General features: G+C 38.2%; 1 protein-coding gene and 1 long non-coding RNA gene across 3 annotated transcripts; one reads left to right on the forward strand and one right to left on the reverse strand.

The window, feature by feature from the left end:
- Nucleotides 1-17,737: 17,737 nt before the first annotated feature.
- Nucleotides 17,738-77,102, reverse strand: NOX3 (NADPH oxidase 3). The gene is made up of 13 exons (XM_077898002.1): nucleotides 77,055-77,102; nucleotides 76,323-76,418; nucleotides 76,110-76,220; nucleotides 75,030-75,114; nucleotides 66,070-66,215; nucleotides 63,352-63,533; nucleotides 59,860-59,989; nucleotides 54,823-54,915; nucleotides 52,767-53,020; nucleotides 46,156-46,315; nucleotides 34,316-34,462; nucleotides 30,061-30,185; nucleotides 17,738-19,889 (listed from the first exon to the last, which is right to left on the reverse strand). The coding sequence occupies exons 1-13, from the start codon at nucleotides 77,100-77,102 to the stop codon at nucleotides 19,763-19,765; spliced, it is 1,704 nt and encodes a 567-aa protein (XP_077754128.1). The 3' UTR covers nucleotides 17,738-19,762.
- Nucleotides 77,103-139,569: 62,467 nt separating this feature from the next.
- On the forward strand, nucleotides 139,570-143,804 carry LOC144314185 (uncharacterized). Of its 2 annotated transcripts, XR_013379973.1 has the most exons (5): nucleotides 139,570-139,655; nucleotides 140,884-141,093; nucleotides 141,246-141,337; nucleotides 142,171-142,277; nucleotides 143,289-143,804. It is a non-coding gene; the product is annotated as an uncharacterized LOC144314185 (long non-coding RNA). The 2 variants fall into 2 exon arrangements; XR_013379971.1 differs by lacking the exon at nucleotides 139,570-139,655 and having other exon boundaries at nucleotides 139,662-141,093.
- Nucleotides 143,805-144,179: the final 375 nt, after the last annotated feature.

The raw sequence follows: 144,179 nt of genomic DNA on the forward strand, positions 1-144,179 counted from the left end.
ATTATTGATTCAGCCAAGAACATCTAGTTTATTTATTGCTATTTGATTTTGTATCTGTGACCGATATGCTTCAAAAGTTAATTTAGGAGTGGGAATGTCACTAATGCCTTCCTTTATAAACTGATTCATTCTGTTATCTCCTTTTCAGACTGGCATGGTCTTTTATATTGTGATCATCAATCAATTGGTCTCATTGATTCTCTTGCTGTCTTTCTGCCTCCCATGTTTCTAACAAAGATTTCAATACTGGGGTAGGTTCCTTAGAAATGTCCCCTAATTCTTTTTTAGCTTTAACTTTTTTTATATTTGCATCTTTTCTGCTATGTATGACACTCCTTATATTTTTCTACTTGGGCACATTTATTTTTAATATGATGTCTTTCAAAATAGTCTCTTTGCTTCTTAAACTTCATTTAGCTTGCAGGCTATATAGAAATAGGCTGTGGGCTGACTTGGCCTGTAGGCTGTACTCTGCCAACCTCTGATCTAGATATTTAAGTACAGCATTTCTGCCCCCAGTAATTCTATTTTATTTCCTTTTCCCATAAAGTTCTGCAACTTGCTTTCAGATGTCCTGAAATACAAAGCTATATCCCCTCTGTGTGCCTACACCGTATCTTTCCTATACAGAGTTTTTGTTTGGCAGCAAGAGGCTATCTGGTTCCTTACATGCTAATTATATCATAGTCCTCATTTGTTGCTAAGTACTCCCATCTGGCCATTTGGTCTGGTGAGTCTTTAATGTTTGAAGCAGTTTTGCATACTGGATTGGTCTTCCACCACTTCTCCTATTCATTAGTTCTTAGTTAAGGTGTTCTTATTTTATTCTTCTAATTCTTCTCAGATATGTTCTCCACTTCCTCTTGGTTGCTTTCCTTAACACCTGGATAACTCAGATATTATGTTTTCATCCGTTTACCTCCCTATTTCTTAATTTTAAACTTTCTGAAACTTGAAAGACATCCTTAACTATTTTTCTACTTATCCAAAAAAAAAAAAAAACCTGGTTTCTGGTGAATCTATGCATCTTTTCTTCTACCATTATTTCATAGACTCTGGAAATCTGCTTATCTTTAAATTTTTTTCATAGAATTGACATTACTTCAGGAGTTTGAACTGAAGTTGCTTGCCTTATAACTTTTTTTAAAAAAGATTTTATTTATTTATTCGTGAGAGACACACACACATAGAGAGGCAGAGACACAGGCAGAGAGAGAAGCAGACTCCCCGTGGGGAGCCCAATGTGGGACTCGATCCCAGGACCCCGGGTTCATGCACTGAGCCAAAGGCAGACACTCAACCACTGAACCACCCAGGTGCCCCTTGCCTTATAACTTAAATTTAACCCAGACATGATTCAAATTCAGTTCCTATGATTGTTAACCATTTATCCTCCCCCATGTTGCAGCCTTTTGCAGAAGTCACTAGAGGTGTTATGACAGGCAGTGCAATACGTGGATCATCAGCCAACACAATTTATTTATGAGCCAGTTATTAAATCTACTCATGAACCTAGTCTTTCTCTGTTCAACCATCCCTCATCTTGGAGAAGTTTATTTATTTATTTATTTATTTTATGATAGTCACACACAGAGAGAGAGAGAGAGGCAGAGACACAGGCAGAGGGAGAAGCAGGCTCCATGCACCGGGAGCCAGACGTGGGATTCGATTCCGGGTCTCCAGGATCGTACCCTGGGCCAAAGGCAGGCGCTAAACCACTGCGCCGCCCAGGGATCCCTTGGAGAAGTTTAGAAAGAGTGAAAGAACTCTGGAAATCTCCTAAGGGTTGAACTCCAAATAGAGATCAATTTCCTTTCTCACTCTTTAGATATTTTATTTGGTGTGATGAAAATATCATAGAAGTAAGTTCAGGAGATTTGGATTTTGCTTCTAGTTATACAAACCTTAATTAAGTGAGTTAAGCCAGTCTGGACCTCAGTTTCCTTAATGGACATCAAAGAATTTGAGGTAGTTGGTCTCTAAGACTCTGTCTTCAACATAATGAGGCTTTGTAGGAGGAAGAGATGTACCCATGTGGTATGATAACCGGCATATGGAGACGTGATTTCCAGGACGATGACACGTTCATGTGAAGTCTGAAGTTTTAATTACTTAACTCTTCAATGTAAGTTTTTTTTTTTTTTTCCAGTGATGACGAAGATGACTATGCCAGGACCTCAAAGAACTTTGAAAAATACTGGCTTGACTATATATACGAAGAATCTAAGGCACAGAAAGGCAGACTCTTCCCAAATGGGAAAAAGGTGCCAGGTTCCAAAAATAATTACAGAGTTTTATATACAGGAGTTTCAGTTTGAGAAATACATTATTATTCCTGAATATTATTTCTGATGATGGTTTCATGATATTTAATATATGCTGTTTCGGGTCCAAAGTTCAAACTGGTTTTAACTTCTTTTTCCCAAAGTCACTTTTCAAAAGAAAACAAATATGGCAAAATATTTCTCTTTCCTCTGGGTACTCAAACCAAGGTTTTTTTTGTTTGTTTTTGTGTTTTTTAAAATAATAAACTGTTTATTTAGAAGAAATAACACTTAAGCAAGACTTCATTCAGATTTTGGTTTTGGTATCCCTATAGGTAGAAATGATGTGACTGAGTTAAGAAATATGAATTAAGTAGTTTATTAATATTAAACAATAGGGACATCTGGGTGGCTCATTTGTTTAAGCCCTCTACCTTCAGCTTAGGTCATGATCTCAGTGTCTGGGATCCAGCCCCACACCTGGCTCCCTGCTTGGCAGGGAGTCTGCTTCTCCTCTCCCTTTGTCCTCTCCCTGCTTGTGCTCTCTTTCTCATGCTCTCTCTCTCTCTCAAATAAATAAATAAAATTGTTAAAAATATTAAACAACAAAAAAATATTAAACAATAAAAATAGAGAATATGAAGTATTTTCCTCATATGTCTTATACACCAGACACATTTAGCTGGTAGAAGTCAGCATCTGCCCCATGTGGCAGGTTGCTGTAGTCCAGTGGCACTGTTGAAAATGCACAGTGGAACTTGCTTTAATTTTGACTTCTTTGTCTGTGATGACATTTATCTTTTTTTTTTTTTTTTTGATGGCCTTGCCTGTATTTTCCTGACAGCTAATTTTGGGTCTGCATCTGGCTTTGGTCCCTCTTTTTGGCATCTGTTGCCCATGGCCCAGGCTGATGCCACGTGTGGGAGACTCCCAGAGATTGGTACAGAGGGAACTCTTTGCACCAGGCCAATTTGCGAGTGTTCTGACCTTATGAATTTAACTTAGAACAAAGCAAACAGGCTATGGCACAGAGGATTTATTGGACGTGGTGACTGCTAGATTCAAAAGTCAAGTGGAAAGATGTAGTCTTCTGCATGCAAAATAGCCTGGCTTATGTGTCGGTGCAATTGCTTAGATGGTTTACTAGGCAAATAGGCCCATTTAAGGCACACATTAAATGACAGGCAAGAGGCACCTGGGTGGCTCAGTGGTTGAGCATCTGCCTTTGGTTCAGGGTGTGATCCTGGGATCCTGGTATCGAGTCCTGCATCAGACTCCCTGCTTCTCCCTCTGCCTATGTTCTGCCTCTTTCTGTGTGTCTCTCATAAATTAAAAAAAAAAAAAAAAAAAGACAAGCAAGAGGATATGAAAAAAGCCACTTAAAAATAGTTGTCTTAATCTCAAAAAGACAAATACTGTATGATTCCAGTTATAGGAGGTACCTAGGATAAATCAAATTCATAAGGAGAGTCTGTAGAATGGTGATTGCCAGGTGCTTGGGGTGAGGAGAAAGGGAGGTGATTATTGTCTAACGGGTACCGAGTTTCAGTTTTACAAGATGAAAGAGTTCTGGAGTTGGATGGTGATGATGGTTGCACAATAATGTCACTGTACTTGGTGCCGCTGAATTGTACCCTTAAAATAGTTAAGATGGCAGATGTTGTTATGCATATTTTACTACAATTGAAAAATACTTTAAAATAATTGTTTTTATTTGGCTTACGTGCAGATGTTTTGTGCTCTCATAAAACCCCACTGTATCAGTTGTTGTTGTGCCTTGTGAATTTTGTGACACATCCTCCTAGGAAATTCATCTCCTGATGGTTGAAATTATTAGGCAAGGAAGAGGTCAAGATGGTACTGGGAGGGCTTCCAGTATGCCATTGACATTTCAACCCCAAGATTGACTTTAACATTTGCCCAAACCATAGAAAAAATTAATTACTAAAGGACCTACTAATTCCACACGTGTAACATATGGACCTTTGTTCTCTTTCTCTTTTTAAATTGAAAAATTAGAATATCGGGGCAGCCCCGGTGGCGCAGCGGTTTAGCACCGCATGCAGCTTGGGGTGTGATCCTGGAGACCCGGGATCGAGTCCCACATCGGGCTCCCTGCATGGAGCCTGCTTCTCCCTCTGCCTCTCTGCCTGCCTCTCTCTCTCTCTCTCTTTCTCTCTCTGCCTCTGAATAAATTAAAAAAAAATTAGAATATCTAGGAGAGTTGGTGGCAACTTCATATTTCCCTTAGCTTCACTCAGAATGTTTTCCAACTTGAAAATTTCTTAAAAGACTCATATAAACCTTGTTTTGCCAAGTTAAGTTTGAGATCTAGTAATACCTAGTATATTGACCTTATTTAAATGCATAGAATGCATATCCCCAAACAACTGTGTTCTCCTAAAAATCCGGAATTACTGGGCATTTATTTTTCTATGACTACAGGGCAGGACGTGGATCTCATTATGTGAAAGACCCAGGATAGAACTCATCTCAATGGAAAAATTAGAGACTCGCATATTTAGTTTAGTATGTTGGAGTTCAAGGAGGCAGATGCATAGTATCTTCTTTCTCTTCTATCTAAGTTTGAAACCAAATAAAATAACGGAATAAAGAGATGAAGGAAAAAGCCCCGCGTACCAGATAACGTGTCCTGTACAGCAGGGGCTGAACTGTCCATGCCTTGTGCTTGCTCCAAATTTGCCAATAAGATAAAGCGATCCTCCCTTAGGGAAGAGTGGGTGAGAAGTAGACTATATCCAAGAGTGTCCTCTCACTGTTGTCTCTTCATGGGGAAGATGAAGCCAGGGTCGGGGGTCTTCCCTCCTCTATCCTTCTCCTCACTATAGCACAGACTGCTCATCCATATATCCATAGCTGTGTTTCTGAGTCAAGCAACAATGCCTGCCACACAGGATGTTCTTTGGTGCAGGTGCCAGGAAAGAGGTTGCATCAGGAGTGATCAAAAACTTAAAAAAATGTATTGGTTATTGAGAGCATAGGCCCCAGCAACACTGGTGTTATCAGTTCAGGCAGGAATTGGAGATAGCAACCCACATTGAACCCATGCTCTGGCCTTTGGAGGGCAGAGGCCTTTGTGATAGTATTGGCAAGCATCAGCAGCAGCAGTGATAGCCCAGAAATAATTAAAACAGTAATCATGATAAAAGCTAATATTAATAAGCATTTGCTGTGAGCCAAGAATTTTGTTAAACAATTTGCAGGCATGATATCATCATTTGAAATATTCTTTTTATGAAAATGTACTTACAGAAAACCAGAGAGTGTGAATAAGAGCTACTCATAACCCCATCATCCACATTTAATAATCACTCATATTTTCCTGTATCTGTGTCTTTTTTGGAGTGTGTAAGTACTTAAACTAAGCCACAAATATGATATTACACTCCTAAATATTTCAATATGCACTTCCAAAACTTTTTATATAACCATAACATCATCCTCGACAAAATTAACAATTCCCCAATATCATCTGATGCTCAGTCCATAGTCAAATTTCCCTCAATTCTTCCCCAAGAATGTCTTTTATAGCTCATTTATTTGAACCAGAATCAAATTGCCACATTTATTATGTCTCTCAAGTATCTATTGATTTACTTTTTTTACAGTCCAACATTGCCTTTTTTTTTCTTTTTTTTCTAAGCCTTGCCATTGGCTTGTTGACGGGACCAGGACTGTAGTCCTTCATAATGTCATTCTTCTCTATGTAATTGTTTCCTTGTGGTGTCATTTAACCTATGCTGCTATCTCCAGTACTTAAAGTCCTGATTACATTGAGGTTAAACATTTGTCAAGAATACTTCATAGGCCTTGCTGTGCATTTCATCCTGTACTGCATTGGGAGCCACTAATTTCTGGTTTGTCCCATTACATGATGCTAAAATTGATTACTGGTTAAGGGGGTGATAACCTGATCTCCCCCTCATTGCATTGTATCATCTAAGTCTCAGGACTGCTTATTTTCCACATTTTAACTGGTATCTGGCTGTAGCTACAGACCTCGGATTCCATGTGCTTGAGCACCCCATGTTAGCAGTCCCTTTAACCCATGTCAGACGTGTGGCTGACCTTTTCTAAGTGATACATATTCCTACAGTAAGCTGGTGTGAGCAAAAAATGACAGAGAACTATTCTGGGTCTTCCCAGTTCATCTGATAGAAATTTACAAGAGCAGAATCAGATTTTTTTGTTGTTGTTGTTGTAAACTGGTATCATATATTTAAGTTTTGTATTTATTTATTTTCTAACTTTTAGGTTATTTGGGTGTGGAAAACATGGTTAGACAAAACCAAGTGTGCTAGTAGTGACTTCTCTCCCCCTTCTTGATGTAGTTGTGGATGGAAACAGGTGAGTAGCTGCTGCCAGAGACAGTATGCTGGGGCTTGGTAACTGGAGGATGGCTTGGGAAAATTGTATACACAAGCACCAGGGTGTGCCCATTCTCTTTTCTCTTAATCATATCCTACCTGGGCTGTTTTTTTTTTTTTTTTTTTTTTTTTGTCTTTTGCACGCAGAGTGTTGCTTCCCTATTTGATGGTAAGCCCTTTGAGGGCAGGCTGGGGCATTTCGCCTTTTGGAAACAATGTTTATGTGGAAAGAAGCTGGTCTTTGGAGTCAGACCTAATTAGTCTTGAATAGGGGTTACAATATATATTTGTTGCATGATCATGCAGAAATGGCTCAATCTTTCAGTCTGACATTAGTGACACGGGGTAATGATACCTTCACAAATTTGCTATATGGATTCATTCATTCTTTGTTCATTCAACAAGGATTTACCCAGTATGTTCTATTCACCAACTTAGCCTTAAGTAGGAGGAATACGATGTTGATTATAAGTCAAGGTTCCTAACTTCTGTAAATTAGAGGCATACCAAGTAAAAAACTTTGTACCATTCCAGCACAGAGTAGAGCTCAGAGCTGGTCATTTTCTTTGATTTCTTCTGTCCTGTACTAGGTGTCCACTCTGTGGTGGGTAGTCAATTACAACTTGAGAGGGTGAGATATCTAGAGGATTGTCTACACGGCTGTGGGTGTGATATAAAGACAAATACTTCAATTTCTTCAGATCTGTGATCCACAGCATGGCTTTGACATGCAGAAAGCCTTAGAAATAAGGAAACTGATGGTATGCCTGGGTGGCTCAGTGGGTTAAGTGTGTGACTCTTGGTTTCAGCTCAGGTCATGATCTCAGGGTCATGAGATCCAGGTCTGAGTCAGGCTCTGCACTCAGTGCTGAGTCTGTTTGCCCCTCCCTCTCTGCTCCTCCCCTGCTCTCTCTTTCCAGATAAATAGATAAATCTTAAAAAAAAAAAAAAAAAGAAAGAAGGAAACTGAGGCTTCCTAATTAAGTATGTTAGGAAAAAAAATGTAGAAATAGGCATCACACATGTAAATAAAAATTATACATAAATATAGGTATATAAACACACATTGTGCAGAGCGAGTGGCTAAACTACTAAGACACTTTCCTTTGAATTTGGATCATTTTAGTAACTCGTTTGGGATCCCCCCACTTGCATTTCCAATAATCTCTCTGTGTGCCTTTGTTTTGCCTGTCCAGTTGGACAGTAAGCTCCTTGCAGACAGCACCACTGTCTTATGCAACATCTTACTCACCCCAGTGGCTGTGGTATAATTTGTGCTCGAGGAGTATGTAAGCCAGAATCACAATCTGGGCCCCTGCGTGAACTCTTCTGAGGATGCCAGAATCTGGTCAGCATTTCACTCTTTCAGATAGATATATGACATCCACATAAGCCTGCACAGTTCGTTGATACTCTGTATTTTGGCCACTGTTATTATTCCACACCTCCAAGCATTTTCTGCTAAAGAAGCTGACTGAGCAAACCCTTGAAGATATTTTTCATTTCCTTTGATGGAGCATAATGCTTTTGTATATAAACACAATAACACAGTCATCACATATGCACTTACATTATAGGAGCGGCTGTGTACTCAGCAACACTCTCGGCCAGGCAAGGAGCCCACCAGTTCTATTTTCCATTCTGATCTAAATTATGTTCATAATAAAAGAGTTTTCAATCAAGGTAAATACAATTTCATCCCAGCGAAACATCTACATCCTCGTTCTCTCCCTCTCTCTCTCTTTCTATCTCTCTTTTTTTTTTCTTTCCTTTTATTCTAGGTCACTCACCCTGGCACACGTGAGATCTTTCTCTGGTGGGAATAACAGCCTTGCTCCTCAATGAGCTATAACAACAGCTCTAAATGCATCTCCTGTAACATACCTCTGTGATTTGCAAAAGTGGGAATAAATCATAGCAGAGAAGAGATGCACTTTAAGCCAGAAGCTAAATGTTACATCATGTAGCGCGAGGCCAGGGAAGGAGAGAGCCTGCTTTTTCCTGGCTGCACGATATCTTTGTGCCTGTTACCTCCGCCACAGCCCCATTAAAATAATCATTCTGAATCTGCGGGAAATTGTCACCTCTTTCTTTCCTGCCACGGCAGCTGGTATTGGAGGCTGCAGACATTGCTCATTCCCTTCAAGGTTCTTAACACACACGCAAAAAAGAAAATGAAGCTTAATTTGTTAAAAAAGAAAAAAAAAAGTGTCAGCTTACCCTCAGGCTCAGCGCAGGCACCAGGGAAAAAAGCAAAGATAAATGCCTCTAGGTGAACTGGCGCTGACTAATTCTCCACTCACTCTGCTGCTCCACTCTATGTATCACATTAATCATGCCGGATGGGGAGACATTTCAAAACTTAAGCAATTTTCAAACAAAGAGGCTCCATTTTAAAAATACAATAACATAACTTTATTTTGTGATGCTTTCTTTGTACCAGCAGTGCATCTGAAAAATGTGCTGCAGATGTTAGTACAAATAATTAATTAATGCCTGGGTGGGGGCAGGAGGGAGCGGTAGGGAGAAAGAGACCAGCTTAAGCAGAAGAGGAACAGCCGCTGCCCTCTCCTTTCTCTTTTGCGTGACCTTCCCTGGATCTCAGGAGCTGGGCCAGTCTTCCCATTCACCACCAGGCTTAGCTCTGCCCTGGTTCCTGGACCGATTCAAACAACAGATGGGCAGTATTTAAACAGCTCCATCCCTTCATCCCACGGAATTTAATATGCCAGCTCCCCAGACCCCAGAGCCCTGTGATGTCCCTGGGCTCCTGTGTGCTCTGCTTCTCAGAACCCAGCCCCGGTCTGCGTCTTGTGCCCTGCAGGCCTCAGGCAAGCCCGCAGACGACTGCCTCTGATACCCAGCCCACGTAGCTAGCAGCCTGAGTCCCCGGCTCTGAAGCTTCCTGATGTGACACTTGCCAGGCTCAGTCCAACATGCTGCCCACTGGGCTTTCTGCTAGCCGGCTCTACCTTCCTTCACGGGATGCACTTCTCTTCTGGCAAATCTTAACGCCCACTGTTGCCTGACCCATGGCTCTTCTTTAAGTGCCCTGCTTTGTTGTGCTTGCCCAGTTGCTTTTGCTCCTGGCCTAGATCTGCCTCCCAGCCCTCAACCTGCTGTAGTCTGGAACGTTTGTGCCCGACCCTTTTTCATATATATATATGAAAAAAAAATATATATATGTATATATATATATATATACATATATATATATATATTTCTATTATGTGTTTCTACCCCACTCTGACCCTTACCCTAAAGTTTGAAGAGAATAAATGAATGGAAGTGGAGCTGAGGTTCCTAGAACTCCAGATAGTGAGACTGTGGCTAAAGACTCTGAACACTCAGAAAGGACATCTTCATGGACTGGAGTGTCTTGCCATTTTCCTAAAACCTGGAATCTTGAAGTGATTGAGACAAGTGAATCTGTGTGTTGAAGGATGGCAGTGGTGGAGATTTTTTTTTTTTTTATCACAGACTTCTGGAGAATTTCTAGACATCTGCCATTGAAAGATAAGCCTGGTTTCCTTGTCATAGACACAGTGAAGAGGTGGACACCGTTTCCTCAGTTCCAGAGAACCAACTGTCTAAAATCCTAACCTACAATTTATGAGATGCATACAGAACTCTCAGCAAGGATGAACGTGGGACACTCCATCCGGCGAGGAAAATCCATTTGTGCCACAACAACTGGGGGTATCATTCCTTGTCTAGCAGGGCAAAAATCAACCAAGAATGTTTGAATATTATGAAATGTATCAGGTTCATGCAAAATTATCCCTTAAGGAATACAAATTAAAAATCCAATTATAGAAATAAATATTACAGGGACTATTAAAGCCTGTTCCCATTCCCTCTTCTCATCAGAAATAGCTACTATTCTGAATTCGGGGACTGTCATTTAATTTCTGTGCATATGTGTTTACTTCCATGTATGTGATTACGTGTGTGTTTGTCTGAATAGTATTATTTTGCATTTTTCAATCTTGAGCAGTTCTACTCTATGTATAGTCTTCTACAATGTTTTTTCTCAATATGATTATGAGGCTTATTCATGCTGTTCTAATTCTGGGATCTGCAAACTATGGCCCATGGGCCAAATCCAGCTGGTGCTCTGTTTTTATATACTCCTTGAGCTAAGAATGGTTTTTGCATTGGTAAAGGATTGAATAATAAACAAAGTCAAAGCAGCAGACAAGACAGAGGCCATCTGTGGCCAACAAAGCCTACAATATGTATTATCTGGCCCTTTATAGAAGAAGTTTGATGATTTTTGTTCTTTAGTTTTGTCTGGGTTATTCTTATCCCTATATTCTTCTAAAATACATTTAAAAAATTAGCCTGCCAAATTTCATGAAAAATCTTTTTAGGATTCTGAATGGAATTACTTTGAATTTATAGATTGTTCTGAAGGGAAATGATGCATTTATGATATTGCTCCTTTCCATCTGTATTAGTTATCTATTGGTGCTTTAAAAATTATCTCAAAGTCAGCAGCTTGAGACAACACAAATTTATTATCTTTTTTTTTTTTTTAGGCCCAATTCTAATATGCATCTCACTTGACTAAAATCAAGGTGTTTGGGGGCTGTGTTCTTTTCTGAAGGTTCTAGTGGACACTGTTTCCATGCCTTTCCCAGCTTCTAAAGGCTTCTCCCATTTCTGGACCTGCAGCCACTTTCATCTTTGAAACCATCAGTGATATTTCTTTGGCTTCTGTTTTGGCCGTTGCATCTTCTTTGACTCTGACTGACTCTTCTGCCTTCCTCTTCCACTTCTAAAGACCCTCAAGATAACAATTGGGCCCACCCAGATAATCTAGGATAATCTTCCTATATCATGGGAATGATCTCAAAGCAATCATAATATCATCTGAAACCTTAATTCCCCTTTGCCATAAAACTTCACATATTCATGGGTTCCAGAGATTGGGATGTGGATGTCGTTGGGGCATTAGTCCACCAACCACAGGCCCATCTAATGAGTTTTTTTCTTTCAGTAATTACGTTTCTAAGTTCTATGACTTGCATTTGATTCTTTGCATATCCTCTCCTTTGCTGAGACTGTCTCTTCTTCCATTTGTTTCACGAGTGATTGCAGTTGCCTGTTGGAACATTTTTATGAGAGCTGCTTTAAAATTCTTGTTAGATAATTCCAACATTCGTGTCATCTTGGTGTTGGCATCTGTGGATTTTCTTTTCTCATTTGAGTTGAGATTTTCCTAGTTCTTTGTATGACAAAATTTTTGGATTGTATCCTATACATTTTAAGTATAATGTTATGACACTCTGGTTCTTATTTAGATCTTTAATTTTAGCTGGCAGTTAGCAGGTTTAGGTTCAGAACATACATCCTGGCCCACTTTTGTGGTTTGTGGTTCCAATATCAATTTAGTTTTTCAAAGCCTTTGCGTTACTATTCTGGGATGCTATGCTTGGGTGCAACCCTGGGGGGCCAATCTACAACCTGGGTAGTAGTCTTCACCAGAGTTCAAATCTCAAATCATTTGCTGTGTTGATTTGGGTTGGTTTCACACATTGTGCTCTGGAGAATTTTCCAGGACTTCATATTCAGATTTCCCTTCTTTCTATAATGCCCAGCTCCCTGACAACCCCAAACCCCTGCTAGATGTTTGTTAAGTGCAGGACAAATATTTGGCAAGTCTCTAACCCATAGTCCTGGGGTAATAGTCCAGTGAAGTAGTAACAAACGGTGTTGATGTTAGCTTACAGTGGATATGGTTGATAGAGTTTTAAAATTTTCTTTGTAAAGGTTTCATGTACTTTGTTAGAATTATTTATTGGCACCTTAGATTGTTTGGTGCTGTTCTACTTCCAAACATTTTTAAAAAATAAATTTGAATTTTGAGGTAAGTTGACTGGAAATTTGGAGGCCGTGGCACAAAATTATCATATAAATATGGTAATAGTGATGGTCCTTTCCTTAGGGAATTACTTGAAGGTGTTTGGAATTGGTAAAGAATTCTTAAAGCAGCTTTCTTTTTGTTCAGTTTGAGGGGAAAAAGTGGGAGAAAGTAACTTAGAAGGCTGCAGATATTCTTATAAAAATTGAAAGGGAGAACAATTTAAGAATTGAAGGAAAGAAAAAAAGAAAAAGATGAGAACAAAGTCTATCATAATGAGGCTGGTCAATGTCTAGGACGACACTTTGGATTATTAGGTAACAAGGCAACCTATGTAGATAAAAACTAGGATGCCAGCCACCTCTTAGGGAAGGGAAAGACTAGTCAACTGGATAAGCAGGGCTTTGTTTGTGCTAGTATAGTGGACCAGCTTTGCCAATAAGTATGGACAGATTGCCTATGCTGGAATATGAGTAAGCAGTGCCATCAACTTGGAATTTTTATTGTACATATAGCAGGTCATAAAAGCACAACTTGTACTTTCTTGAAACATTTATAGGAAAAGGTGGAACAAATCAGATGATGAAGTAGTGGTGTGGTATAGGTGTTGGAAAGTGTGCAGAAAGTAAGAGAGAAATTATAGTTGATTCAGAGGTATTTTGCGTTTTTAGCCTAGTCATTTCGATAGACGATGGTGCCATTAACTGAAAAAGAAAAAATAGAGGAGGAGCAGAAGTATGAAGAGAAAAAATAAAGTGTTAGGTTTGGGACACGTAAAGTTTGAGATGCCTATTTTACTTCCAATGGTGGTATATGTACTTGGCTACATCAGACTGGAATTTAGACAAGTATATGCTGGAGTTTTAACTTTGGGACTCATCAGCAAACAGATGGTATTTGAAGCCATAGGAATGTGTGATATTACTCAAGAGAAGAAGGTAGAGAGAAAAAGAAGGACTACGACCAAGACCTAGGACACTCCAACATTTTAAAGCTGGGCAGAAGAATCTGGGAAGGAAACAGAGACAGTTATATCACCCAGTCAAAAAAGAGGGAAGTGTTTCAAGAAGGGAGAAGTGGTCAACTGTTTCAGTTGCTGCTAAAAATAAAAAGGAGTTGGATTTCACATCTTGGAGCTTATGTTGGGCCTTGAAGATAGTTACAGCTGTGGAGATAACATTCTTATTGGATTGTGTTAAAGAGAGAATGTTGTGGACATTCAACTATGGAGAGTTGATTGATGTAATGAACACACATTCATGAATAGAGCAGATAAAGGACAAACGTAATTTAATAAATTTCCAAAACTTGTTTGCCTGAGAAAGGAACAGAGGATTCTGGAGCAGAATGGAGGCCAGCAGTATTACTTGGCTTCTCTCTCACCCCACTAAACTGGAGTCCCATTCATGAGTCAAAAAATTCCTAAGTTTCACTATATACTCTCAGTTTTGGAAGGAAGTGAAGAGAGAGATTATTTGCTTTTTAAAATCTTCTGATGGGAAGTTGTGAATGAATAGAGAAAGAAATCAACAGAGCTGACATTCCTTGTTGGAAGAGAAGGATCCGAGCTTCACACTTAATTTGGGGATGGAGTCCGAAGCCTGGGTGTATCTCCCTATGGAAATGCATTATATCCTCTTTCCCTCACCCCTGTTAGCTAGAGTGACTCACCATAAAGGACAGTTAATAATCTTGGAAGATACAGTGTAGTCTAGGAAATCTAACTTAGTCTGCACACCACCTAAGCTGAGCTTCCCTCCTCTCTTGTATACTGCTCCATCCCAGCTGCTGTTTTCTCAGACCACAGGAAGTAGATAAAACATGACATACTCAGGCTAAAGCCACGCCTTAGAAGAGAAAACATGATCCACACAAAAACTTGTACTTAAATGTTCATAGAAGAATTATTTATAATGGCCCCTCAAAGTAGAAGCAAGCCAATGTTATAAACAAGGGGATACTACTGGGTGTAAATAAAAGAAATGAAGTACTGATACATAATACAATGGATGAACTTCGAAAACATTATGTTAAGCAAAAGAAGATAGCCACAAAAGATACATATTATATGGCCCCATTTATATGAAATAGAATCCATTTATATGTTCAGAATAGGCAAATTTATAGACAAATTTATAGACTTAGAAAGTACATTAACAGTTGCCTACGACTGGGAGCAGGTTGGAGGAAAATAGGGGGAATGGCTGTTGATTGGTATGGGTTTCCTTTTTGTAATGAAAAAATGCTCTAAAATTGATTGTGGTAATGTTACAAAAGTCTATAAATATATATAAAAATCTTTTAATAGTGCATTTTATTTTTTTCTAAAAAGATTTTATTTATTTGAGAGAGATAGAGATTGTGAGAAAGAGAGAGAGAGCACAAGAGTGGGGAGGGTCAGAAGGAGAAGCAGACCCCTCACTGAATGGAGAGCCTGACTTGGGGCTCAAAAAAATGACACTGGGATCACGACCCAAGCCAAAGGCAGATGCTTAACCAACTGAGCCACCCAGGCACCCTTGGGTGCACTTTGAATACGTTAATTTATGGTATATAAATCAATATCTCAATAAAGCTTTTATGGTAAAAAAGGAGACAAAGAAAGAGAGAGAGAGAGAGAGAGAGAGAACATGGTCTTAGAGAAGGCACAGAGAAAACCCTCCAAAACTATTCCCAATATGGAAGAATCATTAAAATGTCTGGGCAGAGTCAGCTAACATGAGCAAGGTAAATAAAATAAAATTAAATAAGATAAAATACACACATACACAGCATAGCAACTATGCAAAAGTACTACAGGTAATAAGGGAAAATAACCAATGTAGAATAAAAAGGAAAGCCCCTCAATCTAGTAGAAATTATAACTCTGGTAATTCCTCAATATTGCTTCATGTAATGCTGAACTGAATGAGAACATTAAGTTAATAAGGCAGAAAAAAAAGACAAAATTAGGAAACAACAGAATAAGATCAAAAGGGATATTACAGATCTAAGATAAAAAGTTGGGGCCACAAGCAACATCCTTATTGAACTAATTAAAAAATTGTAAATGGTAAGGGATAAAATAGACATTACTGAAAGCTGAATTCCAAGTCCATAGTCTCTCTTTAAGCTGAATTCCAAAATCCAAAAAACTAAGAGAATTTAGAGGGTTTTTTTTTTTTTTTTTTTTTTTTTTTGGTAACCAACGAGGTAGCATAATCTGTCCTGAACAGATGTGAAGTTATTTATAATCTTTGCTTACCCCACTTGATTTGAATCTTCATATTTAAACTTTTCATTAAAAGAAAACATTAAAAAGGTGATTTACTTATAAAGGGGAAAGAATGAACTTGGCCTCATATATCACCACAGCAATATTCAATGACAGCAAACACTAGAGTAATATCTACCAAGTTCTAAGGGGAAATGAATATGGCCCAAGAACACTATATCCAGCCAATAATCAGTTGAGTGAAAAAGCAGCAGACTGCATTCTCAAATACGAATTAAGTCAGGGAATATAATACTCATGAGTTCTTCTTAAAACCTATTGTTTGACAATCCAAAAAATTAGTAGTTTAGGCTCAACAGAAACTCAAGAATGGAGAAGTTAGATTAAAAGGAATGGTGGTGAGCAGGGAATCCAATTCAAGTTATTATCCGGTTTAAGTTATTTATAGAACATTACAAAGGCTACATTTAATCAATATTTCTTTTTTTTTCTTTTATCCTCCTGAACATATGTGAACCTTGGAATACCTTGATTCCAGTGTCATGCTCCCATCTTCCATATTACTGTTGTCTAGTATTTCCATTTTGCTTTTAAAAACATTCCTTCTGAAATAATCATTCATTTTATTTCACAGTCAATGCTTAGAGATTTTGACAAAACATCTTTAAATGTCTTTGGTCATCACTGCTTCTTGTATCTCATTAATTGAATTTCCTTCTTCCTTAAATATATCTTTTTGAGGTTGTTTCAGTGAGGGAGATAAATTTTCAGTTTTCTTTTGTTTGAAAATATCTGTATTTTGCCTTCACTTTTGGGTAATAATTTCACTGAGCACAAAATTCACAACTGATATTCATGTTCCTTCAGCACTTTGAAGTATTATTTCCATTATCATCTGGTCTCTATTGATGCTTTTGAGAAGGCAGCTGTCAGATTTATTGTTCATTTGTAGGTAATTTAACGTTTTTCTTTCTAGTTGTTTTAGGGTCTTCTTTCATGATGATGCCTCTGGATGTTGAATTTTCTTTTCCTTTCTCTTTCCTTCCTTTCTTCTTTCTTTTCTCCTCTCTCTTCTTCCTTTCCTTATCTTTCTCATTTTTTTTCTTGCTTCTATCTTTCTCATATGGTCTTCCAGATGAACTAGAATTTCAAGAAATTGTAAAAAAAAGGTGGAGCTTTGATTGGAATTTTGTGTAAACTATTAATTAATTTGAAACGGATTGATATTTTGATATTGATATTCCCATTTAGAAACATGCTATTTCTTTCCATTTGAAAATGTCTCTCTATAAATGTTTGGTCAGTTATCGAATCATCTTGCATAATTCGTGTTAAACACATTTGTAGGCTTGCTACATTTTGCTTCTATTTTGAATACATTAGTTCCTTTTTAGACAAAATCCAAATTTTCTGTTGGTTATTGGTGTATTAAAGAAATCTGATTTTTTGGTATTTTTTTCTATCAAGATGTGTCAGATTCTACACAATATCTAGAGAAAAAGAATAAAGGTCAAAAATAAATAGGGGATGCAAAGAGCAGAGGTTTTTTTTTTTTTTTTTTTTTTTTTAACGCAGCAAGAGGCACCTGGGTGGCTTAGTCAGTTAAGGGTCTGCCTTTGGATCAGGTTGTGATCCCAGAGTCTTGGTATCCAGCCCCTTGTAGAGCTTCCCTGTTCAGTAGGGGGTCTCTTATGCCTCTCCTCCCTGCTAGTGCTTACTTTCTTTCTCAAAGAAATAAATTTTTAAAAATGCAACAAAATCAGTTTTTTAAAATACTTCATTTTTTTTAAAGAATAGTTTTAGGTTTACACAAAATTAAGAGAAATGTAGAAAGATTAAAATATTTTTTAAGAAATCTAATTTTAAGAACAAGCATCCTTTATTAGACAAAATCCAATGAGTACAGAGTGCATTTTATTTTTAAATATAGGGAAAGAAAACTAATAATTGAATATAACTAAGAAAACCTTTTAATATATCTAATTTTCCTACTAAAGATTAGATATATACATTGCAGAAATTTCTTATTGTGAAAGTTGAATCACACTTAAGTGAGGAAATAAATACACAGAAAGACTGCATGTATTAAAATTAGTAGAGTTTGAATTATATCTATCAAGCAATACTTGAAGATAAAAAATTCCAATTCAGAGGTAGTAGAAATAATTTTTGAGACATCAGGGAATATACCCACCTTTTTTTCTTAGAGTGTATTTTGAAATAGACCCTAGAAATCATAGAATCAAAGTCAATATCTGAGGATAAAGTAAAATAAATGATCAATTTATAATTTAGAAATCTCTGAAAGAGCTCAAGTGACTGCCTGACTTTGTAAAACAAATCATGTCAGACATATTTAATCCTCTTTTATGGCAAATGACCGTCCACAAAGATAAGAAGCATTCATAAAACAATCTATTTTAACTTCAAAAAATGTTTTTGTTCTATTGTATATGACATGCTAATTATAAGCTAAGGGAGTATGATATTGTGGATGATTCTTAATGGCTAGTTATCATTAACTTGTTCCTGATTGGGAACTCATATTAACAGGCAGTTAAAAGAATTTGTGGTAGAATTCTTTGAATTCAATAATTTAGTTGAAAACCTAAACAAAAGATTTGAGATATCACTTATTTAATCTGCGGTTATTATAAAACTAAATACTATATTATTACCTGAGGCTGAACTTTAAAACAATCTTGAAATATTGGAAAGAAAAATTCTAGAAGCTTAACCCATACTATGAGAGAAAACTGTAAGATGTGGGGAATACTTTGGGACTATTTGGGGATAAAGTAGCTACATAGTAAAACAAAAAGATTGGCTCAATGGGAGTACAAAATTAATAAAAATTCCTAGTGTATTTGTGGGGCAGAAGTTGAGCTGGGGTCTAAGTGTCAAGACAATCATAGATCAGGATATGATAGTAGGGGCCCCTGGCTAGCTCAGTTGGTAGAGTGTGTGACTCTTGATCTCAGGGTTGTGAGTTCGTCTCATGGTGGGCATACAGCTTACTTAAAAAAGAAAAAGAAATCAAAATGTGATAGCAATAAGAAGTATGCATTAAAAAGAGTAAGAAAGAAATGTGGGTGGAAGGAAAGAAAGACAGGCAAATATAGAATTTAGCTATATTGGAAAACATGGCACACGAGATCTCAAAAATCACTTTTCTCACCAATACTAGTCATGCATCTATTAGAACGTTATGTCTCATTTTAGTCCACACATTTAAACGGATGTGAAGAAATGGAAATGGATTTGAAGAAGAGCAACAAGAATGATTGAAGGGCTAGAATATATATCCCGGGCTGAAAGGTTAAGAATCTAGTATTGTTTGGACTAGAAGAGAGATAGGTAAGAGATGATTTTATCACTTTCAAGATATAAAGGATTTTTGTGAAAGAAAGCCCCCATTGGCGATTTCTCAGGTCTATAGAGGATGAAAAGAAAGCACAAAGGAGCTTAAGTTTAAGCAGAAAAGATCAGGTTTGGATAGAAGGCAGATGTCTCTGCCATCGGGGTGATGAAATTTGAAATGACTTCTAAGGGAGACTCAGAGCCAGGCAGCCATCTCAGTCTCCATGTTGGATGCATGGTTGAGCAGGGAAAACGAGTTTGAGAAAGATGACATCTCTCAGGGGTCAGCAGGCTACCTCCTGCAGGCCAAATCTGGGCCACCATCTGATTTTTGGATAGCCCATGAGCTAAGTAAGGATCACTTTTACATTTTTAAATCATTAGAAACAAATCAAAAGAATGTTCCATGACAAAAGATAATTATATGAAATATGATTTCAATGTCCATAAATACAGGTTTATGGGAACACAGCCATGCCCATACCTTGATGTATTGTTTGTGGCTACTCAGGTACATTAAAACGCTCGAGTAGAGTAGTTGTGACTGAGATTGTCTGGTCCATAGAACCTAACATCGTTATTATATGGCCCTTTACAGGAAATGTTTCCTGACCGCTGACCTTCATGATTGTAGCCACTTACGGAATACATGGAATTCATCCTCCAAAGTCTAGAAGCTTTCTTTGTTGTAATAAAAATGGACGCCCCGGGGGTCGGCTGAGGAATATAAGCGGCACATCCTTTGAAGTGTCTTGGAGAGAGCTTTGGGTCCACAGAAAAACACGCCAATGCTGCTGCTGCAGTAGGGTAAGACAAGGAAAGCTGTTATGATGTAGGAGCAAGGCTAGCCAAAAACCAAGACAGAGTTATAAAATTAGCGAAGTGCTCAGGCTTGTGACTTAATTTATTTTTCTCCACTCACTTCCTTTTTCTTAAGTTCTCTATCCTACTCTCAGTACAGTGCTCCCACCCAGGCCCCAGAGTCTTGTTAGACCCTGAAACACACAGGCAGGGGGAGCCCAGAAGATTGAGGGTAGCAAAGCCATGATGACTGGGGAGGGAGTTTCAGTGACAGAGGTGATTTCACTTGGATTTCTGGTCAGGTTGCCCCAATTATGTCCTCCTGGATTGGTGACTAGAATATGAGGTTCCTGTTCTGCTTTACTCATCACTGTCGTCTCAGAGCCTGGAATAGTGCTTGGCACACAGTAAAAAATGCACAGTTGTTTGAATGAATGAATAAATGGTTCCATCGATTATTATCTGGATGATCTTGGACAAGATCTCAGTCTCGGCATGCACAAAACAAAGAGATTAATGACTACATGTATATGTTTTATTGAGAACAAAATGAGATAATGCATTCAAAAAGATTTTAAAAGTGTTATTGTTAACATCTTGTTCAGCCCTGCCTTGTTATACATAAGAAAATTTATACTAAAGTTATAGTAACTTTGTTTTTCCGATTGGAATGCCTTTGGTTTTCAACGAAGGCCAAAAAAGAACAACTGGAAAAGGAAAAAGACATTGCTGAAAGTGGAGTCACCCAAAAGCCGTCATCTCTAGTCATGTCATTTCAGAAAATGGTGTGGAAGAGGTATTTTTGCAACTAGTGACTATCCCAGGGCTGCTCAGATCCCCTGGGACCATGACTGCCAGCTCTGCTGATACATAAATAACACACTGGTGCAAGGATTCAGGTTGTCTCTGGAAGTCAGCCGCAGCTAGTCTCTACAGGGACTCATGGACCATGTTTTCCCTGGTCTTGCAGTGTCCTATTCCTTATAACATTTTTCCAATCTTTGGCACAAGCTGAATTAGTTACTAGTTACTCTAGAGGAAAACCTCTCATACTTTGCTGTGCATAAAATCACCTAGGCAGATTTTCATAAACGTAGATTCTCAGACTTGAATCCAATCCAAGGAATGCATTTTTAGCAAGGCCCCCAGATGATATTGAAGCACATGGTCCTATGAGACACACTTTGAGAAACATTGTCTTGAAGAAATTCCTAGGATTCTAGGACCAGCCCACCTAGCATCTCTGCTCCTTGATAGCTGGCTCTTGTTGGGAAGTTCCTCTATAGCCTCATTCTTCTTAGCTTATATGTTAGCATGGTTCTCTGCCATGTATCCAATCCACATTTATAATTATGTGTTCGAGGATCATAATAACCACGGTAGAAATTGATGGTTCAATTCTATTTCAGACTCTAGCTTCAAAGGAACTTATCAAGTGGACCCATTTGTAAATGACGATATGTTTAAAATATGTAACTACTATTTTTTGAAGATATTATTCCTTGGTTAAATTTGAGAAAGTGCCTTTTTAGAAAGTATTTTCCTCTGAAAAATATGAGTTTATGACTTAATGAGCAACTTTAAGGTGTTTATGGAAATAGAAGGCACTAGTTAAGAATGCTATTGGTTCTACCACTCTGTTGCTGAGGAGCTTTGGGCACATATATTGTCTTCTCAGAGCCCCTGTTTCTTTATCTATGAAATGAGATGCATTATAATACCTAGCTTCTAGATCCTCTGAGAGGATTAGACATGACATTGCAGGTGCAGCCTTCTGTCCTGTGCTTGGTCTTTGGTGAGCTAGTAACAGCTTATACTCTGACCCATAGGATGTCTATCTGCTCCATGGAGCTGAATAGAAGATGCAGAGTGGGCTGTTAACCCAATGATGATTATAGTTCTCCTGGATCAGCACTCTTGTACTGGGTTGTTTGAATTCCAGAGTGAGACATTTTGAATGATAGATGGGTCAGGCGAAACCCTTCCCAGTGAGGAGTCACAGCTTGGCTTTGTGTCTGATACCCAGAGGTAGCCCTGCATCTATGTTCAAAGACGCCGTTATGGGTGGTGATATTTTTCCATTCGTGTAGGTGTCACCAAAGAGATTGCCCACTGGCTCATTCCCAACAGGCTAAAGTTGCCCTTTCGTTTGCAGTTGTAGTGACTGTTTGCAGATCCTGAGGATACCCTTTGATGCTCAGCCTTTAAGACTCCATTTCAAAGGCTTCTGATTGCTAGTGGCCAGGTGTACCACTGGTGTCCCCAGCAGTTCACAGCAACCCTGCCTCTTTTGAAGTTGTGGCTATTACACTGCACAACGAAGTACACACTTTGCTGGATTCATGTAACTGTCATGGTGATGCAGTCACCAAAAAGTCTCACAAAGGCCATTCATTATCTACCTTCCACTAAGGCAGAAAGGCCAGTCCTTCACGAGCACTCCCTTTATTACTGTCCCTGCACACGGCAGTCTATCGCTTGCCTGGTTTACCCTCCTCGGTATTCGTGGTTTCAAGCGTGGAGATTTCTTGTCACGGATGCATACTGTGTGAATCACAGAGCTGAGAATCTGCACGAAGTGGGTAAGGCACAGATGCGGCAGCATTTTTTTTTTTTCTTTTATGAGGCAATGGACAAGTGCAACAGAACCCTAATGGGATTGGTAGAGAAAAAAAATTCTTCTATAAAGTTTAATTACCCACGATTGCTTAGAATTAAAAAAAAAAAAGATTCCCTGTAAAAGAAGTGTAAAAACACAAGGCACTATTCTTCAGTTTACAGCCTGCAAGCTGCAGAGCTTGCACATGAATGAGGAGCCGGATCCAGGACAACATTAGCAGCATCGATCAGTCTGGGCTGCTGACTTTGATGAGAAAAGGACAAATTCTACATGAGCTGCAAAGATGGTTTTAACATTAACAGCATTATTTTTAGCTCTGATAAACAATAAAGAGAATCCTCCTGTTCCCCCTCTTATTTGCTAAATAACTATTGTGCTCTTTTCGGTGGGGTTGATGCATTTTTCAAAACAGTTCAGCGATGCCATGCATGAAAGGCATCCAAAATGTCACCCACCAGGAGATTTCTGCTCAGCAGATATATGGGAGAGTGGGTGTGCCTGGGAGTAATCCACCATCTTGCTGGATTCCCAGGTTCTGCTGCCTTGAGCCCTTCTCTCTTTAAATTGTATGTTTGTTTTTATGTGTTGGCTTTTATGCTTGGTAAGTTATAACCCTGTAGGGGCAGACCCTAAACCCCATTTAAAAAAAATCAAATTACTTTATACCCTGAGTGCATTCTGCAAATAAAATCGATAAACAGAAGCTTCCCGTGGATTTATGGAGGCTTAGAAAGAAGACAAGGAGGGCTACAAACTTGGTATCAGACAATGGACACGACTTCTGGTTAATCTTTCCTAGTGAATGTTTTTCATTAGAAATTCCTCCCAATGAGTCATCGTATAATTATATTTTGTACAGCACCTTCTTTTCACAACCACAGATGATAATTATGTTGGCCAGCTTTTTTTAAAAAACCCATTTTGCAGTTGATTTGTAGCAGCCTGCTCTGTGACTTTTCTCTGTAACCCAATTAATCGGTGGTTCATTAGGAGATACAAACATCCCTAACGGTGCTTGGTCACCATTGAGAATTAACTTGCTATTCCCACCAACTCCATTTCCTTTGGGAAAAATTAGGAATCTAGTCAAAGCTTTTCACATCCTTCTCATTGTCCCTTCATCTGCTGATGCTGGCCACTATGCTCAGCTCTGTGGGCACAAAGTTGCTGCCTTTGAGGATGGCCATGGTCAAATAGAAAGCTAAATAAGAGAGAAATAAAAGTAGGTGACATGTAGCGTTGGATGCCAGGAAATGGTAGAGCCATTTTTCTGCCCACCGTCTCTCTGTCCCCTCTTAGATAAAACAAATATATATATATATACACACACACACCTTCATCCAGAAATATGATAATATAGTTGCCATACCCAATGATTTTCTAGGTAATACCATCAAAGACACTTTGCCGAGTAATGACAAATCCACTTGTGCTCACACACATCCCTAAACTTCGCTACCACAAATAAAGCCAGTAATTTTCACTGAATCTTCACCTGACTATAACTGGAGAGCTGGATGTTTTCTGGTGGAAAAGTACTATTAAAATATGCTAACAATATCCCAGTCATAAGTTAATGGTGGCTTTATTTTTCTCATAAAGCTATAATTTATCACATGTGGGATTTCCACTTAGGTCTATTTCTTTGGGTATTCTGAACATTTTAGTCACATAATGAATGTTAAGAATATCCTATTAGATAGAGAGCCCTGTATGCTATAATCAGAATGTTAATTTCTCAAAAATATCATTTAAAAACATTTTGCACATATGCATGTACAAATGAGAATTGGAGAGTGTGCACACAAGCAAATGTGGTTCCAGATGGACACATTTACTCAATTTAGTTTAAAGGTATTTTTACATTTCTGAAAACAATGGGTGGTCTAAAATACATTCATGCAATATGGATTAGAAGTTCCCAATCATATGGTAAGTCGGCACCTTTCTTTATCATTGGGTTGGATTGAACAGTTAGTTCTAACAAATGGTAGTACTCTTCTAGTCTTTATTTATTTCTTCAGGATAAGAGAAACACTTCTACTGAAGTTATGAAGAAATGGCCAAATCTTCAAAGTTTTTATGGTAATTAATTACATAAAGTTTTACATCTATATGGCATGGTGAAATCATTAGCAGATAAGTCAAATGTGGCAAACTATAAATACTCTGTGAAATATAAGATCAAAGATCGAAGTCCTATGGAAAACAACTTTATTCAATTAATTAAAAAACAACCCGATCCATAGATCCAGATGGTTGACTACATGCACAATGCGTGTGTATCAAAAAAGTAGCAAGCTGTGACAAAGATCTATTTATTTTCATTCTTGTACCTTCTTGGAAATGATTTCCTGATTTTCTGAATATTTTGTTAAAGCTTGGGAACATATCGAGAACATTTACAAAAAAAGGCAATACAGCTATTTTTGTGAAAATATGGATTAGGAAGACTTGACTATCAATGCCTTTTTATTTAATTAACTTACCATATTTTAGTTGAGAGAATGGTTTTCATTGTTTTGTGTTTGAAGTACTTTTCTGTGCTTGCCCAATTCAAGCAATGTAAGCAAATGTCACATGCCTGTGAGTTTGGGCATGCCAATTGAAGGCTTACTTTCTATATGTCCACTTACTAGTTGTTGATCTTTTTTAAAACCATACTTGCATTTAGTTATACCGCTGATAAAATTACAAAAATTAATTCAAATAAAAACAATAGAGTACACTTTCCCATTTTCTACTTTCAGTCTTTGATCTCTTTTTAATTTTTTCCTCCCCTTTCCTTATTTGTATTCATTTTGATGCCCATCAATTTGTTTCTCTATTACTGTTATTTTTTGCAATTTTCTGGTTCCTTTGGAGCTTGCACTATTCTCTTTGATCTGCTTCCCTTCAAGCTTTATTTTTGGTGCTGTTTTTCATGTTCTGTAAAAAAAAATACATTTTTGCCCTTCTTCCCTTTATTCTTTTGATTTAACTCCTTCTTAGAACAAGAACAAACTCCAGCTTTGAGTGAACAGGTAAATGTTTTTAAAAGAGTAAGCCCTAAGAATCCTTGGCTTCGTGCTGATGAATAGAAATGGTTGAGAGCCTACTTCAAAGGCCCTCAAGAACAAAGAACCTTTTCTAAGACCACTAACAAATCCACCAATTCTTTCTGACCCATCTTTGCCAAAAGATATGAGCTAATGACAGGAAAGACCTGTCTTGTAAGAGTAGCCAAGTAGGCTTGGGAACAAACATATTCTTGACATAATCAAGGAAAAACATACTGTTTATCTCTTTAATAACCATCTTTTTTTTTATAACCATCTTGAGGAAAATTAATGTTACTTTGTCCTTTGTGCAGAACAATAATTGGATTGTGTGTTTCATTTATATCTGGACAAAGGCCAGGATATTGAAATACTTCTCAAAATTAGATTTTCTTGTTTAAAAATTAGATTCTATTGGCATTCTCTTTCTGAGATTTCTTCATTAAAAGCTTCATTAAACATAAATCTTCTTTTACACAGCAGAAAACAAAATTATTTTAAGAAGGTCATTTTAAAAGTCTTTTGGAAGGCAGTGCTAAGCTCTTCACTGGTGACTTGTCTTACTGAGGATCTGGCATTCCAGGGAAGAAATGATCATTGATCTTTGCCTACATGTGTCTTATATTAATTACATTGATAGTTGGAGCTATATAACAAGTTGTGTTCTAGTGTCTAAGGCCATTACAAATAGACTATTTTCAAAATTTGGGTCTAGGAAGTATGCTGCAGAGGCTTGATTCAGTGATAACCTTAGGGGGCCTCTTTTGCTCTGGGGGAGATGAAGTCATCCATCAGGAAGAGTTTATGTAGCTAATGTGCTGAAAAGCTCAACTGGGTTTCCAGTACATTTACATACTAAACTTTGATTACAGCTTCTGAAAAGGAACATACACACTCTTCACAAAGGCAACAAGACAAATGACAACTTTGTGGTTTCCCTGCCTTCAGACTGTTTCCTATTCCTCATTCCCTGCACGCTTGGACAGACAGGCTTCCCAGCACTACCCGACATAATTGTTTGGGCAGAGTCAGTGTAAACTCAATTCTGTACTCGGTCTCTTGGTGCTGTCTTTGGCTCACACCTTTCTAAGGTTAGGATGATAATTAAGTGGTTTGGTTTGAAGGGCCTTCCCCACTGGGCCGCAAACTTCACGTGTAACAAAAACAAACAAATACCATGTGACACATCAATAAAGGGTAGTCATATCACAGAGTGGTCCTGTTTATACGAACTTAAAGCAAAGATGTATGGGTCTCTGTCGAAAGCCTGCAAGTGGGAACATTCACTCTATAATTGAAAACTAACTCTATATAACATTTATCAGATGAGCAGATTTTTTTTTTCCCAAAGGGAGAAAATACCCACAAAACAAAACAAAACAAAACAAAACAAAACAAAACAAAAAAACAACCCTGGTAGTGGTTGCATAGGAACTTGTAACATTTTGGTTAGTTTTGTACCTATAATCTTGTAAAGGAACTCACAGATAAAATGATCCAGTCTCTGCCCCTGGACAAGTACCTGATGGGTGGGAGATGAAGGGTAGTGACTTCCAGGCTCAGAGAAGGTGAGGGGTCTAGGAGTTGGGCCTGGACGTTGAACAGGCGGCACAAGGAAACCAGATTCTGAAGCTCTGGAAGCTGGGATGGACTCAAAGCACGACATTTAGAGAGAAGACAGGACACTGGAACTGGGTTCTGGGCCAAGTGTCAGCAAGAGTCAAGGCAAGAAACAAAGTGGAAATGGGGGAGTTTCAGGAATGGTGCCTGGACAGTCCCTGCTTGCTGTGGGCTTGTCCGGTCTTATTGGTCATCTGAGGCCGAGCTGGAGGGTGGGAGCAACTATACAGCTGGTCTACTCCCTCCTTTATTCCTTCCCTTAACCCTGCAGTTAAAGGTGAAGATTTTCTTGGCCTCCCTTGTTGGATATCTTTTACACTCAGGACAATTCAAGGTCAAGAGAAGGTCTCCACTGCTTCCCATGGACTCTCTCCTGGGCTGATGCAGGCACAGTGTGGTCAGGAACCCAGGGTCTCTGCAGGGAATGCTCTTGCTTTGGGTCTGGTGTATCCTGTGCAGGCTATTGGGGTTGGCTGGGGGTCTCACAGAGCTGCAATTGGGCAGGCTATGAACCTTGGACTGGGTCACTCCTTCCACACATCCCTCACCTACCTCCTTCCAACAGCTGGACCAGAGAGATCTCAAAAATTTAGTGATACTTAATGAAAAAGAAAATGGAATTGTTCTGGTGCAAAGAGAGTGTAATAAAAAGATCATAAAGAGCAGCCAAAGTGACCAAAAGAGAACTAATATTCACCAGAAGAGTATTCCATGGAGCAGAGAACATGCTGGGGAATTACAGAAGGCTTCAGAAGGCAAGGACCCTGATGAGAGACCATAAAGCAGCATCACCGGAACTTCAGGGAAAGCTGGGAACAGGGAATTAGTCAGAAAGAGCCTAGGAGACTTTAATTCACTCTTAATGGTTCAATACCGATAAAGTGGACAGAAGAAAGGTCAGGGTAGAGAAGATGTAAATGACACGATTAATCTGAGAGCTACGAGTAATTTACATTAAACTCTGTGACCTGCACACAGAGGATATGTGGTCCTCTCCTCCGGATATGGTGGTTCTTTGAACTCCTGTCCATCTGAATTTGCTTCTTTGTCTATCTCATCTAGTTTCCTGGTTCTAGCACAGTTCACATCTAATATCTCTCACGTGTGTGTCTCTCCAGCCTGAACTCCTCTGACCCCTGACTCATATTCACCTGCCTACTTGGCATCTCCAGTTGGATGGGTAACAGGCATCTCAAACTAAACATGACAAAGAACCGACCTCTTGATAATCCTGTGCCTGCAAACCTGTTCCTCTTAGTCATCCTGAAATTAGTAAGTGTAACTGCATTCTAGCTTGGGTCACGACGCTCTCGCATCTAATCCATCAACAAGCCATGTCAGCTCTACCTTCCCCAAATACCCGTATCCAATCACCTCTCAGCACCTACACTGCTCCTAATCCAAACCACTACCACTGTTTACCTCTTCCCTGGCCTCTCCATGTCTGCCCTGGGGCACTTATAATTTATTCTCTCACAACGGCCAGAGGTGATATCATTAAACATAAGACAGATCATGTCACTCTTCTGCACAAACCTTTGCGTTTCAGTGGCTTTCTCTCAGAATGAAATCCAAAGCCTTGTAATGGTCTGCAATCGTTCCCCCGCCCCCCAACCCCGCCGCCGTTGCCTCTCCCATATGCCTTCTGCCACTCTTCCTCTAACTTAACTCTGTTCCAACCTCACTGGCCTCCTGAATCATGCCAGGAACAGTGTCTGCTGCCTCAGGATCTTGGTGCATGCTGTCCTTCTGCTCTTTCCCAGTTATCTACGTGGCATACTTCCTCACTTCCTTGGCCTTTCATCAAATATGGAAACCATTCTTTAAACAAAGACAATATTAGGACATACTGACTTTCAAGAGCCATAGATGATAAGGATTCAAAACAGAGACTGAGTTAGGGGACTTAGAAAAACAATGATAAACATTTGCATTAGTGTTTTGCACTTTACCAAGCTATATATTTTTTGAATTATGGAAACAACACTGTGGCCGCATGGGATCATTTACATTTTAAAATGGGGCCCAAAAGCTCAAACAAGCTACTATCTAAGAGCAAATACTCTTCCTCCTCCATGTTGAAATTTATTATATAATGATGATAATAGGGTAATAAGGGATATAATAATAATGATAATAGCTAATATTTACTGAATTCAAAGCACTGTTTTAAGCACTTTACACGTATTTTCACAGTTAATCCTCACAGAAGCCTGGGAACTAAGCACTAATATTTAATCAAAGCTTAGAGAAGGAGACTAGGTCAGTGGCAGGATAAATAACCAGATCAAAGTAAGCAGGTGGTTAGGAAGGGGCCAGGATTTACACCCAAGCCCTCAAGCTTCAGATCCTAGATCTTTAACCCCCCATGTTAAATCCCTGCTTGGTCTGATAACTTTTTTTTTTTTTTGTCTGCTTTGCTAAATATGCTAGATACAGTTTTCAGTTGGACATAAGTGAATTCTCCAGTTGGGTAAGTTGAGATCAACTGTGTTTACTGAACATTTCTTCAAGACCTAGGTAGTTTAAGAAATATCATCTTAAAAAAATAAAAAGAAAGACAGAAAGAAAGGAAGAAAAAAGAAAGGAAGAAAGAAGAAAGAAAGAAAGAAAGAAAGAAAGAAAAGAAAAAAAAGAAAGAAAGACCATCTTTGATTGAATTTAAGTGTGAAAAATTTCCGTGCAATTGCTAATTGTCAGACGCTGTAAGCCAGTCAAGCCAAGGCCCGTGGTTTCTAGAATATCCCATGACCACCATTTCTCAGGTTTGATGTTTTCTCTCTAAACAAGGTGTCCACTACTATGCATTAGCAGCTTGCCCCTTAGACTTTTCCACTTCAGCGGCAACCTCCAAGGAGCTTCATGGGCAGAGAAAAGTTAGCGCCTTACCTGGGGTGAGCATAGGCCAGCTGCCGGAACTCATTGCTCCAGTTGGGTCTTCCATAGAATGTTTTCTGCTTTAACCCCGTGACCACATCAGTATTTTCATCCCAATGTAAAGCAATGTGAACAGCCTAAAATAAAAGTCGTGATATCAGGTGACATTTAGAAAAAGAAAAAATAGGAACCTGTTTCTAAATAAAAGATCAAGTAATTATGTTCATTTGTTGATTGAACATGCAAAAAATTTCCTTGTGTGGCTAGAGATGCTTATCATTAATATAAAAAAAAATCACTGATTTTGCCTTTTGGGATAGACATCACATCTCTTTTTCCCTTGTGTTCCACCTTGGGGATGGTTGAAACAAAGGGTTTGATGTATACATGGTTGATGTGCAGTAACATGAGCCTGGGAGGATTTTTTTTGACAAGGATGCAAGTAGTACAGTAAATATGGTCAAGGGAAAGCAAGCAGTAAGCTACTTCTTTTTTTCTGCCAAATTTCTCAGAAATTAATCTCTACCTCTGTCTCCATTCACTTAATATTAAACCTTAGGGATTTGAAAAGGGCCCTGCCAGATTAAAATGATAGGAAATGTTCAGGAAGCAGCCAGATCTTACAATCAGATCAGCCTACTAGGATGAAACGGTTTGAAGTGTACTTTCCAGGTTCAAGTGCTAGGAGGATGTGGAGTCTGGCAGTCAGTCTTGGTGGCCAAGCACAGGAAGGGACATGATTAGAGCTCTGTTCCTAGCCATGTGCCTTCAAATTATACAAATGCACCCAGGCATCAGGTAAGTAGTGGCTGATAAATAAGAGCCTGGGGCATAGCACTGCCTACTGATGATTTTTTGAGTTGTGGAATCCCAAAAGCCACTTTCCTTCTTACTTCCTGGGATTTGTGTCTTCTATGCTTCCCCCAGAGGCCCCGACACAGCTCTTGAGTTCACATGCTTCACCCATTGGTGCTCCAATTGCTCATGGCCTCTGACTCATCCTGCTCCTGACCAGTTTGGCTAACAACCCTCGGGGTCCTACCTTCACCTCAGGTTCCTGCTGTACACCGGCCTCCCGGGCTGGCCTTCTTATCAGTCTAGGAAAGCAGCCAGGGGCAGGAGGGGTGAGCAGAAAACAGTGGAGAGGCCCCAACAGGCCTGACAGTGATGGTCGACAACGGTGGAATTGCAGAAACCCGGGCTGCAGGAATTTGTTGTCAGGCACGTCTGACCTGGGGTGCGGTGGGGGTAGGGAGGGGTAGGGATCCTATCAGAATGGAGTTTGGAAATAGAACCCTCCAGGAGAGAGAGCCATAGCTGAAGGATGGCAGGATCCTCTCCCTGCACAGGTTTGTCAAGACAGAGAATGAAGCATGAAATATGAGACAAGATCTTGCTCAGGAACAAGAGTTGAGGATTGAGCCTTGAAAAAGAGCAGAAGCCTTGGTACCAGAACTGGGACTCAAGGTCAGAGTTGTGTCAGCCTCCAGATTGGAGCATCCCATCAGTATTGCAGCCCCACAGCCCTATTGCTTCAGAGTAGGATTGACTGGTGCCATACAGTCAGCTGATTTCAGCTGTGGGAAGAAGGTGGAGGCAGCCAATTTACTTTTGACAAAATGCCAAATCTAATGACCAAGTCAGGTCCATTCTCCTTGGCTTCTCTGCCAACCACAAGGTTGATCAGTACTTCTTGATTTTATATGCATTGCAAAATCCTATTTCTTTGACTTCTTTCTGACTCTTCTTTTCATTCAAGGACAAAACATTAGATTTGTATTTCTGTGATGTTCTCCTGTCTCACAATGCAGCTGCCTTCCCAGTCTCTAGTCCCCTTTGGACCACTACTCCCCAAAGAACTTTCATTTTCAAGGTCCCAATTAGCATTGTCTACAGAGATGACTCCCAGCTTTCTCCCTGATGCTCTCATTTTCTGGCCCGAGTAGAGTCCTGGGTCTTAGACTCCCCAGGCATATTTTTACGTATTTTTTTTTCTGTAAATACGTAAATACTTCGAGTGAGCAACACAAAAAGAAAGAGAAGGTCTCTGTTTTGTGAGGAACTGGTCTTTGAAGGGAGGGGAAGCCCATGTGCACAACCTCAATGACATAAGTCAGACCCTGATGCTTCTTTATGAGAGACAGAAACAAAACACCCTGGAGAGGTACACAAGTTACGCTGCTGAAACCCCAAATACTTTTGACTAAGAGAGCTGGGGATAGCCATACAGGGGACAGGGTTTCAGAGAATCATTCCATGCAGTAGGCAGTGGGGAGGACAGAGGACATTAAGTGACTCCCTCCGGGAGAGGGGACATAGGGGGAAGATATGGAGGTGCACAAATATAAGGCATTGTTTGGTGGTTCTAGTGCCAGAGGAGCATGATGGGAATGCAATAGAATGAGCCAGTTACCATCAGGTCAGGAAGAGCCTTGAAGTACTTGCTAAGAAGTCTGAGTATTATTTAATAGAAAAAAGGGCCCCTTTCTACTCATGTTAGTGGTATTGTTGAGGTACCAATCAGTGATGTTCAATACATTTGGAATTATGTTTGTTCCATATTTCTCAGCCCAGTGTTCAATTAATCTCCAAACCCTGTTGATTTGCCCTTCATAATACCTTTTCCATCTGTCCCTTCTGTTCTTGTCAGTCTGCCACTTTGAGGTTGTTGAATTCAGTTTAACAATTGGCTATTTCTAAAGCAGCCTTTTGATTCCTCACTGACAGAACACACCAATTATTTTTTTCCTGCAATTTGAGCATCTAAAGAGTTTCAACATGTCACGATAAAGATTTAAGAACACGTTTATTTTAATTTACTGTATTCAGTAAAAAAAAAAAAGTATATCTTAAAGCATACTTTTAGAAGGAGCAGAGGTGGGATGGAACAGAGTTGTGGTCACAAAATCCAACAGGGCCTCAGTCTCAAAACTCCCAAATAACTGGGAATTCTTAGATGGACGCATGTAATAAATTCACTTCAGAAGCTGAAGAGCAAGTGCAGAAGTGGAAAGTACAAACAATGGCTGTGTCTGTACTTTATCAAGTGGATCATTAGTCAAAAATCCCATTTGAATAAGAGAAATGTTTGTTTGGAAAACATAATTAACACTATTTAATTCATTAAGATGTTTTAAGCTTCAATCCCAAGGAAACTGTATTTCAGATTATCCCATAGGAATAAATATTTAAGGCTGACTGCAAATAAGACCTTAGAAATTCATTTAGCTGCTGATTTTTAAGCTAAGTCTTGCTCCAAGGTACAGAGTCAAATTTCAGTGATGTCCCATAGAGCATTGTGTGTGTGTGTGTGTGTGTGTGTGTGTCTATGAGAGGGAGGCAGAGAAGGAGACAGCAGGAGTACCTACTCTCAGGAACACATTATTTGTAAATTTAGTGATTAATGCAATTTTTGGCTCAAACATACTTTCCCTGAGTAAATATCAACAGGAACAACCATAGAAGTGCTGATTAGAACACGCATTTCATAAACCTAGTGATCACTTCATCACTAGCTTCCATATGCGAGGAGTTAAAAAAGATTTAAAACTTAGTAATTATCATTCAATATTGTCAACAATGAAAATACTACCCTAGTGCAATATTTTGATATCTGTTATTTTTGGTAAATTCAACCTTAATATTTCATTAAAACAATACACTGCAAAACATGTGCCACAACAAAAGAGCCTCTTGATCTTAGGTGAATGAAAATAGGTGCACACAACTTCTAAAAATGCCTTAAGATAAAGAAATCTCTAGATAAATCATGTATTCATAATGATTATTTTCTGTACATGTTCACATACTTCACAATACAAAATGTTGAATGTAAACACTCTGGAATTTTTTTTTTCTGTCAACTCAGAATAGCTCAAAGCATTGAATTAGAAACCAATCAGCAGCTGAACAAGACTATACAGCTAATTAGTAATATTTGCTTGATGTCACTAAAATGACAAATGCAATTTTTAGTGACATAATTTTTTCCTGGATTTTCATGCTTGGATTGTCTTCCATTAGCCAACCTCTTTTCCAGTCTTCTTTCCTATTCCTCAACAAGTTAACTGTGGATTTTTAAAAATCACTATGATTTGAATAGTTCTTTCTAATCTGATTTTATTCTTCTTTCCGTTTTCAGAACATACAAATAATTCTTTCATGCCACCAGATAACTATATAGCTCATTATTGACACTGTCCCTCTTTTCTTTGCTCTATTATTAGATGACTTATGTAATACTGATTATTCTGAGTCTTATCAATACCTGATTTTCATCCCAGCTGGTGAGAAATATATGATAGCTCAGAAAATGAGCTTTCCCTCGCTCACTCATAAGTGTTTCCAGTGAGAGTAAGAGATCAGCAAACCACTCAAAAGCCTTTGGATCGCGGCAAATCCAGTAGAAATACACCTGTCAAGAGAGAAGACAAGAGAATGGATCTGTCCCTCTTTTCATAATGTGCTGATAATCACAGACTACTTTATCTCCATTAAATTATTTGAGCTCAAATGGGCACTTCTGCAAAATGACATACTTCTCTCTGCCAGGGAACAGTCACACTGTGATTTCTTTTGAAAAAATTCACATTGTGTTTGAAAAAGTCCAGAGTGAATTCAGAGTCAGGAGTCTGTGGGCTGTTGCCAGTTTCACTGGATGAGGATCAATTCACCACATTCCTGGCTGTGCTTCTTTTGAATGAGGTTAATAATCATAACTAGCTGTGCCTTTCATTGCTCCCAAAGGGGGATAAACCATTAGACCAACCCCCTTAATTTTTACTCATGACCTAAGCTCGGGATTTGAACTCTCTTCTCCAGAGACCCTAAGGGCTTGTGCACTGATCTACTTCACCATCATGATTTCCGACTTCCGAAGGGTGGAGATTATGGAAATTGCAGAATCAAGTCACACACAGGCCAGAAGTTTTCCCTCAGTCAAACATATCAGTCTCCAAGAAAGCTGGTAGGTGTTGGTTATGGTTGTGTGTCAACTACTATAATGAAATTATGTCTAGGAACATTCTTTTTAAACTCTCTGTGTTTAGCAAATGGCATGTGACAAGAAGTAGTCTAGATTTGCTGAAATAAAGGCTTAGTTTTTGTGCTTTGAGTTTTAGGTAATTGTATCTAGAAGAAACCACAGGAGATAGATCTATTAATTCTCCTGATTTTTCTCACATTCCTGTTCCTTGCTCCCCACTACTGTTTCCTTCAATCCTTCCCCAAAGAGACTTCTCTATAGCTTAGCAAGATCTACCAGAGTTGGCCTTTACCTCCATCAGGAAATATCTCCTCCAATAGATGCTGTACTCCTGCCTCCCCTCTCCACCAGCCAGGCTTCAAGCTTGCAATCATGATGAAAGTTATACATGAGATTAATTAACAGACCAAGTTCATGAGGAAGAAAATTCACAGAATATATTTCAAGGCTAAATATCTTGCCTATTTTCTCCAGGTTTGTGCAGGAATTTATAATATTGATAGTAAATAAGAGTGAAAGCTAGTGAGGGTAAGACCTTTTCTCTTAAAAAAAAAAAAACAGAAAAACATAGGGGAAGGAGTAAAAAGGAGAGAGAAGCAAATCATAAGAGACTCTTAATTATAGAGGACAAACTGAGTTTTGATGGAGAAGAGGTGGCTGAGGATGGGCTGGAATGGGTGGTGGAGATTAAGGAGGGAAGTTGTTGTGATGAGCACTGGGTGTTATATGTAAGTGATGAATCACTAAATTCTACTCCTGAATCCAATATTACACCATATGTTAACTAACTAGACTTTAAATTAAAAACTGGAAAAAAAAAAAAAGAATTAGAGCCCGATATTTGTTGGACAGCTATGGCTCAGGAGGCACTTTTGATACTAATCTCAGCTCGAATAATGATCTTTAAGTGTCTTAATCCCCCAAAGGAGCACCTATCTCTTCACAGTTGTAAATGTGAACCAATGGTTCCTTGTATGGAACACCTCATAGACCCCCACAAGTATAGTGATTGTGTTCATCTGCTCCCTTGTTGGCTCAACAAATGTGTATTCCATGCTTATTCTATGTCAAGACTACTCTCTTCTCGGAACTTTAAGAGCAAACAGAAGAAGCAAAAATTTGCCATTCTCCTAGTGTTTGCATGCAGAGGGAGAAGAAAGATGGTAAGAAGTAAAGCATAGGGTACTTCTGAGAGTGATAAGTACTATGGAGAAATGTAGCTGGAAAGGGCTGCAAACTAAGTCAAAGTGTCAAGGGAAGGGCACGTTTGAGCAAAGACGAAAGGAGGCAGAGGGATCGTGGTTGAGGTGGGAGCCCTACAGATGAAGGGAGCAAGGAGTGGGAGCTCTGGGGAAAAGCCAGGAGGTCCGCATGGCTGGAGCTGTGAAGGAGGGAGGGCACTAAGAAATAAGGTCTGAGGGGAAGGCTGGGAAGTACAGATGTGCGGCTTGGGCCATCTTGACTTTGACTCTGAGTAAGATGGGAAGGCACTGCAGGGCAGTGAGCAGGGGAGTAACAGGATCTGTGGAAAAATCAGGGGAAAGGAACCCTGGAAGAATGGAGGCCAGGAGGCTGATTTTATATCCCATGTTAGTGACAAGTACTGCTAACTTCTTTCTTTTCACTTTGCATGGTACCTGATCTAAATTAGTCTTTGAACACCATAGCCCTCCTTTTGACCTGCCTTGCTCCCCATGGAAACAGAAAATCTATTGACTGAATTTAATACCATTCTTACCAGTGCACCTCCCCTTCCTTCTGCTCTCAATAGGTTGTTTCACCTAGGAACATTGATGGTGGCATTTGGATTAGAACAAACACCATTGATTTATTTTCTTTTATTTCCATTTCTTAAGGAACGTGCTTAAAATACATTCATGTAGGAAAAATACCCCATCTACTTTTTTAAAAAACTTGTCAATTTCAAATCCCGTCTCAATCATCCTTACTTGAAAAATGCCCACATCTTAGCTTCCTGCTCACACTGACCCTTATCCTTTCAAATAGAAATCATGCCTGTCCTTGCTTTCTTGTGGCTTAGCAGTGTGTCAGCGTTCTTAGGGCTTGCCAAGCCTTTTATACTTTTTACTTCCTTGTAATGGCTTTGTGTGTTTTTCCCTCTGTAATTGACTTATAGGTGACACTGGGCAGCTTTGGTGCAAGAGGCAATGAAGAAAAACTGAATAGGCTCAGAAGTGCTTCAGGCAGAAAAAGAAGAAAAGAGACTTTGAACAGAGAAAAAGGCTATTTACTTTGACTCTCTTTCATCCTTCTAACGGTGAGGGACACTCACTGTGAAGGGACAGGGCAGTTCTACTTCTGCATTTCGTCCAGTAGCAAGGACCTGGTCACCGGTAGAACAAATATCCCAAACAACAGGCTACCCCTCTGTGATCTTCCAACACTTACCCTTCCTCAGCCTCCCAAAACAAAAAGCCCTGAAATCAGTTACCTGTCTCAAGCTTGGCTTCCAGGGTTCTGCGGCTGATAGCAGAGGCCCCCAATACTTAAGGTTACTTTTTTTTTCTTAAGGTTACTTTTAAAAGAAAAGTTTTGTTAAACAGAGTCATCCTCAGTAAAGAGATGAAAGTTCTGAACTTTCATAGCAACAAAGTTCTTGCTTTTAAAGAACTCATCTCACACATTTCTGTAGACAAAACGGATTCCCAGATGCTTCTGGAGACCACTCCAGGAGTGTACAATGGTTTTAGAGAGTTCTCTGTGCATATGGCCTGTCTCAGGCCTTAGTGTCACATTGTTCCCAGCAGGGACCACCGTACCATCCTCAGCCACCCCCACCTCTGAGGATGTGGGTCTGGGCAACATGCAGTGCTGTGATCTCTGTGAGCACCACTTCATCCCTATGCTCCCTGCAGCTGGGCTTCTCTCTAAGAATTCTGCAGACTTGTACTTGGACCAGGTTAGGTTGATCTGGGACCAGAAGGGAATGGACTTGTGCTACTTTTTGAGAAATGATTTCAGAAAATGAAATAAGAATAGCTACTACTCTCCACAGATACTCCCTGTCTCATGGCCTGGATAGGCATCCCCAAACACAGGCAGAGGACATAACCACAAATATAATCTATATTTCTTTAGACCCCAAATAAATTTCCTGAAGATGGAATGGGGGCAAAATTTATTCATTTATATGTCTATTTATTTATGGCCCAGGACCTCTCCAAAGACAGAAATTTTATGTGAGGACACAGTTTTATGACACACTGTGGCACAGTAATTAAACACTGTGCGGCCCTGAGACCTCTAACCTGTCCTAGGCTTCCAGCTTCCAATTTTAAGGCTGGGTAACTGGAGGCAGGTTTTTAAACTTGATTTAACTTGTTTAATCTCTTTAACAGATTACCATGCGTATAAACAAACAAAACAACCCTCCAAAACAACAACTTATGAGATTATGGTGAGGATGAAAGAAATGGTTCATGGAAGCATCTGGCACAATGTGTGACACAAGCATTAAGTGCTCAGAGCTGTTTGTTGTGATTGCTTCTCTCTTTGCTGTCGTTTGGAGGAGCTTACAGAATGAATACTACATGTTTATATTAGAGACAGCAAAGGGAATCATTTGCCTTACTTGGGGATCTGTGTTCCCACAGGGCACTTGTGAATCATACAGGTGGTGATCATTGAGAAGAGGTGAAGCTCAACTTTATTTCTAAGATCTGGGAACCTCAGCATTGATCATAAGGATGTAGTCCTGACAGAGGAATCCCTTCATTAGCAAAGTGCACACCAGGCTCTGTGTGTGCCATTTTATAGGGTGCCAAGGTTGACCTTGACCTCTACCGAGAAGAAGGCCAGTGGAGTTGCACTGTGACTGCTTTCTTCTGGACAGCACCTTCTGTTCCCCACAGTTATGAGCTGAATGTTTGTTATCATCTCCAGATTTATATGTTGAAACCCAATGACCCAATGTGATGGTATTTGGAAGTGAGGCCTTTGAAAGGTGGTTAGATTTAGATGAGGTCATGAGAATGGGTCCTCGGATGATGGGATTAGTGTCCTTCTGAGAAGAGGAAGAGACCAGGATCTCTCTATCTCTGTCATGTGAGGACACAGCCAGAAGGTGGCCATCTGCAAGCCAGAAAGAGAGGCCTCATTAGAACCCAACCATGCTGGCTCCCTTATCTCAGACTTCTAGCTTCAAGAACTGTGGACAAATACACATTTGTTGTTTAAGCCACCCAGTCTATAGTATTTCTGTTATAGCAGCCTGAACTATATGCTATATGCTAAGATATCCATGCTGTACAAAATAATTCTGAGCTGACAAAACCTTCAAACAAATAGGGTGATGGAGACTTTCCACTGAGGGAATTGTGGCCATTTAAAAAAAAAAAAAAAAAAAAAGAATTCTCCCTAAAAAGATAAAGACTATGACTGATTAGAAAATATAAATAAATGTTTAATATCCTCAATAAATGGTAGCTATTATTGTCCTGGTTTTTATTTTGTTGTTGTTATTGTGAAGGTCTTCCTGAACGAATATAATAACAAACAAATTTTGGAGCAACTATTTCTTCTTGTTGAGAAACTTCCTTAATGTGGCTTCCATGTCCCATTTTTAAGGAAAATATAATTATAAAGTAGTTTTTCTGGTTAACCATTATCAGACTGAGACCAGTCTTTGTAAATCATTTTAGTCTCTGAAGTCTTTTTCTTTCTTTCTTTTTTTTTTTTTAAGATTTTATTTATTTATTCATGAGAGACACATAAAGAGGCAGAGACACAGGCAGACGAAGAAGCAGGCTTCCCGCAGGGAGCCCGATATGGGACTCGATCCCAGGACCCTGGGATAATGCCCTGAGCTGAAGGCAGATACTCAACCACTGAGCCACCAAGTGCCCCTGAAGACTTTTTCTTTAAAAGTTCTTTAAAGTTAATTATTTCATGGCCGTACTACTGCTCTGCCCTGTGAGTGAGGGCCAACATCATTTGTGCCTCAGTTTGTTTTAATTATAGTTAATAAGACTTGTTGGACAACCAAAATGTTCATTAATAATAAAATCACTACATCAATTGTGAGATATCTATACTTTGGAATACTCTGAAGACAGTAAATAAAATGAAGTTGATCGATAGGTATTGACACCAAAGGTGCTCTAAGCGATATTATGAAGGGCAACAAAAACAAAACAAAGTGTATCTCTTTCTCTCCAACCATATCTCTACTAATTTGTATATAAAGTAACACACTGTATATGTGCATGGGTGCAAATATGTGGAGAAGGGATGGAATGAGACATGTTCCACTGTTCAATGGTGAACCCTTAGGGTAAGGTGGTGGTGGTGGTTAGTTTGGGGAGAAAGGCTAATGAAAGGAGATTTTTTTTGACTGAGTATTTTATTTGAATCTTTTACAAGGACTTTATAGTCTGGTATTCCTTGTGTGGCTAATAAGCCCAAATATTAAAACTATTAATACTGGTTACCTCCCCACAGGGCAATGGTGAGGCCTGATGCGGGACTGAAGTCTTTTGAGGCTGTCTAGTGAAAGATGGGAGGCACAGGTGTCTTCTTGGGGGGGGGGGCACATGTGGCTTCATGTACCCCAGTTCAATTTATTACAACACTGTCAGTGGTTAGCAGAGAGATGATCAATTCTAGGAATAGCCAGAGCTCCAGTGTGAGGGAAAGGGAAAGCAAATAATTTCTCAAACTAAACAGATTAAATTAAGTGCATTTTTCATTCATTAGAAAAGAGAGCAGGCCCTCCTTTGTTTTATTAATATATTTAAGTAGGGTATGGATTTTTGCCTTTCTTGGCCTCTTTGCCTTGTTCCCACTGGCCTGAGCTGTCTTTTTATTTGAATTATCTGTTTATTATATTAGGTTAAGGACCCAAGGCCATCTTGCATGGGACACACTATAAATACCCATTATCATGGTTATGTATTATTGAGGTGATGAAGGAAGACAATTTATGAAGAAATGCGATTATCTCGGTTTTTCTATAATCTATCTTATTATAGTCTAAAGATTACATATGCAGTGAGGAAAAGGAACCAAATCTTCCAGTTGGCCGTTCTCTCAGCCCTGTCTACACGGCTGTGACATTAGGGGAACTAAAATGTATAAGCCAATATATTTGTCCCTGCCATCTCCCCCTCCCCATTTGTACACACCTATTTCATTCATCATTTTGACAGTTTGCACAAGCAAACTGTCCTAATTTTTTTCAAGAGCTCTTTTCACAAATTGAGTGTGATGTGGAATTAATCATCCCGTTAGGCAGGCGTTGGAGGATGTTCATCACGATGGGGCATTTGCACCCCCAGCGCTCAGTGTCCTTTGAGTTGGATCACAGAGACGCCTCAACCACTCACGCCTCCTTCCCTCATCCCAAAGGAGCGGTGTGTGCTCATCTGTGTTCAACTAAGTGAAGTTTGGCTCTTACTTGTGTGTTGAAAATACCCTTTTCACATATTACAGCTTTTCCCCACTTTTTTTCCCCCAGCAAGCCATCATTCTACTTATTTTTACTTTGCCTTCTTGGGAAATTTCCTTCTAACCGCTTCATCCCCTCCTCCCTACCATCTTTAAAAATAAAAGATCGTTAGAAAGAAATTTTAAAACACCAGCTTCAAATAGAAAGTGCTACACATGATCCCAGAGAAGCAGCAGGCATCCTATTGGCTATTCTCCTGCATTTTAGAAATGTTCTAGAATAATATGGCAGAGGAGAAGGGTAAAGAGATACAGTTTGCAATGGTAGCAACTAAGAAAACTTTGCAGGTGGTTTTTTTATTGTAGACTTGCAACATCAGGCTAGTATGTAAAAATGTTCACTTTTATGCCAACTGGTCTCTTATACAGGGAGAAAATCCCACCTAATTGCAGTTAAATCTTTAGGCTTAAATTTCCAGCTCTGGACCCCTATGCTGCATTTCCCCTTTTGCTTATTACAGAAGAGAACAATCTGAAAACTATAGCCCAGATCTATAATTGTGAAGACATTGTTAGATAAATATGTACTGCTGTGCTCTCCTGCACTTTAAAAATTATATAGATGCCGACAGTTTCGTGGAAAGAGTATTTATATCTCAAACACATGTAGGCGGCCCTGACAAATATTAGTTACATAAGCCTAATGATAGCTGTACTCAAACAAATACAAAGTGGCTTTAAACCAGAAAAGCTTCTTAAACTTTTTCTTTTGCATGCAGCCTCGAAGCAGGTGGGTCTCAAGTGGAATTTTCAGCAACAATTCTCAATAGCATGAAATCTCACTTTTTGCATAGAAAAGGCCTGACATGGAAATTAGAAATGCATGCTTCCATCCTGACTTAGTGGCTAACCGATTGGGTGACTTTGAATAAAACACTTCCTAGCCTAAGTACAGATGCTGACTTTCACGGTCATATGCAGAGCTGGGAGTTTATGACTTCTCAAGTTATTTTGTGATTCTATGCTTTTAGTTTTCTTTCTCCCAGATACCATTATTCTGACCTTCATTTTCAGTGGAACATCGCCCCAATATTACCCTCAGTTTCCGTAAGTTATAAAAACATTGTTTTTTTTTTTTTTTTTTAATTTCCAATTCCTTGGTTTCTGGTTTTTTGGGGGGGATAGAGATCAATGTCCTGGTTTTATAGTTTTGTGGTAACTGCTTAACCCTCCCACTGAAACAGCCTTGAGAAACCCCATAAACAGAGTCCAGAAATAACAATAAAATAGTGAGGGAGGAGGTGGTATTAGGATTTTGTGGGTTTCTGTATAGACTCTGAGATGTTGTGGCTTCTTATAAGAATTTTTCCTATTTGTAGTAAAATAATTGGAACATATTACTTGAATCATAAAATTACTGAACAAATAGTCTTTTTGGTTAAATAAAAAATGGATTAATCTTAATAATCTAGAATTTTATAAAAAATTACATAGAAGCCATTTGTTCATTTTGGCATGTAGATATTTATTTACTCATTGATTTACTCAAAAATTATAGTGTGCGTGTGTGTGTGTGTGTGTGTGTGTGTGTGTGTGTATCTCATTATAAAGACACCCAAAGAAGTCATACTCAAGGAGCTTAGAATATATTAGGGGAAATGAAATCCTTTGTGAACATGATATAAAAACATAAGGATAATAGATATTGAGAGAAGGGTGAGGAGTTGTAAGTCTGGTGTGAAGAGAGTGAGGGGCTTGTCATGTCAGTGTCAAAGGGCCTGGCACGTAGTAGGTGCTTAATAGATATTCAATGAGAAAATAACTGAGTGAAAGTGAGACACGCAATCCATCACCCATCTCCATGTGAAATATAACGTGACCTCCAATGTTGTGAAAACTATGAAGCAAGAAGCTGCTTCTGTGGATGGGTTTTACTTGGTAGACAGTGAAAGGAAAGAAAAAGCCTATAGGGGATTGAGAAGTTATCATAAACCATAACAAAGCACTGTCATGGGGTCTGAATAGATAAAAGAGTAGTTGCTTGTTTTGTCCTATTGACTGAACGTCTGTGTCTCCCCAAACTCATATTTTGAAACCTAATCCCCAGTACGATAATATCTGGAAGTGGGGTATTTGGGAGGTGATTTGTTCACACAATTCAGAATGGAATTAGTGCCCTTATGAAAAAGACTCTAGACCTCTAGACTTCTGTATCTACTTTTTCCTCATTGAGTTGCAAACTGTAAGTCAACAAATTTGACTCTTGCTGCCAAAAAAAGAAAGAAAGAAAGAAAGAAAGAAAGAAAGAAAGAAAGAAAGAAAAGAAAAGAAAAGAAAAGAAAAGAAAAGAAAAGAAAAGAAAGACTACAAAGAGCTCATCCCCTTCTGCTATGGGAAATTAGAGCCAGAAGACTGTTGCCTATAAACCAGGAAGAAGGCTCGCATCAGACACCAAGTCAGCCAGTCATAGATCTTGGACTTCTTAGCATTGGAACTGTGAGAAATCCATTTCTGTTGTTTATAAGTGATCCAAGTCTATGTCACCATGATACAGCAGCCCAAATGGACTAAGACATTTTGTTGAACTTATTGTGGTATAGAAGAAAGAAGATGAGTGTGGATTTGAAGAGTCTGGATTCAAACTCTCATTCTACTATTTATCTCTTTATTAGCTCTCTGTGCTTTGGGTTCCTCAGTAGTAAATTGAGAATGTTACCTAACTGAAAGAGCAATTATGACAATTTGATAATATAACTCTATCATTCCTATGAGCTTTGTGATCAACTTCAGTTTTCTCATCTGTAAATGGGAATAAAAATGGTGAGTTCCTTAAAAAGATGATGTGAGATAGTATGTGTCAAATGGCTAACTTCCTGCCTGCTTTCAGTAGCCATGGTTTGATGAATCTAAGCTATTCGTAGCAGTAGTACTAGAACTCTATCTACATCTTTGGCAGCTATAATTAACTTTTATATCATTTTATACACATTTACATTATGTTATTTACACATCACATTATTTATTTGTCTTTATGTGGTATTTTTTTTTTTTTTTAATTTTTTTATTTATTTATGATAGTCACAGAGAGAGAGAGGCAGAGACACAGGCAGAGGGAGAAGCAGGCTCCATGCACCGGGAGCCCGACGTGGGATTCGATCCCGGGTCTCCAGGATCGCGCCCTGGGCCAAAGGCAGGCGCCAAACCGCTGCGCCACCCAGGGATCCCTGTCTTTATGTGGTATTAAAACTCCCTGTTGGATATGGACTCATTTCTCCATTGCGCAGAGCAGGAAATCCAGCTCAGAGAGGTGATCTGAGTCACTCAAGGCGATGCTTCTAGTGAGGGTGGAATCAGGCTGAGGCAGATTATCTGGCCAGGCATCCCTCTGCCTACAATACAATGGTGGCAGTCATATCTACCATATGTTGGTTATGTCATGGAAAGAGCCAGATGGATCTAAGTTTGAATCTTCATTCTGCCTTTTATTACCCATGTATTTTTAGGGCAGTCACTTTGGTTTCTCTAAGCTTCAGTTTTTTTATGTGAGAAAAGGCTTGCTACTATCTACTTTATAAGGTTGTTGGGAATTATAATGATCAAATGAGAGAATGTATGTCAAGCACCTGTCACTTGGAAACGCATGAAATGACAGTTGATTTTTCTCTTATTTCTTAGTTAGAAAAGCCTCAACTTTAGAGACCTTCTGGTATTGCCCTGAGTGCTTCAAAGGATGCTATTCCTTAATAAATGTTAGGGGCAGAAGGTTTCCATGACTAACTAAGCTTGGGAAGGATGAGTGAAACAAAACTGAAAGAGGTTCTTTTCTACAGGACTTATTTAATAGGCTAATAGATTATATGAATCTTCTAGAATAGGATTTGTAGTAGCTTAAGTCCTTTCAACCATTGAACTCTCTTTAGTGGACACATGACTAATGTTCATATCTGACTCACATTAGACATGCTAATCTAATCAACTGAATTCCTTTGCTAGATGAGGGAACTGGAGCCAAAGTGTGAACTGGAAACATGGTAGGATCAGGCCTAGAACCAGGCTTGCTTGACACTCCGAGTCCTCCTGATTTGACACCACTTGGTATTAACACAGCTTCCTTTCTCCTGCTGCTCGAGTGTCTGCTGCTGGTCCTCAGAGGGTTAAAGTATGGACCATCTTCATGTAGGACAAAGGATGGAAGGCAACTATGGAGGCATCTTGTCAGAGAACAGACAAGAAATGTCAAAAGAGATTCAGAGCTTGGCAACACCAAGTAAGCAGGCCACTGAATCCCAACTGTGGCATTTTTGCTTCTTGTTAAGATCCTGAGTCCATGAAAGGAAGATGCTGAATTGCACGCCTGCAGCCATAGTATCAGGCGAAAGAGACTAAGGGAAAGGCCGCCTGTTAATATCACTAACTGTAGCCCAGTCACAAAGCCATTTGCAGCCTGTCCATATTTTACTGACATGAGCAATTACATGTCCTGTAATGGCAATGAAGCAATAAAATTTATGTCTTGTCATCTTTAACAAGATTAGACATAACCCTTCTCATAAATGTAATACCGAATGGAGATTTTTAAGAACATAAGTATAGTTAAGGATCCTTGAGTTTATCCCTCATAGTTAATTAAAATCCTCCCCAAGAATTGGCAGATGATAGATAGAAGGATGTTGAACCTTTTAATCCATGTAAGTGTGAGCTAACGATTTTTTCCATACCTTGCTCAGCTTCAGCTGGGTTTGTGACTCACATTTGTACCATATGGATTTCAGAAGAGAGGCGAAGGGAGTGACCCCTATTCCTGCAGCGATGCACACGCTCACTGGATAGTGAAATACGTCCGTCAGGGTGGTTCCAAATGGCCCGTCCACGGCCAGCCTGCAATCACAAAGTGCGGCCCTGTGACATCCAGAACGCTCTGCTCTTGAAAACAAAGCGATCCTCAACCGCTTCTTATAGGATGTGTTCAGAACTGTGCTTGAGGTTGCCCTGTTTGGAGAGCCTGGACTTAGCATAAGGAAGTAGAGGCCTGTCTCATAGGCATGAGGGTGGCCAGACAGGCTGGTCCAGGGGCCATTTGTGGAAGGACAAAGCCTGGCTTTTCTAGCTTGAGCTCATACCTCTTCCCATGGGAAGCTCTTTTTATTGATCTTAGAAGCTTGTTTTGGCTCCAGGCATCATGAAGCCTGGTAGAAGAGAGCTTTCCCTTCCCTTCCCTTCCCTTCCCTTCCCTTCCCTTCCCTTCCCTTCCCTTCCCTTCCCTTCCCTTCCCTTCCCTTCCCTTCCCTTCCCTTCCCTTCCCTTCCCCTCTCCTCCCATCCCCTCCCCTTCCCTCCTTTTCCCTTCCCTTCTTTTTCTGCAGCTGCCATCAGAGACATAAAGTAGAAGCAGAAGGTGGGGGCAGCCTGAGTGGCTCAGTGGTTTAGCACTGCCTTCGGCCCAAGGTGTGATCCTGGGGTCCCGGGATCGAGTCCCACGTTGGGCTCCCTGCATGGAGCCTGCTTCTTCCTCTGCCTGTGTCTCTGCCTCTCTCTCTCTCTCTCTCTCTCTCAATGTGTGTGTGTGTGTGTCTCATGAATGAAAAAAAAAATCTTAAAAAAAAAAAGAAGCAGAAGGTGGTTTAGAAGGCTTCCCCGTCCTGTTGCTAATGTTCTTCTTTATTTTTACCTATTCATTCTCACATCTTCGTATATTCATATAAATTTAATCTAATAGAAGCCATTCATTTGGAATAACAATGATTTGGAGATAATTTGTCAGTTATGTGGAATTTCCAAAACTTGTTATTTTTTATTTTTGTGAAGGCAAAATCTGGGTTTTTGGCACTGAAGTTTTATCTTTGCTTAGCAAATTTTTCTTTGTAAGGATGAAGCATATTTATTGAATAAATATGATGGTCTTTCGTGTGATCCAGAATAGAGGGGCCCCTGGATTCTACTCCATTTCACACCAGTTCTCCACACTGGCTTTTCTTTTATTTCCTAAAATACAGAGTACCTCCCTTCTGTCCTGGGGCCTTAGCATGTGACAATCCAAGTAACCAGAGAATACTCTGTCTCAATTCCTCCCCTCTCCCTGGACTTGGTTAACAGTTACCCTTTCATTAGATCTTATCCCAATCATCATTTCCCTAGGGAAACTTCATGGACCGCCTTAGAGTCGGCTAGATCTCCTCATATAATTTATAGCCCATGTACCCTCCCTCCGTAGTCCTCGTCACATTTGTAATTTTATAGTTTTTTGGGCGCGTGTGCATGATTTGATTTGCATCTGTCTCGATTACTGGACCACAGATTCTCTGGAGGGAGGAGCTAGGTCTGTCTTTGCTCCACTCAGCATCCCAGTGCCATGCGTACTCTCTGGCATGGAGCTGTTCAATAACAATTTGTTGAATAAATTGTAAAGGGAATCTTTAAAATATTTCAGTCAGCAGAATGTATTAAATAACCTCAACTATTCCAAAAGCACACATTTACATATGAACAAAGATATGCTAATTAAAAGGCTTCTAAGTTATTCATAACCATTCCCTAAGGGATATCTGTTGAAGGCACCGGAGGTTGGCCCATTTGGGCTTACTATGTGTTCATGAAAGTTCAATTGGGTTTTATTTTTAAATATTCCATATGCCAGACCTCCTAATAATTCAAATTAACTCTTCTCAAGTTAATCTTAATTAATAAGGCTTTATTACATATTAATATATGGAAATGGAAGAATAAAAATAAAAGGTCATTAACCAGAAAGGGTTAGTATCTCAGCCCACTGTAGATTAGTTTATAAATAATTAGATAAGGGGGATCGAGAGAGAAAAAAAAATGAAAGTGTCCAAGGATTAAAATGTCTTACTGTTAATTGTTTTTATAATTAGTTGTATTTGGGATTTATTTGACACTGATTTGAAAAGATAACAATGAAACCCAAGGAAGAATTTTGTCATATAATCCTACAGAAATACATAATAAACCCATTTCCACATAATTAGAATTGAGGATGTAAGCTGGAAAAGGCAGGAGAAAATATTTCATCCAACTTCCCTGCTAATATAGTAATCCTTCTTTCCTCAACCTGTTCTGATGTTAAATTGCAGTGCACCTTGTCTGTGTAGGGACAGTTCAAAGCAGGAGATAGTTTTTCTCATGTCTCACTGAAATCTGTCTTCTGACAACTCACTCCACTTGCCTTCCTGAGAAGCACATACAGGGTCTCTTCCCTTTCTCGTCTCAGGCCTTTAAGTGGTTGATTGCAGCTATCATGACACCCTGATCGTTCTTCCTTGGACAAAAATGTCTCCATTTCTCAAGACCTCTCGCAATCCTGAATTGGCTTCCTTTGCACAAATTCTTGTTTATCTAGTTCACTCAGCTACTTCCTCTTTGATTTGGACACAGAGTTTAATGATGCAGCTTAGAGAATGATTAACCTTTCCAGCATTCACACTGTGGCGGTTCCTTTTTGCTTAGAGTCACACCCATCCACCTCATCGACCTCCAACCTGGACTGTCTGAACCCACTGCCTTTGCTCGCCTACATGGTCTTCCTGTCGATCATCACTTTCACTGACATCTCTGCAGTAGGTGACCTTTCTTAGTTTGCTCATAACAGTAACTAACCTTTTTTACTATGCAATATGTGGAGGGCTTGATAAGGACCGTTACCTTGAATCCTAAACAGTCTTACATACTATTATTATCATCTTTATTTTATAGGTGAGGAAACCGAGCCATAGGGTTACATACAAAGATCTAAGATCACACTCAAAACTGAGCTTTAAATCCAGGCTGTTGGATATTGGTGTCCTTGGCTCTGGGCAGCAGGTTAAATCACTGAAAACTCTAGCATCAACTCTGAGAAATTCCTCCATTTTACCTCATAAAGCAAAATCTTTTATTTTTTTATTAAAAAATATTTTTTAGATTTATTCATTTGAGAGGAGGGGGAGGGGCAGAAGAAGAGGGAGAGGGAATCCTCAAGCAGACTCCCTGCTGAGTGTGAATGCCCACATGGGGCTTGATCCCATGACGCTGAGATCATGACGTGAGCTGAAATCAAGAGTTGGGTGCTTAACTGATTGAGCCACCCAGGTGCCACTTTTTCCTGGGGCTGGTTTGAATCCTTTCTGGGTGCAAAACAGTGGAAAATTATAATGTTTGCTCCCATGTGTTTGATTTAAGTCAAAATCAAAACATTAAGAGATAAAATGATCCAAGGAAGTCCAATAAAATTCTGATTCTTCATATATTGAAGTCTTGAATAAATTGTAGGGTTTTTTTTTTTGTTCTACTGGTTAATACATATGCCTACACATGTACAGAGGCAGAGGTCAAATGAATTTAACAAATGAAGGGAAACTGCACTATTTCCAACAACTCATTTTTATTCATTTGATATTTATTACCAACTAAGAGAGCCTATTCTAGACACTAAAGGCAACAAAATGAACCACATGGATAATGTCCTTTTTCTTATGGAAATTCCATTCTAGAGTGGGAAGATACATGGTAAACAGATAAAGGAACAGGTAGGTAGAAGGTATGGTGATGATAAGTACTATGTGGAAAAATAAAGTAGAACATGGGGCAAAGGGATTACTGAGAGTCAGGTGAGGGTCATTGTTTCAAATGAGGCAGAAAGGAAAGACCTCCCTAGGAAACAATAGAGCAAATACCTGGGAGAGGTAAGGGAGCAGCCTAGCAGAGATCTGGGGAAGAGTGTTCCCTGTGGAGGGAACAGCACTGGTAAAGGTGCTTGGGAGAGTTCTTGCTGTAGGAGAAAGACAAGGAGGCTGGAAGAAGGGCTGAATTCAAGGAGGGAGTAGGAGGTGAGGCAGAGGAGCCCAGGAAGTCCTGAAGGTAGGGGAGAGGGTGTATCATGTCAGGTTGTGAGCTGAAAAGGCACCCCAAAGATAGAAAGCATATTGACTACTGAGAAACATGTACCAAGTTCTCATGGGGGTATTGACTGAAATGCTAGCTGGTTTGTGAAAGGCAAGGTTGGTTGGTAGACCAGATAACTGTATACACTAAGAGTAGAGACCAGGCTAGCAACGGGATGAAAGTATTGATCTTGGCCATGCCAGAAGGAGCACAGTGATGTGTATGTGTCTAATTTTATTCCTGATTTTAAGCATTTTCACTGCATTCTGAATCTTAGAATTCTGTTACAGTGCTTCCTTTCCATGATTAAAAAGAGAAAGTCTTAAGTGGAGTAGTAGTCAGGGGTTGTCATCTGACTTGGGGCCTGATCTGAACACATGACACTTACATTTGGTTTGTTATCACTCTACTTTTTAGTTCCAGTGTTTGAAATGAAGGCATGTGACTCTTCCTAGCCACTGAACACAACCAAGCCCAGTGCTACAAAGTTACAGTTCAGTGTCTATAGGAGGGAGGAAAGAGGGACAATAAGCTGATTAGATTCTGTGCCTTACATTTATTCTCATGCCTAGTTTGCTACCTGTAAATATTTGTTAAAATAAATGAGTTACAGACACCTGGGTGGCTCAGTGGTTGGATATTTGCCTTTGGCTCAGGTTGTGATCCCAGAGTTCTGGGATTGAGTCCTGCATCGGGCTCCCTGCAGGACCCTGCTTCTCTCTCTGCCTATGTCTCTACCTTTCCTTTCTTTCTGTGTCTCTCATGAATAAATAAAATAAAATAAAATAAATGAGCTAAAGCACCCATACTGGGTCCAGGTATTCATTAATTTCTTTATTAGATATTTACTCTGTATGTAATACGTGACAGACATCGTTCTAGGCACTGGACATAAATAGGAGGACGGGCAATGCCTTGCCCTCAAGAAGTCCCATTCTCAGCATGTCCTGAAAGTGTTTACCACCAAATTTCTTATAGCAACGGCTATACCTTCCAAGGATAGCAGAAAAAGGAATCTCTTGATGCTTTCTTTGAAATATCAAATTCTTTCAAAATACTTTCCTTAACACTTTTTGTGTGTATTTTCCTGGGGCCTTAAACATGGGTCTGGCCTGATTATTGGGTAATCCTGCTGTAAGAGGGGGGAAACAACTATAAGCCATTATTTAAAGCCATTGCTAAAGGGAGCCAAAGAGCGGCAATTTACACTGGGACATCTGTCCTGTGCCCAGGCTTGTCTGAACAGGATGTTGTTGTGGATTGAATTGTGTCCCCCAGTTGCTATGTTGAAGTCCTAACCCCAGTAGCTTAGAGTGTGACCTTATTTGGAAATAGAATTGTTGTGGGCATAATTAATCAAGTTAAGATGTGGTCATACAGGAGGCAGGTGGGCTCTTAATCCAATACGACCAGGATTTATAAGAAGAGGCCACAGAGACACAGACGCAAGAGGCGAGAATACCATGTGATGACAAAGACAGTAACTGGACTGCTCAGCAGGTGCAAGCCAAGGAATGTCCCAGATTGCTGGCAAATCCCCGGAAGTGAGGAGGGGTCAGGGCAAGATTCTCCCCTTAAGGTTTCACATGGAGCATGGCCCTGCTGTGGTTTAGATTCAGCCCCGGGAGTCTCCAGAACTGTGAGAGAAGACATTTCTGCTGTTACAGGCCACCCAGTCTGTGTTCCTTTGTGACCACAACCCTAGGAATCAAATACAGATGTCACAGGTGCTCCTCCCTCCTTCCCAGAACAACTCTCTACACATCGACCTTGCAGCAAAGTTGTATCTGCGTGCAGGTTGATGCTGATTCTGTTTGGCCTCTCGAAGTTCTAGAGAGTGGAGGCAGTGTTTTGCCATCTCTGTATTCCTGGCATAGGGTGGAGGTTAAGAATACTTGTTGCACACACACAGGCAGCACTGACTGATTGAATGGCACATCTTTCTGGACCATGAGGTCATTTTGTCATCCTCTGAGCTTCAATCTGTAATCGTTTAGCTCTTTCTCCAGTGGATGGGGCCTGCCAGCCTCACTCTGACTGTAACGCATCGTCCTTAGGAAAACCAAAATGACAAATATAAAGACCTCAGACTGCAACAACAAAAAGTTCACAGGGCTGTCTTACTCATCGCAGGCTGCATATAATTAGCCAAGTGTTGTTTTGGAGCTGAGAAAGCAAAATGCTCCTTCCTCCTGGATCACTGCCTGCCTTTGTTGAACATTTGTGTGTGTGTGTGTTTTTTTTTTTTTTTCAAGAAATGTACTTGCTTCTACTGGAAATCTACTAAATTAGACTTTTAATCCTTAAATTTAGGTCCTTAAATTAAAAAAATGGATTAAAACTTGCCATCTAGAATAAAGATATTGCTGGATTTGGTAGGCATGTTGATGCCCTAAAATGCCTTATTCGTTATACTATTCTAGCTTCTCTGTAAAAAAGAAATGGACTCCAACCTTGGCAGGCTCCAGGGTTCCTTCAGGGCTTGTCCCTCTGCACCAAAGGCCTTCCATAAAGCTTCTGTCCAGTCCCCGGCTACCCGGATGTGCAAACTGAAGAAGTCTTCCTGAGGGGCGGAGGTGAGGGTGAAGGGGTGCCATTCCAGCCACGATATGGATGGGCACTGTACCAGGACGTATTGCCCCGGTGCCATTTTAAAGTTCCGCTTTTTCATGTGAAGTTCTAGAACTCCAGACGGATGGCTCACCACCTACATCAGAGCAAGAGAGTCGTTTGTCTTTTTTCTCAGGTTAAGGAAGAAGACGATGGCTTTGGTTCCATCAGAGGTTTTTAAATTTTAAAATCAGCTTTTTAAAAAAATAATTTGCCTATGATATGCTATTTGCTATGACCTTCCAAGGATCTCTGCCATCCCTTTTATATCTGGCCTGGCAACTCCAGCAAGCATGAAGTTTATCTCCTTCAGAGTGCAATCTGAAATTGGGGTAGCTGCACCCAGGTGCCATGTGGTGTCTGACATGTGACTTAATGCGTCCAATGGCCAAGCTCTCGCTAGCACAGTTAACCAGGACCAAGAGAATAGGAGCTAGTCTATCAGACATTGCACTTAATGATGCTTAGAGTTCTTAAAATACTCACCGAACTCTCTCTGTGGTTTAAAAATGTGGGCCCAAGTGTGTTACCGTTTTCAACGATCTGTGTCTTTTCTCAATCTCTGGTTGATTAGCCCTGTTATTTTTTTCATTCTAAGTGGAAAACAATCTTCAAATTCACTGAAATGTTTCGTTTTGTTCCGTTTTAGTCAGGTCTCATGCACTGTCCTGCTCAGGCTCTAACTTTTAGGTGTAGGGAAGTAGCAGGCAAAGACTCATGGCTTTTTTTAAGCGCCTTGCCATGTGCTGCTTATCCAAAGGGAAGAACTAATTTCCCTTCTACGATTTCCATCTAGTTTCCTGAAAAAAAATCTTTCTAGGCCCATGTGTCTTCTTTTGTGGCAGGAGGTGGAAGGGAGCAAAAGCAAATACCTAGATCCTGTGACAGTATTTTTCCATTCAGGAGAGAATCTTACAGCATTTTAATCATTAGTTCTGTTTCCCATCTCCCTACTGATATTTGTTCTGATTCTGCTGTTAAATTGTCTCCCTAGTAACAGCTCTAGTGGATTTCCAGAAGTTTAACTGTCTCGCTTTTGACATAGCCTGATATCCTTTGGTGCTTAACTTAAAAGCAGCAACACGGAAATAGCTTAAAACAGAAATATGAAGCAATTTCTATGCATCTGCTTTCATGAGGACAGTTAAGGGGATAGAGTATTCTGTTAATAATATATTAGCAGTATAGATGTGGTTAGCGGAGCATTTCTTCTTGGACATTTAAAACACCAGGGGCAAGGTATTTGGTATTTTTCAGTTTCCTGGACCTGTTTTCTTAGTCTAGCTACTCACATCTTCCTCCAGCATGCAGTAAAATTAGAGAGCTGTGAGGAGGGCTGCAAGTTTGGAAAACACTCCCCAGAGCCCTCATTCACTAGGAGGGGCTCCGTGGAGTCCCTCCCCTCGAGCTCTCCCTCGATCTCTGAACTTGAGGTTGACCTTTCCCTGGCTTCTGCTCAGTAGCCCCAAGTGGGAATATGTGCCCTTGAAAATGCATGTCTATTATTTATTCATTTGAAAAATCCCTGTCTTTATGTGCTGAAGGAAGTGATTATGCTAGAAGTTACCAAGAGTAGCATCAAGCTCACTCAGTCTCCATGCCCACCCCCCCCCCCAGCATCCCAGTGAGAAACCAAAATAAAGAGAAAAACAGATGATTCCTGGGCTGCACCATAACCTTTATCAGAATTCTGTGTACCAGTCTGGAGCCCTGATCCCTGTCTTCAGTAAAATTAGTCACACTAAAAGACGCGCGGGATATAAGCAATTATTAGAACAGAAGATGGGCCTTTAAATTACAGACAGTTCTGCAATAAAAATGGCAAATTAAAAACTTGGGCTAATAAAAAATTTTCATCTACACTCAGGCTTTTATTCAGACATAAAGCTACATGCATACCTTGGTAATGACAACTTCTTGTTGAAACCGCCAAAACCTAATTATTCTTTCACACGCATATAAGACCACAGGGCCTAAAACCCATTTCCAAGCCTGCAGAGAGCAGCATAGAGAGAGAGAGAGGAGAAAAGGAAATGAAAATAGAATCCAAATATTTTCAATTTGAACAAAATCAATACATAACATGATGGGATTCAGACATTTTCCTTTAACTTTGGGCCAGTTATCAACAACAAAGATACCTCCTTGTATTAAATACTATAACACTCAATTATTCCTTGAAGTCTACAAGCTTATTTAAGAGATTAAACTCTTCTGTATTGGTTTTTATGCTTACTTGATCAATGATGCCTTTATGTAATTAGAAATAATTGAATTTGCAAAGAAATAGGAAAGCAGATTGATGTTTACGTTACATACAATAGGGTCATAAATGTTCCCAACTCAGCCAAAGGCTTACAGAGCTACATTCTTGAGCCAAAACAGAGAGAATTAAATAAATTAGAGAGGATTTAAATTTAAATAAAGAGAGAGAATTAGGAGAATTAAATAAAAACATTTTGGGCAGTAATTTTTTGGGCCAACAATGCGTCACAACTTGGGGGGCTGCCTGAAGAAGCACCCACACCCACACCCACATACACACACACTCACACTTGCATGCATATCTAATGTCGTCAAGAATAAAACATAAAGGTAATGTCTCAGAACTCTAAACATAGGTTTACAGAATCAGACCAAAATCATCTTCTGGACAATTGTGACAATGAAGGTTTCCAATTCTTAATAAATCCCATCCTATGTTAACCTTTTATGAGAATAATCTCTATTACTGATGATCAGTTTACCAGCAGGGTAGTCTTGTACCAGTGGCTGTGAACAAACATAGGGTGTCCTCTTAACCTGGGAGGGAAGGAATGGGAACTTAAAATGAAGACTTATACTAGATCTGATACCAAACAGCCCTACAAGGCACGTGGTTGGTATTCTGTTTGTTTTACAGAAGAGGAAACTGAGGCTCAGCGAGATTGAACAGATTGTCCACATCACAAAGGTAAGTAGGTGCACCAGAAGAACATGACCCCAGAGGAGTCTGAGAGTCTGACCGCCTGGCCTGTGCACTTACCATGTAATTGTGTTTTTTTCTGTCCAATGCTGACATTAGTACTGACCCTTGTTTTACAAAACATTACAGAATGGATCATTCATTGAATTTTAGGATGTTAAGGGTTCTTTGAAGTCTCATTTAATTCTTCCTTTAAAGAAGAGAAAAACCTGGCTTCGTGGGAATGAGTAAAGTTGTGTCGGGAGACATAATTCTGTCCTGGGGAGCCATGACTGGAACTCAAGCCTTTCGCAATTTCCCTAAATTCTCTGCTTGGGATTCCAAATGCACTGTGACCTTCCTGCTAGCACACTACCTGAGGAGCTGGAAGGATGTCTCGCTCTTATGAACTCATGTTCACTAAACCCTTTTTGGCTGACTTGCCATCTTTGTTGTTCGTTACTCTCTTACCCATTATCCTGTTTCATGTTCTGTTGATGGGTCCCAGCCCTTCAGCGTTATTTCTACTACTGTAATCTTTCTTGTTTATTTCTCTTTTGTTTACTGCTGGATCTGTTTGCATGGCATCTCTTCTCACCTATGTCAACCCTCCTTGCTTTTTCCCTGGGAGCCTCTTGTGTACCTGATAAAGGCTCGATTTATGCAGGCAACACAAAACAATTTGACCCCCTTACTCTTCTGCCTCATGTTTAGAATCGCAGCGAGAAGAAAGTCTTTTGTCCACCTATGCTGCGGGTGAGGCAGTATGATGAGTGGAGTAAGGGAGAAGATAGGAGGGGGTAGGCATGAAGGATGAGGTTGGACCAGGGGAATGAATCCTTTGGTCTCTTATGCTTGAATGAACCACAAAGTGTTTTGAGAATTGGTTTGGATATTTACAGAAATGAGAGCAAGAATGCAATTCTTTCTATGTAAGCTTAGAGCGATATTTGGAAAAACAGTCACATAGTCTCCATGTACTTTTACAAATAATCTTCCATGCCCATTTTAGAAAGTTTTAAACATCACACACTTCATTTTGGTGGTGTCAAATCAGTCATGGTCTCTGATTCTTCCATGTTGATAAAATAGAATGGATTATTTTTCCTTGTACGGTTAGTCAGGAAGGAGAATGCAAGCTATTAATCCTTGGCTCTATTGCTAGTGTATAAAATGGCCAGGAGGAGAAAGCCCAGTTTAGTTATACTGTGATATTCCTGGAGCCTCTAGAGGTTAGGGAGTGAGGGATAAGGGTGGCCAGAGGTGAACATTATGTTGTTCTGAAGCAATGACCGGGATGGACAAGAGTAAGTAAAGACAGGAGGCCATGTCCCAGAGCACGGGGAGCCATGTGTGAGGTAGAACCTGAACTGAATCTCAGAAGACCTGGCTTCTGGTCTGGGGGTTACCATCCCTCCACCAATGCCTTGCAGCAAATCTTGGGCCTTTTTTGTTCAGATTTTCTGTTTTGTAAAATGTGAGAGTTGGAGAAAAATATTAGTTGGGTTTCTTTCAGCCTCTTAAATATTTTAGCTTTATTCATGGAGGTAAATATAATGTTAGGGGTATGTTCTCATAAAGAACAGCAGATAGCAGGCAAAGTGAGGGCTGGGAGGAGGCCAGAGTTTCAGAATGAATGTTGAAGAGAGTAGAGATGAAAGCTCATGGCCACAGAGTCGAAGCTCTGGGTTCTTGATGTGACTTTCCTGGGAATGCCCTTGGTGATCACAGGGAAGAAACTAAAATTTGGGCCACAAGTCCTCCATCTATTAAGTAAAGGGGCAGGGCTATTTAGTGTCTACGTTTCTCTAATGCTAAGATACACTATGGCTTCTTTATTTTTCCTTCTACAAAAATACTTAAAAAGTCATGGTACAGTGAATATTTTATGAGAGAAATAAAGTTACATTGATTTAAAAGCTGCAATAATGAAACTTGTTTCTTCCATTTTCGCTCCTGGTTTTTCATTCCCATCACAAAATAAGGACATGCTGGTTCTGATTTTATTTTATGTGTGTGTTTATAAATGGCCTCTTTTTCTAGACAGTAAGATTTCCAGGGGAAGGAACCATGTCTCTGCATCTTGTGTCTAGTGCGACCCCAAGCACGTACCAGCCGTTTAAAAAAAATTTGCTTCACTGACTCTACCTCAGTTAAAACTCCCTCTTGTACTGTTGACATCATGCCCTAATAATTTACAAAGTGTTAGCTTTATTATTATTATTACTATTATTGTTATCACTTGTTGATGTTGTATTTAAGTGAAATAAGGTGTTTCTTTGGCTAAGGAAGACTAGATTTCTTTTGAGAACAGTGTCCATAAGCAGCTCTAGCCTCTGGAGCTTTGTATGTGTCTGTGAGTCTGAGACAGAAGGGGACTGAGGGTATAATTGGTTCCCTTGATCAGTTCCTTGTCTACACGGTGATGTACAAAGCATTCTCTATCCTAATATGGGCGGTAGTGCATCACTGAAGGTGAATTGATAAATGTTCTATTGATGAAAGTACTATGAAAAGGCAGTTAGGAGAGGCAAAGAGGAAATGACGAGTAGATGTGGTGCAGTGAAGTGCAGGAGCCCTTCCTTGTCCTTGGGATGCCTTCTGGATTCAGTGTCTATAAGACATCAGAGAGAATATTGTACATTCAGCCAAGCAGTAATTGCACAGCCCACACATGCTTTGAATCAGGATCCATTAAAAATAATGAGAAAGAGTGACAACATGAGTTTGGGTGTGCAAGGAGGTGTAGCAGGGGAGAGTTAACAGAGAGATGGGTAAGTTCCCCCCTTTTAATAATAATTAATGTCAGCATACACTGCTGGAGCAGGCTCTGGTCTGTATTCATGAGGTGTGGGAGAGTATTGATTTTTCTTTTTTTTTTTTATGGAGACGCTGTAGCTGAAGATTTTAGAGAGGCATCCGTGTTCCTCATTAATATGCAGGCTGGGTCGTGGCTACCGATAGTTGAGTTTAAGACAGAGACAATCTATACTGACCATTAAAAGAACCACAGTCTAATGGGCACATCTATTCCAGTTCTCTCAGTTTTAAACATTCCTCCTGGCAGTTTTCACTTTTAAAATCCAGTGCTTGACGTAATATATTTGAGGATTTTAGAAAAAGTCCATCACTATAGTCTTCATAAGTTGATGACTTCATTTTCCGAATCCCCAGCATTTACATACTATTATCCCATTTTTAATGACACATATTTTAATGACACTGTTTCCTTCTAGTTTTGATCTGCTGGCTTCATTTATTTGCTTTTGTGCATCACCCAGCTGCTCCAGGGTTTGCATTGTTCGAAGAAACCGAGGAGACCAAATAAGGTCATTATTTCTACTTACCTATACCACAAACTGTAATGATGACAACATGCCCGGGAAATCTTATTTTTGAGATTTTGTGGACATTATCATCTACTCTAATGAATTAGGTCTCTTTTTGTCTAATGTCATTATTGCAGTCATGAGAGCTTAATTAGGATAGGAAGTAAATGCATTTACTACCCCACTTTTTTTGATCCCCAAAGTTGTAGAATGCAAGAAGGCAAGCTCAATAAAGAGGACAAGCTTCTCATTTGTTTATTGCTTAACGTTTGTTGGAGAGGTGGTGCTATTAATTCCCAGAATGGAGAAGGCAGTTCTGCAGGGGGACAGGGAGCAGGGCTTGCTGAGCAAAGAGAGGGTGGCAGGCCAGAGACATGGTCAGTGCTTGCAGTGCTGTGCATTCCACCGTGACAGACATCCACATTTAACCGTGAATGGAAGAGCACATTTCAAAATGGACAGAATGCTTTTTGGCAGTAAACCTCTTTTAAGATGATCCATAACTAGATTTCTCCATAAGCACACTTAATAAAGAGTAGGCTTTGTCTAGTGGTGACATGGGTTGTTCCTTTCTCAAGCACATAAAACTCTAGGTTTTTTTTTTTTTTTTTTTTTTAATGATGGAGACAGTTATTTTTACAAAGCTCTTGGGTTCAGTCTTACCGAAGGCTCCTTGCCAGAAAATTGAGGCATGGGGCACTGGGCCATCTTCTGCCATTGAGCATGGTGGTCTCTACAGAAGGTGACGTTGTGCAGCAGCTGACTCTCAGGAGTTTGGCCTCGAACAATCCGACTTGCCATTAAAACAAAACAAAACAAAACAAAACAAAACAGAACCTAAAAATTTAAAATTGATTTTGTGCAGTCTTGTGATACCACAGATATATATTCTACACTGGGCTCTGGAGTAACACTTCAACTGTCTTGAAACTCAGGCTGTCATTCATTTCTCTCAGCATCTTTAAAAATAGGAATTTAAGAAGCTTCAAGTAACTTTGAAGATCCCAGAAAAGAAGTGCCCCTCTGCGGTATCCTGTGTTAAATTGAAAGTGTCTATATTAGAGAATTCATAATGAAGGGAAATTGTTTGAACACATCCTTTTGTAGACTGTTGAATTTAATTAGGTTACATCTCGTCCTGATTGCTGATTCGGGCTAATTGGCTAACTTTGTACTATTTGGGTCTTTGGCAGATTTATTTAACTTCTACCCTTATTGGTTTGTTTCTGAGCACCTAGAAGTTTTCAAGTGAAGAAGTCAGAAGAAGTGCCCAGAATAATGATATATTTCCCCCCCCAGTGACCACTAGCAGGCCTAATGTTTGACAGGGTCAAAATAGGTCAGTGTGAAGTGCATCCTCAGGACCACATTGATGAATCTGAGGATGAAAAGGAAGTCTGCCTTCATGAATGGAGCACTGGATCAAGAGTCCTGTAATCCTGCTATGTTATATTTGCCACGAGTGCAATACTGGTTGACCTTTGATAGGTCGCTCTGGTATAAGTTCCTCGGTTTACCCATTGGTGCACTGGGCTACAAAGCATAAGAATGAGGTCATGTAATCTGGGAGTTGTTCAATTCCTAGATGTTTATGAATAAAACACATTGGCTTATTTTTGAAGAACATGGTACTCACAGACTGAGAGACATTAGCATCACACGTGCTCACGTCCTGTGTAGCCTGCAGAATAGCAAGTCCCCTTTTGCATCCTTGGGCACTCGGGGAGGGAGCACCTGTGCCCCTGGGGACTCCAAACCTCCACCTGGAGAGCTGACACTGCGGCCTTTGTCCCAGTCTGTTTTGTGGAAGTCATCCAAAACATCCCTCTGAGTTCGATGAGCATAGCTATCTGTGAATCTCCCTTGAGCGATTGATGCCCAGAAATGGGAAGGGTGAATAATAAATAGGAACCAGAGGAAAAGATTCTATAACTTTTAACACCTTAGTTCTCAAGCTCTAGGTAACATTCTCCATATTATCTGAACTTCAGGACATTTCACAAAGGCAGTATCTTTTTAAAAATTAAAAAAAAATATGTCTTCATCTATGCTATCCCATAATAGAAAGATTAGTGGGCTTTAACACATTCCAATAATCCTACTTTACTTGGCATTTTGTATAGAATTTGCAAATTACTTTTTGCTGTAAACAGTAGCTGTAGAATACTTCAAGCTGAGAAGATTAAATGAAGCCCTTATCCCAAAATAAGCCTTTCAACTAAGTTAAAATGACTAAAATATTTCATCTTATGAAATGTTATTTGGATATTAAAAAATATCTCCAATGCAACACTGGCCCATTGAAATCCTCTTGTGTGGATGCAGGATGGGGCGGGGGGGTGGGGAGTTGGGGGGGAGGGGTGCATGCATGATTTTTCTGACGAGGAGTTCCAGACCCATGTGGATGATGAAGAGCCTCTTAAAAGTGCTACAGGGGTTAGTGTCCCTGTAGCAGGAGAAGAATCCAGAGAGAAAGGGAGGACTGACAGTCTTGGAGGTGGAGCACTTTGGGACCATCCATCCTACTCCCCAAAATACACAGAGTCAGGATGAGGGATCAAGCATCAGGAGAGCTAACCGCCGATCTTTTAGAGACTAGAAAGCCATTAGCCAGGCAGCAGCACAAATATCAGCATTGACTGACTAGGATTTTAAGGATGAACAGAAGGATTGACATTTTTTTGGGTAAAATATGCCCCTGGGGGGCAGGAAGCATTGCTCCCTTCTACAATTATCTGTGTGTCAGACAAGCTGGTGGGTGGTGGGGTACTCTTAGGCTTGGGCAGTGGCAGCAGCAGAAGTGACCCCCTTCAAGAAGTGGAGGGCTGAGCTGGAGGAGCAGTTAGTGTGGGGAAGAGGAGAGAGGAGGCGAATCATGTAGAGCTGCCATAGGGCCCTGGGTGAGCCCCACAATCACCCTGTCCTGTATGCCGGGCAAGGCTCTGCCGTCTCTGTGGCCGTGCTCTTCCCAGTGAAGACGGAAGAGAGCCCCTCTCCCCCAGGCTCAGTAGCTGCAATAGGAGCTGTAATGGGAGCTGCAATGGGAGCTAAAGGTGCAGGAGAGGGGATCTGCTGGTGCGGGAAGTGGAGGAAGATCTTCTGGAGAGCCAGGCAGGGTCTTGGCAACATCCTGTGCCAGATTCCTGCAGGTGTGGAGGAATGTCTCCTGTGAGCCAGGAGAGGGCTGTTCCAGAAAAGGTTGGGTTGTCTGAAGACTGGCGCCCTACGTCTGACTCTGGCACTTATCTGTCCTGGGATCTTGAGTGAATCACTTAACCCTCCTGAACCTGCCCCCCCCCCTTATGAAACAGGGATAACATCACCATCTTTATTAGACAGGACTATTGTTGGAGTCAAATGGATCATGCACACAAGTATGCTCTGAAAATTGTGAAATGGAAAAACAAGGCATCAGTTTATGGAATAGTTAATGTGGCGCAGAGTAGTGAATAGATATCAATAGGTTAGTTGGTCCAGAGTCATTGTGAGACTATTTAAAGAACTGAAAACCTTGTATTTGAGGGTGCTATAGTTCAGGGACTTCTCTATCTTTCTGACATAGAGTTTAATAGTTTCAGACAGGTGTTGAATGACCTAATGGCATTGTATGGGATGTTTGGGCAAGAAGGAATTCTAGAAATCAGACAAGGAAACTGAGGTCCAGAGAATTTAAAGGTCTTGCACATGACCACCATGATGACTAGTGGCAGAGCCCGGGTCTGGCTCCATCTGGCACACTCTTCCCTCCTCCACACCAGGTTTCCCAGTGGGTGGTTTGGTTAAGCAGAAATGACATCTGGGTGTCCGAAATATATATCCTGACTAATCCCATGTAATTTGGATTGTGGAAATATGTTATGAATGAAACACAGATCTATTGTTTTCCAGCATTCATTAACATTTCTGCATCTTATAAACACGTCAAGATTCCCTAAACAGAGTTAGCAAGGAAAATAAAGATACTACTTCACCATCTATGTTGCTTAGTTTTGGTTACTAAAAAAAAGATGTTTGCCCCAGTGAATGTTCTTTTCCATACATTCTGTGTATTTTTTAGTCCCTGCCAGTCATGTTCCTCCACCCAAAGGGCTTTCTAAGATGATTTTGAGGTTCACAGACATAAAATCTTATACTCTGAGCACAGTATGGACTTACCCGGCCCCATGGATAGCCAGACCAATAAAGAAGATGATAAACACATGGTGTGTGTACCAGAACAACTCATATGAGACCTGTCTGATGGACTCGGTGGAAGAGGTCATGATCAAGACTAAAGCCAGAGAGATGATCAGGCCAGTAACACCCGCGATTGTTGTTAGCAATTCAGTAATGGTGTTCTAAAAGAAACAAGCATCATGACATTAATGTCTTAGTTATGTTTTTCCATTTTAGGGTCAATACTTGAGAGTCCAAGCAGGGAGTAATTCAAAATGTTCTAATCAGGAACATGTTAGTTTCAAAAAGGGTCCCTGTATGACTCAAGAAGGGAGCTTCCTTGTCCTTTCCTTTGTCCCATTTGATGGCAGACATTTGCTTTGCTCCAATTTCATCAAATGCCATTGAATCACTTACATGTTTTCCATCTGTGTAAATCAACCTTTCTGTCAAAGTTATTATGCTGAATTGAAATTAAGGCAATATATGAAAATGCATCTTAAGATAAAATACTGCAAAATAAATCCAAGTCTCAAATTTTGAATCTTTAAAATAAAAATGTGGATTGCCATGCTTAATTGCATTTTAACATTAATAAACACTTTTTTTAGAGAGATTCCTCAGAGGCATTCCTAATAAAGCAGCTGCACATTCTGTTCCCCTGGTAGTTATTCCTTGCTCTTGCTTTTTAATTGGAAGGACCATGACTTGCATTTCTTTCATGCCACCTCAGGAGGCTTGGAGTATGGCTTTGTAAATCCTAAGTGATCAATAAAGATACAGCTATTCTTATCTGGTAGACACAGCCAAAAGGCTGGATTTCTGACCCATGAGTGCAAGGGATGGTTAAATAGCCTTTTAGAATATGAATCACAAAGCACTTTGTATTTACTGTGAGTTTTCCATACTCTTGCCAAGTCATTAGTATTCATACGTTGTGTTACTATCGTTGAGACGACCGTGAGCTCAATAAACTCACACTGTATCTTTTGTCAGTAAAATCTCATTAATTTGGGCTGCTTTGAGATCTCAAGGTAATTTGAATAGGGACTTCTCCTTGTTTATTTTTTTTTCTTCATAGAGCAAATAGTTGAAATAAAATTGGGAGGGGTATGTCTAAAACGTTTAAAAGATTTTTTTTTTTCAAGTGTACTCAGGCATTTTAGAAATCCGTTTATATCATAGGATGTGCTAATTTCAAATCATCCTTCTTTGCTTATTAAAGCAAATCCCCACTTCCCCTTTCTTGCAACATATTTTTATAGACTAGTGTGAGTTGCCACGTATCCTCTAAAATAATCCCATTGCATCTCTTTAGAAATACTCTATAACATACACTTTGTGTTACAGATATTTTCTCCGAATGTACCAATTTGTATTATTGATCTTTCTCCAAATACCCCAAAGTAGAGGGCTTCTTGAACTTAATTAGCACTTACATAGTATATTGCTTTTAAAATTTTGAGATAACTATATTGGGAATAACTTAATTATCTTGTTAAATTGCTTTAAAAGTACTTATAATAAATACTGTTCACTGTATGGTCTTTTCAAAACATTGAGGCTTATTCTCGGCTGTCTATAACAATGAGCTTTCCAGAGCCTAGTGGGGAAAAAAAAGAGTTAACCCCAGCAAGTGCCAAATAAAATTGCGGCTCAAATGAGTGACCCCAAAGGCCTTCCCACAGGCTTAGGGCATCTGTGTTTTTGATTTATAACTTTGAAACTTGTGCTTCTGATTGTTGTCCGCTAAGAAAATGTAGCTCTATTTGATCAATGGTCAGATATTGGAAGTCATCTTAGGATAAATTAGGGACATGCCAAGGAAGAATTTCCCCAAAAAGAGACTTTGAATTTTGCTTCTTCAAATAAGGCTGCACGGGCAAAACGGTCACGAAAGAGGTGGCTCCGAGGTTAACAGAGACATTTCAATTGCTGGAGTGCATTGTCTTTGGGTTCTTCCTGAACAATACCAATTTTTTAGCCTATTCAACATACTGGATGCCTAGTCTAATAGGTCAGTACATGATCCAATATTTTGATTAACCAGGGAAAGAGGGGTAGGAGGTAGATAAAGAGAGAGCAAAGTCTTAATCTCTACAGGTGGATTTCTGGAGCTACATTTCTGATTTTGTTTTTGTTTCCCACATGTGCTGTCACTCTGTGCACACAGGTAATTAGTGTTAATGATGTCACTAGCCATGCAGGTCTGATTATTAAATTAGCTACTTTGCCCAGTATCAGATTTGGCAAACCAGCCAGGCACATGTGTGCCAAAATATGACACAGGAGAAGAGATCCAAAAGCAATTTGCAAATTGAAAATGAAGACATCCAATTTATAATCCCTGGATTTAGATGGCACTTCACATTCTTTGATTCTAGCATCAAGGCAAAAATATCTAATCATAAGCTGTTTTAAAATTTAAAATATTAAGGTTTTAACAGGTTACTGCATTTCCTGTTTAGGTTTATTTATTATGTTTTGATTTAAATAGATAAAGTGGCATCAGTTTTTCTTCCTGTTCGTAACCTCTTAGCAACATTTATGAAAAAGTAGCTTTTTAAAAAAATGGTGAAATTGATATTAACATTTGGCAGAAACTTCTCTCCAGCTCTTTTATTAATAGCTTTTGAAACACAGTGTTCCTGATAAAGCGATCGGAAAATGAAGGGTTTTTCAGATGAGAAACTAGGTAGCATACAAGGAAGGACTCACTGTGTGGAAGGTCCGGATGGGGTTGAGGTAGCTCTCATTTGGGGCATTGCCAAGTTTGGAAAGTGTAGCCGGAAGGCCCTGTACTTCAGCTGACTGGCTCCAGTGGTAACGCTGCAGGTTGCACAAATGTGCCACGATGTGGATGGCTACGGTTGAGGAGATGACATCAGACACGCGCCATACGGATTTCTTCCTTTGTGGCTACTCAAAAACTCAATGCCTCTATGGTTAAGTTTCTCTGTTCTGGTTTTTGTGATCTCGAAAGAGTGATTTATTTGTGCATCTTTCACAGTGTCTTGGATGGAGTGGATTGAATAGTTCTAAAGGTACGCTGTGATTCACTACATTCCCTTTAATTATATGAAGAAATAGAGTAAATCTCAATTCCTCATAATTTAATTTATCAATATATGTTCATTCTGCAAGTGGAATAGGTATTAGGATATCACAACATAATTTTATATATGTTCCAATATATAATTCCATTTTGTATGTAGAACACGTTCTGTTTTACATGCATGTATATAGATTCCATATTTTATATATTTATGTAATATGTTTTCCAAGAAATCGCAGAGCATTATTCTAGAAATCACAAAGCAGTATTCTAGAATACATGGGCATATGTGCATTTGACGTAGGTGATAGATACCAGGGAAGAGTTTTTGTTCTCTTTCAGACATTATACTTTCTATTCTTCCTTTATATATTTCAGAGTATATGTATATTTACCTGTACACACACACATATACACATATACACAATATCTTTGCACAAATTATTCCTAGAGGATCAAAATAAGCTAGTATTTATAGAACTAATCCTCTCTGTATATTCTTTTTTTAAAACGATTTTATTTATTTATTCATGAGAGAGAGAGAGAGGCAGAGAAATAGGCAGAGGGAGAAGCAGACTCCCTTCAGGGAGCCTGATGTGGGACTCAATCTCGGGACTCCAGGATCACGCTCTGAGCCAAAGGCAGGTGCTCAACCACTCAGCCACTCAAGCATCCCTCTCTCTGTATATTCTTTTTTCCTTCTTTTTTTTTTTTTTTAAATCTGTATATTCTTAAGAAGAAAATTCAGCTTTCTCATTCTGAGAACTGGTGATGTCTAAATTCTAAATGATGAGAACAAGCTCAGGAACACAGCATCATTTAGCCTGAAGAGCCTGTGCCCAATGCCACTCTCTCCTGTCTTGTAAAATCTGTGGGGAAGCTAATAGTCACAACATCTAGACAAGGACCTCCTCCCGGTGCTTTTCCTGCAAATGAAAGCCCTATTGGGTAACCTGTTGATACCGGCCACTGGGATCAGATTCAAGTGTGAAATGAGAATTTATGACCCAGGGTGTAGATAACTTCCCATTTGATTATCTTTTTTTCCCTTCCACCATGAAAAGCAGCAGTGACTACTGCTACTATTATGCAGTCTCTATGCATTGTAGGCAAATTCTGGAAACTTCTATGGTTGTACATTGTGGGTTGAGGTGTGGGGATTGAAAGAAAAAGTAACAGTAGAAACTTCTGAGAATGTTGGTGGCATTTTGGTCCTGTGGTCCATCTGCTATTTAGTTTTACTCTCTCTCCCGAGTTTTTTTATCAGAGCCATTCCCTTTTCTGCCCTGCAAAGTTGTTTTCATGCTCTAAGACCCAACTCAAAAGTTGTTTTCTATCAAGTATCTTCCAATTCCACAGGCACCAATGTTGCCAATGATACAGCAAATATTTGATTGTAACATTTCCCAGACATTATTGTTAATGAATACTTATTTGCATCTAAGTTGCCCAATGGACTCTGATGCTTTAAGACTTTTTCATCTTGTAACCTCAACACTTGCTTGGCACGTTGCTTACCACCAGTATGTGCTTAATAAGAATTTGCTGAGAGACAATGAGCTTCCAGAAAAGGACAAAGGGTCAGGAGGTTGTCTGTAGATGCAACATTGTTGGAGTAGTGTTTTCCCTGCTAATTCATTTTTTTTTTTTGCATATTTTCTTGCAGCCTTCAAGTTAGAAATCAATTCCAATATGCTGTTGGTTGAAGCTCACCTAAGAAGGCAAAGCACGATGGTATTCCTGAGTCCATGGTGTTGACTGCCTTCTTATGGGTATGGTACTTATGGGTATGGTACCGGTAGCACCAAAAAGACATTGTATTTCTTCCTTATGTTCCATTTGTCAATAAATGTGGCAGTGTCTATGAAGGGGTTGCCTTGTTTAGTCTCAGTGTTAACAAAGCTAGAAAAGTTTTGTCTAGTAGCCATCACTCCCAATATGTTATATATAAAAGGGAAACTATTTGCTAACTGGACACAAATATGTTCAGCACTATTCCTAATTTCTAATTTCTGATAATTATCTTAAAGTATTTTTTAAAACGTCATATTTCTCATTGCTAATATATCCAAAATTTACTATCCTCCAAATACCGTTATGAATACTTTGGGTGTATTATCTCATTTAATTCTCATGTATTAGTTTTATTGCCATTTGGCAGACCAGTATTCAAAAAGTTATGGCACTTATTGTTCACCAAAGGCAAAGGTGAGATAAAACCCTGTTTGCCTGAATCCAGAGCCCTATGTTTGACCTTTAAGTTATATTGCTTCTTTTCACTGATTAATAATTGTTATACTTTACTGGAAACCAATTTCTACTGTGGGCTTAGTTAAAACTCTTTGAATGGTTCCCTGAGTGTCTTTAGAGTCAAATAGCTCCTAAGACTAATTGCAACCTTTGGAGTCTCTGTTGCAGGTGGCTGGCCACTCTCCCTGTGCTCCCCACCCCTTTACCCTTACCCCTCTCCCTCTGGTTGTCCTCAAGTCTCCATGGACTAAAGCACTCCAGACAGAGTAGAGCTGCCCACATTTTACAGAAAGAGATACTGAGCTTCAAGCCAAATTAAGTGACAACACTTACAATTCCATAATCCACATGTGACAGCCAGAAAGGAAATAAAGGATAGATTCCATGTCTTTTATATTCTGCATTCTATGGCTTTCTCCTCCTGTGTAAGGAGTTGTTGATCACAATCTATTTTCTATTAGATTGATTTCCACATGAGAATTTGACACTGTTAAACTAGATTTAAGTACATTTATTGAATGAGCAAAGATATCGAACTATTTATTTATTCTTATTGCCAGGTCTCCCATAACAGAGCTGAGGAAATTTAATGAAGTAGTATAGGAAAACCCAAGATGCTGTTTAAGAGGTAGCTCCTGAGGGAATGTACTGAAAACTACTCTCTCCAGCTTTTTTTCACGTACATTAAAAGTCAAGTCTGAAATGTTCCTTTGCTCCAAAGGTCTCCATTTTGTTTCCTTTCTTACAGGTAGAAGTTAAAAAGTAGAATATCTTATTTTATTTATCTCAGGAATTCTCAGAGGGAAAACTACTTGTGCCCATTCGGTTTATCTAAACATTTGATTTCCTCTGAGGCCCGACCCTAATTTTACTGTGATCTTGGCTCAGAACTAAAGGTATCCCACCCACCAACTCCACAGCTGCTGGGACTTGGTAGATACCCAGAGAGATACTGATTTTGCATTTTTCAGACATGATATATTCTATTTTTTCCTTTACACACTAAATTATTTTTAAAGATTTATTTCTTTATTTGAGAGAGAGAGAGAGAGAGAGTGGGGCAGAGGAAGAGAGAGAGAATCCCAAGGTGACTCCCTGCTGAGTGGAGAGCCAGACATGGGGTTTGATCTCATGACCCATGAGATCATGACCTGAACCAAAACCAAGAGTCAGAAGCTCAATGGACTGAGCAACCCAGACACCCCCACTTCAGTTATTTTTATATGAACAGCCACACTATCTATGTGGACAGTGCAATTTACTTCAAGTATAGTGATACGGTTTGACTTTTCTCTCTCTTACTCATCAGAATCTTATCGTGTTACTAGATTTGTTATTAGAATGTAGCCAGATGGACACTGAGAAGGATACTTCTCAGTTACTTCATTTCTTTCAGCCCACGTTCTTATCTGTAAAATGGGTGGATTGAATGAAACTAGAGGCTATCGTGGCTTCTTTCCAGCTATCTGGCTCCTGCATCTCCATCGAAGTTAACTGGGAACACTTATCATCCAAAGAGATCTGTAATCCAATGTGAAAGTGATGCAAACACGAGATGCATGTTTTAATGTTTTCAAAAGCAACACTGGTTAAAGGAACTTTTTAAGTTTTGTGGCAAATCCCATGCCATCAGTTATGCAGGTTTACTCTTCCCAGCACCTCTGAGGACTTTCTGCTGAGCCCGTAGAAGAGTCTGAGATACACATTTCCAGAATCCACCCAAATGTCAGGCTAAAAGTTGCTATAACTGGGTCTTTGCACAATCCTACTTTCTCACCAAAGTACTTCTACAGTTAAAAGAGAGTAGCAGTCTTGGACAAACCACAAATGCACATTTAATTGGTGTGTGAACTTCTGAGTTCAAATAAGGAGCTTTTATTGAAGAGTGAACAAAAAAATCATAAAGGCTACAATTAGAGCCAGTTGCCCTGAGAAAGTTTCTTTTCCTTCTTTCTTTCCTTCTTTTTATTTTTCAGGAGATGAAAGGAAGCATAATTGAGGGAGAATCTTGGAAGGGCAGTCAGTTCTTGCTATCTTTCTGCCTGCCTGTCAGTGATAACAGTCATTTTGGAGTTAGTCACCTCCTAATTAAGCAGCCTTCAGAAATAAGGACCCAGGGACATATCCTGGCTCTGCTTCTACAGCCACAGCCTGGTCCTCAAACTTTTAAGTTTGTGGTCTGATTTCTGCAGGAAAACACGTTGACTATGGCACCATGGGCATGCCACTCATTTGTAAATCCCATTAAATTATGCTAGGCAGGGCGGGGGAGACAGCCTGCTTGGAGGTCCCAAAGCCTCGGCGCCCCCCCCCCCCCCCGGAATTAGTAGCAATTCTTTCCGGATCTGGTCCTGAAGAATTAGGGCCTCTGGGGCTGTTCTCTATCTTGGGGTCTCCAAATCTTTCTATTCGGAGCCCTTCCTCCGAGCTCACTCCTCTCAACCCGTCCCTAACGTGTATTGAGGTTTGTAAACTAATCTTAGACACGCATCAGGAGCTGCGTCCTGGAGCAGGTCCCTGGAGCCTAGCAGGTGGGAGCTGCCTGGGTCACTATTCGAGGCCGCCTCTGAAGGAGGCTCCGGGTCACGGTGCTGCTATTTAGTTGGAGGGTCTTTAAGGTCTACTATGGACCACAGAGTCCACAAAGATCCACATTAATAAGAACGAAGAGGCTGTGAAACTGGGATTTTTATACCACCAGGGTTATAGGTCTCTGAAAATGATTTATTAGTGGTTGGAGAATGCTCCAGCAGCTCTTATCACAGGCAGGCAAGCGGGAAGGCAGGAAGCCAAAAGAAGAGTTTCTGTCACTGCGTTTTCGGTGATGCCCTTGATTATAGATACCATTGTTTGTCTCGCCCCTCCTCCCCAGCCTACTTCCACCAGGCTCTAATTACATCCTTTAATGATTTGACCAATTAAAGCCTGCAGTTCAACTTAGAGAGGAACGGATGAGAAATTAGGCGCTGGCACGCCAACTTCGATGTGGATGCACTTCTTCCAAGGTTACACACCTCTATTAAGCCAGTCGGCTATTTGAAAAGCAGCATAATGGGCGATGCTAATAAAATAAGCACGGGGACATTTTCAGCTGCTCCCAAGCGAATACACCAGAAGGACAAAATGTGAAAAGCAAAGGGATATCTATGAAACCAGGGCTTAGCATTTTTTTTTTTTTTTCTAAAAGCGCAGTTGCCAGCCGCATTTCTTCGTTAGTGTGAAATGTAATAATTGCTATGTCAGGGTTTGGGAGAAGCAGAGAGCTTTCTCCCCACCCTCCTGCCTTTGCTGGGAATGGAAGCAGCCCTGCGCTGCTGGTTGCCATGGTGGTGGGGGAGGAGTGCTTTGCTCTCAGAAGCAGTCTGACCCTGGGGAGTGGGGTGGGGGGAGCCCTGGGATGTTTGGGAGCCCAGCAAAGCAGTGGGGGTTCAAGCAGAAGAAGGCCCGGAGGGGATACTTGATCCTCTCCAGGGATCTGTGATGGAAGGAGGGAGGAAGAGTGTCCTGATTCCGCTTGTGGCAGAATGTGAATTTATCTTATCTCCCACGACTGGCATCATTTTGAATCTCTTCCCTGCCCACACCCTATGTTTCCTTCACCGAGCTGCTGCTGGACCCCTGAACAACTGCTCTGTCACCTCTTGTACCTTTCTCACAAATTCCTCTAATCTCTTTTGCCTGCTGGCTGACTCCTGTTCATCCTCAAGTTGGACCACATTTGTTGAGGGTCTATTATGTGCCAGGGGCCAGGAAAGCCAAGTCAGATAAGGTATATTTCAGCCCCTGTGGCGATCAGAGTCTGAGAAATCTTACTCGGTAGTAGGAGGGGTGACTGAGGTCTGCAGGAGAAGTGGGCTGACAGCCCAGACCTGGTAGGTCAGGGGGTGGCAGGCCTGGCAAGGAATCCTGGATACGGCAACGTCTTATCCACTGAGTAAGAAGAGGAAGAGCATTTAACATGAAGGGGATAACAGGAACAAAGGCACAGACTACTGGCTGGGCATCTCCAAGGAGAAGAAGCCAGGGAGTATGGAGGGGGCAGGGCTCACTGAGTGGCGGGGCCCTCCGGCCATGCTATACTTAGGTTTGATTCTCTTTGCAGTAGTGGCAAGTGGATGACCTTGTAGTCCATGGTTTCCGAGAGACAACCTGACAACAAGTCTGCACATCTGGAGTTGGATAGATTGAATTATTGTTCTTTTAAGTCCATAGAGGAAAAAGCATAAACATACTTATCATAGATCACAGGACCAATCAGTGGCAGGGGAATAAAATAATTTGGTTGCCTGATTCTAATCAACTGCTGTCCCTGGTAAATTATTATTCTCCATTCTGAAAACAGTACTGCCTACACTACTTTAAGGTTACAGCTTCTTTTAGGGTATCTTGCACATCGGAGACATTCAATAGACTTCACTGATGCATTTATTCTATCTGTATATGATTACATAGAAAATATACATACCCAAAGGTTTAAGGACAAACCTATTGGATAACATTTTCTTTTATTCTCTGCTTCCTTTTCTGATGTGTTTCGATGATTCGTTTTCTGATGGGTTTTTTGGACTCTTCTCTCTTTCTCTTAGAGTCCAGTTCTGCCTTAAACCGATTGCATAGGGATAATATCCTTCCTGCCATTTTACTGTATTTTATCTCCTCTTTTAATGTAGGGATGAAAGATTCTTAAGATTGCATTTTATTATTATATTTTAAAGAATTTATTTATTTATTCATGAAAGACACGGAGGGAGAGGCAGAGACATAGAGGGAGAATGCAGGACTTGATCCCAGGACCCTGTGATCATGCCCTGAGCTGAAGGCAGACGCTCAACCACTGAACCACCCAGGTGTCCCAAATTCTTAAGATTTTAAAGGAAACTTAGAGATTCCTTGAATTCTTTCTCTGAAGAGGCTTCCAAGTAGCAATCTGGACTCCACTTTGACATAGCCCACGACGGGAACTCCGTGTACTCAGGGACCCTCACTCCAATTTTAGATAATTTTGAAGGTCTGGAAAAGACTTCCATATCTAAGCTGAAGTCTGCTTCCCTGAGTCTTCATTCCTTCATTTGTTCAACTCATACATTAAAGGTTATTGGCACCTCCGTGGACTCTGCCATAAGTAGGCACTTGGGCCATAGAGATGCATTAGCTTGTTCTTTGCCCTCCATCCCTTGGCTAGTTTTCTCTAGGACATGATGTCTTCTTACCCTGATTTCTTAACAGACTACAAAGAACTCTGGCAGACATTTCCTGGGTTGGTTTAATCTGGCACTGAAGACAACTGATGGGGAAATCTCCCCACATGTCTCACTGCACACCCGAAGTTGTGTTAATTGGCACTCGGGCACTGTCTGTCATGTCTTGTTGCTTAATTAAATCCACATTTGTTTTGAGTGTTCTTTTTACTCTGCTATTTTTTATGCATGAGAGGATAAAAACAAATGAGGAAAACATTTTATAGTTAAATTAGTTTGAGAGAAACAGTCCTGAACCATAACTCTTTATTGTGCACATAGCCTTTCATTTCAGTGTATCTGTTGTCCAACAAAACCACAAATGAGTTGGTTATTGCTCAGCGTCTTTTCTTCCTCATCAGAGCTTAACCTTGGCCCCGCATGCTAATTTTTATTGTATTTCTCTTGAATTCTCTTGTTTTCTTATTCAAGAAATAACAATAACGCTTTATACGCTATAAAGCTTCATATCTTTTCAAGGTCCTTTTATATCCACTGGCTCCATACTATTCAGAACCCTGTTCACCTACTTTTCCTTTTTTCTTTTTTCTTTTACTGCCTATGATACCATTTTCCTATGACTCTGAATGAGATTTTGAGTACAGATCAGTTTTATTTACAATGTGAATCATATTGAATAGCACAGTTTTCATTTTGCAATTAGGTATTTATTGTCATGATCTCAACAAGCTTAATTATTCACAAATGACAATGAAATTTCATAAGCTTTTCCCTGACAAACTGCAGGCTTGGCAGGGAAAACTATACGAGTCTAAATCAGAAATTCAAAAATTCCACTTAGGGGCACCTGGGTGGCTCAGTGGGTAAAGTTTCTGCCTTCAGTTTAGATCATGATCCCAGCACCCTAGGATTGAGCCCTGCATCAGATTCCTTGCTCAGCGGGGAGCCTGCTTCTCCATCTCCCTTTGCTCCTTCCCGTGCTTGTGCTCCTTCTCTCTCTCAAATACATAAATAAAATCTTAAAAAAATCCATTTATATAATGTTTATGTGGTCAAATGGAAGGCAAAGTCTTATTTAAGGGTGAGCCTTTGGTGGAAGGGGAATGAAAACAAAACTACCAAGCTAAACATTAGGTTTTGTAAAATCCACTGAGCAATGAATACGAAGCACTCACTTGCATTAACGGCTATCCCATAGGCGACCAGTTTGTGGAATTTGAGATTTTTGTCTAACTGTCTCCTCCACAGTCCTCTGCAGCACTGGGGTAACAGAAAATGAAAGTCTTATCTGGGGAAAAAATCACAGTGATAATAACATCCTGAGAGCTAAGAGTGGGACTCAGGCTCTGCCTCAACATTCCTGAAGGTGGTGCAATGGGGCACAGTGGTTAGTGGCCATTAATTTGTCCAAGAAGCAAAATCAAATGGATATTACTAGCTTTGCTGAAATTTCAACTCAATAAAAGTGAAAGAGGTAGTATAGTTCCCTGACCATAAGTCCAAATTCTAGAATAAACCTGCTAATGTCTGTGCCTCGACTAGTTTAGGAAGTGGAGATGGAAACCATCATCCTTATGGATGTAGTTTAAATAGATTCTAAAGTATTCCTTATTACATGAAGAAAGGCACTATATTCACCTACATCTAAATATTCATAAAATTTTGATGATGATTATATAATAAATTATTTCATCTAGTTACGGTTATTGACGTTCTCATTTTTCTGTACAGTGCATTACTCTAGCCAGCAGGAAACACAGTACCCAACACAATCAAGTCAATATAATTAGGAAGTATTCTGTTATGTGTGGTAGGGGTTAAAATCTACATACTGAAACCTGTGTGCTGTGATTGTGCATTCCTGGGCTGAGAGCTCTGAAAGACGTGTCCTTAGTGGCATTTGGCTCAACTGCATATTTGTCTCCTTTCAATTACAAATGGTAATATTTCAAACTGTTATAATTCTTTTATCTTTGTGAGACAGGTCAATTCTATTAGCCATCTTTTTCCAACAGAGCAAATGCATCAGGGAAAGGCTGAGCAATGACTCCAATGTCTTGCTGGGAGTGAATGGCAAGAGCAAAAGTCAAAAGAGATGTACCAACTTGTGATTTTTAGTTTTAGCCATTGTGTTCTCTCAGACAAAGAAACATACTTCAATTCAAATTTCAGAGTAAAGCACATCTTGGTCTTCCATGGCACTTATATTAGGACATTATAACAGCTGAAAAATTTTCAGATATTTTAGTACTTACGGTACTTGTCCCTCTCATGAATGAAATAAGGTTTCGACTGATTGGTAATAGAATTAGCATACAGTTAAAATTCAGGCATACTGCAGATGCTCGCGCCCAAGCCAGCGTTGACTGTCCATTTATAAAGACACAAGAGAGACACAGTGAGAGTAATGAAGCTGGGGAAAACAGAGTTTTCCAAAATGATAATGTGTAGTCACCAACTCTACTTACACCCAGAATAACTCGTGTGTAAAGGAAAGACTCCTCCTCTTCATACCAACAGAAGGTGTCAATAAACAGATATAAATTGACTCCCAGCCATGAGAGCTAATGTTGAATGAAAAGAGACCAATCAATACTATCTTCAATCTTTCCTTCTGTTCAAAATCACTTGGGGTTCTTCTTTTAAAGTGAAATGAAGAACTTCTAAATATTAATCAGACTTACTCTATACTTATTTCTCATAGATTAGTTTTTAACAGTGATGGTATTACAATGGTAATAAATTGTTAACTTTATAACAAAGATTTTAAGCACATATGGGTATACTTTAAGGAATTTAATGAAAAGTACAAAACCTTCCTAATCAACATCACTCTAATGTTTTAAATCAATGATGGCAAAAGGAGGAAATCTTTAAAAACAACCCAGTAAGTACTCTAGAAAAATTCCAATTTCGTAGTCTAATTCAAAGACTTCATTTGATTTAGAGAAACATTCATACATTATGCAGAAACAAACTACTTGACTTTAAAAATAATTAGAAATGAACTCAGTCGAAAAACAACTTTACATGATTCTGTAAGGGTAAATTAAATATATCTACTGAATGTTTTCTAACAAGTTTTAGTCTTTTACCAAAGTAATACTTCAAGCTATTTAGCATTCCTATACAAATTATCTTAAAAATCAAAGACTGTCTAATATATATATTTAAACTTGAATAATAAAAATGATACTTACTACTAATATGACAGAGAGACTTTCATTCAAAATCCAGCACCCCATCATGACAGCTTTGCTGTCAGTAAATTATTTCTTTCATTCACCTGAGCCTGGATGCTGTATCCTTAGTAAGGGCTTCCCTGCTAAATTATTTTGTCTTTTTGTCTCAGGAAGCACCTACTGGGAGCAGCTCTCGAGGAATTTCTAATTAAGGACTTCTTGCCAAAGGCACATCACCAAAATGACATGCCTCATGACCTGGGTGAGTACAAGGCAAGCCTCTGTCTAATGATTCTCTTCTTCAAAGATTTCATAAGAAAAGAAAGCTCATTTTATTAAATTATCCTCATGTACTTTATACCCCATTCATTTTCTACATGATTGCAGTCAAGATGATAATAAGTCTTTACGTAAATTTGAGAAATAACCTCATTGCCGAAGGTTGGGTACAGCAAAACACTTCACATGAACTTTGTCTACTTTATTTTCTCTACTTCTTTACTTCTTTTTCCTTCCTTCTTTTAAAAAATTCCTTTATAGAATGGTGGTAAATAAATATGAATTAAACAATCTTTCAGAAGGTGGTGAAGAAAAGAGAAAAAGATCTTTGAGTATGACTGTAAACAATGAAGTAGATGGTATTGGTGGGATTGATCAAATGAATACTATTCCCCTCCACCCATCCCACTTGATGCACCCATGAGATAGATGAGAATATCTTTTTATACCTAGTGATGCTAGGAGAGGCTGTGATGAATCTGGTCATTCTATGGCTTTGTGTTCCATACAATATCTATGACTACCTTGATAGAAAAAGTTGTTCCAATTGAAGCAATTTTCTGGTTAGTCCTGGCCAAAGTATTTCATTTAAAAATTTCAGACAATTAAGATGAAAATAAGAAGATATTTAAATCATTTAAACAATTGCCTAAGCTTCTGTGTCTTTATGTGGTGAATCTATTTGGTTTTCCTATACAAATTTTAAAAATTTAAAAATTAGTAGGAACATTAATTTGATATTCATTGAAATAATAATAATGATAATAATAATAATAATCCTAAATCCTAAATATATAATCCAGGCACTACGTTAAAAACTGTTCAAGTATTATCCAATTAAATCGTGCATTAGCTCTATGGGGTAGGTAGTAAAAGCTCCATTACACAAATGTGGAAAGAGACCCAGTGAAGTAACTTGCAGTAAGAGCATTTGGGACTTGAATTTGGTTCTCTCTGACTTGAGTATCTTTTTTGTTGACCACGAGTTTATACTGTGTTTTTTTAAAATTAAATACTAATATGTGGGTTTGTGTATCAAAAATACTTAAATACAGGTATTAATTTCATTCCTATAAATTGGACACATTTAAGCTATAAGAATTCATTGAATTTATTAATTACAAATAAATAAATTACTACATATGATTAAGTATGTTGTGTACTTCGACATAATGACAATGAATTATGGAAAAATGAAAATGACCCATGTGATCCAGTAATTCTACTGCTGTGTATTTACCCAAAGAAAGTAAGAACACTAATTTGAAAGGACCTACACACCCCTATGTTTACTGACTGCAACATTCTTTACTATAGGTAAGATACAGACGCAATCTAAGTGTCCATCTATAGAAGAATGGATAAAAGAAGATGTGGTCTATGCCCCCCAATGCACATACACACACACAATGGAATATCAGTCAGTCATAAAAAGGAATGAGATCTTGCCAATTATGCTAAGTGAAATGAGCCAGACAAAGAAAAACAAATGCCATATAATTACATGTATATATGGAATCTAAAAAACAAAACAGACTCATAAACACACAGAACAAACTGTATTCAGTACCTTGTGTCCAGGCCCAGGTACTGGACAACTAGGGACCAACCGTCCAGTCCAGAGCCTATGGAAATTCTTCAGACTATCCAATCCTAAGCTTGTTCAGCCTACTCACCCTGCATTGTGAATGTCTTCCTGAAAAAAACAGCACAGTAGTGGCTCTCCTTCTTGCTCCTTGTGCTTCCTGAACTACCCTGCTGCTTCCTCATGTTGCCCAGTGTGGTGTGACGTGCCCTCTCTTCCTGGGAACTGGAAGTGATAAGCTCTTCTTTCAAGGCAGATGTCTGCATATCTGCCAGACTTACCGTACTTGAGTGAAACAAATCCCAGGTACATTTTATTTGATATATTTATCTGACAGAAAGAGAGCGCAAACAGGGGGAGTGGCTGGTAGATGGAGAGGGACAAGCAGGCTCCCTGCTGAGCAGGGAGCCCATCTCAGGGCTCGATCTCAGGACACTGAGAGCCTATAAATTGGACACATTTTATAGGCTCTATAAAGGCGCCCCGCCCAAGTACATTTTAAAACACCTGTATTTCTAAGCATCTTGAACTTTGCTGTCACAGGTTAAGTGTTTTGATGAATGGATACATTTTCTACTTCTCAGCTGGCCCTGATTGTGTTGCCTCATTTGAGCCTATTTCTCCATTTGTTTGTTGGGGCTAATTATATATCTACCCCACAGAGCCAATCTTGTTGCTTCTTTACCTCCAGTTGCCCTAACCGACTCCTAGCCATCCACACTCATAAACACACTCACACGCGGGAGATGATGCCTGTCTGGGGGAAATCTTAGAGTTACCAGTTAAAATCTAGCAAATTCGCTTCTCTTTAGAAAAAGACATCATTCTTGAGGAATCTTTCCCTATAGAAATATATAAAAGTACAGGTATTTTGGCAGCATTAACCTGAGGTTAGAGTGCACTTAGTGAACTACTTTCAGTAGCCTCTTTAAAAGTGAGCAATATAAAGATGTAAAGTCTTCATGTTCATTTCTTTAAGCCAATAATCTTCCATGATGAAATGATTTGTTATTTCCGAAGTGTTTAGGATTTACATATCTTAGAGGCCTTATTCAGTTGGGTTATAAAAATTAATTCAGAGAGAATACATCTAGAATTTTATACTATCTTGTCTGTTTTAGATTCAATAAGTGTGGGGAAGGCTGGAGCTTTCCAGCCTTCTGTACTCTTCCCACAGCGTTACAAATGAGAGGCATATATTGCCGAATAATAATGTGTAGTCACATTTTTTGGTTAATTGCTTTGAATATCGCTAGTGCCACAGTAAAAATAAAATGTAAAGGTTTAGGTTTAAAAACACATCTTTCCACGCTCCATTCTTGTTTGTAAAATGCCATGTGTTTTATTCCTCATTTGAATATGTAAAGACACGTTGTGTTAAAGTGTAGCTATTATTCATTTACAGCACACAAAAGTGGTTCATGGTTGCATTATAAGAGTATAACTCATGACTTCAGCGTTTTGCTTCAGACATTTTACTTTTGTAGAACTTGCGATGATATTTAGTTTACTCATATAAAAAATATGCGGATTTCAAATTATATTTAAATCCATTTAGAGCTCAACACTTTTGTGCAACTAATGTATATATCTTTTCATCTCAACTTTTCTATTTTCACATTTAAGAATAATCTGATGGTACCACAGGTTGGTTTATAATATTGGAATCAGATTTCATAAGACTCAAGATATCTACTACCACACACCAATTCCAATTCCATTCAGCCTCTGGGCTCCTTCCCGGAAGCTCTCAGTTTGGATAAATAAGACTTTGTGGTTACTCTCATTATTTTTAATTTACCTGGGGAAAGCTTGGGGATGCCTATCATACAGCAAAGATCTGCCTCAATTTTTACTTCAATGAAGAAATCCGTACAAATTACAATTTAAATTAAGACTATCTGAATCATTTTTCCCTAGAATCACGGCCAAGTTAATAGGGTTGCATATAAAGAGAGAGGAAATTATACGAAAACTACTAAAATGATATAAATGCTCAGAATTACTTTCACCTAGCTGTTTTCATTGCTAATAAGTAGTGTCCATTTCATTTCTCAGAATTTTCTCAGAACAAACAAAGTAAAGTTTGCATCGTTCATTTCTAAGGCAGGTATAGTCTTTCTAATTAAATGAGTACACTCCATCGATTCTTTCAGTTCACCACCAAAGATGATGTGAGTTTTTTCCCTTGTAAAGACCACCAATAACAAACTATCTTTAATGGAAAAAGTAGGAGGGAAACAAAACGAATATGTTTATAAAGGCAGGTTAATTGCTTGCGAATATGAACACAAACTATGCTGCCCACACTATGTTTCAAGACTGGATCTGCTCTACTATATTTGTAGTCCTTTTTAGTTTCTTAAACAGTTGACCCAACAAAAAAATACTTTGATCCTCCAGGGCAAGACTGATCATCTAGTAACTTTTGCTGCTGCATACTAAAATCTAAGCTCCCTGTAGATATAGCAGAGCGCTTACAGTATAAAAATAGCATAGCCGAATTTTCCTCTTCTAAGGGCTAAACATGTTTTTGCCTTTTCCTCAAAGAAAGGTAAACAGGTAAGTATTAAAGTGAAAAAGATGAACAAAATAAAGGATAAAATGCAAACACATATCATCTCAAATCCTTAAATAGTTATTTTGAGGATCATTTGTTGTGAAAATAATACAATTATATTAGACAAATTACATGCTAGATAAATTCCATTTTTAAAAGGAAAAGCAAGGGCAGCCCGGGTGGCTCAGCGGTTTAGCGCCACCTTCAGCCCAGGGCGTGATCCTGGAGTCCCTGGATCCAGTCCCACGTCGTGCTCCCTGCATGGAGCCTGCTTCTCCCTCTGCCTGTGTCTCTGCCTCTCTCTCTCTCTCTCTGTGTCTATCATGAATAAATAAATAAAATCTTTAAAAAATAAAATATAAAGTTAAAAAAATAAAATAAAAGGAAAAGCAGAATAAAAGAAGAAACGAAGCCTGTACATTCAAATAAATCCTATTTTAAAATAAATTTTAATTAAGAGTATCACTGATACCCTACCTTTCACTGCGTTAAGTATATTATATTTTCATTTCAGGAAACACCGGTGCTCTCTTAATATCACTTTAAAATGGCTTGTCTCACAAATTTAGTTAACCTTATCCAGTTTGAGGTTTTTTCCCTTCATTTGTTCAACTTTCATAATTTCAAATGAATAGCACCTGAGACCATCACACGATGCTGGACACAGTGGGTGGAACAGGTCTGGATTCTATTATTGAGAAGCCTTTGGTGTAATGGGGAGGCAGCAGGTGCATGGGCAAGTGAAGAACCACTGAAGGTGTGCGCATCCTGCAGTGGTAGAGACGGTATACCTGGGAACCACCGAAGCACAAAGAGATCTATGTGAGGATTTACTCTAGAGAGAATTCTCTCTAGAAATAAGATCAAGGTCATAATTATATGATGCGAAGAAAAGGACGAAAATAAGTCTAAGTTTCTGTGTCTCCCAAAGTCAGTTTAATAAGCTCCCCAAACCTCAAACAGCAAACAAAGACCACTACTGCCTCCAATCCTCTTCCCGTGGTCACTTCTGGTCTGGTCTGCTAAGCCCAGGGGGCTTCCATGCTTTGTTTGCTTCCCATTCTCCTGCCTTCAGCTTCTTCCCTGCTCATAAACATTTATAACACATTTCTTCTTTATATTTATCAAGTCGCCTGAAACTCTTCTCAAAGCCATTTGGAGAGCTATGTTTTACAGGGCACTGATGCTGTATCGCCTTTAGATTGTGGTTCAAAAGACAGCAGAGTGAATGACTTGTTTCTGACCCCAAACTAAGTGGCATGGTTCAAAGTCTCCTATTTTGCCAGCTTAACTTTTTGTTTGGGGCACCTGGGTGGCTCAGTCGGTAAAGTGTCCGCCTTTGGCTCAGGTCATGACCCTGGCTTCAGTCCTGAGTCCCGGGATCAATCCCCATGTCATCGGGCTCCCGGCTCAGCGGAGAATCTGCTTCCCCTTTAGCCCCTCCCGCTGCTCCTTCTCTCTCTCTCAAATAAATACAATCTTTTTTTTTTTTTTTAATAAACATTGTAAAGTTTTAGGAAATCCGATGAAAGCCAGAATTACCATGCTTCTTACACATTTTATATTGTGTCTGGCATACGTTGGAACTTAGTAGATGTTAAATAAACGCAGAATCCCATTCCTTTCTCTATTTCTTGACACATAAGAGAATTCCATACAAATCCCTATACGGATACAATCACAGGATTTATAAGCAGTCGGGCTTTTTCCTTAGAGTTGAAAAGCAACAAGAAGGAAGTTTTCCTGTGTCGACAGTGAATCATTTAACTTCGGAGTTCACGAAAATTTAAAGTTTAAGAAGGCTAGTCTAGAATTCCGTTCTTTGCATATTCAAGCTGTTCATCTCTCAAAAGTCAAAGTGGATGCCAGAATTCCATAGATTTCATTTTTCAAGATGAACATTCATATTTGAACATATTTCAAGGCAGATGGTTTACAGTTCATGTATTTGTTGCCGTTTTTCTGCCACAACAACTAAATATTGAAGCCACATATTTGTGATGAGGAAAGCACTTCCAAGCCATCTCCCTGCTGCTCCTCGGTGCTGCTCGCTCACTGGTCCCCTGGGTGCAGCTGGGCAAGGCTCGGAGGAGCCACACGGTGAATTACGCCCGTTTGATTTAATAGACGGGGGTGTGTGGGGGGGGGAGTCACATAAAACAAGTTTCCTATAAATAAATATTTCTTGTAGCAGCCATGAATTTTCTGGTAGCAAATAAGAGAGCAAATGAACATCTATTGAAATATTCTGTTTTCATGATCCACCTAGACAAGCTGGAAAGTTTACTTTTAAGCCTTCTAGCACCCTCGAAGGTAGTGTGCCAGACTGTGAGACAGTTTGATCAGGGTTCAGAAGAGAACAGAGAGAGCAAATAAAGGTTGGGCATTTTGAAGAAACAAAGCCAGCAGATGTGGAAATGCAGCTGGAGAAAGCACCGCACCTTTGTACTGGAGGGTGGATGCCAATGGCATTCAGCAGGTTCGGGGGCCCCTCTGCGCTAGGATGAAATGGTTTGCTGTTCGTTTGTCATCTCACGCTCCGTTTGTTATCGTTCTGCACAACTGTCAATAGTTGCATTATTACAACTTTGAAGACTCATTTCATTAATAAAGGACCATTAGGAAGCTAAACTAGAAACAAAATAAAAAAAAAACGGAAAATAAAAGAAAGGAGGTATGTTTGCTTGGTACCATAACAAGATTTCTCCGTGTATTCAATAAGCACTGAACAAGAAATTGACAAAATAGGACAAAACCTGTCCACCGTCATTATTGTCACCATCGTCCAGCACACTGGACATGCACATGCAAAAAGATGGAGGTGGTATTTTTTTTTTAAGACTTATTTATGTACTTGAGAGAGAAAGAGTGTGGGGGGAGGTGCAGAGGGAGGGAATCTTCAAGCAGACTCCCTGCTAAGTGTGGGGCCCAAGGTGGGGGCTCGATCTCATGACCGATGTGATCACAACCTGAGCTCAAACCAAGAGTCAAATGTTTAACCAGCTGTGCCACCCCGGTGCCCCGACTGAGTGATATCTTTTCGAGATGACTTACAGAGCCTCATACTTTGGATCAAGATTGCCTAAAATCATAATACTTAATCTTAGGGATAGTTTAAAGCAATATTCTCATTTTACAAAGGAGAAAGCAGAGACAGGGAGGTTAGGGACTATTCTAAATGCATACTACTGGTTACTGGAGAAATGATCTAGACCCCAGGATGCTCCAGATCCCTGGCTAGTTCGTTACATCTCCACTACACTTCTGTTTTCAAATCTTCGTAGTTTATGGGAGAGAGATAAAACAATTAGCAAAAATCATCTCCTAAAAGCTCACTTCAAGAAGTTCGATACTAGAAGATGGGGCCTGGAAGTGCTAATAAGGAGGGTTTAATCACTCTCCAGAAGCCTAGGGAATGGATATTTCCGGAAGGCTTCCCAGGTGCCAGGCATCTCATACAATGTGATACATAATCCCTACAGACCTCTGTGGAAGGTATGATAAGGTTTTATAGATGAGGAGGAGGTGGAGAGGCAGAGAGACTCAGCAAGTATACTAAGAGCTCCTCATTAGCACATATCACAGCTGAGCTGCAAGCCCATCGTGCCTGCCCCTCAGTCCCATGGTCTGTCTGACCACGTTGCTTTTAAGACAGATGCACAGAGGCATTTCCCAAACCAACGATGACAACGTCCCCTATGTGCGTGAATGCTTCTGCTTTGACTGGCATCCAGAGCTGCAGGGCATTTTATGATGGCCTAGCTGATTAACTTGAACTGATAAAGAAAAAATGTTATTCAGGACTACTGGAGCCATTAAGCCGTTTCTGTCACATGTAAAGATAGGATCAGTCATCTAGTGCTACTCTGCCCTACCCCACTGAGAGCATAACTTTTGGAAGAGTGTGAATTTTATTTTATTTATTTATTTTTAAGAGAGTGTGAATTTTGAAAGTTTGTACTTAAAATGTAGACTTTCCCAATAGGAGAAAACAATTTAATAGGACAACTGTCCTAAAGAAGTGCCTTGTGGATGATTTAAAACTAAAATGCATTTTTCTAATGGCAACGTTTTACCAATTCTTTTGGCCACGAAGAGAAAACAAAATAATTGCACAGAGTCCACCTGAGAGTGCTCTGTAGGAGGTGGTTTGTCGGGAACAGTGACCCCCTCTAAGTAAGCTGAAAATCATTGTATCAGTCTTTTGTGGCTTTGGATGCTGGTTCTACCTCTACACCGCTCTCTAACCTCCCAGCTGGTGGAGGTGTGAGTCGAAGGTGCGGGTGCTAGCTAGAGCAGAAAGTCTCCAGCTGCAACTGTTCCCTATTTCAGGTCAAAGCCCCTTCCAGGAGGTGAGGCCAACGGATCCCAAATCACGGCCACACGTTCTCTGACTGATTAATATCGGTTGTGAATAAACCCATCTGCCCTTTGCATTTTATCCCTTATTTACGTAACATCAATTTCTCCTCCTTATCTCTGTCTGTGTTAGCCATGCAAACTCCTTGCAGATACCTCAGCATGTATTTCCCTGGCTTAGATATATTCTCTATTCCATTTATAATTAATATTTCCCTCATCTGGACAGGTTTTTCTTGGTATGATTTTTTTTAAAGATTGTATTTATTTATTCATGAGAGACACACAGAGAGAGGGAGAGACAAAGGCGGAGGGAGAAGCAGGCCCCCTGTGGGGAGTTTGATTTGAGACTCGATCCCAGGACCTGCGATCACACCCTGAGCCAAAGGCAGACGCTCAACCACTGAGCCACCCAGGTGCCCCTTGGTGTGATATTAGTATCATAAGAAAGAGGATGTGTTGTTTAAGGGGATGAAGGTGGTACACTGTGCAATTTGGCTTTTCTCAAAACCTCTTGGTCAAACTCCCAACTTTGTTCAGATGATTTTGTTGGATGACTGCAAAATGCCCACAGTATTCTGGGCACCTTCTCAATTTTCTGCCTCTCCCCGTTGTGTGGGTAGGTCTTGCCTACCTATATGTTTGCACCCTAAGTTTGGCAACTTAATAATTTTTTGAACCAACCTTGACTTTATGTCCACTGGGCCGGGTCTCCTCACTGATGCCCTCGTGCTCATCCATCACGTCTCATGCCTTCATGGCTCAAAATAACACCAGGGAACACTGGAGGATGGAAAAGGAAAGACCAGATGCAGTGTGAAATTGGAGGAAAAGCTTGAGGGAGAAAACTACTGCAGGAAGCTCAATCCACTCTGTTCCTGATTATTTTTAGGCCATACAGAGTTTGAAGATGGACAACAAGAAGTAGAGCATCAAAAGGCTGCAGAAAAGAGAAACATGGCCATTCCATGAGCAGCATCAGGGCTGTCCTTCATGCTTTCTCAACTCTCCTCTCGTATACGCCTCCATCTGTTCCTCACTTGACAAATTTTATTGAGTGCTGTGTGTCAGGTATGCTGGGCCATGGGGGGCCAGATGAATAGATGAAGGCTGAAGTCCAGACGCCACCAGGCAGCAAGCCAGCGATCAGCTGGTGTCACCTGGATCTGCCTCTGTATCTCAACTTGTCCCCCCCTGTATATTTCAGGAACCTCGCTATATGCTTTTTTACATTTCACTTGGATTTTTGCAGCAGTGCCCAATGAAAATGTCCATCTAGAGTTATTTTGCTTTCATCCCATCTTTGCAACCATTGCAATTACCTTTCTAAAGCTCAGAATGACTCATGTTCTAACTCTATGTCTATGTCTGCAATGACTCCAGGGAAAGCTTAGCCCCCAAGGCCCCACTCCAGCTTTGCACACCCTATGAACCAACCACACGTGAACTCGTGAGTATGTCTGTATTTTGCTCCTGCTTTCTGGAATGTTCTTCCTTCTCTTTTCTGCTTGAATGAGTCAGGGTTCTCCAGAGAAATAGAACAAGGGGGATGCACACTCACGTTTATTTATTTAGTGGAATGGTTTCATGTGATCGTGGGAGTTAACAGGTTTGAAATTTGTTGAGTAGACTGGCAGGCTAGCAAATCAGGCAAGAGTTCATATCACAGACTTGAGCCCAAGTTGTCCAGGGTAGGAGCCTGGAAACTCTAGTAGGGTTTCTACTACTAGAATCATTGCAGTCTTGAGGGGACTCCCTTCTACCCTGAGGACCCTCAGTCTTTGCTCTTAGAGGTCTGAACACATAGAGAGTAATCTACTTTCTTCCAAGTATACTTGTTTAAATATTAAATACATTTAAAAAATACTTTCACAGCAACATCTAGGCTGGTTTTTGACCAGACAGCTGGGAATGCCATAGCTTAGTCAAGTTGGCACATGAAATCAACTGTCAGATGCCTCATAACCTTAACCCTCTTCCTTGATTGGTTCAAATATGACCTTCTCTGGCTGGTTTCTTCTCCTGGAATGATTTACAGCCCACTGTGGTAAGTACTGAAAGGAGGAGTTGTGGTTCAAGGTACAGTACTTCCCTTGGGCATCAGCAGTCTGCTCAGTTGGGGGGATGATGAGGAGGAGTTCCTTGAGGAGTTTGTCCTGTGCTATGAACCTTGAACCACATATTAGAATTCAATCAGGCAAAAAGAGATGTAAGAGTTTTCCAGGGTGGGGGGAGCAGTAGAGCAGAAGTCACAAAACAGAGTCATAAAATCACATAGATGTGAGTGGCCTGCATGTACATGGAGGTAAAGGTGAGGACAGGTGACAGGTAAAAAGGTGAGGACAGAAGGAAAGGTGAGGACAGCAGGGGGCAGAGAGGAGGACTGGGGATGTACACCAGGGCCAGATCTCCGAGGGCCCTTATTAGTTTCCTAGGACTGCTATCATAAAGTACCACAACGTTGGCAGCTTCGAATAACAGAAATGTATTGTCTCACAGTTCTAGAAATCAGAAGCCAGGAAGCAAAATATTCACAAGGTTGGTTCCCTCTGGAAGTTCTGAGTGGGAATCCCTTCTGTGCCCCTCTCATGGTTTCTGGTGGTTATGGGCATCATTGGTGTTCCTCGGGTTGGGGCTGCATAATCCCAATCTCTGCCTCCATCTTCATGTAGCTTTCTTTCCCTTGTGGGTCCCTGAGTCTTCTTTTCTGTCTCTTATAAGAGCACTGGTCATCATACTTAAGGCCCATCCTAATCCAGAATTATCTCATTCTGAGATCATTTACTTTTAATATATTGCTTACAGTATTATATCTGCAAAGACACTTATTCCAGATAAAGTCTCATTCTGACATTCCAGGTGGAAACATCTTTTGGGGGCCGCAATTCAACCCCATATAGGCTTGTGGGAAAAATAATAGATTTGAAGCTGAATCTCCATCCAGGGATCACAGAGTCAGATTCCAAGTAGCTAATGTCAGTGAGTCTGGGGTCCAAGGGGCTTGCTACAACCCTCCTCATCTGAAAGGGTTAGCTCTGCTTAGCTCGAGAAACAAAGTAGGCCAACATTCTCATATCTTTTAATTTTTGAAGAAAAGTTAGATTTCTAGAATTTTACGTGAAATCTCCTTGTTCGAAAACCTGGAAACAAATTTAAATTAAAATGAAAAGCAGGACTCACATCGCCATATGAGTGCAAGAAACACATCTGCTGTCTGGAAGTGACTCATAGACTGTTAGTCTAGAACCACCACTGTAGGGAATGATAAGCCATGCCAAAGCATGAAATGCAGGAGTACAGGCCCCAGATTGCTGTATCAGAAGATGATCCTGGTGTCTGGGTAAAGACAGACTAGAGGGGGTGAGCCTGGAAACCAGAAGGCAAAGTAGGAGGCCATTGAAATAGCCCAGGAGAATGTGCTTGAAAGTTAAACCAAGGAAGGAAGCCCTTAACCCATTGCCAAGCCCTGTATGAACACTTACTGGAGGAATAGAGGAATTAATGGCCATTTACAAATTCTAGGACGTGTGAAATAATAAAACCAAAGGAGGCAGAAATGTTCTCTTGTGCACTTAAAATATCAAAGAATTCTTTTCTGTCACTTTTAGAAACTAGATCAACTAACATTCTGCTTTCATTTTCAAATGAAAAATATAACTGTATACACAACTAATTAAATTAATATAGCTTATTATGACAAAAATAATTTCTTTTGACTTTGTGGACAGCACCACATTTTATATTAAGCTGCTAATACTCATAACCATAAGATTTCAAAATCAGCCAAGCTTGAAAAATTATTGTCTCCAACATTCCCTGTGATCAAAGCAACCCCAATTATAATATTATATTAACCAAGCTAAAAAATAGTATTACAATTTCTAACCTTTCTGAACTGTAATTAGCCATCTAACTATGTATCCAAATTTATTTGATATATTTGCATAGTTAATTAATTATGATTTATTTAAAAGTATTTCATTTGTAAAACTTTGCTCTCCTTAGTCCACAAATCAAATTGCCTAGAGATAAATTTAATTTTTAAATATCTTTTAAAAATCGGGTTAAGATATGTTTAAGACACAGCAGAAGAAAGTTCTGGAATATATGACTCTTTTTCCTTTAAAAAACAAAAGTTTTAAGAAAAGATGGGGGCTAAGTTTGAGGAACCTGACAATGAAAATGAAAATGATGCATCTGGGGAGCTATGAAGTCTCTTCAGAACAACAATTGACTAAGTAACGAGCTGGAAAAGATAGCACCCCTAAAATCACATAATGCACACCCAGAGAAAAAGCTTCCATGCTTGCAGGATCTATTCGGCTTTCTTCAGTGTATTTGGCTGTCGGTTTAAGTCACATGATCTAGAATGCAGTAGAGCTCCCACTGAGTGCCCAGTATCATGCTCAAGGTCAAAATATAATAGGACATAGATTCAATGTTTGAAAAACTTTTGGAGAGAAATACCAGAATTTAAACTGGATGTACATCTTCATGAACTCCAGTTTCCAGGTAAAAAAATTCAGTCACTCAAATGTTTACAAATAGCAAGATACCCTGATGAAGAAAGCTTCCAAATTTCATCTGGATTTTATAGGCCATGTGAACCTATCTGTACAAGTTTAACAACTGAGACTTCTGGTCAAAGCTGTGACCCTAATAGATGCAGAGGATTCCATCATTTCTTAAAATCTTTTGACATGCTCGGTAAACAGTTTTGTGTTCTAGGTGGTGCTGAAGGGAGCACTAGGCTAAACTATTTTTAAATATGAAGGAATAGATGACTACGCTTGTGACAAGAACAGACAAATCCAGGTAGCCAGATAAAGATGTTGTGAAAATGATAGTGGTGTGAGGAGGCTTCCAAGGTGGAAACTCAGCTTCAGACCTACGAATTAAAGAAGATGCCCGGGACATATCTGAGAGATGAGACCAGCATCCCTGTCCATTGGAAGTAGCTGTGAAATCATTCCCTAATCCATCAATAGGAATTGAAAAATCTTTGCTTGTAAGCCAGAAAGACACATGTTCTTGTACTGTACTGTGGAAGGAAATAATCACCTTGAGTGTGGACACCTTACATATGTAGTGAGAGCTGATGAAACATGGAGTCACAGATCTATGCAAAATCGTTCATAGCCAGTGAAACTTTGAGAGTCTTGGCAGAAGCACTGGAAAATGTTCCACGGAAGGTTAGACTCAACTATTGGGTTTCTCTTAAGACCTGTAGAAACTTTAGTATGTATAAGGTTAAGTTCAATGCAAGACAGTCCATAGCCTATTGGTTATGGTAATTGAATAAATACCATCTAAATTATTAGGGATGAAAGAACAATAGCTACACAAAGAGGAATTATTCCAAGTTATTTTCAAAAGGTAACTGGACTACATTTTGAGGTATATATCATGAGGACAAAAAGAACTAAAATGTAAACTTAAGGAAATAATACTATTCTGAGGCTATTGTGCATATTGAAGGATAAAGAAAAGGAATATTCATATTGACACTGTTGTCTTTCCATGGTAGGGAAAAAATGACACAAATGTGAAACCAATGAGGCTGAGAAAAAACTCTGTAATTGTAGATTTGAACTAGAGGTATTAGTCTGACGTCATGATATATGTTTATCTAAAAGATTATCTTCGGGATCCCTGGGTGGCGCAGCGGTTTGGCGCCTGCCTTTGGCCCAGGGCGCGATCCTGGAGACCCGGGATCGAATCCCACATCGGGCTCCCGGTGCATGGAGCCTGCTTCTCCCTCTGCCTGTGTCTCTGCCTCTCTCTCTTTCTCTCTCTGTGACTATCATAAGTAAATAAAAATTAAAAAAATAAAATAAAATAAAAAAATAAATAAAAGATTATCTTCTAGGCCTAAAAAGGCCTAGGGGGCTTTAAAAAACAGAATAATGAAATGGCAACAGACACTGAGCATCTCTTGGCTCGGGGTGTAGTTTCTAGTTACCATTTACCAATAAGAGAAACCATAAATCCACAGAGAAGTATTGAGTCCAAGTGCTGAGTCCAGGTATGAAAGCAAGGAGGCTATCTACCAGATTCCCAGTAACATGTTGGCAAGATCCAAGGGCCAAATTGAAAGAGTCCCCACTGGCTAGAGATGAGACCATGTGAGAGCCAATAAAAAAAACAACACATCAAATATGTTTAAATGCATGACTTCATAAGGAAACTAAAAAAAGAAGTACCTTTCTGTCACCTTTGAAAACTGTTGGAATACCAGTTCATTTATTAGAAAACTGAAAAATACAGGGGAAAAAAATCAAACACATTTTCATCCTATATTTCCGTTTGAACTGTGCTTAGGGTAACCAATTGATGAAGAAAAATTTCTTTTTCAGAGTACTGAAAGCTTACGATTCCAAGGGAAATAATACAATTTTAAAATTATCATTTTGCATCCCCACTCTAACTCTAATACTAATTTCAGCTGGAGTGGATTTAGGCGATTTTTACCACTAGCTGATAACATTAAAAGAAAAAAAGAAAGACAGAGAACAAAGAAAAAAAGAAAGTGAGACATTATGAATCTCTTGATGGTGCATATGCATAACATTATGATGTATTTACCAAACAAAATATTAAGCTTTTATTCACTTTTTAAAAAGATTTTTATTTATTTATCCATGAGAGACACACAGAGAGAGGCAGAGAAATAGGCAGAGGGAGATGCAGGCTCCCTGTAGGGAGCCTGATGTAAGACTGATCCCAGGACCCCGGTATCATGACCTGAACCAAAGGAAGATGCTCAACGACTGAGCCACCCAGGCTCCCCTTAGCTTTTATTTGATTAGGTTTCTTTACATAACCACAAATTTTCAGGAATTATGGGGTATAAAGGGAAAACTATAATACCTGCATCAATTTAACAAATTCTAGATTAAGAGTTGCTCTATAGGACAACCTACTTGGTTTCTTCAAACAACAGTGCAAAAGTTGGAGGAAATCTGTACATCAGAAGAGACTTAAGACTCATTAAGCAGTTTCAGTGTATGGATCTTAATAAAAATCTGGCTGGAAAATAAATTATAAGACAGTAAGGAAAATTGAACACCAATATATGTATATTAATCTTTAGATATGGCAGTGTTACCATGGTTATATTTTGTAAAGAGTCCTTATCATTAGAGATATATACTGAAATTGTATGGATACAATGATATAATGCAGATATAATATCAAAGATTTATTTCAAAATAATTAAAAGATTGGGGGATAACAAATAAACTCTTAGCCAAGAGTTTATTATTATTATTTTTATTTTTAAAAGATTTTATTTATTTATTGAGAGAGAGAGAGAGAGAGAGAACACAAGTGGAGAGGAGAGTAGAGGGAGAAACAGACTCCCTGAGGATCCCAGGACCCTGAGGATCATGACCTGAGCCAAAAGCAGATGCTTAACTGACTGAGCCACCCAGGTGCCCCAAGCTTATTATTTTTGAATATGGGATGGGGACATGAGGGTTCATAATATTATCCTCTCTGATATATAACACAACAAGGAGTTATAAAAAAAGAAATAATAAGAGGATCATGATCGTTACTAGATGAAATGATAAAAGGTAAGAACCACAAAATAACAAAGATGAAAAAAAAGTAACTAACCTAACAAAATAGAGATTTTTTTTAAGCATGGTGTTTCTATGAACAACAGTAAATTTTTGAAAAAAATAGATAAAATATTTGATTTTCAAGAAAACATAAATTAGTGTAATGTGCTCCAGGAAATATAAAAGACCTGGTAAAGCAGTAGTGATTAAAAAAATGAATAGTCAGGACACCTGGGTGGCTCAGTGGTTGAGCACCTGTCCCTGGCTCAGGGCGTGATTCGTGGTCTCAGGATCGAGTCCCACGTCAGGCTCCCTCCCTGGAGCCTGCTCCTCCCTCTGCCTACGTCTCTGCCTTTCTCTGTGTCTTTCATGAATGAATAAATAAAATCTTTTTAAAAAAATGAATAGTCAAAATCCTACCCTCTCCTTTCCCCAAAAAAATGATAAGACAATAGTCCCAGAAAATTTTAGAAGAAAATTTTAAGGAAACTTTAAAAGAGATCTCTATCTTATAAAACAGTTCCAGACTAGTATAATCTTGGTAATCAAACTAGCTAAGGAAAGTATAAGAAAATAAAATTATAGACAAATTTTATTTTGAAACATGACATAAAATTTGTAAGTAAAATATTAGCAATTTGAATATGAGTATACAGAAAATTTTGTTAGGTCCAACTAGTGTTTATCTGAGAAATGCAAGTGTATTTTTTTAAAAGAGCTGGAAAGCTTTAAGAATTAGTCACTATGTTAACAAATTCAGATCAAAATTAATATAATCATCTCAATGGCTGGAGAAAAATCATTCTATAAAAGTTAATATTCATTTATGATAAAAAAACTCCTATTAAACTAGGAATAAAAGGGATTTTTAGCTCCAGAAGGGCATCTAACAAAGAGTTATATAAACTTCATACATAAAGATAAAATTTAAAATCATTTCCATTAATATACTTTATAAGCCTAAGATGTTCATTATACTCATGCAACCGCGTTCTTGTGAACCTAACTAACAAGGTAAGACAAGAAATAGAATTACAATTTATAGAATTGTCAAGAAAAAGCAGACTGCAAAACTGCAAATTATCATCTACAGGCATTATCTGATAGAATCAATTGACAAAATTATAGGTGTTAAAAAATTTCAGGATAATTAATATATGCAAGATTAACAGACACACATTAACAGATTTCCTATTTCTACAATATAATCAATTAGAAAATCCTATTCACATTGGCAATACCATTGATAAGGTAGCTGGTAGCAAATTTAACAAAAGATATGCTAGATTCTCATGGGGAAATTACAAAATTTTGTTGAAGAACATTGAAGGAGCCTTGAAGTAATAAAAATACATACCATTTTCATGAATGTGAATGGGAAGACGCACAGTGATGAAGATGCCATTTTTCCTTCCAAATCAGTTTTTAAGTTCAATAGCAATTGCAATGAAAACTCCATCACTAAGCTTTTGGAATTTGAGAGATAGATTCACAAATTAAAATGGAAAATAGTTCCCCAAATATTTAAGAAAATTGTAAAAACAAAATAAACAGAGGAAATAGGCAAAAACAAAGATAATTCTTGTATCAGGTAACAAGACAATATAAAGTTTAATTTAAAACACATGATATAATATAAAGCAATATAAAATGATGAGGTTCTGAAACAAGAGCAAATTGCTGAGTAGTATAGAGAATATAATGTCTAGAAGAAGATTTGTCTTATGTGAGAACTTATATGAAGGGTGCCTTCTGCAAGTGGGCAGGAGATGGACTACTTAATACATAATAAGATGATAAAATGACTTTCATGCAGGAAAAATATAATCTGGTTCCTTATCTCACATCATACACAAATCACTGTTGTGTGGATTAAGTGCCTAAAGGTGAAAAACAAAATTTTGAAACTATTAGAAGAAAATACAGGAGATTAATTTATCATCTGGGAACAGTAAAGAACGTCTTAAACAAGGTACAACTCTAAAGAAGATTTATAAATTTGATTACATCAAAATTAAAGTTCTAATTGATATAACAGATGAAATATGTACTTAAAGAAATGTAAAATCTATGAAAAATTTTAACACATACAGCTGATACAGAATTAGTATCTTTAGTATAAGGAATATGTAAAAAAATTTTAGAAACTCATTAAAAAGAGACCTCACCAGAAAGCTAGGCAAATGAAATTGTACAATGAGTTTAAATGAGAAGGAGGAGAGGAAGTCAAATTGGTCAATACACATGTAAAGGGAAATTTAACTTTATTAATAATCAGAGATATGCAAACTGAAGAAACAAAGTATCCTTTTTACCTTACTTGATTGGCAAAAATTAAAATGTCAGTTCTATTGAGTTGGCGAGGATAAGGGAAAAGGAACTCTTTCAAACTGTGAGTGTGTTGTTACAACCACTTTGGAAAGCCATTTAGTAATAGATAAGTGTCATGAATATTTGTACTTCCTGCCACCTAGCAACTCTTGTAGGTACTCGCCTTAAAGAAACTTTCACACGTGTCCAAGGAGATATATACAAGAAATTTGCTGCAACTTGCAAAAGAAGTAATAAATTTTAAAGAACTGGTGTTCACGAACAGGGGAATGTATAAAAGGCACTTGATTCTGAGCTATGTCTGTTGTTGTATCACCTTTATAATTCTTGGACATACTCATCTCTTGATCTGCATTTTGCCATCGATTTGGTGTGCAGAATTATGTACCCTCCTCCTTCCTCAGTGATTTTTGTTCTTTATGTTTTTGTGGATCCTGAAATAGAAAAAAAATTGACCAGAAATTAAAAATAATAAAGCCTTGGTTTTGGAGGATACCCTAAATAGTAACCCAAGACACAGTGAAAGGAAATGTATGGGGTGGATGGAGGAGGATGTGACCAGAAGAACATTTGAAATGAAGAGTGATCAGGAGTTCCTTGGCTGCTGAGAACTATGGAAGGTTGTGTGAAATGATTTGAGAACCAGAAGCAGTATCCTTTCAGTACTGTTCTAGGTCAAGTGCTTTATTTTATCCTTAAAATAACAGAATTATTGAGCAAATATTTTATTAAAAAACCATGTGATCTCCATTAAAAATTTTTTTAAAGCATATATAGCCTTTTAAATATAGTCCTGTTGTTGACTTTGGGGCACAAATGCTATGAGACTATTTTCTTCTTTTATGATTACATGTTAATTAAATATTCTGATTACATTACATAGTGATTACATATTCCCTTGCTCCAGTCTTTCCAAAGGCAGGCTTTTAGACGATCTTGAAGTAGTCTTTCATAAATTATCACTTAATAAAAGAAAAGAAGCATAGCCAATTATAATTAAGTGTTCAAGAGCTAACTTTTTTTTTTTTTTCCTTTTCAAAAATAAGTTCTGGGAAATTTGTGCAGCCTTGTATTCTGAGCAGCTAAAAAACCCTATAGCAACTGAAAAACGACATTGTTAAATAAATGAGGTGCAAAATTTGATTTACCTTAATATTGTTACAGTCTGGTGGGGAAACTCCACAATATTCTTCATTCTGTCACTTACAAATTAAAAAAGTATCCATTGTTTATTTAGCTCCTTTAATGCTGTGGTTGTCAGTACAATTGCAGATGATTGATCTAAGCTCTTCCATGTTAAGGAACATGTGAATAGTGCACTCATGCACACATTTGAACATGTTTATGTCTACTCCTTGAGGACAGGCATGATTTATTTGTGTGTGCACAGAAATGAATTTTAGTTACAAGGAGTTACAATTTAGGGCAGCTGGTGATACTCTTCTGTTCACCTGTCTTGAATAATTTACAAACTTTCACTTATGGGCAAATTTAGTACTCCTTATCATGCAGATAATTTAGGGAAAAATTTAAACGTTTAGTAATTGGTCTACTAAATCATTATTTAGGTTTATGTCATTATATCCATTCAGTTTTGGGTCACTTAGGAAGGTAGAATAGAAATGCCACTCAGGTTCAGTGTTAGGTTTAAGCAAAATTAATTATCTGTCTAGTGGTTTATCTGGATTGTGCTGGATCTGCTAATTAAATTTGTGTGATATATAGTTAGCCAAATAAATTATGTAAGGATAACTTTGGAAATTGACAACATGACATTCCTGAATATTCTAGTAGAACCTATAATATAGTTCATTTTGTGTGAGTCTTAAATTTCCACTTCTGGCTTTTTTTCTTTGGTCTATGTACCTGTGAGAATTAATGACGGGTATTCTGTATTGCCAGCCATGACACTTTTGTGGTGGAATTAGTGATTTAAACATGGTTGGCAGCAGATTTAGTCACGCACCTTACTAGCTGACTTTTGCTAAAGTACTAACCCTCCTGACCCTCAGTTTCTATAGCCATACAAGGGAGATGATAATAATACTTATCAAGTGATTGCAAAGATACCTTAGGATGGTAAACATCAATTTCTGGGCACAGTGCAGCATAAATGCATAAAACCTGTTAGTTATTATTATGGATAGTCCCTCTCATGCAACAGGAATCTACAAGTTTCTTCCGTGAGATAGCGAGGAGGCTTATGCTTGGTTTCTTCCTTATGTCACCTATGATAATGCTCCTCAAACCTGGCTGCAAATTCAAATCACTTTTGAAACTTCAAAGCAATATAGATATCAGATCTACTTCAAAATCAGTAGGATAAGAATGTTTGCATTTGGCCTAGGTATCATTATTTCTCAAAGTTTCCTGAAGTGATTCTTATAAGCAGCCAAGGTTGAAAACTACTGGCCAATGGAGTCTTCCCTTTAAAGAAAATTCAACCCTTGGCTGTGTGGGGATGCAGAGGAGGGGGGGTGGAGAGATTTACCTCTTTCACTTCACCAAAAAGCACCTAAAATTATAGCCTACAATCCTGCTTCTTCTTTTCTTACCTGCTAGTCTCTTTTCAAGCTATTGTAGTTAGAGTTCCACCCTTGTCATGGTATATCCACATTACCCATGGTTTTCTAAGTGCAGGATCTATTTATCTACATGGCTGACCTCTCCCTCCTTCGCTTCCTCCTCCCTTGACTATAATGCCAGCTTCATCTGGTTCTCATTCCATTTCTCTCAATTGTTCTTTTTCAGTCTCCTTCATAGATTCTTCTTCCTTTGTCCCTTAACTGTTGGTGGTTTCAAAGGTTTTATTCTTGACCTTTTTTTTCTTCTCACACTTCATATTCTCCACTAGCCACCTCAGCCATACCCACGGTTAAACTGTAATGATGATAAGCCTAAATCTCAATTTCTAGACCAGAGCATCATCTTGAGCTCTAGACTTTGACTTACCAAAGGTGTTTTTGTTTTGTTGTTGTTGCATATGTGGAATAGTTTCTGGCACATAGAAGGGGCTTCCTTAGTTTTAAAATTAAATTAATCTACCAATGAATGAATGGCTTATAAGGCCAATACCACAGTAAGCAGTTTAGATTTCATCCTTGACACAATAGGAAACCACTGGAAAAGTTTAAAGCAGGAGACCGGGTGGCTCTGTGGTTGAGCATCTAACTTTGGCTCAGGTTGTGATCCCAGGGTCCTGGGGTCGAGTTCTGCATCAGGCTCCCTAAAGGGAGCCTGCATCTTCCTCTGCCTATGTCTCTGCCTCTCTCTCTGTGTCTCTCATGAAAATAAATACAATCTTAAAAAAAAAAAAAAAGCAGGAGACAGGAATGGTTAGAAGTGATTGTGCATTTTCTGAAAGATTAATTTTAGCCATAGTTTAGTAGAAGTTTGAAGATAGGGGAGACAACATAACAAGATGAAATAAGATTATGGAAAGCTAATATTTATTGAGTTCACACTACTTGCAGGCAAATAGTACAGAGCTAAGCACTTTTTGTGTAGTATCTTATTTAATGTGTACAGCAGCCTGAGAGACAGGTTTTATCCTGTCGGAGATCTGAGAGGGATTTAGTAACTTGCATGGGGATGCAAAGCAAATTAGTGTTGGAGGGCTAATCAGAGGAAGGAAATGGGAGGCCCTGGTAGTAGAGGGTGAAAGGAGAAAACTGATTCAAAAGGGAACAAAAAGGAACAGAATTTGGTATCAGTAAGTAAGTGGTGATGGGGAAGAGGAGAATGGTGGTTCATGGCCTCTAGGTTACCATCCTGGGCAAAACTATTGGCAGAGTTATGGGCTCAAACTTCCATCCCATTAAATTATCTACTCCTTGGCACATTTTATCATTTTGATGATGTCCACATGTTTGAACTTACTGTCCTCTCCCTTCACCTTGACATTGTCATTTTTTTTTATTTGTTCAAATAATATAAATCATGTCAACACTTCAAGATCTGTATCTCAAGTTTTTTTTATTTTTATTTTTTTTTGTATCTCAAGTTTTATGTCTTTAGTGAAACTTTTTTCTTTTCTTTTCTTTCTTTTTTTTTGAGAGAGAAAGAGAGAGAGAGAGAGAGAGAATCTCAAGCAGGATCCACGCTCAGCACAGAAGCTAGTCATGGGGCTCATTCTCAGGACAGTGAGATCACTACCTGATCTGGAATTGAGTCTGCCATCTAATCAACCCTGCTACCCAGGGGTGCTCCCATGAAACATTTTTTTTTTTTTAGGAAAAATAATTTTAGCCAAAACAGAATCTCTATTCCCTAGAGTATATTACCTACAACCCAAAATTTAGGCAGGTGATCATAGTTGTAGAGTATGATGTTTTAAGTACATGAGCTTTGGAGCTAGGAAGAAACTTGAGTAGCAGATGACTTTGGCAAATTATTTAACTGCTCTGAGCTGAGCTTTCTCAGCTTCAAAACGTGAATTTCAATGACAACTAGTAGTACAGCAAGCAATAAATAAAATAATGCATGTGCACTGCTTAGCACCTTGACTGACACATACCAAGTACTTACTAAACGTTGGCTATGAATACCTTTATTATTAAATGCTTATATTTATCTCAGTGTTCTCATAGTGTTCTATTTTATACTTGCATGCTTTGGCTTCTTAGGAACAATGTAATTATCTCAAGGGCAGAGAAAGTGTTCAGCACATCTGGCAAATTACTAAATACTCAATAAATGCTGAATGAATGGATGATTGCACAACTTCTTTTGCTTTTCTTTCGGTGGCTAGCATAATATCGGACCCTTACCAGACACTTCATAAACACTACTTGAGTGTTTTTAAATTATTATTAAAAAACAATGATCAGTATGATCTCATGCTTGATTAACCTAATTGAATGGAACTCCAAGTACATTGTAACCAGAGGAATTTTCTCTAAATTACGAGCAGCAGAACATTGTGTTGATGCTTTTTCTTGATATCATTAGTATCTGCCTGAATATCTTCATCTGGAAATTCCTATTTCCTTCATGTATATGCCATTGCTAAGACTACAAGGGTGGAATCTCCTATTTTATGAAGAGGATGGAGCAGAATTTCTTCCTCTCTCTTCCCTTCCTCCCTCCTTTCTTTCCTTCCTTTGCCCTTCTCATTCCTTTCCATCCTCCCATCCTTCCTTTCTTCTCTTCCTTCCATCCTTTTTTCCCTTCTATTCTCAATTCAATAAATGGATATCACATGCCTACTGTGTGCAAGGCACCATGCCGCATTGAGGATCCAAAGAGAAACATGAAGATTCAGTGAGGAAGAAATCACAATCCATCCATCTCAAGGAGCTTATAATTTAAGGTAAGGGATTGACTAATAAACAATTATAGAGCAAGAAAGTAGAACAAAACACACAGTGCTGTGGGGAAAACACGGGGATCACTAACTTAAGATTCATTTTCTGTTGTCCTGGAGTTATCCAATATGTAATTCTTTGAGCAGAGTAAGTTAATGTGAAAACACATCATTGTGACCTTCAGTCTAGAAAATGTGGGGTAAAATTAGGCTGGAGCATCTTCTCTCTTCTGACATTATATATCTGATTCCACTGATATATAGTACACAATTATTTGAAACAAGTGCCTATAAAGTCCATAAAACCAAGTGACCTTTCAAGAGATAACAAAGGTAAAAGGTTACTGTCATCACTCTCTATGAATCATCTCATTATCAATATTTGAGACTTTGAAGTAAAATAATGGAAAGTTTACTCAGAGCAGTGACATCAGATAATTAAGTCATTCTTTGGTATTTAACGCAGTGTGTCAGAAATAGTACTCCGAAGTATTTCTACACGTGCTTACATATGCCAATTGATTTTAGGTTTATCATTTTGTAACTACAATGATACAACTGGTTCTCTTCCCATGGCATGTAATTGTGGTGACATCTGTCATCTGAGATCAACTAAAAACATGGCACAAATGGATACATATAGAAATCACAAAGCAAATATTATAAAATACGTAGAACATTTTGTTTATTTGTATGCTGCAGTGCATCGTCTATCATGTTTACTTCTTATTTAATGTTTTAATTTGTTCCTTTAAGTAAATGCTCCTGCACATTCATAAATATATTTCATAATGTTATTGCTACAGAATACCCATCAATGTATCTGACTTATTAAAACAAACAGCTCTATATGTACTTGTGTTATCACCCATGTGACAAGCTACCAACTTGGTATCACTACAGTAGCTATTTACAGGAAATAGAATAATTATGCTGCTGCTGTAAATTACAAGATTTCTCATTGGAACCATAGACTGTTAATAAGGATTGCATTCATTACAGATTTATCAGGTTTGTGTTTCTGCTGTGAGTTGGCATTTACATATCTGTAAATTAATTTGCATAAAGAATTGAAAGCAATTGATTGAGGCTATTGGAGAAAGCTCTCAAATCTTGTGAAGTTGTTATCTGCATAGTTAAAGATGGAAAGGTCCTAAATCTGTTCCAAGTGACTCTCTTAATGAGTTGCCTTTGGACCCCTTCAGTGAAATCATGTTGTTGTTGTTGTTTACTGATTATGCTGTTTTTGGAGTCAAATTTGCTAAGGCCACTATCTTCATCAATTTTGTGTTGCCAATTAAGCAGCAGAATCTAAGACAGGAAGTATGCCATAGCAGTTATAACATAGTGGTCAATAATAAATGGCTCTGGAATCAGATTGCAAAGATCAGAATCTCATTCTATCTTTGGTTAGCAATATGATCTTGACCAAGTTCTCTCTGAAATTCTCTTTCTTCAACTGAACACAGGAATATTAATACTATTCATCTTACAATTTTATTCTAAAAACCAAATGGAAAAATATATATGACACTTGGCAAGGGGCTGGCACTCCAAAAGCACTCCATGCATTTTAGCTATTGCAATACGTGTATACATTTCAAAGTTTAAAACTTGAGGTAATTGACATATAACATTGTATTAGTCTTAGGTGTACAACCCAATGATTTGCTATATGTACATATTATAAAATGATTACTGTCTAATATCTGTGATGTCACAGTTACACATTTTTTTTCTTTGTTAAGAACTTTTATTGTCTACCTTCTTAGCAATTTTCAAATATACAAGACTGTATTATTTACTATAGTGGTCAAGCTGTACATTACATCTCCAGGACTTATTTATCTTACAACTGGTATAATTTTGTATCTTTTGACCACCTTTACTCATTCTACCCACCCCTTACCCCCTGCCTCTGGAAACCACTAATCTATTCTTAGTATCCATGAATTCAGTTTTTTGAAGATTTCTTGAATAAATGAGATTATATAATGATCCGTCTTTCTCTTTCTGACTTATTTCCCTTAGCATAATGCCCTCAAAGGCCATCCATGTTGCCACAAATGGCAGGATTTTTTTTTCTTATAGCTGAATAGTATTTCATTTATTTGTTTATATATTTCATTATATAGTACATATATAATATCTAATTACATATATAACATAATTTTATTCATATATATATGTTTTCATATATATTTTTTTTCTTTATTCATTTATCCATTAGTGGACACAGGTTGTTTCTGTGTCTTGGCTATTTTTAAGTAATGCTACAGTGAACATGGAAGTATAGATACCTATTTGAGATAGTGATTTTATTTCCTTTAGATAAATACTCAGAAGTAGAATTGCTGGATCATATGGTAGCTCTATTTTTAAGTTTTGAAGCACTGCTATGCTGTTTTTCCATAGTGGTTGCACCAGTTCCCATTCCCACCAACAGTGCAACATTCCAATTTTAATATCTATATAAGCATGCCAGCTTATAAACATTAGATTTATCCTCCCAGATCCTTATTCTGATGAACTTAATTACATTTTTAGGCTTAGCATGAGAATGTGTCCATGCGGTAGGGTAATTGATGGTAGAGATATAACAGGTCTTCACAGCCTCATCAAAATGATGCAGATATTTCTCTTCAAATTTTAACACAGTATTTACAATTACTACACCCTAGGTGAAAGCAATGGACAAAGATCAGAAAACAACAACTTCTGAAAATTGGTTTAAAGAAAGACAAGTACCATATGGTTTTATTCATACATGGCATATAAGAAACAAAACAAATGAGCAAAGGGGAAAAAAAGAGGGGGAGGGAGACAGAGAGACAGAGAGGGAGAGAGAGAGAGAGCAAACCAAGAAACAGACTCATAATTACAGAGAACAGACTGCTGGATACCAGAGGGGAGGGGGGGGGGCAGTGGTTTGGGGGAAATCAGGGATGAGCACTAGGTGGTGTATGGAAGTGCTGAAATCACTACATTTTGTACCTGAAACTAATATAATGCTGTTTAACTAACTGGAATGAAAATAAAAACTTTTAAAAAAGAGATGGTTTCAAGGTTAGAGAAACAGTAAAAGTAAGTTCTATGAACCATCAATTAAAAATGAAAGACCAAAAATAGAAAAAAAAGTGGTTAGTAATGTACCTGACAGACAAAAACCATTTGTTTATTACCTAGTTTCATTTTGACAACATACTAACATCAGATCCCCTTGTCGTGATCATGGAGTTCTTCACTTTGTCATTGAAGGATGGCAAGTAATTTCATGCATGCACTTCTACTTGGGTTTCCTAAGGTCGTACAGACCTGGTATAGTCTAGTAGTCTAGTGGAAAGAACCTTGTAGAAGATAGAGCCCTGAATTCTTACCTAATCTCTTTCTTCAACAGCTGTGTGATAATACAGTTACCTGCTCACATTTGTTCACTATAAAATAAAGGTGCTGGCCCAGATCATTTTTAAAGGTCCCTTTGAGTACTGGTGTTCTGTGAGCTGGGAAATTTGTTAGAATGTCAGTGTAGATTTGCAGTTGCAAAACCCTCCCATATCTGCTTAAGCTTTCTTTTTTACAGTGAAGTGGTGTGTTTACATTGAATGGTGCTTGTTCCCACGTTTGCAGCATTGCTTATTTCAAAGGGGTTGGGAAAATCTGTCATACTAGAAATATTCAAAATTACAATCTATTTAAAACAATTAAATAATAGTTCCATGTTTTGCCATTGTGTTTGCATTTAGAATAAAATAGCTATTTAATCTGTATAACAATTTGAAACTAATGATGGTTAAATCACCTAATACTCCTTGATATCAATGCAAATTAATCTGAAATTTAACTCCATTTGTTGGAACCTTGCAATCTCCAGGCACTTGCATTAGATCTCCTCTAGGAAATGATTTAAAAACATTCTGACATCAAATCCTTCTTGACTTTGGGGATTGCATTTCAAAGTACAGAAGTTTTTCATATTGGATCATAAATCTGCTCCACAGGAATTCGGTCTCCTTAGATTGCAGCTTTTGGTTTATGCTTCCAAAAACAATTATACTAATAAAAATGTCTAAGCAGGGGATAAACAGAAGTAGCAAGTACTTTAGAAGACAAAACAAGATTTTTTTTTTTTTTTTTTTTTTTTTTAGCAGAGGGGGAGAGACACCTCTTTGGCATTCACCATTATAAAACACAAGATTAATGCAGTTCTCAATAAGAAGGCTAAGTGCATAAAATAAAAGAGCACAACCATTATCCATCTCAATGGATATGCCTCCAACTCACCAATCCCAACAATACATAAAAAATACATGATGTTATTAGGTGGTGGAAACTGGCAATATATCGTCCATAACTTATTTATATATGGTTGTCCTGAGAAGCAGTGTTTAACTCTGTTGGCTAGGCAGATAGGAATTGAGACCGGAGTCTTTGTCTACCGAGAATCAGGTAGTAACTGACAAACACTTCTGCTTTTTAATTTTTTTTAATTTTTAAAAAAAATTTAATTTATTCATTTGAGAAAGAGAGAGCACATAAGCAGGGGGAGCTGCAGGCAGAGGGAGAGGTAGAAGCAGGCTCCTGGCTGAGCAGGGAGCCCAATGTGGGGCTCCATCCCAGGACCCCGGGATCATGACTTGAGCTGATGCAGATGCTTAACGGGCAGAGCCAGCCAGGGGCCCCAACTGATAAACATTTCTTGAAAACAGGGGAAACGTGTGACCTCTTAATACCTCCGTCATTTTCTTCTGGACGAGTTCTTAGTTTGCCTCTGAGATTCTGCTGATCTCACAGGACAAAAGTCATATCATTGTTCTGTCTATACTTTGTACTCACTTGTTTACATTATTAGGAAATATATTAAACTAATAAATGTCACAAAATTTAGGAAGTGGTACTTGCAATCAATCACAAAAATATTTGAAAGGACTGCTGCTGTCTCTAGCTACAACACTACAGCCTGGTTGGGGCTTCCATGGATCTAGGGCTGCTTGAGATGTCCAGGGTCTCTAGAGATGAGGGTTCTCAGCAATAGGTTGTATATCATTTAGGGAGGTCCATTGGTATTGATGAGAAATAAAATGGAAATGAGGTTTGGCCACATAAAAGCAACTCTTGAATCTGAGTTTTTAAAAAATTTTAAGATTATTTATTTATTTTTTCTTTTTTTTTTGCCATTTTCTATTTATTTATTTATTTATTTACTTATTTATTTATTTATTATTTTTTTTAATGATAAATTTATTTTTTATTGGTGTTCAATTTACCAACATACAGAATAACACACAGTGCTCATCCCGTCAAGTGCCCCCCTCAGTGCCTGTCACCCATTCACCCACATCCCCCGCCCTCCTCACCTTCCACCACCCCTAGTTCGTTTCCCAGAGTTAGGAGTCTTTAGAAATGTGTGGGAAATATCAGAAAGGGAGACAGAAGATTATTTATTTTAGAGAGAAGGTGGGGGAACACAGAGAGAGAACCTTGAAGCAGACTCCCCACTGAGTGCAAACTCTGCTCCCCCTCAGGCCAGGCTCCACCAGAGCTCCACTGATCCTAGGACCCTGGGATCACAACTGGAGCAAAAACCAAGTCAGCCTGCTTAACTGACTGAATCACTCAGGAACCCTTAAATCTTAATTTTCAGGGATCCTGGGCCCCTGACAGAGAGAGCACAGAGTCAGGTTAGGGTCACTCATAGGAGGTGTATTCACTGCATAGTTATGACAATTCATGGTGATATCTACTATTTTTTGTATCTGTATTTGGAAAATCTCATTTCCATGACTACCTTTAAAGTTTGTCGACAAAACTAAAAGAAACCTACAGAATGGGAGAAGGTATTTGCAAATGACATATCAGATAAAGGGCTAGCATCCAAGGTCTATAAAAAACTTATCAAACTCAACACCCAAGAAACAAACAATCCAGTCTTGAAACAGGAAGAAGACATGAACAGATATTTCTCCAAAAAAGACCTACACATGGGCAACAAGCACATTAAAAAATGCTCCACATCATTTGCCATCAGGGAAATACAAATCAAAACCACAATGAGATACCACTTTACACCAATGAGAATGACTAAAATTAACAAGATGGGAAACAATAAATGTTGGTGAGGATGTAGAGAAAGGGGAACCCTCTTGTACTCTTGGTGGAAATGCAAGTTGGTATAGCCACTCTGAAAAACAGTGTGGAGGTTCCTCAAGAAGTTAAAAAATAGAGCTACCTCATGACCCAGCAATTGCACTACTGAATATTTACCCCAAAGATACAGAGGCAGTGAAACTCTGGGACAATTGCATCCCAATGTTCATAGCAGCAATGTCCACAATAGCCAAACTGTGGAAGGGGCCAAGATGTCCTTTGACAGATGAATAGATAAGGAAGATGTGGTATACATATATATAATGGAATATTACTCAGCTATCAGAAAAGATGAATACCCATCATGTGCTTTGATGTAAATGTAACTGGAGGGTATTATATTGAGTGAAATAAGTCAATTGGAGAAAGACCATTATTATATGGTTTCACTCATACGTGGAATATAAGAAGTAGTGAAAGAGACCATAAGGGAAAGGAGAGAAACTGAGTGGGAAGAAATGAGAGAGGTAGACAAACTGTGAGAGACTCCTAACTCTGAGAAACAAACAAAGAGTTGCAAAAGGGGAGGGGAGTAGGGGGGATGAGGTAACTGGGTGATGGGCATTAAGGAAGGCACTTGATGGGATGAGCACTGGGTGTTATACTATATGTTGGAAAATTGACTTTAAATTAAAAAAATAAAGTGCTTCAAAATACGAAAAAAAGTTTGTCTATATACAAACTTTCATCTTTTTTTGACAAGAGAATGTATTATTTTTAAAATAAAGATTTTAAGCACAAAATGACTTTATAGGGAATGAATTGATGGTTTCCAGAGGGGAAGTGGGTGGAGGGATGGGTGAAATAGGTGGCAGGGACTAGGGAGGGTACTTATGATGAGCACCAGGTGGTGTATGGAATTGCTGAATCACTGCATTGTATACATGAAACTAATATTACATTGCATGTTAACTAACTGGAATTTAAATAAAAACATAAAAAATTAACTTTAATTTTTATTCAAGTAGCAAACTAATGAGTGGATAAAGCCAAAATAAGTGCTTATAAAAATTGCTAAAATATTTCTTCCACCTACAAAATTCAGAGCTGTCCATCCCTTCACTCTCTTTTTTTGTGGAGACTGAAAGTTTCCCATTTGGACATAACAGGCTGTCATCAGACTTTAAATGTGAAAAGTACTCTCCCATATTTGGTAGGGATAGCACATGTCTTTTAAGGTCATCAGTTTATAGGGAAGTTAAATCATCTATTTTCCTGGGATACCATCCAATTGATTTCTCAAAGGTCACCAATGAACTCCTTCAAGTGAATTCAATTTAAAATTTGGTTTAGCCTTAAAGGGCACTGCAGTTCAATGGTCTAAATCAGGGATTAACAATTAAAATTCTGTACCCTGTTTTTCTGGCATATTGGTGACAGGAGAGATTTCATGGATGCTTAGTGTTAGTGAAGGCTGTAGGCTCTTGCTCCTGCTCATGGGCATTTTACTAGCTCAGGATGTGGGATATATTTGTTCCTTTATAAAAAATATAAATATAAATATCTCAATATAAATATCTTGAGAATTTAAGATTTTTGGATTTCACAACTCATGTAACCTATTCTAATCAGTTAATTTGAACCTGCTGAGTTCAGCTGCAGTAGGAAGTCAGTCATAAGCAAGAGTACTCATATAAATCATCTATTTGTATTGTACGGTATAAAGCCTATCTAGAGATATTCTGATTTGGTAGTTTAGGGTTAGGACCATGGAAAATATATTTTGACAATGTTCAAATGTTCAATGTTCAATGTTCAAAGCAAACAGTAGCAACACACATATATATACACAGGTATGTATATACATATATATATATATACACACACACATATATAAATGAATATTTTTCACTTAACAGTATACTCTAGAAATTTTATAGCATCAATACACATGGGAAGATCATTCTTTTTAATGGCTGCAATGACTCATTAACTTGATGGACATTTTATTTATGAGCAAGTTTCTTTATTCCTTTGTGCCTCAATTTTTTTCATTTGTAAAGTGAGGATAATAATAGTACCTGGCTAATCATGTTGTCTTGAGGATTAAAGGTGTTAATATACATAAAGATTTTAGAAATATGTCTGGAAGCTAATAGGCATTACACAAAAGTTTGATATTATTGTCATCATCGTTATTACTGTCACAGTCTGACAATAGTCCTAAGAGATATTAACATGTGTACACAGAGTTGTTTGTGTTTTTATGTAGTGGCAATTCCATGAGAATCGGATTTTTTTTTTCAAACTTTTATATGAGACAACATTGGTAATTTAATTTTAAATGAACTGGAGAATGAATTAAGTGGAGTGAGGGAGGATCACAAGCCCCCTAGGAGGCAGAACTCAGGTGTTATTTTACTCTGTTGCAGAAGAGTATAGCTTTGGACAAGTCATAAAGAAATCTCAGGAGCATAGTTATTTATGCATAGAATGAGGATGTTAGAAGAAATGGTCTCTAAGTTTCCAATAGTTTTGACTGTGACCTGGTCTTGTGGAAAAAAAGAGAAGGTATGTATACTCTAAGATTTCCCCAGCATATAAGCTTTATGAGGGAAGCCATCTCAATTCCTATCCATAGCTAAAGCCACAATGTCTAGAATGTGCCTTTCTGCTCAGAGTAGGCACTAAATAATACTCTTAAAAAATGTTTAATGAGAATGTTCAAAATGCTATGTCAAAACCAGACACACAGTGGGTCTTCACACCTATTTTTAAAAACTGATTAGCTGACTAATCTGTAGGAATCTCTCTAGAAATTTGGCCCCAATGCCTATCTAATCTTTCAACATCAGAAAAAATGTAAATAAATTTAATTTTATTCTTAGCACATTAATGGATATCTATTTCTATTGTCATGTTAAAATATTTTAATGGAAGCACTTCAACAGTTGTAGTATAATCTGTCTAGAGTATGTTGTGAAAGTAAAGGGATGGAAGAGCATGAAAAACTAACATCTGCACTAGGTGTGTGCAGAGTGAACATTATTGGAAATGTCTAGCTCCTCTTGGGGAAACCATTTAAATGCAGTAGTGCAATTGGAAGGATCTTTTGGACTATAACTTAGAGTGATTCTTTTTTGTTCTAAAGATTAATGTATTTTAGAGAGAGAGAGAGAGAGAGAGAGTGAATGATCAAGGGAGGGGTACAGAGGGAGAGGGAGAGAGAATCTTAAGCAGAGTCCTTCCTTGCTCAGCGTGGAGCCCAGCTCGGGGCTTCATCTCACCCCTGGAGATCATGACTTGAGATGAAGCCAAGAGTCAAAGGCTCAGCCTACTACACCACCCAGGTGCCCCAGAGTGATGCTTTCCACATTGATGAATGAGAATGCATTTTTATAGAAAATGGTATGATTACAGTTACATTATGCTTTGAGAACATTGATATTTGCTATGTGATTTGAGAAGGGCCCAGAGGTGTTGGGACGTGAAATGATGGACCCCTTGAATTCTTTAGTCTCATTTCCTATTGGATGATTTGAAGCCACTACTTCCAGGGATTCTGAGGCATGTATGTATCTTTGTGCTTAGAGGCCCCTGAATAGAATTAGTTTTTTCATGCCGGAGTATGGATTTTTAAAATGCCAAGTTTCATTTAATTAAACAATGAAACCAAACCATACTTCTTCTTAATCAGAAATATTGTGGGGAGAAAGTTTGGAAAGCCAATGAATTATAATAAATAATAGTGAGTTTTCATATAAAACTCACTGAAAAGATGCAACAGGTCAGCCAATCTATGAACCTCTGGAGGGTAACAAGACAGTAAACTTGACATTGCACAGTATTTGACATACTGTGGTATTTGACATACAGTGAATCATTATTTACATTTTATCCAAAAACATTTACCTGAGAAAAGGTCATGACGTTAAATTTGGAGACATTTACAGCAATTGCCAAATGTTTACTATCTACATGAATGTCATGCTTCTCAGTCAAAAGCAGGTTGATGTGCTAAATGTCAATTATTTCAACTTGTTTGATGGTAGCACAGATTGCCAAGCAACATAAAAAGAGGTTTAATAAATATTATATACACTGCTAACCATTAATCTTGCCTAGCAAAGGCTCGAGTTTTACATATAGAGGATTTATGACAAGCAACAGCTCAGGACATTAAAACTCAATTATTGCAGTACTGGATGGCGGCACTATCATTAGCTTCTGGAAGCCGCACCTTGTTTCTTCTGCTTTTGCTGTCACTTTGGTGAAGGCATTGGGGAGAATAAAATTATTTCGGGAAATCACACTTTGATGTTTTCTTTGTGTTTTCCGGTCCCTTTCAGAATTAGCAGCAAAGGAGGATTACCCAGTTATGTTGGTGGGAAATTGAATTGTTCCATTTTTCTCAATGATTACAAGACATAATGATATTCTGCAACAACTCCAAAGACTTTAAGGGAACAACACAGAAATGCTAAGAGGAATGCAAGAGTGCTAGAGGAATGAAACCTGTGAAGCAGCCAGCAGTGAATGAAGGGCAAAGTAGACTCCAGGATGGTTCATCAGTACCTAAACTTGATGACAGCAAGCTCTGAGCTATTTTTCATTTTCTTCTAGTAGTAAAAGATGAATTTAACAAAAGTCTCAATGATATAGCCACAGATGTGCCTTGGATCAAGTACCCAAGGTCAATATTCTAAAAAGTTGGCCTTGGGACTAAAATGAACATGTATATACAATGTTTATATATCTACTCTTCCTTGATTGCCTTTTTGGAAGAATTTGAGCTGGTGAATAAACTCAGGTTACTGGCCTAAGTTTGGTGCCATCTAATTAGCATCTGCTGAGTGCTACTGAAGTCAGACATGGTACTAGGCTCTGATGCAAGCAATTATCAAAGTCAGGTAGGAGATGATAACGCAGTGCATGTTAGACTGTAAATACCACAAGAGAGAAATAAAACCCATTCCCAGAGAGTTTAGAAGGAGAAATTATGAGCAGTTTCAAAGAACTCTTTAGGGAAACATCATGCTAGACTCTGAAGGAGGGTATTCATTTGGAAACAAGAAGCAAAGATCTAGACCAAAAGATCAAGAACCGGGGTGGAAATGTTTGTTTATGTCTGTGGAGGTGGGTACATGGTTAGCTTTGCCTAACTCAGAGGATGAAAGGAATGTGGGAAGTCAGACCAGAAAGGTAGGAGTCAGATAGCTCATGAAGAATCTGGGTTTCCAGTTTCGAGTTTGGCTTTTATTCTGGAAGCAAAGGTGAATTCCAGAGTTCTGTAAGCAAGTCAGTACTGGCTTGGCAGGTCCAGGAAAGTGAAAATGCCATTATTGGAAGAACAAAAGAAGGTGGGGGAGTCTCAGAGGGTTTAGAATCAAGGTGAGAAGGGCAGGGGAACAGACAATCTTATGTAAAGGCCAGGTTGGCAAAAGTAACCACGCAACGCCGTGGCATTTTCTTCCAGGGAGACCTTTAACTTCTCATCATCAGGAAAGGTTTAGGAGTTCTCCCTTGATAGACGGCTGAGCTAATGGGCCTCTCCAGCCATAGAATGAAGGGATTTCTAGAAATGAGGGTAAAGAATTTTCTTCTCTTGAATATATGAGTAAACACAGGAGAACACTTATGGTAAGCTCCTCACTTCCCAGATGCAAATGCAGTTCAGCTGAGCTGATTTGCAGCTTATGCCAGAAGTGTTGAGTCATCTCTCAAAACAAATTACATAAGCAATTCTTTCAACACTGAAATGTAAGTTTATTCTAGAATCTGAGACATATTATTCTTATTCTCCAGCACTGGGCCTAAGCTAGACAAAATTGACCTTTAAAAGGGTCAAAAGCACTTTCCAGATCTCAAGGTCTTACTCTTTTCAAACTGCGAGGCCATCTGATATTTGCAACATCATGTAGTTATTCATGTTAAATGCTTATGGCCTGTGGAGAATGTTACGATCTTACCAGACAAGGCTAAGTCTTTCTGTTAGATTCACTTTTGGTCTAACTTCACATGTTAGAGTTCTCACCAGTCGCCTAGTAGTCGCCTTACAGGATACCGTAAAAAATGGGGGCAATATGTAAAGTGAGGGCTCTTCTGAAGGAACAAGCAGGACAGCAACTGAAAGAACGCATGGGAAGAATGGAAATTCAGAAAATAGCACTCTGATGCTTTGTTTGTATTTTCTGGGCAAGCTGATAAGTAGGTAGGTAAACAACTTGCTTAATTCAGAGTTAAACCTAGTATATACCCTTCCTACCTGACTGTAGCTGGAGTCCTGGGGATTTCAGTGGGCTTGAAAGTTATTTTCAGTATTTGATTGGCTTCATGTCAGAAAAGTAAATTTCTGTTTTAATCTGAGAGCATAAAACGATAGTTGGAAGCCACAGAGTTTTTGCCACCAGGATAAAAATAAGTACAATTAAAAAAACCCGAGGAAATAGACTTCTACCATCCAAATAGAGAAAGGGTTGGCTCACAAGATTTCGAGTTACCTGCAGGCTGAATAGCCGTTTGGGGTTCTTTTTATTGGTCAGCTGAAATGGGATGTGGATGTTAATTGTATGGCTAGACTACGGTGATCTTTAATATCCCTCTGAATTTTTGAGATCTTTTGCCAGAAGAGTGCTGGGGACGATAAAGAGATCATATTAAGGACTTAAGCCTGAAGAAGGTGGCTAAAATAACTCAATATGCTTTATATGTCTTAGCTAAGTGATGAATTGGAAAGACGCAATAACTCTTGACTGCCATCTGAAGGGTAAAAAGAAGGGTAGGATTATATATAGTGCCAAGAGGAAGTATAACGAGAAATAATACCATGAAATTTACTAAAGGAAACTGCAGGATCTGAATTAGAAACATTTTTTCAAATTAGAGCTTCACAATCTAATGTGTTTTGGCACTATCTCCCAAGGGCAGCCGTAGAAGCCCCTTTGAACGGCTCTGCACAGTCTTGGTTGGAGCGATTTAAGCATCATGCCCTTTAGAAAATAAAAAACCTTTTCTAGAAGACAGGGAGGAAAGGATTGTACAATTTCTTTTCAACATAATATTTTCGGATGTGAGGATTTCTCCTTTCAGATGTGAGGTTTTGTCCCCCACAGACCATTTCTTCTGCAAACAGGCAGATCCAGGCTTACTTGTGCCTAAATTGTGCCGTGGAGGCTACGTATTAGGAAGCATCAGCTGGGAACGTCTGAAATAGCGCTCCAAGCCTGCTCTTCTGTAGTCATGGGGGTAGCTACCTCTTGGGATAGTCTTCTGCCATCTTATATGGTTTTGGGGTAGCCCAGACAGCTCTGGAAAATTTCTCCCCTACCTTTTTCTCTAAGCGAGGACTTCAGACTTTTGTCTGGTGATCATCAGCCTAGCAGATGTGGAGGGTGGGGAAGCACACTCTTCCTTCTCATGGTTGGGGTTTGATGCTTCCTGAACAATGTGGTCTGCTTACCTCACCTTCTCCCCCTTTTCCTAGGACTGAATCTGCTCCTCACTCCTTAGGCAAGTCCGCCCACCATCCTCATTTCCTTTACTGCAATTAGAAATGCCACACCTTCACTTTCACTTAAAATAAGGAGTTGGCAGCTTACTATACGTAAGCAACAGCAGCAGCCAGTAGCCCCCTATCTGAGTCCGAGCCCTGGATCTCTCTGGTTGTCTAACCTAGTTGTATATCCTCAGGCAAATCACTGAAATTTTCTAAAGCTCAGATTTTTCATTTGCAAATTGAGGAGGTTCTACTTGCCTCATGGCTACCATGGGAACTGAGAAAAACTGATGTGCATGGAGCCATTTTACAGTAGAATCAGAGGCCCCTGCAGAAAACCTGCTATGCCTTTGTCTGAACTGGGCCAAAATCTTTGCTCTGGGCAAAGGAGCAATTGTTTTTAAGTAATTGCTTGAGTAGTCAGCAGGAGAATGGACATTTTGATCACAGCACTGATAGTTGTGGACTTTGTAAGGATAAAATCAGCAGTCAATCAAAGTATAACTGAGTAGCTTAACTTGTTAACACCCATAGAGAATTTTTTTCCTTTCCTTACTTCAACTCATGTGATTGCCTCCTCCCTTTTGTCATAAAACTCCCTCCTTTCACCTAAAAGTGAGACGAGTTTGGGTTTTGACCGGAGTCTGAATTCCCTGAATTATAATTAATTAATTAATTAATTAATTCTTTGATTCCAAATACATGCTTATTTGTCTCTCACTGTGGCTTTTAGTTTTCTGGTTGACAGGATCAAAAGCGATAACACACACACACACACACACACACACACACACTTTGGTGGTAAACTTCTATGTTAATGTGAACTAGTATTATTAACAGTAAAATAAGCAAATCTTTCTTTGGTCCATTGTATATACGATGACCTCTCTGGTATGACTATGTCTCTCCTAACAAGATTTAAGTTCTGAAAGAGAAAGGACATTTATTACATGCTACTTTAAACCTGTACAAATCTCTAGATGCCTTCAAGTGTGCTTTATGGGCTAGAGAAATCAGGGAGCTGGAGGGTATGTCTCTTCTTTTTTTTTTTTTTTTTAAGATTTGTAGTTATTCATGAAAGAGAGAGAGAGAGAGAAGCAGAGACACAGGCAGAGGGAAAAGCAGGGTCCATGTGGGGAGCCTGATGTGGGACTCGATCCCAGTACCCCAGGATCACGCCCTGAGCCAAAGGCAGATGCTCAACCACTGAGCCACTCTGGCGTCCCATGTCTGTTCTTTAGTAGAGCAGGAAGAAATCTAGATCCTACACAGCTGGTAGTGGTCACGGAAAGGGAAGCGGGCAGTATAAGTCCAGGGATGGGTGAAACAAAACGAAAAGGGGACCTTAGGGACTGGCTTCTGACTTCAGCATTTCTGGATTACCTCTAAAGGAAGATTAATATAGGCTGAACTGTGTCTGTTCAAAATTCACATATTGAAGTCCTAACACCTCATACGTCTGCATGTGACCTTATTTGGAGATAGAGTCTTTAAAGAGGTGATTAAACCAAAATGAAATCATTAGCATGGGCCCTAACCTATTATGACTAATGTTCTTATAAGAAGAGAAAGTTTGGATACAGATATGCACAGAGGCAAAACCATGTGAAATCCCAGCGAAAAGATGGTCATCAACAAGCCAAGGAAAGAAGCCTCAGAAAAAAAACACTGCTGACACCTTGATCTCGAATTTCCAAAATTGTGAAAAAACAAATTTCTGTTCTTTAAATCCCCAAGTCTGTGGCATTTTGTTATGACAGCCATAGCCAACTAATCCAGAAGGCTTGGGAAATTGTAACTCCTCATTCTCTGGTTGCATGAACCCTGCTCCCCTCTTTAGGAGTTGGTCATCACCAAACGTATAGAATTGACAGAGTCTGTCTTCCTCTTGATCACCTGAATGCCTGCTTCTAATACTCTATGTTGTAAGAAGGAAACATTTTTTCCCCCTGAAACATCACTCCCTGCACATGGCATTTAATTCTATAGGTCTGTAAGGACACTATCGTGTTGTAAGTACATCAGGAGAGACCAGGGGTTGACTAATTATAGCTTGCTGCCTAAATCTGCTCTGTTGCCTGTTTCTATAAACAAAGTTTTATTTGGAACACAGCCACACTGGTTTGCTTATATATCGTCTATGGCTGCTTTTGTGCTACAATGGCAGAGCTGAGTAGTTGTAACAGAGAACAGATAGCCACAATGTCTAAAATATTTGCTATCTGATCCTTTACAGAAAAAGAATGCTGACCACTGTTGTTGACTGAAGGGCCTCCCTTGTGCCTAAACCCTTGACTATCATGGATGTGCATATTTCTGGAGGAGAAAAAGAGATTTATAAGCTAAAGAATTTGCCATACAGCCAAAGGTCATTTGTGAGTCAGAGACTGCCTATTTTAAGTCTTCAGCAACCACTTGTGGGGTGACTTTCTCTGATGTCTCTTGGCATATTATCTTAATTTCTTTGTTCACAGTCATTCTGTTCCCACAATTTATAATAAATTAACCTTCAGTAAAAATTATTCATTCAGCACTTACAAATTAGCTTCCTGTAGAGTACCTTTTACTTTGGGTACTGTGGGAGAGAGATTCAAAGTCAACAGAACAGAGAGTTCGTGTCTTTAGAGAGCTTTTATATATAACAGTTCAAACTGCTTGGTTAGTTGGCATGGTGGCAATTAACTCATAGGGCTGATCATTTAAAAGGTTATTACATGAAATAATAAATAACTTTAAAATGATTAGGGAACTTAAAGTAAGACAAATTAACAATAGAAGTGCAACAATTGTGCACTGAAGATCATAAAACATTGTTGAAAGAAATGGAAGAAGATCTAAATGAATGAAAAAAGATATTCCATATTCATGGATCAGAAGACTTAATATTCTTAAGGTTTAATATTCTTAAAATGTCGATACTCTCCAAATTGATGTACTGATTAAACATTATGTCTATGAAACTACTAGCTGCCTTTTTATTTTCCAGAAGTTGACAAGGTGATCCCAAAACCCACGTGGAATCTCAAGGGACTCAGAGTGGCAGAAACTACCTTGAAAAAAAAAAATTAAAGGATTTACACTTCCTAATTTTGAATCTTGCTACAAAGGTACAATAATCAAGATAATAATCAGTGGTACTGGCAAAAAGATAAACATAGGTCAATGGAATAGAATTAAGACTCCAGAAATAAACCCATATATTTTTAGTGAATTGATTTTTGGCAAAGATGTCAAGACAACTTAATAGAGAAATAATAGTGTTTTTGATGAACAATACCATCAAAAGAATGAAAAGACAACTCACAGAATGGGAGAAAATGCTTGGTGAATCATGTATCTGATAAGATACTTGTATCTATATATATCTAATATATATATTCTGTAAGATATATATCTGTATCTTTATATATTAATATATAAATATATATTTATATATTTGTATCTTTATATATTCTGTATCTTTATAAATATGTTTATAGATATCTGTGTCTTTTATATATTATATATTATTATTTATTATTTATAGATATTATATGTTACAGAATATATAAAGAACTGTTACAACTCAATAATGGAAAAGACAGTAAGTCAATTAGTAAATGGTCAAAGTATTTGAATAGATCGTTCTCCAAAGATGATATATGAAGAGCTAATTAACACAAGAAGAGATGATCAAAATAATTATTAACTGCAAAAATGCAAATTAAAACCATGATGAGATACCATTTCATATTGACTAGCATGGCTATAATAAAAAAGGTAATAGCAGATGTGATGAAGACGTGTAGGACATTGCTGGTGGGAGTGTTAAATCTTGCAGCCCCTATAGAAAACAGTATGATAGTCTTCAACATGTTAATTATACCATATGATCTATATTCCACTCCTAGTGTATACCTAAGAGAAATGAAAACATATATCTGTACAGAAACCTGTACATGAATGATTACACTGCATTATTCATAATGCCCAAAAAAGGAAATTAACCCAAATGTCCATCAATTTTATAAATGGGTAAATAAAATATATTATATCATATAAGAGAATGTTATTCAGATATAAAAATGAATGTGATATTGATATGTATGATACACAAATGAATCTTGAAACATCAGGCGAGGTGAAAAAGAAGAGTTACAAAAAGGCACATCTTATTTTCTTGCATATGTTTATCAAATATCCAAAAAAAGCAGATCTATAGATACAGAAAGCAGATTAATTGTTGCCAGGGACTGGGAGGAGGAAAGAATGATGGAGTGACTGTTAATGTGTTTCTTTTCGGAGTGATAAAATGTTCTAAACAAAGTGTGGGTGATGGTTGTACAACTTTGAATATGGTAAATACATTTCAAATGGATGAATTTTTCAATAAAACTATTAAATAAAAGAAAGAAGGATGAGACCATGGTGGGTACTTAATAAATATTTATTTCATGACTTTTCAAAAAGAAGCAGACTTCAGCAGATGAGTTACATATGAAAATAAATATCCTGAAAGTGCTCTAACTATATGAGTTGTCATACGACACTCTGAAATTCCTCTTTCTGGAGGACTTTTTTCAAATAGGAGAAGTTTTGATCTGCCTGAGGTGGTCTTGGTGTTATCTTCTTGAGAAGAGGAAGAAGGATTACATGACTTTAGTCCTTAAGCTCGACATTGAGTTTGTCCTTTACCGATGTCCATGTACAATTTCATAAATAAATGTTGATTCAGTAAGAAAATTCCCCCTTAAATTTCTCTGATATTTTTTTCGACAATTTCATTGCAGGGGTGCAATGCTCTCTAGCTAGTTTTGCAGTGGCAGGATGCTCTCTAGGGAGGTATCAGCACTTTCTTTATTCTAGTTTGGTTGGTTGATAACAAAAGAATGAAAATGGGCTGAATCTCCTGCTTCTGAAATATTTACAAGTGGAAGGAGAGGATTGGTAATTTATTATTATTAGCCACTCTACCTTAATATTGAATAAAAATCTTTGGAGAAGCCATGTGGATAGCTAAGACCTTGTTAATGATCCCAAAATGTATTTCCCACCTCTGGAATATTGACTCAGTTACCAAATAAATAAACGTGATTTTTCCAAATCACTCACTGCACCCCAGAGTCACCCTTCCTCTCTTTGCAGACCTTTAGTGCTATTCTTGTAGTTTGTTAATAAAGATAATCTTGTTGCGAGTTAACTAATGATCAGTTATATCATCATCTCCCCATAGCGCAGATTACAATATTCCAATCGTGCTGCTATTTAGATTGTCACAGAATTTTGTTTTCAAGGAAAAGTTAACTTCCTTACCTCAATGTAACAAGACCCTTTAGAAGGATGAGGTCATTTGCTGGGCAAGATGCAAATACTAACCTATGTGCTTCACTAACCTACCATGACCTCATGTTCAATGCCTAAAAGAGTAATTCAAAGGAAGTTTCCAATATTCACTACAAGTGTAATAGCCTTGACATTGTGGTCACAGTGTAGGAGCTAAATAAATTCAGGAGAGAAATATTTATTTAAACTCTCTGGCAATGATACTCTTATTCTCTTTTGTTATTGAATAATTGAAAAGGTATCAAATAGCAAAGTTTCAATTATTCATTGAGTTATTTCATTTACTATACAAATGTCTGTAGGCAAATAAATGACACTGGAATTAAAAACTGGCAACATCTCCATAGGTTTGCTTATCGGGTCATCACCACTTGAATCCTCAAATATGAAAGCTTTGTACAAATTGTCCATCAGCGATTGTAGAGGGAGTTTGGTATTTGTATTAGTTTCTGCTTCTACCATGACAAATTACCACAAATTTAGCACTTAAAACAACACCCATTTATTACCCCGCAGTTCTGTAGGTCAGAAGTCCCAGTGCAGTTTAGCTTAGCTGGGTCCTCTACTTAGAATATTGTAAAGCAGAAATCAACATGAAGGCAGGGTTGTACTTTTTTCTGGAGGCTCTGGAGATGAATCCATTTCTGAGTTCATTTCACTAATGGCTGAATTCAGTTCCATGTGGTTGTGAGACCCAAGTCTCTATTTTCTTGCTGTCAGCAAGATCTTTGCTCGGAGCTAGTCTTTCCTCCTAGAGGCTGCCTGCATTGCTTCTTGAGCATTCCATGTGGTCCCCTTTTCCAGTAACAATGAAGCCGTCCCTTTCATGCTTCAAATCTCTTGGCTTCCCCTTTGCTGCATCTTTCCTGCCTCTAGCTAAAGAAAGCTCTCTGCTTTTAGGGGCTGATGCAATTAGATAGGTCCAACCAAATAATCCTCCCCATTTAAAAGTTTGAGACCTTGACTGTATCTACAAAGTTTCTTTCCCCGTGAACTACAGTTTCTTTACAGGTTCTGGGGATTAAGGCATGAATATTTTATGGGGCATTATTCTGCCTATCATAATACTGAATATAAGACAGAGAGTTTCATAATATAAAACCTTAGTATTTTTTTGTCCCAAAAGAATAAAATGAACAAAATGATACAGGAATATCCTGTTCAGTGCTAATCGTGAGTGTAGACAGTGCAATTTACCTCTCTAATTCCAGAGCATTTACATTTATTTTTTTGGAATATTGTGCTTTGTAGTGTGTCCTTGCAGTTTGTGCCTTTCTTATCCTTTCTTCCATTCTAGAATTGCAATCATGCAGTATATATTCTGATCATGCCAGGACAAGCAAAATAAAGATGCACAATAGTTTACATATAGGACTTTTTAGCTTTTTGCATATATATGTAAAAATACATATTTATTACATATTTATATATAAAATACATAAAATATATTTATTTTAGTTTTTTTACAGACCTATAAAATACATTTGTCCTTACTTTCCCAGATTCTGGCTTTCTGCCAACGCTTTCTGTTTGTAAACCCCATAATCTGTGTAGAGGGTGCAGCTGGACCATGAAAGTAAACTCTATGTTCTGAAATTCTTTCTCTATCACATTCTTTCTGACTTTGTAACTGTGTCTTACATTGATGGTCCCTGGAAACCAATGTTATGAATTTGGTCTCCTCAAAAAGACTAAGCTTCCACATTCCTTCTCTATTTATGTCATTCAATCCTCTACTGACATCTTCAAACCTTTCCTGCTATTACATGGGAAGATATTTATCTGAAGATGTCACCTCAATGTAAATGTTACAGCTGCCAAGAACTATGAAAAGTCTAAGATCTTATCCTATTTGCAAGCTAATAAGTTAGCCTGTTACAGTTTTATGGATGCCTGCAGAAGATATGAGGCTCCTGGGTCAGAGACAAAGGATGTTATTACTCATGGCACAGCAGGAAGCATGAACTTCATGTTTACAATATTTCCTTTGCTCCCTGAGATCCATGGGTGTGATATGGAGGAGTGGGTTTGTCTCATGGCTGAGCAGCCCCAAACTTTTAAAGGTAGCTCAGAAACTCATGATTTAAGGGGGCTCTAAGAGGTTGGCTAACAAACCTGCCCATACTTTGTCTGGAGCCCTGTGCTCCAGAGGGAGACTCTATGGCTTCCAAGGCTGTTTACAAATTTCATTCAAAAGACAATGCTGGAAAAAAAGTGACCAGTGCATCTGGTCATGAGGTATGCAAAAATGTGAGAGACCTGTGGAGAATTGTTTTCTAACAACTGCTTCTTGTTTAAAAAGTGTCCCTTGGGGAGCCTGGGTGGCTCAGTGGTTGAGTGTCTGCCTTTGGCTCAGGTTGTGATCCCGGAGTCCTGGAATTGAGTCCCACATCGGGCTCCCCTCAGGGAGCCTGCTTCTCCTTCTGCTTATGTCTCTGCCTCTCTCTGTGTGTCTCTCATGAATAAATAAAAATAAAAATCTTTAAAAAGTCTCCCTTTGCAGATAAGTGTTCCTAGCTGATATAAACCAGACTAGCTTTGCCTAAGTTTAGAAAATAAGTTAGAGCCATTTATAATGATCTAAATTATATACATACACTTTATAATTATTTACTTATTGAAAATAAATTGCAGAAATATACACATGTATACAAATAAACACTTTCCAAGAGATTGCTTAAAAACAAGCAACAAACTAATTATTTCTGACATTTACTAAGCAGAACAAATGAAACAACATACCTATTAAAAGATTAAGTGAGATGTGGTTTAGAGAGCTGTGCTCACATATTTAAGAAGGGGTTTCTCTGGGAAAATAAATACCACTTTAAGACAGTTTTCCCACAGTTTGTTTTTCAAACAGAGATTCCAGTAGCTCATCCTTAATAAAAATAATTCATGGCCAAGGAATTTAGAGGACATGTACCTTTCTCCAATGAGAATCCCAATGCAGATTAGCCTGTTAGAGGTCCTGAGAAGTCCTGATATGAGGAAACTGGTTTTATTTTGTTTAATTCAATATTATTTTGGTGGATTTAATAATGAATTTGTGGTGTGTGTGAATGTGTGTGTGTTATACCTTCAGCAGAGCACACTCAAGATGTTGCCAATTTAAGGTGATCAAGATTCACCAGCTTGCTTTTTTCTCATTCACACAGGCTATTTAAAGTCTTAAAATGTACCTTGAATTTGATTTATTCTGCACATTGCACATTTAAACACAACATTTTTATTGGGCTTGATTATCTGGAAATGTCGTTAGCTTATTCTCAATGTCCTTCTGCTTTCTCTGATCTATTTATAAGGTCAGTCCCTGAAGTTTAATTTTCATATTGATGAGGAAATGTGCTTAATGTTACGGGATTGATTACAATGAATTTGAAAGCCAAGTAGGGAAAATCTATTCCCATCAATGAATTTGTTTTTCAAATTTTGACAAAATCATCTAGAAGTAAAACCACAAAAGGGTAAACATGATATTATCCCAATGCTCTTTTATTATAATGGTATGTAAGAAGCAATGACTTATTGTTGTAAAAATTAGAATGCTGTAAATGGAACTATAATTCAAATAAAGTACTGAAAGTAGTGAATATTGACTTTTGAGTAGATATATCAAGCTACTTCATAAATCACGAGGAAGATAAAGATCCATGTGTACTCTTTGCACTCTAAAGTATATCTTAAAAAACGACCAGCTACTATAAGTTCCTCTAATTTTGATATAAATTTATTTATATCATTTGATGATTTTTCCACATAGTTAATTTCAGTTTTAAATAGCTTGATTTTCCCCTGCTCAGTTGAAGATGAAACACACATCAGGACACTGAATGATAGGAAGCAAGAGCAATTTCTTTTAATGCAAGATTTCTAATAAATGATGATGGTTTCTTTTTATATATTTACTTCCCATCTTTTTAAAAGATCATCTTTATTGATGTATAATTTTACATTAAAATTAATCGATTTTACTGCATAATTTTGACAGATGTATACTGCTAAGTAAGCATCACCATAAGCAGAATATGAAACATTTTTGTCAGCCCTAAAACCTCCCCTGTGACCCTTTACATTTACTTTTTCTGTTCCTTTGCCTGGCCCCTGGCAACTACTGATCTTTCTGTTACCATAGTTTTGTCCTCATCATTCAGCATGTAGTTCTCTATGTCTTTCACTTGTAAAATTCATTTTTTTACATAAAGATTTTGTTTATCCATTCATGAGAGACAGAGAGAGGCAAAGACACAGACAGAGAGAGAAGCAGGTTCCATACAAGAAGCCTGATGTGGGACTCGAACCTGGGACTCTGGGATCAAGCCCTGAGCCAAAGGCAGGCGTTCAGCCACTGAGCCACCCAAATGTCCCAGTAAAATTCATTTGAGAATCATCTATGCTTCGAGTCTATCAGTCTTGCCTTTCTCTTTATGACTGAATAATATTCACTTATATGGCTCTGCTATTTGTATATTCATTCACCACTTGATGCACATATGGTTTGTTTTCAGTTTGGAGCTATTATGAATAAAACTGCTGTGAACTTTCAGATGTAAGTCTTTGCATGACATATATTTTCATTTCACTTGAGTAAATATGTAGGAGTGGGATTTCCGGATAGTATGGTAAATGCACTTTTAGCATTATAGGAAGTGGAAAACTTTTTTGCCAAGTGGCTATGGCAAATTTTATTTTATTTATATGTTGAAGCAATGTATGAAAGGTCAATTAATCCATATACTTACCAATACTTGGTAGAGTTCCTCTTTTTAATTATAACCAAATTAGTGTATTTGTCATAGTATTTTTGTTTCCTGAATGACTAATGATATTGAGTACCTATTTATGTGCTTATGTGCCATTTGTATTTTTTTCTTTAAAGAACTGCCTATGTGTTTTGCCCAGTTGATTTTTAAGTTGTTTTATTTGGTATTAAATCATAAATTCTTTGGATGTTTTAGGTAGAAGATTTTTTTTATCAGATATATGTTTTGAAAATATTTCCTACAAGTCTGTCTTATCCTTTTAAAAAGGATAAAGTATCTTTTAAAAAGGAATGCTTGTTTTTTAAAAAAATATCATGAAGCCCAATTTACATATTTTTTCTTATGGTTTGGTTTTTTGTGTCCTAAGAAATCTTTGTCTCTCCTAAGGTCACAAAGATTTCCTTCTGTGCTTTATTGCAGAAGTTCTCATAGACTTATGATTTACTTTGAATTCTTTTTCTGTATATGGTGTAAAGTAAAACATTTTTTTTTGGCATATGGATATCCAATTGTAGCACTATTTGTTGAAAAGTGTGTCATTTCCTTATTGAATTACCTTGGCATTTATGTTGAAAAGCAATTGACTGTATATACAGTCTATTTCTGGACTCTCTATTCTGTCCAACAGCTCTATATGTCTATTTTTACATCCACACCACACTGTCTTGATTACTGTAGACTTATAACCCCTTTTGGAATCAGTAAGTTTCTGTTCACTAGTCTTCAAAATTTGTTCAACTATTCTAAAGATTTTGCAATTCTATATACTTTCTAGAATCAGCTTGTCAATTTCTACTTAAAAGCCCTTTTGGGATCTCAATTTTTATTGTGCTGAATCCATGGATCTACCTTGATAATACCAAGTATTTCAAACCACTAACTTGATGTACCTCTTCCTTCATCTAAGTTTTAATTTCTCTCAGCAATGTTTTGTATTTTTCAGTGTATAGGTCTCACATAAACTATGTTAAATTTATCCTCAAATGTTTCAATTTTAATAGTACTATAATGGTGTTATCTTTTTTCTTTTGAAAAATCCATTTCCAATTGCCTGCTATTCATACATAGACATACAATTGATGTTTTCTTTTTTCAATTGATATTTTCATACTGACTTATTCTCTCATAACCTTGTTTAAGCCATTTCTTAGCTTTCTTAAATTCCTTATAATTTCCTACATTGATGATCATGTCAGAAAATAAAAAGTTTTATTTTTCCCTTTCCTATCTCTATGCATTTTATTTTCTTTTTTTTTTTTTTCATTTATTTATGATAGTCACAGAGAGAGAGAGAGAGGCAGAGACACAGGCAGAGAGAGAAGCAGGCTCCATGCACCGGGAGCCCGATGTGGGATTCGATCCCGGGTCTCTGGGATCGCGCCCTGGGCCAAAGGCAGGCGCCAAACCGCTGCGCCACCCAGGGATCCCTGCATTTTATTTTCTTTTTCTTGCCTTATTGCACCAATTAGGAATCCAGTACAATGTTGAGTAGAGTGGCAAGGGAAGATATCTTTGTCTTATTCTCAATGTCAGGAGGAATTCATTCAATTTTAAATATTAATTATGATAGTAGTTATAGATTTTTTTGTATATGTCCTTTATCAAGTTGAGGAAGTTTCTTTTGGTAGATCGCTGAGAGTTTTTATTATGAGTAGGTGTTGAAATTGTTCAAATACCTTTTCTACATCTCTTGCAATATCATGCAATTATTCTTTTTTTTTCTTCTTCATATGGTGAATTACACTATTTTTGAATGTTGCATTCCTGAGTTAAATCCCACTTGATCATGATGTGCTGTCTTTTTAAATATGGCTGGATTTGATATGCTAATATTTTGTCAAACTTCTCCCCTCTATGTTTGTAAAAGATATTTAATTGTAGATTCTTATAATATTTTTGTCTTATTTTGGAATCAGAATAATTCTGGTTTTTCTCTTCTATTTTCTAGATGCAATGGTGTTATTCTTTCCTTACATGTTTGGTCGAGTCTAATAAGACCACTGAAGCCTGGAATTTTCTTTGTGGGATGGTTTTTAAACCATAAATTCAGTTTCTTCAGTAGGTATAGTCTTCAAGATTATTTCTTCTTGCATGGACTTTTTGTTTTGTTTTTTGTTTTTGCCTTTCACAGAATTTTTCCATTTTATATAAGCTGTCAAATTAAATGGTATAAATATGTTTATAACATTTTCTTACTATTAATATGTATAGAATCAGTAGTGATGTCAATTCTTTTATTCTTGATATTGGTAATTTATATCTTCTATTTTTTCAGATAACCAATTTTTGGTTATACTGATTTTTCTCTATTGTTCATCCCATTTCTGTTTTGTAGTCCCCTTTCTTGTTATTTCCTTCCTTCTGCTCACTTTGGGATTAATTTCTCAGGTAATTATTTTTAGACTGTTTTTCTTTTTTTAAAAAAATTATTTATTTACTCATGAGAGACACAGGGAGAGGGAAGGGATGTAGGCTCCATGCAGGGAGCCCGATGTGGGATTCCATCTCAAGTCCCTGGGATCACACCCTGAGCCAAAGGCAGATGCTCAACCACGGGCCATCCAGGCATCCCTAGTCTGTTTTTTTTCTTAATGTAAGTATGTAAAGCTATAAATTTCCCTCTAAGCACTACTTTTGCTGCATCCCACAAATATTGATATGTTATATATGCATTATCATTTAGTTTAAAATATTTTCTCATTTCCTTTATGATTTGTTTTGGGCCTATGGCTTATTTAGAAGTATGTTATTAAATTTTCTGAATTAAAAAAAAATTTTTTTAGTTTAATCCTGCCATGGTCAAAGAACATACTTTGTATGATTTCAGTCTATTTAAATTTATTGAGATGTGATATATAGTCTGTTTGGGTGAGTGTTCCATATAAAGTTGAAAAGAATATGTATTCTTCTGTTTTGTGGTGGAGTGCCCTATAAATGTCAATTTGGTCAAGTTGATTGATAGTGTTGTTCCTCAGATCTTCAATATTTTAATGATTTTTGTCTCTACTTATTTTTTCAATTGGTGAAAAAATATTATTGACATATGTAACAATAATTTTGGATTTCTCTATATCTTCCTTCAGTTCCACCAATATTTGCTTCATATATATTGTAAGTTTGTTATCAAGTACATATGCCTTTAGGATTGTGATGGATTGACTTCTTTATCATGATGAAGTGTCCCTCTTAATCCCTGGTGATATTCCTTGTTCTGGCATCTAGTCTTTCTGGTGTTAATATAGCCACTGTGGCTTTCTTCTGATTATTATTTTTTTTTTTGTGATATATCTTTTCTCATTCTTTTATCTTTAATTTACCTGAGACTTTATATTTAAAATTGGTTTTCTAGAGACAGCATATGGCTGGGTTTTGCATTTTTTATTAAATGTGACAACTTGTTTCTTAATTAGTCTTTAGACCATTTATATTAAATGTAATTATTGATGTGTTTTGGGTTAAATCTACCATCTTGCTAATTTTTATCTATTTGTCTCATCCTTCCCCCCTCCCCCGCTTTTTCTTGTCTTCTCTTAGACTAATTTTTCATCCTTTCATCCTACTGCTTTCTGGTTCTTTCACAGGCATTCTGGAATTTAACCTTATGCATGTACACATCATTATTCAGGCAACACTATAAGTGGATATATCAGCAGATCTGCGGAGCTGTTTCTGTGAAGCTCCCTCTTGTCTACCATCCTGCCCTACAAATTTTAGACACTTTGGTTTCTCCTAACTACACACCCTATTTGTTCAACTCAGGGAGACCTTCTACCTCTTCTTGCTTTCTGCCTCACTGCTTTGGGTGCTAGAAACTGCCCTGAGGTGGTAAACTAGGGTAATTGTAGGATTTACCTCAATTTCCCCCTTCTCTCAAGAAACCCTGACACTTATCCCCTGTTTTTCATTGTCTAGAAATATTTGTTTTCTATATTTTGTCTGGCTTTCCAGTTGTGGATAGCAAAGGGCAATTCCTATAGCAGTTAATCTAATGAATGAAAGATTTGGTGATGTTTTCTTTATTCTGTAGATACAGTTGTCCATATAAATTTTTAATACCAATTTTGTATGTGAATGAATGATGTCCACCTTAGAAATTAGTCCCCACAGTGGAAGAATGTCCCTCCCTTCCCTTCCCAAACTTCACTCTCCAAACCTTAATTATTTCTCATGAAAGTATTTTCAGACTATAAAGTTGAATCTATATTTTTCTTAGCTGGAACTGTTTAAGGAACTAGAAAAAGGTTTTCTGAGATCTCATTAATGTATTCTTCATTTTAGTATCTTAAAGGGATTTGAATTCTATGTTCCTGCCAACTTTAAAGAAGACTTTAAAACCATTTTTTCCATTTACAAAATGTAGTTAAAAAACCAAAAGTGTTCATTTCGTCCTTTACTGGGATTGGAAAATTCATAAAATAGAGTGGAGTATAAAATGGGGAAAATTGTTGAATTATTAAGGTCATCATTTGATATAAACAGTTTACTCTTACCCTTGGCCTTTAAAATGATGAATCTGTGACATAATTTATGAAGAAAGGGAAAGGGCAATCCAAATAGGGTAGAGACACTGCTAGAGAAATCTAGAACAGTCAAGATGGTTTGCTGTCATCTGCAGTACAGGACAAAAACCATGGATGAAACAGCTGGCCATGGGACACCTTGTGCCTCTGGAGTCAAAAGTCAACACCACCAAGGCCACAGGGAGGAGTGGAGAGCTTGTCAGTCTTCTCACATTGCTGCAACTCAACTCTTGGCAGACTGGCTTTGTGCAGCTTTCTAGATAATCTCTTCTCTGAGGTCAGAAGAAGGAAGGCACAAGAGAATTGAATTCTCTTTCCTTTTCACTTAGTGGGGCCATTCTTACTGATGGGAAAAAAGTAGTTTCCTACAGGGCCGTACACTCAACAGGTTGGAGATAGCATTTTCTCTGGAAAAATAACCAACTGGTATAATCGAATTCCTTCCTTGAAGAGCATAAGTAGCTTTTTCAAAGTTGCTTTCATAATGACTTGCACTTTATAAATCAAAATTTGTAGTTTTGCTTGAGGAAACAAGCTGCTTAAGCAGGCCCATTTTAGAAAACCTTTTCTGAGACTCTCTCTTTTCACTCAATCATTTCAAGTATGAAACCTAGTGATTTGGGCATCAAGAGTATTTATTCAATTTCCTTTCATACTGTACTGTAAGAAATGAGAGTAATTGTGTTCATTTTTCTGTTTATATGAGGTGATAAACTATTCTCATTTCAACATCTCACAGAGATGTACTTAGATTGCCCTTAGGCATTGTGGTGTAGAGCTATACTAGCTTCCCTGCTAAAACTTTCCATTTAGGCTTTCTGTCACTGGATAACTCTAAGAGTCTTCTTAGTTGCTGCCAAGGAGTTAGTTACTTCTAACCAAACAAGAAAAAATTAGAAAAAAATATAGGAGACTATCATTGGAAATAGAAAGTGAACATTTGTCAAATGCCTGGTCATTCAGTTTAACTAGCTAAACATATCTTGTATGAACGTCTATGTGACATGCACTATTGCTTGAGGTTGGCAACACAAAGATGAACAATAGAAAACTCCTATTCTTGTGGAGCTTATTCTCCATTCACATGGTAGTCAGATAATATCAGTACAGTGGGTTGTGTGTTGAGTTAGAAGTCAAGGGAACTGGTAGAGCATGGAGGAAAGGCATACTCTCACAGAGCAAGGAGGTGTCCCAGACAGCTACACAATATCCATAAAAATAATTCTCGTATCCTTTGATATCACTGCTACCAAGTGAAAGCTGTAAAATTCAGAAGTAGAATGTATCACTTATTTCTGCAAGACTCCAGTGTAAGAATTGTGGTGTTTAAAGAAGGCATGCAGTGATGGATTTGCTGTAGCACTATTACCACAGAGTAAAAGGTAAACAAACATCAGTTTCACAGGAGAATCTCTGAAGGATATGGGCCTAGATATTTGTAAACCAAGACTTTATATTTTTGTTTCTACTTAATAAATTTACACTCCCTTCTCCCATATCTCTCTCCCACCTGCTACCTCTGGCAACCACCAGTCTGTTCTCTGTATCTATGAGCTTGGTTTTTCTTGAATACCGCATATAAAAGATCATATGGTATTTTATTTCTCTGTCTGACTTATTTTACTTAGCATCATACCCATGAGGTCCATCATTATTGTTGCAAATGGCAAAATGTCACTCTTTTTTATTCCTAAATAATATTCCATTGTGTATATATATATATATATATATATTTAATAATGAAGTTAACTTTATTCACTTTAAGAACAAATATTTTTAATGAAAGTACATATAGAAGAAAATGATAGCTAAGAACTATTTCCTTTTAAATTTAAGACAAAATGGATTCTCAACAGCCTTTTAAAATAATCTATCCTGAAAAATTAAATTCTGTAATTTAAATAATTTACCATCATTACTGAAATTAAAATACATTAAGCAGATTCTTACTCTCCAGTGACTGCTTTAGAACCATGAAAGGCAACATAGAGGAGGAACAGAGATGGGCTCCATAGTCCAAAAGAAATAATTTGTTGAGTTTATCAATCTAATACTTCTTTCTAAAATTAACTATATTCCTTTGAAGTAACTGAGTTGAATTTAAAAAAAAAAAGCTGCAAATAGGAGGTAACCTCCCATACAGAACATTTTGGTAGACTTACAGGAGATTTATGAATATCTATCTCCACAACTAAGTAGGCAATAAATCAGAAAGATATTTGATATAAACATTAAAAAAAAAACCTGAAAGGTCAGAAGGCACATTCTAAAGAATATAATCAAGTAAATAAAAGAGAATGAAAGTTTACCAATAAAGTAAAATTCTCAAGAAACCACTGAGACTTAGAAAACTACTTTAAAAATTAAACATTTAAATTTTATGCAAAAACAAAAATACTTCTTATAAGGGCTTTTTGTCACTTAGCTGTAAAAAAAATTTTTAAAAATTCACTAACAGAAATAAGAGGATATATATATATATATATATATATATATATATATACCACAACTTCTTTATCCATTCATTCATCAGTGGCTACTTAGATTTTTTCCACTTTTTGGCTCTTGTAAATAATGCTGCAATAAACATGGAGGTTAATGCATGTTTTCAAGTTAGTGTTTTTTTTTTTTTAGATAAATACTCAAAAGTGGAATTGTTGAATCATATGGTAGTTATATTTTTAATTTTTTGAGGAACGTCTATATTGTCTCTACCAATTTACATTCCCATCAACAGTGTACAAGGGTTCCCTTTTATCCACATCCTTACCAACACTGGTTATTTCTTATCTTTTTTATCATAGCCATTCTAAACAGGTGTGAGGTGGTATCCCATTGTGGTTTTGATTCGCATTTCTCTGATGATTAATGATGAGAATTTTTTCATGTACCTGCTGGCCATCTAAATGTCTTCTTTGCAAAAATGTCTATTCAGATCTCTCCTTTTTTTGAATTGGATTGTTTGGGTGTTGTTTGTTTTGCTATTAAGTTTTGTGAGTTCTTTATATATTTTGGACATTTACCCCTTATCAAATATATGACTTGCAAATATTTTCTTCCATTCAGTAGGTTACTTTTTCATTTTGTTGATGATTTTCTTTGCTGCACAGAGCTTTTTAGTTTGATGTAGTCGTCCCATTTGTTGATTTTTTGTTGTTGTTGTCTTGTTTTGGTGTCAGATTTTTTAAAAAAGTCATTGTGAAAGCTGATATCAAGGTTACTATGTTTTCTTCTAGTTTTATGACTTCAAGTACTTTTAAGTCTTTAATACATTTTGAGCTAATTTTTGTGTGTGGTGTAAGATGATGATGCCTCCAGGTTGGTTCCTCTTTTTCAAGATTATTTTGGCTATTTTGTGTGCTTCCATACAAACTTTAGAATTATTTGTTCTTTGAAAATGTTTTTGGAATTTTTATAAGGATTGCATTGAATCTGAAGATTGCTTTGGGCACTATGAACATTTTAACAACATTGATTCTTCCAACCTGTGAGCCTTTAAAAAGAATTATAATCATATTCTTCTTTTAAAGTTATAAAACTACTACTACTTATTTGATTATAATACAAACATACTTGGACACATTCCCTTGATTTTTATATCAAATATAATGAGTGTTTTCTACTTCTGAATCACATTACAACTGGTTTATTTTAGTTTTTTATGGTGAAAAAAATTTATATTTAGATTTATAGCCAGCTGGACTCAGTTTAGATGATCCCAATCTGATCAAGGTGTTTTTTTTTCTTTTTATTTATTTATGATAGGCATACAGTGAGAGAGAGAGAGGCAGAGACATAGGCAGAGAGAGAAGCAGGCTCCATGCACCGGGAGCCCGACGTGGGACTCAATCCTGGGTCTCCAGGGTTGTGCTCTGGGCTAAAGGCAGGCACTAAACCACTGCACCACCCAGGGATCCCTGATCAAGGTGTTGATGTTGGCCACATCAGTGTCATAGAGCTTCTTCACAGCCTGTTTGATCTGGTGCTTATTGGCCTTGACACCCACAATGAACACAAGTGTGTTGTTGTCTTCTATTTTTTTCATGGCTGACTCAGTAGTCAGGGAGAACTTGATGATGGCATAGTGATCAAGCTTGTTTCTCCTGGGGGTGCTGTTTTGAAGATATTTGGGGTGCCTTTAGAGGCGCAGGGTCTTCGGTCATCAGAATGTAGGTGATGTATGGATCTTTTTTTTTTTTTTGGTGACTGTGCATGCCTTTCAGTACCACTTTCGTAGCTTTCAAAGCCTTTGCTTTGGCTTCGGCTTTGGGAGGGGCAGGGGCTTCCTTCTTCGCCTTCCATGCCATCTTTGTGAAAGGGATCACAACTGATTTTATTAAGTTATTTGTGACAATAGATAACTTTCTCTGATAAAAAAACACTTTAAAGATTTTACACTGTAGTGAAATAAGTTTGTGCAATCACATTTACAAATGACTGTCCTCAAGGCCTGGGATCCATAGGATTTTTTGTCATTTCCCATGTATTCTTAATTATGCAGGGCAAGTAGTCTAGCTAAGGAGGGAGTCTAGCTGACCCCCTGACTATGATTACAGTTTACTTTCCTTTACTGGTTTTCATATTCAAAATAACTCTCTTTGGAGGGATCAAAGATGTCATTTGAGTTAATTTTTTTCAGGTATAACTCGCTTCATTACATAGAAAAACTTATAAGCCATAGTGCTGTATGTTAATTTGTAGATACACAAATCTTGAGATTTAGCTCTCTCTGAATGTCAAGAGTTACTCTATTACTTAGGACAATTTGGTTTTTCAGTATCAAGTAACCAGTTGTTTGAATTTTAAATGGTCCCCTCTTCAAGGTTGTTTTTGCACATTTGAGGTTCCCAGAAGAGTGAGTGTCTGCATATGTGGGAAATGGTGTTTGGAGCATAGGGGTATGTTGAAATTATAGGCCTGGGCAGCATTTCAAATGAGCATGGGTGGAGCATTGGCTGGAAGCTGATCAAGCAGGGCTTCAAAATATGTATCAGTAAATCCCAGAGAAATGTCAAATGAGGAACTTGGGTGAGCTGGATAATCTTGCAGATTAGTCTAGAAATTCCTGCAGTTGGTAAATATTTTCCCTAGTGTTTTCAGGCCTGGTGTTATTATTGAAACGCTGCTGATCATGCACCAAACACGTCTGCATAGTTTTCTAACCGGGAAGGTGTATTGCTGACACAGGGATTTACTATTCATTTAATTCTTTTGTGTTCTTTTAGTCTCAGTAGGACATTTGTTAGGTCTCAGGCTGTGGGCCAGGACTTATTTGTATTATTCCCATTTGTGAAATAATAATTACAAAAACAAGAAGAGTTGCTGGTAGGGAAAGAGATTATTTTCAGAGGGTGCTTTGTTATGTGTACATAACAACATTCAAACTTCCAAAATGGAGCATAAATTTGGAATTTAGTTCCTCGACGTAGAGCGTTCTTCCTCTTTAAACCATCTACAAGGTCGATTGGAAACAACTCGCTCTGACATGCGAATTTTGACATTCCCATAGATGCTCAGCTACGCTGTAGCGTGGCATTATGGAAATCTAATGTGCCAGCTAGCAGTCACTTGCATCTTCCAAAAGTTAATGCCTTAAGAGGAGCTGTTTTGCTATTAGAGATGGCTTGAAGTTATGGGACCAGACTCCACACACCAGTGTCTAATCTATCTTGCAGTTAAGTTTATAGCAACAAGATGGTACTGCCTAGCTATATATGCTAAATTCCCTGCATAGGTGGTGTTACAGTTCTACTCTAAATAAAGCAATCAATCAATATTTCTTCTCTGCTTACACTCCAATCTTCAGAACTGCTTGTTACGCTAGCTAGATGGATTTACTTAGAGCAGTGAAAGACATTCAGCAAGTCCATCCAATTTCTTGATTTATTTGCTATTGATGCATAAAATAAGCTTGTCTGTGAAATAGCCAGGTTGAAATTGCTGTTCTCATGCATTTTCATTGTTATTATTTGGCTAGATTGACTCTTGAGGGTCAAATTAAAACTCATTCATCCAGAGCTACATGAGTGACAATAGATAGCTTCTTCAGTTAAAATCAGTACTAGTCCTGTATTTGAATAAAACTGTTGGAGAATCATAAATAGGATCTGGGTTTACCAAATATTCTAAAAGCTAGGGAGAAAGAACATTCACATGAATTGTTGGTCTTAGAAACTTGCTTACAATTTAACATCTAGATTTTATTATCACTAAAAATGAAGGAATAAGCCATAAACCTAAGAAGTCAATGGCAGCATGTGTAGAATTTTCTAGTACTAACAATAATTACAATAGTGAAATTTATATTTTGTATTGCCTTACAGCTGAAGAAAGGTCTTCACAGGTATTATGTCTTCAGATATCACATCTCAAGATATTTTAAAAATAAACTACTATCCAGATGTTTGAAGATTAGATAACTAAAAAAATAGTTCTCGGAGATAGTTGTTATACAGAAAAGTCCCACCTGTTTTCCAATTTTAAGAATGCAAATATCTTTTCAAAAGAGAGATAATAGATGTCTTATTTTTTATAAAGATTATTTTTGCAGAATATCAAAATAAACACATTGTCAAAGAAAACAATAGTCAATGTGTTACTTCTTCCAAAATGTATGCTTAAAGTCATTTGACTTTTAATACTTAAAAGACGTATTTCTTATAGAGCTTAGAAATAGTTCCAGTCCAAGGCCTTCATTGTGTAGATGAGGAAATTAAGACACTAAAATCAAGTGACTTTCCCAAGGTCACACATTCAGTATCAGCTGACATGAGAAACTTTGTCTTATTACTCTTACTTCACTATTTATTTTCGAAAGACCAAATCTCCGTAATATATGTCATAGTTTCTAAAAAGAATTTTCTAGGGCATGGCCAGTCTTTTTTTTTTTATAGAATATATTTTTTAAAGATTTTATTTATTTATTCATGAGAGATACAGAGAGAGAGAGAGAGAGGCAGAGACACAGGCAGAGGGAGAAGCAGGCTCCATGCAGGGAATGGCCAGTCTTATAAGGTAAAACAATCCCATGGCAAAGATTCCTTGTAAATTCCTTGTCACCTTTCTCCAATGGTGATTCTTGTTCTTTACTCTTCTTTTCCTTTTTTCTTCTCTTTGTAATCTTTTGCATCACTGAAAATTTGTTATGCTGGTTACACTATCCAACTACAAATTTTTTGAAGACAGGGAAAATATTTTGGGGAGTTGGCTGAATTAGGTTTTGGATGTACAAAAATTTCTGGAACAGATCTTCAGACTTTCCTAATAACTGTTGAATTAAAGGTGATCTTTATTATGTGCTGCTCTTCCGAAATCTTTCAGACTGGGGTTCCCCGGATTTTCCTATTACATTAGAAGCAAAAAGAGGAAATAATACATTGACTTACAGAGAAGAAATTTAGATCTTCAAATACTTATATGTATTTTGCATACACTTTTGTTTTTCTAAGTTTAAAGAATATGATCCACAAGAGTAGAAATATTCCCAAATGCCTCCTGTGTCTACTTTGGTACAGGAATTTAAATATGGGATAAGAAGGCTGTCACTTAAAATAAATTGCAGCATTAGGCAATGAGTTTGGGCTTTTCTGGTTGGAGGCCAAGTGGAAGATGGTTCTCTTGGCTTCAAGAAAACTGAGTTAATCCTAAGAAACTTAAGGCTTTTGGTAAATGATAATGTAAGGTCTGCTCTGCTTTTCCTTGTTAGACATTTATAGGCTATCAGTGCTTTGTTTAGGGTAAAATAATGATTTGGTAATTAACAGGTCATTTGATTGTGTAGAAAACCCCTCTCATCTCCATGTCCTGACTCACGCATCTTACTTATCCACGGAATCAAATGAACTTCACTTAATAGCAATACAGACAGAATTTTAATATGGTGGCCATTACAGTACTTTCTTCACTATTGTGCCACTTCTAAGGCCACTAGACAGAAAGAGACCAGGTGACAAAGATAGCCAACAGGGTCCATAAGACTTTTCTTTTGGAGTTTTTCTTTCCATTCCTTCCATTTAATATAAATATTCTTCCTCGATCTCCAAATACCTCTTCTTTACAAGGTTTGAATCACCCTTACAAATGTATTTTCTTGTACTGTTGTACTGTTTCAGGGGGAAGAATCCTGTCTTTTTATTTAAGGATTTTTATTTTTTCTAGAAATTTTTTTTTTTACTTTAGAGTTTTGATCAGGAACTTGAAACATTCTACATTTTCTGTTTCTTTTGGCAATAAAATTAAGTCTGGAGTGGAAGAACTGAGTAACCTACAGCATATCCATTTGTCAATGTAACATTCTGAGTAGTACACTTTAAACTTTTAAGCATATACATTTTTAAAAGATTTCCCTATAAATAGCTAATGGGGAAAATTTTAATGTGTGAAAGCTCTGAGTCATCTGTCTCATCCACGGCTACTGTCATGAGAAAAGGAACAGAATTTGTCATCAGGGGTTCACTTCATGGAGCATTCCTTTTCTGAATCTGAAAATGTCTGTAGATGTGTTTGGAACATGTTTATAGGTACTTTAATTTGTATCTGAGAAATATGATTCTTTTATTATAACTTAGAAATAATACTTAAGCAATTAAAATAATGACTCTTGTCAATAGGCATTATCATTAAAGATTTTGAAAACGCTGGATATGTAATTTTTGGTCAAATCATTTAACCTTGTCACACAAGTGACATAGGCCAACATATAGGTTATGCTGCTGTCACCCAGTGGGCAGTTAAGAAACTCTGTTCTTTGAGATGCACATGAAATGAGCTTGAACAACCACACAAGGCTGTGTAGAATTCCAATGACTTCATCAAGATGTCTGTGACTCTTTGCTGGGTGAAGGTAGGAGAGTGAGCAGCACATCTTTTTTGGCCAACTTTGGCTCTCTTTTTGCTTCTGCTGTAGTACTGTTCTTCATTCTTTACCTCGTGGCTATTCCCACCTCCCAGTCCTGGTGTTGACACAAAGAGAGAATGCAAATCCTTTTCCTGATCTTCCTTCTGCTCCAGAACAGCATTAATGAAGATTGATCACATACAGTAGGACTTTTACTAATGGTTTGTGGTTTGCCTTGATGAGAGGGCTTGTCATCATACTATTATAGTAAATAACATAACATTGAATTTTAGGTAGTCCTGACCTTTTATAACCAGTTATTTTTCTCAGTTTATTTTTTTATACAAACTTAAAAAACTAATGAGTGCATGTGCTAGTTTTTAAAAATAGCATGGAAGGGTATACAATGAAAAATATCCTCAGACCAGATCCCCAACTGCCCTCATCAGAAGTAACTACTGTTAACATTTCTTTTTGTAATCTATAATATTTTAATATATATACAAGCTTGCGTATGCAGGGAAATCCTTTTTTATAAACAAAATAATGTATCTGTTTTTATCCTTACTCTTTCAACTTATCTATGCCATTGAATTTGAAGTAAATTTCTTGTAAATAGTATGTAGTTGGATCATTTTTTTGTTTTTTTAAACTCGGTTTGCCAATTTCTGCCTTTCAGTTGGTATATTTAAACCATTTATCCTTAAAGTAATTACTGATATGTTGGAGCTTAAATCTAAGAGTATATTATTTTTTTCTGTTTGTGTCTTCTGTTTCTTATTCTTTTCTTTCCTTTCTTTTCTGTGAGTTGCTTGAACATTTTTTAAGGACTCCATTTTGATGTATTTATGGCATACTAGAGTACATCCCTGTGTATTTTTCCAAGTGGTTGCTCTGGGTATTACAATATACATACATGCTTTATCACAGACTACTGGTATCAACATTTTACCACTTCAAGTGAAACAACACTTGCACTTCCCCTTACCTCCCCAACTTTTAAATATCATTGTCTTAAGTATTAAATGGTGTTATAATTTTTATTTCTACCCTAGCATCTATTTTAGAAAACTCATGAGGAGGATAGTCAATTGCATTGCTTTCCTTGCTATTTTTTTCTCCCTTCTTAATGGCATGGATACATTCTTTTTCACTTAGTTTCTGTTTGAAGAGCTTCCTTAAAAAAATAGTTTTGTTTGTTTTTTTGGTCACTGGACTCCAACAGTTCCTTGCTGGTGCTGCTTCAAGGGTTGGAAGGAATGTTACCAGGCTGTTGCCTCATGTAATCCTCTAGGTGAGGGAACAGAGTCTCTGGCTTTAGGGCAGAGAACCTGTCCTGTGAAGGTGCTTGTTGTGGTAAAATCCTCTTTGTAGGTGCTCAATGTCCCCACAGGTCATGTCTCTGTTAGAAGGGGAGAGTCCTGGGCCCCATAGAGAAAGAGAGTTTCCCTTTGTGGCCTATTTTCATTTGGACTTCAGATCTGTCCCCTGAGGTAGTTCTGCGGACAGAACTCCCATTAGATTCCATTGTTACTATGGCTACCTGGGCCATGTTCTGTTGTTAGTTTTGGGGGTTGGAAGATGCCAGACCTGAATTGCCTTATTCCATTGGGCAGTAGGTTCTAAGATGCCCCAACATTATATTGTTTCTTTAGTCTGACTCTTTAATTAGCTTGTCTCTCTCTTACCACTTCTCAGAGTTTATCATTGTGCTTAGCAGGGAGGAGCAGGGCATGATGAGTCTATACCAGCTAGTTTGTTTGGACAGAAGTCCCTTAGATTTTTAAAAATTAGATTGTTAGATTCTTAGATATCTTTTAGCTAGCACAGAACAAGGACTTTCTCAAGGCTATGCAATATCTAGACTCTTTTCTTCCTTATTTTATCTCTAGTTCATCTCCATTTCACCTAGGTTTTCTAGAGAATCATGAATTCTCACTGAGGCAGAGAATTCTGCTATCTCTGGTCCCTAACCTGTAACCCAGCTCTAAGTTTCTTTGTTTCTTTTCAACCCATCAATTGGTCCGGTTGAACAAAAGAGGCTTCTATTCTGTTCCCCTGGGCAACTCAAAAGTCAGGCATAGACCCAGGACAAGGGATCTTTCCTTTCACAGTAGCCTTTGTCCTTTGAAGACATGCACTGTTTTAAATAGCATCTTCTATCACCCTTCTGAGTTCACATTTAAGTAGATGGAGCATTTTTGCTCCACCTTTTGGCCAAAGACTGTGCCTTGAAGGTTGGGATTACATACCTAGTACCAAGCAGAGTGCCAAGCACTAAACAGCATTTATCTGTTATAAATGTGTGTTAAGTGCAGGAATAAAAGGCAGGCTGTTACTATTTCTTCCATCGTGTGAATGGGTTCAGCATGACAATAATAGGTCTGGAGGGACTCTAAAAGGTCAATTAGTTCATTTTTCTGCTTCTGTCCAAGAACACATACCAGATAACTAGGTAGCTAGTCTGATTTTAAGTATATAAAAGGAAAGAAAATTACAGTTTCCTCTGGTAATCCATTCCAGTGTTTAACAACTCTCATTGTCAGCAAGATTTTCCTTATATCTAGCCTAAAGCTCCCACACTGCATTCTTCAACTTTAGCAAGTAAAAATGTGCAACCAGGATTTAAATGGTTTTTATTTCTTTAATTACTCTTGAGCAAGTATTTATAGGCCAAATACTTTTCTATGTGTAGTTTCATAGGCTTTTCTTAATCAGAAGGTATGTGCACTTACCTGTCCTTGTCACTTAGTTCCAAACCGCCACTGCCCTGGTATTGGCTCTTTACTGTGGTATATTGATTGCATTAATGGTTTCAATTTGCACCATCTCTTTTGGTTGAGCCCTCCCACTTTGGCTCTGGGCTTAGCCATGTGGCTTGCTTTGACCAATGGGACCACAGTCAGCTAGGTGTGAGCAAAGACTTGAAAAATGGCTTGCATATCCTCTTTTCTGGTGAGAACATGAGAACATGCCCAGTTTAACCTGCTAGAGAGATAAGACTATCTGGATGGATAAGATAACCTACCTGGAGAAGAACTGAGTCTTCTGAGGTGAGGCCATCCAAGAAACAGCCAGCTCCCAAGGTCAACTGATTCTGGTGCAGATCATCAGAAATAACTGCCCAATGGACCCATATACTCATGATACATAATAAGTGGATATAGCTTTAAACCATTAATTTCTAAGATCTTTTTGTTTGCAGCAAAAATTGACACTCTCCCTAGGAATAACTTCCTAGCTCTGGTGGCAGTCAACCTCAGGAATAGGTTCCCCATGCTGCTGCTTATGAAACAGGTAAGCTTCCCTAACTCTTATTGTCTTACTTTCTGCCTGTGCATTTTCCTCATTGCTTTGCTTTGAGTGATTAACCAGCACAAACCACCTTGGACCTACTCACTTGGAGTCTGACCTTCTTTACTGACTGGTGGTGGGGAGGAAAAAAAATTACTCTATCCTTTAAGTTTTTCTAGCTGGTCTAAGAATTAAATTGACATGAGACAGATTACCAGGAGAAAATCAAACAAGTTTAATAACATGTAAACTTCTTGTATCCATGAAAGACACCCAGTAAAACTGGGTAACTCTTCAAAATAGCTGAAGCCATCACCTTAAATATCATTTCCAGCTAACGACAAAATAAGATGTTGGGGGTATGGAGTAAGTTATGGGGGCTTACCAGGAGAAGTATGGTAAACAAAGATAAACACAGATTTAAGTTTAGGCCTCCACTGGGAACAGTGTCTAGAGATTTAGAGTCATCCCCTCTTCCAGTTATGAGGGAGAAGACCTTACAAATAGAGATTGCCCTTATACATGCAAATGTCCCTTACAAAAAGGTAACTTTGACTCAATTTTCAGAGCTTCTCCTGTGTCTGCAGTTTCTTAAAAATAACCAGTTTAGAATAATCAATATGCCAAAGAAGCATATCGTAGAGTGGCAAATTTGCTTCCCTGTGGATTCCAAGAACTGAAATGAGGAACTTAAAGTAATCAAAGAAATGGGCAGTGTTTTTTGAAAAGTGAGTTTTAAGATCACTGTAGTACTAAATTATACCCACTTTAAATGTGCTTATGTTTTTCTCAGGAGTATTTGTATTCTGCTAGTGTTAATTCTCCAATTGTTTCAGAGTAACTGAACTATTCCAGACCTTCAATCCCACCTACCTTTCTTGGAAATGACACTGCTGCCACCTACTATGAATGGGAGACAGAAACCTGGGACAGATTCCCCAGGGTATGTAGACATAAATATATTCTCTCCATCCTGCTCTCAAAATTCTTAATTTTATTTTTTCTTCTTAATATTCTTTCATACAAGGTTAAGCTTTTCCATTTCCCTACCAATACTTTACCTTTTCAATTTAACACGTTCTAATCTTATTTTCATGGACTCTATGCTATACTGAAGGTAAAATAATGATCAGCTATTTGTGAAATCCAGTGACTTTTTGTCAGTGCTCACACTTCTTGAACTTTATTGAATATTTAATGTCATTGGATACCTCTATCTTCTTCCTGAGCCATTTTGTTATGTTTGGCTTTTGTGCCAATACATTCCACTGTGACTCCTTTAATGGATCTTTCATGGCTCTTTCCTCTCCACCTGTCTCTAAGTGTAAAATATCCCTAAGGTTAAGTCATTGGCTCTCTATCTTCTTTTCTTTATATTTTCTCCCAAAAGTATATTCCTCAGTTTCTCAATCTCACACCCATTTCACCCCAAGACTGTTAGGGTTCAACCTATCACAACGTGCTCATCCTGCTTACCAAATATGTGCTTCAGTATTCAGGTGAGTCATACTGACTAGACAACTGCAGAATAAAGCCTAAGTCATTTTTTTCCTTAGTATTCAATTCAATGTGTTATAGCCAAAATAATTTTATCTGGAACTATAACATTATAAGGCACATAAATTATGTTCTGTTATTTAAAAAAGCAAATCAAACCATGAAACTGCCAAATTCAAAGGCCTATGACTCTTCTCTTTAGTGTATAGAGATGAATCTGCTGTTTCTGAATATACTCACATCTACTCCACTTATATTTCTGTTCAGTCAGGAAAACGACTCTCTGGCTTTGCTTTGTTTCTTGATGCAGCACAACAGGGCATGCCAGAGAACTCTGTAGGGAAGGCTCAAAAGTAAATGAATTTTATTCACATACTGAATGGTTTTATTTGGTATTTCCACTCTGGCTCTTTCATGTAATGTCTCCTTTCTTTTGTTCTGTGTTGTTAATGCATAGTCTCTGATGCTGAATGTGCCCTGGAGAGACATGTGGATGCTCACAGTGGCCCAGCATGGTTCTTGGCACTGGTGCTTGGAGGAGGCAGGGGGACTACAGAGCCTGAGGAGATAAGTAGCAAGCTGCTGGCTTCCAAGTGGTGCAGAGTGGCTCCAAGTCTTCCTATGTGACTCATCACTCTTCAGAGTTTTTCCTAAAGTTCAAGGCTAAGTAGACAAATCTTGTCCACAGATGAACTTATAACAGAGCTTTTATACTTTTACTGGGTCTCAGCTTCTCCCTATTTATGTCAATCATTCTGATCACTAAAATTTATACAGTATTGCTGCATATGATTTTGTTTCATTTTCCTGTAAATGTAGAAAGTGATTAAAACAAGACTCATCCTGTAGTACTTGAATTCAAGCAATAAAGGCTCATGGCAACAACAGCAGAGTAAGCATCAATGATTCACACCGTGAGATGAAGGGAGCTTGAATTATAGCGCACTAATAAAATAATGATTCCTTCCCATAATGTGATCATGATCCCATCAATGAACTAACAATGATTCAAGGGCCTTCTAAAATCACTTTTGGCATTTACTTACATTGTGTATCTGGCTTCTTTATCAATTTGAGGGACTAGGCTTTCTGTTAGCATGCTTGAAGATGCTGTTAGTATGAACTGTAGACCAGGAGCTTCAGCATCACTTTGGACTTTTAGAAATGCAGAGTTTCTTTATTTTATTTTATTTTTTCAGAATTTCAATCCCAGTCCAGAACTAATGAACAGAAACTTGCATTTTCACAGGATTTTAGGTGATATGTATGCTTATGTTTTAATTTTGAAAACAATATTCTAAAGCATTAAGTCTATATTCTAAATTTCATTCATTGATACTTCAATCTA

The sequence above is a fragment of the Canis aureus genome, chromosome 1 (genome assembly GCF_053574225.1).
Source record: "Canis aureus isolate CA01 chromosome 1, VMU_Caureus_v.1.0, whole genome shotgun sequence".
In the NCBI taxonomy this organism is placed as follows: domain Eukaryota; kingdom Metazoa; phylum Chordata; class Mammalia; order Carnivora; family Canidae; genus Canis; species Canis aureus.

Excerpts from the sequence above, each read along its gene's own strand:
- NOX3 (XM_077898002.1), bottom strand. The coding sequence starts at position 77,102 with ATGATGGGGTGCTGGATTTTGAATGAAAGTCTCTCTGTCATATTAGTA. Across the intron at positions 66,216-75,029 it reads TGGGATAGCCGTTAATGCAA|CCATCCACATCGTGGCACAT; the intron begins GTGAGTGCTTCG and ends CCTCAACCGTAG. Across the intron at positions 63,534-66,069 it reads CCATCCGGACCTTCCACACA|AACACCATTACTGAATTGCT; the intron begins GTGAGTCCTTCC and ends TGTTTCTTTTAG.